A 144,179-nucleotide genomic window follows, 5' to 3' on the forward strand; every position below is an offset into this window, starting at 1 on the left:
ACAACTAAAAACCGCAAAAACTAGTTTACAAAATATATTACAACACGGACAGATATTACGTGTGGTATTAAGGGGTTAAAATACAATTTTACGCCTTCAAAATAAGAGCGGTGATTGGTCGCTATGGGCAACACTGCTGTTTTTACCGCGCCAGGGTTAGACCCGGCTGTCGCAGATAAATGATGTCATGGAAGAGACATGACCGATGTGTCTCTTTCAGGTGTAGCAATATGGCAGACGAAAACCCAGTGTAGCAAAATGCCTCCTGAGGCCATTTGGTGTAGCAACAGGGCGGCCGCGCTGGGAAGATATTCCGGGTGCGGTCTGCTGTGGGGGCGGGGTTTTCGCAGTAGCATTGTCAGTCCCGCCTAGTTTCCGTGTCAGATTGAAGAGCGGGGGAGCGCGTCACCCCCCGGAGCTGCCGCTGCTGTCCCGTGTATCTCGGCGGCGGAGCTGCTGGAAGATGTCTGCTATCTCGGCCTGGTTCTGGAATGAACGATTCTGGCTCCCACAGAACGTCACCTGGGCGGACCTGGCAGACACGGAGAGCGGGGAGCAGTACCCACGGGCTGGACATCTACTCTTCGCCTTCCCCACAGCGCTGGGGATCTTTGCATTCAGACTGCTGTTCGAGAGGTGAGATACAGAGATGCCCCGGAACATCTCCTGCCCATCCCGGCCTGTACCCGGCAGTCACTGGACTACCGCTGGCCACTGATGTGCCCATACAACCAGTACAGAACATCTGTGCGTCTAACCTGTCACAAAATTGTCCCGGACTACTGGTCCCTATCCATATGAACGTGATTGTGAGCTGACCGTCCCCACACATAAGTATGGAAAGATCCACTCAGTGACAACGTTAGCAGTGTGGTGCCCCGTCTGACATCAGTTGTGGGGCACAGGTGATGCTGGGAATTCATCTTAGGGTACCCTGTGCAAGCTTATGAAGGCTGCGTTCACACATCGCAGACTTTCAATGCTGTTTTTACATTTTGCAATGCAAAGCGTGAGATCTGTGTCAAATCTGCAACAAAATCCATGACCTGTGAACTCCTCCTTGTATGTGGTGGGGGATGTTCGATGCTCGATTCGCCCACAATCGGGTAATCTTATCGTTGGCCACGGATATCCTATATGGGGCATTGATAATATGATGGTGGCAGATGGCATATTAAGGCATCTATTACCTCCTCCTAAAGTTGCCCATACACGCCGCTTCTTTGTTCACCCACCACATGTCTGGCAGCGGCTCACCCCCCCCTCTCCCTATTATAATAAACTGCTCAGCCGACCGCTGTCTCGTGTATGTGCAGATATATAGATTGCCTAAGGCCGGGTTCAGACTATGCAGTTTGGAGCGGTGTTTTTGTTGAAGCCAGGATAGAATCTATAGAGTATGAATGAAAGCTGTGTACTTTTTGTCGTCTTCGGCTCTATCGCTAGATAAAAGTTCTGTGCGGTCCTGATGTCCTATAAAGAGGTCGGTCTGTGTGGATTGTATCCGGGATGACTCTGCGTGTGTTGTGATCGTACATCAGGAGTGACAATGAGAGTATAAAGAGAAGCCGATGTCCAGTGAACATCCTCCTCATTCACATGACTGTATTATGGCCTCATGTTGTACAGATCCGTGATATGACGCATGTACCGTCCCTCAGTGTGAATCAGATCCTATATAAACAACAAGACTGACCATCGCCGTATTCCGGAGGCAGCCGCCCCCAGTAGCGCTGCGTTTAGAGAAGATTACAATGCCATCCAGAGGCACCATAATGCCTGGCCACTTCTATTCCCAGGGGTCATCTGACACAACTCCCTCATGGCTCGGAGCAGAGAGCCGCTGACAAGTAATGGCGCTGCCTCCGGTGGACCTGGTCTGTACGTCTATCACCTCGTCGCCCATTTATTTGAATTGGCATAAGCAGCGACTATTTTTCATTTTCTTTTGGTTGTGATTTTGAGAAATCTTATTCCAAAATTGACCCATAGGACAACTTAGAATCACAATTTCCATGAGATTTTGCAGTATTGATGTCACTTGTGGGTGTTCAAACTGCCAACTACGCCAGTGCCCTGCAGTCCATTGCGCAAGTGTCTTTACCATAGTAACCAGGGCAGTCCTAGTCCTCCGCTATGCATGGGCAGGTGTTGCTGTGCCCTAACAACCTTCTCCCGTGTCAAGACTGTGCTGGGGCAATTTACGGCTAGAGAGAAATCACAGTGAAATGGCTCCAGCTCAGTATTGGTGTAGCCCTGGCCTGATGCTCCTTCACGTCTCTACAGTAACTTCCTCCAATCATAACCACTGACTGGTGGAGGCTGCCACATGCATGTCCACACATCGATGAGGGACCTTCTAAATTGGTGGCCGTTTCTAAACTGGTAAAAAAAATATATATTTTCAAATTACATCTGAGAAATTCCACTGTATCTGCCATTGGTATGCACTTCCTTTTGTTACATAATACAGGACGAAGGTTAGTCAATGTGGCAGAAGCAGCGCTCTTCTCTGACTGCAGGGATCTGAAAATGAATGCAAAATAGATTCTGCCCTCTGAATGTCTTGAACACTTGCGTTTCTACGTAAATTGAAGATAAACCGCAATTATAGAAGGTGCAGAAGAACCTGCACGCAGACCCCGCAGAAGAGACTAAATGTGTGTGGTGTCTGTGTTGCGGCTGAAGCATGTGACTTCCATGAAGAAGAAAACCGCGTAGCTCGCTGAGCTACGCTGTTTCCGTAAGTCCCATGGTAGTTAAGGAAATAGCATAGCTTGCGTGCTACGCTGTTTCTGTAACTGCCATTCATTACTATGGGAGTTCCGGAAACAGCGTAGCTCGTCGAGCTACGCGGTTTTCTTCATGTTTGAAAATAACATGCTTCAGTCAAAACACAGCGGTTAAACAGGGTTTAGGGGGCCCTGTTCTAGAGATCAGTACTGGACCCACATCTATCTGACATTTATGACATATCCTGTGGATGTCATAAATGTCCCTGATGGAAAAACCCCTTTAATATAGTGAGTGCAGGTAGGTGTATAATGGATGAGTGTAATATAGTGAGTGCAGGTAGGTGTATAATGGATGAGTGTAATATAGTGAGTGCAGGTAGGTAGGTGTATAATGGATGAGTGTAATATAGTGAGTGCAGGTAGGCAGGTGTATAATGGATGAGTGTAATATAGTGTGGGTAGGTAGGTGTGTAATATAGTGAGTGCAGGTAGGTGTATAATTGATGTAATATAGTGAGTGCAGGTAGGTGTGTAATATAGTGAGTGCAGGTAGGTGTATAATGGATGAGTAATATAGTGAGTGCAGGTAGGTAGGTGTATAATGGATGAGTGTAATTTAGTGAGTGCAGGTAGGTGTATAATTGATGTAATATAGTGAGTGCAGGTAGGCATATAATGGATGAGTGTAATATAGTGAGTGCAGGTAGGTGTATAATGGATGAGTGTAATATAGTGTTTGTATGTTCTCCCCGTGTTTGCATGGGTTTCCTCCGGGTACTCCGGTTTCCTCCCACACCCCAAAAACATACCCATAGGGAATTTAGATTGTCCCCATTGGGGCTCACAGTAAAAAAGTGGACCTCTGTACAGCGCTGCGTAATATGTTGGCACTATATAAGTAACTGAAATAAATAAATATAGTGAGTGCAGGTAGGTAGGTGTGTAATATAGTGAGTGCAGGTAAGTAGGTGTATAATGGATGAGTGTAATATAGTGAGTGCAGGTAAGTGGGTGCATAATGGATGAGTGTAATATAGTGAGTGCAGGTAAGTAGGTGCATAATGCATGAGTGCAGGTAAGTAGGTGTATAATGGATGAGTGTAGTATAGTGAGTGCAGGTAAGTAGGTGTATAATGGATGAGTGTAGTATAGTGAGTGCAGGTAAGTAGGTGTATAATGGATGAGTGCAGGTAAGTAGGTGTATAATGGATGAGTGTAGTATAGTGAGTGCAGGTAGGTAGGTGTATAATGGATTAGTGTAGTATAGTGAGTGCAGGTAGGTAGGTGTATAATGGATGAGTGTAGTATAGTGAGTGCAGGTAGGTGTATAATGGATGAGTGTAGTATAGTGAGTGCAGGTAGGTGTATAATGGATGAGTGTAGTATAGTGAGTGCAGGTAGGTGTATAATGGATGAGTGTAGTATAGTGAGTGCAGGTGGGTGTATAATGGATGAGTGTAGTATAGTGAGTGCAGGTAGGTAGGTGTATAATGGATGAGTGTAGTATAGTGAGTGCAGGTAGGTGTATAATGGATGTGTAGTATAGTGAGTGCAGGTAGGTGTATAATGGATGAGTGTAGTATAGTGAGTGCAGGTAGGTGTATAATGGATGAGTGTAGTATAGTGAGTGCAGGTAGGTGTATAATGGATGAGTGTAATATAGTGAGTGCAGGTAGGCAGGTGTATAATGGATGAGTGTAGTATAGTGAGTGCAGGTAGGTGTATAATGGATGAGTGTAGTATAGTGAGTGCAGGTAGGTGTATAATGGATGAGTGTAGTATAGTGAGTGCAGGTAGGTGTATAATGGATGAGTGTAGTATAGTGAGTGCAGGTAGGTGTATAATGGATGAGTGTAGTATAGTGAGTGCAGGTAGGTGTATAATGGATGAGTGTAGTATAGTGAGTGCAGGTAGGTGTATAATGGATGAGTGTAGTATAGTGAGTGCAGGTAGGTGTATAATGGATGAGTGTAGTATAGTGAGTGCAGGTAGGTGTATAATGGATGAGTGTAGTATAGTGAGTGCAGGTAGGTGTATAATGGATGAGTGTAGTATAGTGAGTGCAGGTAGGTGTATAATGGATGAGTGTAGTATAGTGAGTGCAGGTAGGTGTATAATGGATGAGTGTAGTATAGTGAGTGCAGGTAGGTGTATAATGGATGAGTGTAGTATAGTGAGTGCAGGTAGGTGTATAATGGATGAGTGTAGTATAGTGAGTGCAGGTAGGTGTATAATGGATGAGTGTAGTATAGTGAGTGCAGGTAGGTGTATAATGGATGAGTGTAGTATAGTGAGTGCAGGTAGGTGTATAATGGATGAGTGTAGTATAGTGAGTGCAGGTAGGTGTATAATGGATGAGTGTAGTATAGTGAGTGCAGGTAGGTGTATAATGGATGAGTGTAATATAGTGAGTGCAGGTAGGTGTATAATGGATGAGTGTAGTATAGTGAGTGCAGGTAGGTGTATAATGGATGAGTGTAGTATAGTGAGTGCAGGTAAGTAGGTGTATAATGGATGAGTGTAGTATAGTGAGTGCAGGTAAGTAGGTGTATAATGGATGAGTGTAGTATAGTGAGTGCAGGTAAGTAGGTGTATAATGGATGAGTGTAGTATAGTGAGTGCAGGTAGGTAGGTGTATAATGGATGAGTGTAATATAGTGAGTGCAGGTAGGTAGGTGTGTAATGGATGAGTGTAATATAGTGAGTGCAGGTAGGTAGGTGTGTAATGGATGAGTGTAATATAGTGAGTGCAGGTAGGTAGGTGTGTAATGGATGAGTGTAGTATAGTGAGTGCAGGTAGGCAGGTGTATAATGGATGAGTGTAGTATAGTGAGTGCAGGTAGGTAGGTGTATAATGGATGAGTGTAATATAGTGAGTGCAGGTAGGTAGGTGTATAATGGATGAGTGTAGTATAGTGAGTGCAGGTAGGCAGGTGTATAATGGATGAGTGTAGTATAGTGAGTGCAGGTAGGTGTATAATGGATGAGTGTAGTATAGTGAGTGCAGGTAGGTGTATAATGGATGAGTGTAATATAGTGAGTGCAGGTAGGTGTATAATGGATGAGTGTAGTATAGTGAGTGCAGGTAAGTAGGTGTATAATGGATGAGTGTAGTATAGTGAGTGCAGGTAGGTGTATAATGGATGAGTGTAGTATAGTGAGTGCAGGTAGGCAGGTGTATAATGGATGAGTGTAGTATAGTGAGTGCAGGTAGGTGTATAATGGATGAGTGTAGTATAGTGAGTGCAGGTAAGTAGGTGTATAATGGATGAGTGTAGTATAGTGAGTGCAGGTAAGTAGGTGTATAATGGATGAGTAGTATAGTGAGTGCAGGTAAGTAGGTGTATAATGGATGAGTAGTATAGTGAGTGCAGGTAAGTAGGTGTATAATGGATGAGTGTAGTATAGTGAGTGCAGGTAGGTGTATAATGGATGAGTGTAGTATAGTGAGTGCAGGTAAGTAGGTGTATAATGGATGAGTGTAGTATAGTGAGTGCAGGTAAGTAGGTGTATAATGGATGAGTGTAGTATAGTGAGTGCAGGTAGGTGTATAATGGATGAGTGTAATATAGTGAGTGCAGGTAAGTAGGTGTATAATGGATGAGTGTAGTATAGTGAGTGCAGGTAGGTGTATAATGGATGAGTGTAATATAGTGAGTGCAGGTAAGTAGGTGTATAATGGATGAGTGTAGTATAGTGAGTGCAGGTAAGTAGGTGTATAATGGATGAGTGTAGTATAGTGAGTGCAGGTAGGTGTATAATGGATGAGTGTAGTATAGTGAGTGCAGGTAGGTGTATAATGGATGAGTGTAGTATAGTGAGTGCAGGTAAGTAGGTGTATAATGGATGAGTGTAGTATAGTGAGTGCAGGTAGGTGTATAATGGATGAGTGTAGTATAGTGAGTGCAGGTAAGTAGGTGTATAATGGATGAGTGTAGTATAGTGAGTGCAGGTAGGTGTATAATGGATGAGTGTAGTATAGTGAGTGCAGGTAAGTAGGTGTATAATGGATGAGTGTAGTATAGTGAGTGCAGGTAGGTGTATAATGGATGAGTGTAGTATAGTGAGTGCAGGTAAGTAGGTGTATAATGGATGAGTGTAGTATAGTGAGTGCAGGTAAGTAGGTGTATAATGGATGAGTGTAGTATAGTGAGTGCAGGTAGGTGTATAATGGATGAGTGTAATATAGTGAGTGTAGGTAGGCAGGTGTATAATGGATGAGTGTAATATAGTGAGTGCAGGTAGGCAGGTGTATAATGGATGAGTGTAGTATAGTGAGTGCAGGTAGGTGTATAATTGATGTAATATAGTCAGTGCGGGTCGGTATGTCCCTTTTCTGCAGGAAAGTAATACCCTGCAGAATTTATGCAGCATGTGATCAGGATTTTTCTAACTCTTTCACACTTGTGTTAAACTGATTTCCTTAAGTTTTATATAATTTTTTTTTCTTTTATTTGTGGACTATTCAATGGTGCAGATGAGGGGACCATTTCAAATGCGGAGCTCTCCAAGGGAAAACCGCTCCTGATTTTCCCCGTGTTTTTTTTAGCAACTCGCGTTTTTTACGTCCGTTTTTGGAGCTGTTTTTCTAGTCCATGAAAAACTGCTCCAAATACGTCTCAAGAAGTGACATGCACTTCTTTTTCGCAGCTTTTTTTTTTTTTTTTTTTTTTCGCGGCTGTTCAGAACACGCAGTTTTTTCCCCATTGAAAACAATGGGCAGATGTTTGGCGGCCTTCTGATTCCGATTTTTATTTTTTATTTTTTTTGCCCGTTTATTGCCTGAAAAACGGCCGAAAATAAGCCATGTGAACATACCCTTAGGGCAAAGCACGCATCCATGTGTTTCCATAGCCCTCTATTCTTACAGTCCACGTGTGTTCCATCAAATGCCATGTGATGTCTAAGGGAACCTACAAAATGTGATCTGATTCTGCCTAAATCCTGACAGAATCCACAAGAATTCTGCCTTCAAAGAATGTAAATGGAGTTTATTCACGTTCTGCGTGTAATAACGACCACGGCGTGAATTTTAAAATCGAGTTCTCCCTATTGGTGCGGATTCTGTGCTGATACCTGCGGAATAGCTCCAATGAACTTCCTCATGCCAATCAGCGGTAGAAAGCCTAGATTCAGCTCTTCAAAAGCCTAGTGCAAACCCTGACCGTGTGAACATAGCCTAATAATAGACAGGAAAATATGATTGAAAATGGCTGTTAAATAGACACAAGTCACACGTCGCTGATTTTTTATTTATTTTTTAAAAACAGATTTTCAATGCAGATTTTATGCTTTGCAATGTGAAAGTGTAAGATCCATGTCAAATCTGCAACAAAATCGTATGCCTTGCCCTATTTAGCTCTGTATTTTACCCTTTGTTTTACAACACTAGTGGGCATTCGATGCGGCAATGCTTACAGATTTTTACTTCTATTGCAGTGTGGCTCTGTTTAGGCGATTGAACAGTCAGATTTGCGCTAAAGTTGCATGACCCGGCTGCTGCGGAATTCCCATGTCATACAATGATTGCCTGCACAGCTAATCACCTCTGTTATTGCATGTCCCTGTTATGGCCATTGGCTGCTGTGATCATAATGTTTGTGTTGGGTGCAAAGGTCGGCTTTTGAAACCTAATAAAATATTTTTTTCATTCAGCTATTTCAGATTTATTTTAGCAATTCAGACCCGACTTCTAAGGCCTTGTTCACGAAGTATTTTTGTAAGCCAGGAACGGACCTTTAAAGGGGTTTTACCACAAAAACATGTATCCCCTATCCACAGGATAGGGAAAACATGTGCGATCGCTGTGACCCCCCCCCCCCCCCCCCAGTGATGAGGAGCACGGTGCACCGAAAGTCCCCCGACGTTCTCTATGAGAACAGAGAGCTAGTGCGCATGCTCGCCCAGCGCCCCAATTTTTTTTTTATGGGACTTCCCCCGATTGCTGTCTCCAGCGGTTCCATAGAAACCAATGGAGCGCTGGTTGAGCATACGCACTAACGCTCCATTGAGCACTTCGGCGGACTTTGGTCTCCGCAGTCGGACCGCCAGCGATCACACATGTATACCCTATATGTGTTTTGGGAAAACCCCTTTAAATAGAAGAAATATATGAAGGTAGGCCGTAAAGTGTCTCCTCTCCTGGATCAAATTCTGGTTTTGGTTTTACAAATGCATTCAAAATCTGCAGCAAATCTGTACTGTGTGAACGGTGTAATGATGTGACTTAAACATCAGTTGTTTTTTTTTTAGAAAGGAATATATGGTTTGGTATCTGAAGTATGTTGATGATGAAAGTATAATAGAGTTACATGCAAGGGACGCATGATCACACACTACAAATTAGCTGCAGATATTTTTAGTCTGAACACCAGAAATAAAACCGCATAAACAAGCTGTGGAAATCCATTTCTCCCGTTGCCGTGCAATAGATGAAATCAATAGTAAAATCTGCATAGGAATCACCCCAAAAATCTGCATGCGAGGCTGAGCTCAGAGTTTTTTGCAGGAGGAAAATTCAAACAGAATTTTGAGGCAGATTTTGATCTGCCTGCACGTGGTTTGCCGCAATTTTCGCTGCGTTTTTCGCTTGCGCCCATTGAGCGCAACGGGCAAAAACGCAGCAATGGGAGGTCAGAGGCGTAAACGCCCGAAGATGGGGCATGACGCTGCTTTTAACCGTGGGAGACCTTTTTGGACATTTTTTAGCGCGGTTTCTGCGGGAAACGTGTTAAACTCAGTGTGAACAGGGCACTTACACTTGCAGATTTTGCAATGGATTTTAGGTCCCTCCGCAGTGGATAAATTCTGCTTTGTGTGAATCCAGCCTTAGGGCTCATTCAGACGAGCGTAATCCTCGTCCGTGTGCTGTGCATTGAAATCACTCACCGCATACGGACCCATGCAGTTCAATGGGGCCATTTACACATGCGTTATTTTTCACGCAGCGTGTGTCTGTTACGTGAAACTCACTGCTTGTCCTATATTGGTGCGTTTTAACGCACCTAGTCACCCATTTAAGTAGGTGCGTGAAAGCCACAGACGGCACATGGACAACATCCGCATGCTGTCCGTGTTTCACGCATCAAATGCATTGAAATGCAGAGAAATAAAAAAATTTAAAAAATGAAGTGCTTGCACGGACGTGAAAATCACATGCCACATGGAAAGCCCGCTGATGCCAATACGAGATCTAGCAAAAATGCTGCGTTTTTTTACGTGTGCAAATCGGACACGCTCTTCTGATTTGTAGCCTTAGTGAATACTGATCCGAGCTACACGAGTGTAATCTGCTAGGCCCTCACTCAGTGGCCTGTTTTTTTGGAATTGAAAGGTTTTTTTCCCAGGTTTCTCATTTATGGCATATCAAATGTCTGATCTGGTGCCCAGTCCTCTTTCCCCCGGATGAAAATTGGCAAAATATGCAGGGGGTTGTCTCTGTTATTGTCTATAGGAGATACATAGGAGTCTACCGGTGATCTGACCCTCAGACATCAAACATTGAACACTATGGACACATTTTGGTCTTGTCTTAAAAAAATTTTTTTTTTAAAAATAGAATAAAAAAAAAAAAAAAAGAGTATGTAGAAGCTGCAGAAAGCAGAGATGCACTGACGGCATGGCTGACCGGCTCCTGGAGGGCAAATTCAGCTCAAAACAGATGAATCTTTGGAAGCTGCAGAAGTAAGAATGATTTTCCTTTATTGTTTTTTTTTTATTTATTGATTATTTTTTTTAAAAGTCCATTACAAAAGTTTTTTTTTTTTTTTAAATTTTATTCTATTTTTTTATCACGAAACAAATGCGTTTTAATAATAAAAAGACTCTAAGGCTATGTTCACACGGAGTATTTTGGGGGAGGAATATCTGCCTCAAAATTCCGTTTGGAACTTTGAGGCAGATATTCCTCTCCCTGCACGCCGATTTTCGCGGCGATTATCGCGCCGTTTTTCTCCCGCGGCCATTGAGCGCCGCGGGCATAAAACAGTGAGAAATACGCTTTCTCCTGCCTCCCATTGAAGTCAATGGGAGGTCAGAGGCGGAAGCGCCCGAAGATAGGGCATGTCGCTTCTTTTTCCCGCGAGGCAGTTTTACTGCTCGCGGGAAAAAGACACCGACGCCTCCCATTGAAATCAATGGGAGGCGTTCTCGGGCCGTTTTTGCCGAGTTTTGTGACGCAGTTTCCGCGTCAAAAAACTCGGCAAAATACCCCGTGTGAACATAGCCTCTAAAGGTGTTCATAGCCTTTAATGGCATCCATGATGACCCCATCTCGCCATGTGAAGTGACTCCAGCATCCAGGCAGTTACAGCTTGGAGAGCTGGCCCCTTAGGTACATAGCTCTTTCCATAAAATGTGGTCTGACGCCCAATGTCTACTGTCCGGCGGAAAGGTTCAATCATGTTGAATTTCCTGGATAATTTATTCCCCTGGGAGATAAGCTGCGGTCAGAGGGGGGGGGGGGGGTCTTACCATTAAAAGAAACACACACACTTGCCTAAACGTAGTATTAGGAGAGAACTATTTCACCGATTAATCGTGGATGGCTTTTCAGACAACATTTGTAAATTTGTTTGGTTGTGGTCCAACTGCTCGGACCCCCCATGAAGCCCTGGAAAGATTACACCCAGTCTCCATTCTTAGTGGAAACGTAAATGTAATGTATGGAAACTGCTGAATGACGTGAAAAACCTTTTGAAGTCTGTTGACCTGAAACAACCTTGTTGCAGTCCTGTCGTGTTCTGTTTGTGACGACTTTCCAATACTGAACTAGTATTTAGGAATTGTAAACTTTTGCTCTCTTCTTCGCCATTTTGTTTCAATTTTTTTTTTAACTATTCCCAATCTATTTCAGAAGCAAGGATATATCATTTGGTCGTTTGTTTGGTCTTTCACCTTATTTATACTTCTCTTCTTTCAGTGCTTGCCAATGATCACTACGTGTTAATGCACCTTTAGACCTAGAGCATGTCTTGGCTTATTTAGAGAACTCCGCTATAGCACGATCCGCTCTGGAAGTTTCAGGACTGCGTTCATATACCAAAATCTTTTTTTTTTTTTTTTTTTACATTTCCTTTCATTACGTTTTATGTATCCTGCGATCAGTGGATTCCATCAGGTCAGCTGCACTGACAGCTCAAGTAAAAGCTGGCCCTGTGCGTCTCTTGACACGCAGGACCTTCCTTTACCGCATCAGTCAGTGCATCTGACCTGACGGAATCCGCTTTGACAACAGCAACGGGAAAGGCCGTCAATATGTGATTGTTCTTGGTCTGACTCACGCAGTGTCGGCAATTCATAGTGTGAACAGTAAAGAAAATGAAGGGGAAGCAGCGCTTGTATGAGTGCAGCGGCTCCATTAAAACCGCTGGTCGGCGGGGGTGCTGGGAGTCAACATTTTATTTGCCTGTCTGAACTCGCTGATTATGATAAGTAATGTAGAATTCAGGTGTCCATTTGTCTCACCGCGTGGGGGCAGGTATACCATATGTGTAACCCAGTAGGTAAGGGGGACCACTACTACCCTAAAGTTTCCTGCTAGTAGATTGTTAAAGAAACGTAAGGCAGGTTCTCTGTGATCAGCTGTTGGGAGACCAAAGGACTTGTGTACTGTGCTTGTACTTGGACCCGCTGCCGTCTGCCTGCCCTTGCACCACTGGTACGGGAAACTGAGGTTACTGGCATGGTTATGTTTGTATTGCCTGTTGGCCAGAGCTCATGTAATGACATTTTGTAGGTGGCGTTCTTTGATGAAAACAGGAGTTAAAGGGGTTTTCCAAGAAAAAAAATTGACCAAGAGGGGAAGAATGCCATAAAACAATAACAAACCATTACTCCCCCCACAAATCCCTTGGTGTGCCATCACCGCTTCCCCTGGTGCTCCTGGCACTTTTGACAGTGCTGCAGCCATGTGCCCATATACCCATGTGGTTGCTGCAGCCAATCACTGCCCTCCGTAATCTCGTGCTATATTCCAATGATTGGCTACAGCAATCACGTGGGTTTACGGGCACATCATCGCTACAGCACCATCAACAAAGCCTTGGGAAGCGGCTGCACTTGAACGTCCAAGAATTTGTCAGGTTTGTAATGGGTTTTATTTGATTGTTTTTGGCATACCGCCACCCCACATCTCTACCCCATTGCAAGATTTTTTGCCTATCTCCGAAAACCCTTTAATATTTGAATGTCCTGTGTACTGACTAGCGCTCGCTTTTGTTGTGTTGCCTTTAATGACCCACATAGTCACTCAGCAAAGTCATTAGCACTTATGGATTAGTTACAGGGAGATATCCTTGTCAGGGATTTGGTTGCAATCCCTTGTCTTAAATTGCATCCTCTACCTCCAAGAGATCTCTTGTCGTCTTACACTTACATAAACTCCAAGTAAAATGAACACTGATAAGCTACCGCCAGAAAACACTTTTTACGGTGTTAAATTCAACCATAGTTTGACTGGTGCCGATTAACCAACATTAGAAGGGGTACAATGGTTTAGAAGACAATGGGAATAATGAAGCGACTCCTATGAGTGTTTTCTTGTAATATCAAGTTGTGATCAATTTGGTTGCCTTGTTTGTAGACACAGCAACTGGTTTTAACACTTTGTCGCCATATCCTTTTTACGTTTTTTTGTTTTTTCCTCCCTACTTTGCAAAAGCCAAAATATTTTTTTATTTTTTTCCTCTATAGCCGTATGATGACTTGTTTTTTTGTGTGGATGAGTTGTAGTTTTAATGACACCATTTATTGTACCATATAATGTTCTTGGAAATTGGAGAGTTCTGGTAGAATGGAATAAACAGTTATTCCTTTTTTTATTTTGGGTGTCATTTTTACAGTATTATAATTTTATTTATTTTTACAGTGCTTTAGGGGATAAATGCGAATAGGGCTTTTCTTTAGGACTTTTAATAATAATTTTTTGTGTTTTTTAAAACAAAAAAGAAACACACAGGAAGAAGGGAGTGGGAGTTCTCAATTGTCGCTTTATTTCCACATTTCAAGGAAGAATAATAGAGGAATGGCACAACGCAAAGTTCTAAATAAAGAGGATCCAGTGTTTTATGGGGAATATTCACTCATATTTATTAAAACATGTCAGGTTTGTCCCTTCCTACCAGGCTGGCAGGTCTTCCAATTCTGACCAGGCTGTGGACTTAAGCTGGCCATACACTTTTTTTAGATGGCTGTCGGCTGAATGATCGTTCAGCCGACGGCTATTACTCTCGACTCCCCCGTATATGCGTTTTTTAATAGGGAGAAGAACAAAAGGATCGTTGGGAAAGAGTTGGGATGCCACCATACACATTAGACGGTCGGCTGGTCCCACCCAAATCTGCGGGTTTTGCCCCACGTACGTGTAACTTGTATGGCCTGCTTTACCGACAAGTCTATTGACTACCCATTATTTATACACACAAGCTGTATATCTCTGGCTCAGACACTTATCAGTGTTGTTTTCTATAGAACGCCCCCCCCCCCCCCCACCGCTTGATAGTTGGGTAATCATTGTGGTTAATTTTAAAGTGTGTTGGAGTGAATTACGCCAAACTTTATTAAAAGGGATACGCTCCGTCACCAGATTATAAGTGGCCTATCTTGTACATGATGTGATCGGCGCTGGAATGTAGATTACAGCAGTTTTTTTCTATTTAGAAAAACTATCATTTTTGACAGTTCTGACCTATTTTAGCTTTATGCTAATGAGTTTCTTAATGGACAACCGGGCGTGTTTTTTACTTTTTGACCATGTGGGCGTTGTACAGAGGAGTGTATGACGCTGACCAATCAGCGTCATACACTTCTCCTCATTCATTTACACAGCACATAGTGATATAGCTATATCGCTATGTGCAGCCACATAAACACACTATAACATTACTGCAGTGTCCTGACAATGAATATACATTACCTCCAGCCAGGACGTCATGTGTATTCAGAATACTGACACTTCGCTAAAGTTTCTGTGAGATTTACAGCAAGGCAAGCGTAATCTCGTTTTAAATGACATCTTGCAGTGTAATCTCGTTAGATTACGCTTGCCTTGCTGTAAATATCACACAGCCGCTACAGAAGTGTCAGGATTCTGAATAGACATCCCGTCCTGGCTGGAGGTAATGTATAGTCATTGTCGGGACACTGCAGTAATCTTATAGTGTGTGTATGTGGCTGCACATAGCGATATAGCTATATCGCTATCTGCTGTGCAAATGAATGAAGAGGAGTGTATGACGCTGATTGGTCACTGATTGGTCAGCGTCATACACTTCTCTCCACAACGCCCACTTGGTCAAAAAGTAAAGCACGCCCAGTTGTCCATTAAGAAACTCATTAGCATAAAGCTAAAATAGGTCATAACTCTGTCAAAAATTATAGTTTTTCTAAATAAAAAACTGCTGTAATCTACATTACAGCGACTATCACATCATGTACAAGATAGGCCACTTATAATGTGGTGACAGAGACTCTTTAATAAATTTGGCGTGTTTTGGTCTGTCCAAAGTCAGAAAATAAAATCTGATTTGCACCAAAAATTGCTTAGCTATTGAATTCATCAAAATCAAAGGTGGAGACCACACCCACTCCCAGTAAATCCCACCTACTTTTCTTGGCACTTTTCAAAACTGGCGAGTGCCAAAAAAAGTCACAAGTATTGTGAAGACCATGATTTGTAACTTTTTTAAGCCAAACTGGCACAAAACTTGATCTCCCCAATGTGTTTTAGTATGTCAGGGAGGATGGTAAACGTGTGCCATTGATGTTTGTCGTGATCCATCAAAGTCGATTTCTGGAGGCTTTTAATGTGACTTGTACTCTCACTCAAGGATCGACACATGGATGTGAAATGTCACCTTGTGGTGCTAAGGGAAAGGTGCGGTTACTAAGAATTACAGGAAGTACAGTAAAATATTAAGCAACGGTTTCCCACTGTATGTATCTGTCCTGCTTACTTTACTTGTGGTTACAGGCTGTGGTTAGATGCTGGCATCTTCGTGAAATGTGCGTAGATGTCCTTGTATCGGAGCCAGGTTACCTGCGAAACTGGCTTGTGTATAGGTTGATAAGGCCATGGAGTAAGTAGCTCCTGCTGAAATGCTAATTGTAAGATGAAATAGTTTTTAGTAAAGGATAGTGATTACATAGGGTGGAAAAAGACACATCCATTCTTTCTAAGGTTAATAATGGGAAATTGTCACATCGAACGTGCAGTCTGACCTGCCGGCAGCGTGTTATAGAGCAGTAGAAGCTGAGCAAATTGATATATGGTTTTGAGGAAATTTAGGATAACTTGTGTTTTATTGATCACTAACTTTCAGGAAACTTTGCATAAATTAATAAACAGGTGAATATAATAAACTTTGTAATGTAGCCACTTATCGGGCACTTCTCCCCCTTCCTCCTGCACTGATTCACCGATAAAATCAAGAAATGAGGATTATAGTCTTATTGAGGGATCAGGCTACGGCTGCCCATAGAAATTGATAAAGGGGGAGAGAGCAGAAGAGAAGCAGAGAGACCCAGAGGCTGCTGCAGCTTCTAGTAAGTGTTCTATCTCACCGCAGTTCTGGGTTTACAGCTACACTTCTCCTTACTGCTGTATGATATCCTCCACGCTGCTTCTGTTTCTGAAGGTGTCCTACAAAGAAATTAGAGGGCAAGATGTTCTCTTCTCTGTGTGCTTTGAATAGCAGACATAACAACTAGGATCTGCCCCCTAGCTCAGGGAAAACTGAGAATTAGAAAGAGCCTGCAGTGGGGAAAAATGCAGACTTATAATGGACAGAAAATGTTAGTCCTCATGTACACACACAACAACTTCTTCTGAAAAGTAATTTAATAGATTAGGTACGATTTAAATGGGTATTCCCAGAGTAGACCATTATTACCTATCCACGAGATAGGTGATAATTGTCTGTTGATCGGTTGGGCTGCCAGTGATCAGAACGATGTCTTTAACCCCTTCCCTCTTTGGCCACTTTTGACCTACCTGACTCATTTTTCTAATCTGACATGTTTCACTTTGTGGTAATAACTTTGCTTTTACCTATCCAAGCGATTCTGAGATTTTCTCGTGACACATTGGACTTTGTTACTGGCAAAATGTGCTCGATACTTTCAGTATTTAATTGTGAAAAACACCAAAATTTAGCGAAAAATTGCAAAAATTAGCATTTTTCTAAATGTAAATGTATCTGCTTGTAAGGGTACGGCCACACGGAGTGGCCCTGACACTGTCGCAACTCAGTCCACAACCACGCCGGCACCATGTAGGAGCGGCTGACAAATACCTTGTTAAGAGGTATTCCGGTGACATGCGCATGCGCACTTCCGCTCTATTCATTCTCTATGAGAGCGCCGGAGATAGCCGAGTGCAGTGTCCGGCTTTTTCCGGCGCTGCACTAGAGAATGAATAGGAGGCAAGTTGTTGTAATTTGCAAAATCGTGCGGCCATGAAGGGTGTATTAATTAATGGCCGCACGATTTTAAAGAAAAAAGGGCCGGTTTACCCGCGTTAACATGCGGTCACTAACAGGCTGTTTGACAGCCGCGCCGAACATGGTGCCGGCGCGGTTGTTAGCCGCGTTGCGACAGTGTCAGGGCCGCTCCGTGTGGCTTTACGCTAATACAGGCAGTTATACCACACAAAATTGTTGCTACTTAACTTCCCCCATATGCCTACTTTAGATTGGCATTGTTTTTTTGAACATCCTTTTATTTTTCTATGACATCACAAGGCTTTGAACTTTAGCAGCAATTTCTCATATTTTCAAGAAAATTTCAAAAGTCTTATTTACAGGGGCCAGTTCAGTTGTGCAGTGGCTTTTAAGGGCCTTATATATTAGAAACCCCCAATAAGTCACCCCATTTTAAAAACGTCACCCCTCAAAGTGTTCAAAATAGCATTTAGAAAGTTTCTTAACCCTTTAGACGTTTCACAGGAATTAAAGCAAAGTAGAGGTGAAATGTACAAATTTAAATATTTTTTTTTTTTTGCAGAAATTCATTTTTAATCCATTTTTTTTTGTGAGTTTTACCAGAGAAACACACACAATATTTATTGCCCTGATTCTGCAGTTTTTAGAAATATCCCACATGTGGCCCTAGTGTGGTAATGGACTGAAGCACCGGCCTCAGAAGCAAAGGAGCACCTAGAGGATTTTGGGGCCTTCTTTTTATTGAATATATTTTGGGCACCATGTCAGGTTTGAAGGGCTCTTGCGGTGCCAAAACAGTGGAAATCCCCCAAAAGTAACCCTATTTTGGAAACTACATACCAAGGAAATTATCCAGGGGTATAGTGAGCATTTTGACCCTACAGGTTTATTGCAGAAATTATTGGAAGTAGGGCGTAAAAATTAAAATCGCCTTTTTTTTCCCAAAGAAAATGTAGGTTTAGTTTTTTTTTTTTCATTTCCACAAGGACTAAAGGGGGAAAAAGCACTACAACATTAGTAAAGCAATTTCTCCCGAGTAAAACAGTACCCCACATGTGGTAATAAACGGCTGTTTGAACACACGGCAGGGCTTAGAAGGGAAAGAGCGCCATTTGGCTTTAGGTGCTCAAATTTAGCAGGATTGGTTTGTGGAGGCAATGTCGCATTTGCAAAGCCCCTGAGGGGACAAAACAATGAAAACACCCAAAAAGTGACTCCATTTAGGTAACTGCACCCCTTGTGGAATTCAGCTACGGGTGTAGTGAGCATTTCGACCCCACAGGTGTTTCATAGAATTTATTAGAATTGGGCAGTGAAAATAAAAACCATCCCTTTTCTTCAATAAGACTTCGCATTAGCTCAAAATGTCTCATTTTCTCAACAAATAATGGAAAAAAAGCACCGCAACATTTGTAAAGCAATTTCTCCCAAGTACGGCAATACCCCATATGTGGTCATAAACTGCTGTTTGGGCACACGACGGGGCTCAGAAGAGAAGGAGCGGCATTTGGCTTTTGGAGTGCAGATTTTGCTGGATTGGTTTTCTGGTCACTGTCGCATTTGCAAAGCCCCTGTGGGAACAAAACAGTGGAAACCCTCCAGTTGTGACCACATTTTTGAAATTACACCCCTAAAGGTATTCACCTAGGGGTGTAGTGTGCATGTTAAAGGGAATGTGTTGCCAGCAAAACATGTTTTTTTTTTTTTTTTTTTTTTTTTTTTAGTTAAACAATTAGTGTGTAGGTGATTAAACATTGTTCTAATTTTTTTATTTTTTTCACGAGTCAGGAAATATTATAAATTGGATTCAATTTATAATATTTCCCAGCACTGGTCACTAGATGGAGCAATTCCCAAAATTGCAGCATTGCATGTGGTAAAGCAACCACATTGCTTTATGCTGCAAAATTGGGAAAAAATCCCTCGCTCTAGTGAGCTCTCAGAATCCCCCCCTCCTTTATCCTGGCTATTGCTGGGAGAAACTAGGGGATTGAACGGTCAAACCTCCTACACTGTGTGTCGCCATTTTTTGAGCTAACACACAGTGTAGAAGGTTTACATACACTAGTAAACACACACTGAAACACGAACATACATAGAAATCACTTACCAGCTTCAGTCGCCGCCGCTACCTCCGGTCCGTCCGCTCCGTCTGCTGCCGCTGCTCCATGTGCACAAGTCCGGAAGCCGCGACCGGAAGTAGTAATCTTACTGTCCGACCGCGACTTCCGGTCCACAGGAAAATGGCGCCGGACGGCGTGCATTTCAAATTGGACTGTGTGGGAGCGGCGCATGCGCCGTTCCCACACACACGGCGTACACCATAGTGGATGGAACGGGCCCCGTTCGCAGTCCCTATGGGACTGGAGCTGCCGTATTCCATGTCTGTATGTGTCGTTAATCGACACATACAGAAATGGAAAAAAAAATGGCAGCCCACATAGGGAAGAAAAAGTAAAAAAATAGAAAAAAGTAACACACAAACACACAAATAAATATAAACGTTTTTAATAAAACCCTAACATAAAACTGATATAAAAAAAAAATATTTGGTGACACTGTTCCTTTTAATCCTGCAGGTGTTTTGCAGAAATTAGTGTGCACTCGATGTTGCAGAGTAAAAATGGTTTTTTTTCCATAGATATGCCAATATGTGGTGCCCGGCTTGTGCCACCATAACAAGACAACTCTCTAATTATTATGCTGTGTTTCCCAGTTTTAGAAACACCCTACATGTGGCCCTAATCTTTTGCTTGGACGCTTGACAGGGCTCAGGAGTGAAAGGAGTGAAAATTGAGGCCGAATTTGGCGACTTACAAAGTATTGGTTCACAATTGCAGAGGCTCTGATGTGAAATAATAAAAAACCCCTGTGAAGTGACCCCATTTTGGAAACGACACCCCACAAGGCATTTATTAAGAGGTGTAGTGAGCATTTTCACCATACAGGACTTTTCCATAAATTATTTCGCTGCGGATAGTGCAAAGTAAAAATATTCATTTTTCCCTAGATATGCTATTTTGGTGGCAAATATGTTGTGCCCAGCTTGTGCCACTAGAGACACGCAAAAAATTGTTAAAAGGGTTCTCCCGAGTATGGCGATGCCATATATGTGGAAGTAAACAGCTGTTTGGGCACGCTGTAGGGTTCAGAAGAGAGGTAGCGCCATTTGGCTTTGGAGTGTGGGTTTGCTTGGTAGTAGATTTCTTTGAGTATTGCTGGTGTTTCTGTTTAGAATGTTTGGGGTACATTGTAAGCTGGGCAGAGTACTTCAGGGGCATAGTCAGGGGGTATAATTGGGGTAAAACAATCCATAGATGTGTGTTACGCTGTGAAGCAATCCTTTCTGCACAGGCCGATGTTGCACTGATAAATGGTCCTTTTCTTTTTTTTTTAAAACATTTTTTTTATTAGTTTATCAAAGAAACCACAGGTTACAGATAATACATTTGGTACAGAATTTCCTTGCAAGGAAGTACCTATGTGATGCATATCAACAATTGAGAAGTAACCTGTGGAGGGGGAAGGGAAGACAGAAGGAAAAAAATTAACCGGGGAGGGTGGGGGAAACCAGGATACACACCAAGTATACATTGATTAGTACAACATTTTAGTACCTTTAACAATACATCTCCCATGAATCACCATCTTCTGTGGACTATATTGCTCAGCAAGGGAACCTGTCTATCCACGATCGCCATTGGGATTTGAAGCGCTCCATTTTGTTAAGACGAAGTGCAAAGAGCCTCTCGTACCCACAATGAGATGAAACACTGTCAATCACTTCCTGCATAGAGGGAGCTACATTAGTTTTCCAACGTTTAGCCAATAAAAGTTTTACCGAGAGACATATGTGGGACACGATAACTCTTTGGGGCGGCACTACAGCATCTATGCCCAAGGAGAGAAGGGCTAAGGCTGCACTGAGTTCCATCTGGGTACCTACTAATGTGGACAGTAAATCAAACACCGCTTTCCATAGTGGAGCAATAACTGGGCATTCCCAAAAAATATGAAGTAATGACCCAACCTTCTCGCAACCTCTCCTACACAAGGGGCTAGAGGTCGGGTATATCTTGGACAACTTGAATGGAGTATAGTACCATCTTAAAAGTATTTTGTGGAAAACTTCCAGGAGATTCGAGTTCATAGTGCCTCAACGTCATATGTGGACCCCAAATCCTCTTCCCATTTTGCCATTTGCGGGGTTTTGGAGGCTGACACGTCTCCCAGAATTATATCATATAAGGCTCTAGTTAACTTAGAATCCCCCGTGACGGTCTTGAAGATCAAGTCATATAGCCCAGATGGAATCTGTACCTGCGTATGCGATCTAGATGGAAGAAGATGTCTAGCCTGCCTGTATTTAAAAAGATCTGTCTGTGAGATTCCAAATTCCGCACATAGCTCAGAGAAAGGTTTTATAGTGTCATTACTAAACAGAACGGGTAGTGTCACTATCCCCCGGGCGTCCCAGTTTTCCAGTTTTAGGTTAGGAACCAGAAGTTCCAGGGTGTCCACCGGTAGAGGGATCGTGCGGGTAGGAGCGGCGGGGGGTATTGTTTTTAGGGCTGCTTTCCATGCCTGGATAGAAACTGTCACCGTAGGAAAAACGCGGAATCAAGCTTTTAGGGAACTTCACCTGAGCTAACAATAACGAGGAGAGAGGGATATCTCCAATCAGATGGCGTTCAATCGTAGACCAACTAGAGCCTGTGAATGGAAGACAAGAGTCTCAATTGACGTACCACTATAGCTGCATGATACGCTTCAAGGTTCGGGACCCCCATTCTCCCCCTCCGTCTATGGACATAAAGACTCTGCCGAGCCACCCGTGGTTTCCCTTTGTTCCAAATAAATCCCATCAACTGATCTTGTAGCTTACGAAGAAGGGGCCTAGGCATAGGGACTACAACTGTTCTAAAAATATATAGTATCTTGGGCAGAATTAACATTTTATATAGGACCATGCGTCCCATCCAAGACAGTTCTGTGTCTGACAAACGCTGAAGTTCCCCCTGCAGTTTATCATATAAAGGAAGAAGATTAATATGTGCCAGTTTAGAGGTATTGGAACATAATTTAATACCTAGATAAGGGATCGACACGTCTTCCCAACCATACGAGAATTCTTTCTGAATGTCCTGGCGCAGTCTTGTGGAGATTGATAATCCCAATATCTGAGATTTGGACACATTAATTTTATAATACGAGACCCTACTGAACCATTCCAGAATTTCGGATACTCTTCTAAGAGATGTCAATGGGTCTGTGAGGGTCAAGATTACGTCATCAGCGAATAAGCCTATCTTATGCTGTCTATGCCCTACTGAAATCCCTCGCACCCCCAAATCCATTCGGATCATTTCCGCCATTGGCTCCATAACCATAGTGAACAGTAAGGGAGAGAGAGGGCATCCCTGTCTGGTGCCATTGGTGATATTAAATGGTCTGGACATCATCCCGTTAGCCAGGACCCTAGCTGAGGGTGAGGAATATAGAGCACCTATCGCAGTGAGAATGGGACCAGAGAAACCGAACCTTCGCATGGTAGCAAAGGCAAAGTCCCAATGAATCCTATCGAACGCCTTCTCCGCATCCAGTGTGAGGAGAAGAGAAGGCGTCCGGTGCCATCTGGGGCTTGTCGACCTTTCGTGAACCCCACCTGGTCATTATGTATTATGGTAGGGAGTATAGTCAAAAGGCGTTGGGCCAGTATTTTTGCATAAAGTTTGGTGTCGCAATTCAGCAAGGATATGGGCCTAAAATTAGCTGGCAGCGTAGGAGATTTCCCCTGCTTAGGGATGGTTACTATGGTCGCTTGCAGCATTTCCTTGGGAAGGCTGCCCTTGACCATTGCAGCGGTGAAAATTCGCGCCAAGTAAGGGGCTAATACCTTCTCATTTAGTTTATAATATTCGGAGGAGAACCCATCCGGTCCCGGGGCCTTATGTTGCTTACCCATCCGAATTACTCTGATCACCTCTTCTGTCAGAATAGGGGCATTAAGTTGGTCTAGCTGTAGAGGGGTTATTTTGGGCAGCTGTAACTTGTCCAAAAACCCATCTATTATCTCTAAAGTAGGGTGAGACGTGGCAGGGTCTTCTTTTAAATTATAAAGCTTAGCGTAAAACGAACTAAATCTGTCTGCAATGTCTTGAGGGTTCGAAACCTTAGAATCCCCACCTTCTGCCGCTAAGAATGGAATCTTGCTCTTTTGCTGTTTCAGTTTAACCCTTGTTGCCATATATTTGCCCGCCTTATTATGTGAGGTATAGTAGGTCATGCGGAGCGAGGTTAAATGCTTATCAAATTCCGCTATGAGCAGCCTCCTAAGCTCCTGTCTAAGTTTGGTCAGCGCATCATTTAGTGTATCCGAAGGGGAGGATTTTTGTTGCGTCTCCAGAGCTTTGATCTGTTCCAGGACCTTGTCCGTATTAACCCGTTTCTGTTTATAATAGTGCGAGCTCTGCTTGATCAGGAGTCCTCGCATAACTGCCTTATGGGCATTCCATAGGATAAAGGGGTCCACCTCTGGGGAGTCATTCAGATCAAAATATTCCTGTAATTGAGAGGAAATTTGCCCTTTATATTTAGTAAGGGCCATCAGGAAGGTGTTGTTGTGCCAATTCCTGAAGGGACGAGACCAGGGAGCCAACGCTATCTGCATGGAAATAGGAGCGTGGTCTGACCACGTGATCACCCCTATCTCTGCCTTATGTACTGCCACCATTTATCTACTAGGAATACATCGATCCGAGAGAAAGTGTGATGGCAGGAAGAGTAGAAAGTGAATTCCTTGGACAAAACATTATGGCATCTAAACACATCATAAAGGTCTTCTTTCTGAGCCCACGGTGAGAGTGTAGGGAGAGACCTCTTGCTCTTGCTGGTGGTGTCCATAACTCTATCTGGAACTACATTAAAATCCCCACAAAGGATGAGTTGACCCCTTTGGATCTTGCGAATTTTCCGCATGGTTTTGTTCAGAAAGCGGATCTGTGAGGCATTAGGAGCATAGATATTGACTAACGTTATCAAAGAGTTATTGATAGAACACACCAGAGCAAGAAATCTCCCCCCCCGCATCAATCAAAGAATCCACCAGCTTGAAATCCAAAGTATCTCTGACTGCAATCAAGACCCCCGCTTTTTTCCTATCAGAATTAGCCATAAAAACATGAGGGAAATTTGGACTAACAAAAGAAGGGCACTGCTCCTTCTGGAAATGTGTCTCCTGTAAACACAGAATATCTGCTCTAGAACTTTGGGCTTCTTTCCAGGCGGAGGATCTTTTAAATTGACTATTCAATCCCTTTACATTCAGTGAGACTATTTTAACTAATATAATGGTGGTTTCTCTTGGCTCAAATACCCACAAAATCTCTCTCAGACCGGAGCAGGCAAAACGAAATTGGGTATGATCCAACAAATACCCTAAATAGCATATATAAAGTACAGTGAAGTTTACCGCTCAGACGGCACTGGTAACAGTCCAATATCATTCAGTATAGACACTCTCTCCCAGAAAAATGCAGTGGACAGTCCGCAATCCAATGAGGGTGTGGATATCAAGCACAAAGTACCTTCAGCGAGAGTCAGTCTGGCCCCGCTACTCCGGAGAAATTCTGGACGGACCTCTAAGTGAGGGTTTCACAGGTATGTCGGACATCGGGACCCCCCATTCCTTCAGCAATTGAATACCATCTGCAGACTTATGAAGAACATGCGTATGATCCTCCCTCCTGACCAAAAGCTTCGTAGGGAACCCCCACTTATACGGTATCTTGTTGTTCCGTAGCGAGAGGGTAACAGGCAGGAAACTCCTTCTAGCTTGAAGTGTGACTTGTGAAAGATCCGCATAAAGATGTACCCCTTCATAAGGGTCTGGGAGTTTCTGGGCTTTCCGCGCTGCAAACATTAAGGCTTCCTTGACATGGAAAAAATGAATGCGAGAAAGTACATCTCTTGGTACTTCTGATGGTAAAGCTTTAGGTTTAGGCAAACGGAGTGCCCGGTCTATGATCAGATCCTGAGGCGAAGAGTGAGGTAAGAGAGATTTAATCAGCTTTTGCAAGAACAATGGGAGGTCTGCCGGAGAAACGGATTCAGGAATGCCCCGAAATTTAACGTTGTTCCTCCTGTTCCTATCCTCCATATCCGCCATCTTAGATTTCATACTTTCCACCTCTTCCTCTAAAGTATAGTGTGCATCCACTAGATCATTATGTGCCTGAGTGAAGTCCCCCATTTTCCTTTCCACGTGATCCACTCTGGAGCCTAACTCCTCTATGTTAGTATGTAGCGTAGCAGTAATCTTTGCTAAATCCTTTTGCAGGGACCCCCTCAGGGCCATCACTAGTTCTTTAATAAAAGATTCCGATGCCGCCTGGTCTGTAGTGGGGAGGCTAGAAATCGGGTCACCCTCCGCAAGTAAATTATCCTCTTGCAAGGAAATGACAGATGAGATCTGTTCCCTTTGGGAAACCTGGTTACCAGGGGGGGACTCGTTCTCCTCTTGCTGCTGACTCCCAGCCGCCATGTGCACGTGGCGTCCCGCCGGTGTCCGTGGTGAGCTAGGGGAAAAGAGCAGCTGGTTGTCCCTGCGTCTCGGGCTGGACACCATCGGGCATTCCGGGGAGTGTGCAGACTCACCGGGAGAATCCGAGGGCGACGCCAGTCCCGATCCTCTGTCGCATGTCTCTCCAGAGAAGCTGCAGCCGGCGCCATCTTGGGAATCCTCCTTCCTTGTGCTGCGGGTGGAAAAGAAGTCAGTTAGCCGCTTCGGGCCGGACTTATTCCCCTTCCTCCGTGTCATCATCGTTGCCACCGGGCTAAGCGGCGAAGAACAGTTGGACCCTGGCCTCGAGTAAGCTTTAATAGACAGTCGCTTGAGGTTTTAAGACGGAGCTCACTCAGAAGCGTCCGTCTCGGTCTGCATCTAAGCCACGCCCCCATAAATGGTCCTTTCTTATCTGCCTTTTGGTCCACACTCCCCAGCAAAATTCCCCAAACTGCAAAAGTGCAAAGTGTTCTATACGGGTGCCCTCGCTTCCGGCAGATATGTTTGGGCCCTCCCCTTCCTGGTGCCCTCAGTTTAGGGCCTTGATGATTCGCCTCTTGAAACCGAAGAAATGTTCCCCTCGGGCCGGAACAACTGCATATTTTTGTTTCCTGTATTGTTGGAGCCTTAACTAATTTTATTTTTTCATAGAAGTAGTGGTATGAGGGCTGTTTTTTTCCCCGGACGACCGATAATTTTTATTGGTACCATTTTGGGGTACATGCGACTTTTTGAGCACTTTTTATCCTGTTTTTTTTGGGAGGCATTTCTGGCATAGTTTTTTAGTTTTTTTTTTGTTTTTTTTTTTTTTTTTTTTATACAGCGTTCACCGTGCATTATAAACTACATGGTTACTTTATTCTGCGGGTCAGTCCGATTCCGGCGATACCTAATTTATAGCACTTTTTTATGTTTTACAACTGTTTGCACAATAACTTTAGTTTTGTAAAAAGAGAGGATTTTTTTTTGTCGCCAAGTTGTGAGAACCAGAACGGTTTAAGTGGTTTTTTTTTTGTCGACTGAGCTGTATGAGGGCTTGTTTTTTGCGATACGAGCTATAGTTTATATAGGTACCATTTTTGGATATATGCGACTTTTTGATCACTATTTTTTTTTTTTTCTTATTCCAGTATTTGTAGGGCAAAGTGACCAAAAAACAGAAATTCTGGTATAGGTTTTTACGTTTTTTTTTTTTTTTCTTTCTAACATCACCGCGTGGAATAAATAACATAATATTTTTTATAGTTCAGGCCGTTACAGACGTAGCGATACCAAATATGTATGGTTTTATTCATTTTTTCCAATAATAAAAGACTTGATAAGGGAAAAAGGGGGAGTGTTTTATTTATACTTCTAAACTTTTATGTTTTTAAAACATTTTTTTTTTTTTTTTTACTTGGTTTTTTTTTTCCAAGTCCCACTAGGGGACTTGAAGGTCCAACTGTCAGATTTGTTTTTTTTCTAATATATCGCACTACTTATGTAGTGCAATGTATTAGATCTGTCAGTCATGCCATAATGGCAGAGCTGGAGGCTATTGTTAGGTCTCCTGTTGCCATAGCAGCAGTCACCAGCCCTAATTGAATGGCAGGGCTGCCAATCTGCTAGCAACCTTTTAAGATGCAGCGATCGCTGCATTTAAGGGGTTAATGGCAGGAATCGGAGCTAACTCAGGTTCCTGCCGTTAGATGTGGATGTCAGCTATAACGTACAGCTGACATCCACCACTGACGCCGGCTCAGCTCTTGAGCCGGCGCCATCTGCTACGGAAGCCTTATAGGCTCTGCCTCAGGGTGGGCCTGGAAGGCTTCCTGTTCAACTACAGTAAAGAGGACATTGAATGGCGCAGCAGTGTTGGCATTCACACTGAGCCTCCATTTAAAGTCTCTGGGAATGATAAATACAGCCTAGTAAAGCACTCAGCTGTTTAAGTCCCATAGACATAGAATGGAGTGGCGGGCGCATGCTAGACCACTGGTCCAATCACCTCACCCCTCACTGGAGAGTGTGGAGAGGGAACGGGGGATTGTGAAACATCGTTCTCGCGATCGGTGGGAGTCTCAGTCGTGGGAGCCTCCACCAATCAGACTGAGTGTGCATAGAGAAATGGCTGCCAATCACTAAGGGACGAATGTCGATAGCTGAGACTGCGTTATTTCTTACCCTTTTTGTCAATGTGAGGTATAGAGTTCTGCGTACTTCTTTTGTCCTGCAGTTCCTGGATATTTGCCGCTGAATTTATGCTGAGGCTTTGGTTAAATGACTTTCCAATGACAGCTGGCTTATGTGCAGGTGGGGTGTCTACAAACTGTATGTAATGATGTAGAAAAGTAACTCTTCTTCCACCATTGAAGAGTAATACCGAATCCCGAAGACAGAGGCTCCACTGCAACTTCTGGTCGCCGGCAATTCACAATAAAATTGTAGAATTACTGCAACTCTCGAGCGACGTCCATGTTTGCCTGCGGGGGAATACTCGTGAGCATCCCAAGTTGTGACTTCTTCCTTTATAGGGAAACATTGAGGTAGTGGTAATGTTGCAATTTTGTAATGTGACTTGCTGGCAACTAAATCTACCATGAAGCCCTATCCTAATCCCACAGAAAAGCTTTTGCACCAGAAAGATGAGAGCCACTTCCAGTATATACTGGGCAAACTTTAACTTTCTTTTAATATTTGCAATTATTGAAAAACCATATATAATTGAACATATTATTGAAGGATTGCCTACTTGGCACATACACTGGAATGGGTGAGTTGAAATGTGACTCCTGGCTGGCGGTTGGCAGTGGGTTTATGCCCTGTATAGCTGCCATGCTAATTGTTTTAAAGGTTTACTTTGATGCTGACCACATTAACCGGTTATGTTGTCGTAGTAATACTGAATTCTTATTAAATATCTTCATTCTTTTTCAGATTGATTGCGAAGCCATGTGCACTACGACTGGGTCTCCAGGGCAATGGACCCCGAAGAGCTCAGCCCAATGCCATCCTCGAAAAAGTCTTCATATCCATCACAAAGGTGAGTGACCGCACATTTTTTTTCTGCGGCTGAAAATCCATTCCATTAATCGGAATGGAACGTGCAGAAGTTCATGTGATTGCTGCAGAGACAAATATTCAGATGAATGTAATAGTTTTCCAGTTGCAGAAACTTTTGCAACAAGATCTGCCGCATGTGAATCCACCCAATGCTCAGCAGTAAAGCTGTGTTCTTGGTTATTGCAATCATTATGGGCAGTTGTAAACTTTGGCACCTGCAACTCAAATTATTAACTCTTTAAATAATGTTATGACGGCAGCACCAATCTGATTGTACGCAGGAGTAGAACTTATAAACCCAGACTTATGCTAGCCATACATATTGGCCAAACCTCCTTTTTTTTTTTTTTTGCCGGTTTCTGATGGGGGAATCCTCACTGATCCACAATGATTAGATTTTTACATGGCCTATTTTATCTTTGCTCTGGGAGATAAGCGGCTGCCAGCAGTATTCCCTTCTCCCTAGAGAAGTTTGATACATAATCAACCGATCTGAGCGTGTTTGTTTATGGGATACCGAGGGAGCGTTGGTTGTTCGCCAGACACGTTCTTATGTGTCCAGAATTACCAAAGTGATGTAGCCACCTAGACTTCATGTCACGAATGGGTGAAGAATAAGCATACGCATTACATAACTTGTGAAGTTCTAGATGTGTGTATATAATATACACATGCCGCCTGGTGAGTGCTGGTGTAGTGATGCCCCACATTGTAGTTTTTGTCCCAGGCCAGCATTTAGGCAGTCCCCGGGTGATGTCCAGCGTGGTGGTTAGATGTTACACCACGCCAATGAGAAGATGAAGGGACGGGATTTGTCTCTGGTGGCAGCACTTGCATGAGTTGATAACCCTACTAAGTTAGATAAATATTACCCAGTGGCGCAGCCAATTGCTGGGTAGACGGGGAGGGGCTGACATGGGGACGTTGAATACAGCATCTCAACATGCAACTGAGGGGGCGGGAAATTGTAATTGTTTAGTGCATAGGAGAGGAGAAATCGGACAGAGATGATATTCTCAAGTTTAAGAAATATTTATATACATATAACGCCCTTAAAGGGGTTGTCCACTTTCTGAAAACTGATGACCTATCCACCATATAGGTTATAGGTATATGATCGGTGCGTGTCTGACACCCGGACCCCGCACCGATATGGCACTCCGGCTGCCTCCGGGCGCCGGATGATGTTGCCGGAAGCAGATGGCTCTGGTCAAAGAATAACGGCTGAGCTGATGTTTAAGTGAATAGGAGCAGAGCTGTAGTTCTGCCGAATGGCCGCTATTCAGTGGTCGAAGCCATCTGCATTTGGCTCCAACGACGTCATCCCGTTCCAAACATCCGATGCACGGGGGCAGCCGGAGTTGCAGATCGGTGCGGGGTCCGGGTGTCTCACACCGATCATATACTGATGGCCTCTCTGGTGGATAGGTCATCTGTTTTCAGAAAGTAGACAACCCCTTTAAATGGTGCCAGATTGAAGTATAAATATTTATGGATATATAATCTCATTGAATGGCAGTAATATAATTACGTTTTTGGATGTTGAACTGGTGAAACAAATTGGATTATTTGGCCCTGTTCACATGGAGTATTTTGACTAGTTTTTTGGCACGGAAACCGCTCCGTAAAACGTCAAAACCGTCCGAAAATGCCTCCCATTGATTTCAATGGGAGGCGGTTTTCTCCCGCGAGCGGTAAAACCGCCTCACGGGAGAAAGAAGGGACATGCCCTATCTTCACGCGGTTACGCCTCTGACCTCCCATTGACATCAATGGGAGGCAGAGAAAGCGTATTTCGTGGAGTTTTTTGCCCGTAGGACTCCATGTGCGTGAGCGAAAAACGCAGCGAAAATCGTGGCAAAGGGAGTGCAGGAAGGACAAAATCTGCCTCAAAATCCCAAACTGAATTTTGAGGCAGAATTTTCCTCCTGCAAAAAACTGTGTGAATACATCATTTTAATACAAAGAGACTCTCTCTCTCCGGTATAAATATATAAAAGTGAAGCGTGTTTTGTAAAGAAAATATATCATTTGCTTATTTTCAAGAGAATTATATCGAATGTATATTTGATATTTTTGTTGACCAACCAAAATAAAATAGTTTTTGGACATCCCCCATACACATTAGATCTTGTGTATGACCAGCTTTAAACTGGCTTAATACTTATGTGTCGTCTTTAGTTTGGACCTGTCATCCAGGGCCAGTGACGAAGGTCAAATCCCTGTCATCAAGGAAAGTGAACTCTGAGTGAGACGTTAGCACATGGGTATGAAATGACAGAACAGGATCATAGAGCAGGGAGATAAGCTCTCCGACTTGGTCCTGACAGGTCTTGTAAGATTTGCACCTTGTACTTAAAGAGAACCTGTCACTAGGTCATATAAATTAAACAGGTTATCTGACCTGAATAGTGATGTCTCCCTGATTCCAGCACAGTTTTTTTTTTTTTTTTGTTTTTTTCTTTTCCTGGCCCCCTTCCCGTTCCAGAGATATGGCCCCCCCGTGATCTCACCAGAACAGTTACGTCTCGTGAGATCATGTTGTGCCTGGCTGATCTGAATCTACCTCATGCTGATTGGTCCGCATCCGAGGCTGGGAAGCTAGCTCTACTTCTGAAGAATGAGGGTAGTTCATGTCCGTTGGCGAACTACAGCAAATTAGCATAAGAGGTGCGAACACAACAGGGGGGGGGGGCAGCCATATCTCTGGATCGAGGAGTCAAGGAAAAAAAGAAAACCAGCACTGGATCATGTCCGATAACCAGTGCAACTTATATAACGTAGTGACAGGTAATCTTTAATATCATGTGAATAGATATTGGCTTGTGTGTTTTTTTCTTTTTTCTTTTTATGTGATGTGTTTTCTGTAGTTAGATGTTGAGATCTGTTTTTGGATCAAAACTCAATGATTGACTTTAATGGGTTTTGGTGGATTTCCGTTGTTTTTAGCAGATAGACTAGTGTAGTCTGCTGCGCTATACTAGCTAGTAAAAAAAAATAAAAAAATATTTTAATCCAGTCTGATCTGTTAGGGCTCATTAATCTTCAGTTTCAGATAGTGAAAACTTGATTCAGAACAGCACCTTCGTTCCTGAGATCTGTCTGTACCATGCATGTAGAAATATTATTCAATAATTAAAAAAAAAAAAATACTGATACTCTCTTAGTGCTGGGCAATTAATCGAAGAAAAAAAAACGAAATTCAGCGCAATTAATAGATTTGCTCGTGTGGTGAGGTTTTATAAAAAAAAATGTCCTGGTTTAAACTGTATCTGCATCTTCAGGATGCAGATACAGTCCCCTGCTCGATCATTGGATTCAACTGTAAGGCCCCTGCTCTACCATTCACTATGTATTGCCGAATGCGAGGCTGTGATGTCATCGCGCCTGTATCCGCCGTCCCGCTCAGAGCAGAGGAATCCTTTCCACTCTTCAATGGAGCGGCGTTAGGGGAGTATGTATATTTATCTTTATCGGGCACTATTGAGTCTGCGTGGGGGCAGCTATGGAGAGCATTACTGTATGGGGCAGCTATGGAGAGCATTACTGTATGGGGCAGCTATGGAGAGCATTACTGTATGGGGCAGCTATGAGGGCAATATACTGTGTGGGGCAGTGTCTGAGTATATTATATACAGTAGTATAAAGCCGGCTCAGGGGATAAACATTAGTTCAATAGTGTAGCATGCAAATAGGGGTGTGGCATGCAAAAATGGGTGTGGCCCGAATAGTTTATTAAACTTAATCGAGGTTACATGTTCAATTAATCGTGATGTTGATTTAGGTAATTATCGCCCAGCCCCACTCCCTGTTTGATCACCAAGCAATTGTATTAAAGGTTAATGGATCAGAAACTTCATGCAGGGTAAATTACTGAACCCGGGGGTACAGAACAGGGAGATCTTATACAATGATCATAATAAATTGAATGAACACACACTACAGATAAAACCTTGTGGCTTTGTCATCCAGTGAATAGGACTATGGGACAGTTAATGGTTCTGTAACAGCTGAAAATGTGGACGCGCTCTTCATGACCAAGATGGACACGATACTCTCCATATTATGTTAATGGTTCTTGTATGGGAAGTGGTAGATTATGCTAGACCAGGAGATCAGCACCAGCAGGAAGAAAACTAAGGGCCTGTTCACATCAGCTTTCAGGTTCCATTCATCCTTTCCCGTCAGAGGAACCAATGAACAGAAACTATAGCTTCCGTTTACATTACCATTGATTTCAATGGTAATGCTTCTGTTTCAGGATGTATCCGTTCTGTAATGTTTGTTTCGGTGTAAAAAAAAACAACTAATCGTGTGTTTTGTTTGCCTTTCTCTAAATGGATTCATTAAATGAGTTGTATGAGAAAAAAATGACTGCTTTCTATGTGTCAGTCTTTTAAGCCCATAGACATTAAAAGGAGTTATATGAGATTTAAAATTGTATAACCGATTCTTTCAGCTTGTCCCTTTTTGGAGACGAGACCTCCCAAACTTTACACAGCATAATAGTGTCCCTTTATAGTCAAAGGGGTTTTTCCACGAGAGACATCTATGACGTATCCACAGGATATGTCCTAAATGTTAGTTAGATGCGGATACCACCTCTGGGACCCGCACTTCTCTCCAGAACGGGTCCCCCTAAACCCCGTTCAGCCATTGAATGAGGTGAATTTTGACCATGAAAAAGGGTATATGGTCGTGAGTTACATAAACAGCGTAGCTACGCTGATTCCGCAACTCCAATAGTAGTGAATGGCAGTTACAGATGCCGCGTAGCTCAGAGTTTCGCTGTTTACGTAACTCACGACCATATAACATTTTTCATGGTTGGAATTTACCTCATTCAGCCACAACACACAGCGGCTGAATGGGGTTTAGAGTTGCCCCGTTCTGGAGATAGGTGCAGGTCCCAGAGGTGGCACCCACATCTATCTGACATTTATGACCTATCCTGTGGATAGGTCATAAATAAATGTATCTCGTGGGAAAACCCCTTTAAGGTCTCGCCAATGATCCGTGAAGTTGTAATATTACCTCAAGCTTTCTTTACTTGGATAACCGTTTCCACGGTGTTTGCGATCCTTCACATTATCCGAACTTGGGACTCCTTGGTCACTTTCTTGGTTTTCTCTGAAAGTAGATGGCCATCCATGTATACTCCGTGTCATGCCGTGAATTTTTACAGGATCCATGACTCATCTGTTTTAACTGACCGTTCTCATTTACTTTTTATATTGGGTACATCAGCCTTGCATTTTTTTATTTTTTTTTTACTAGTATGCAATGCTGTCTTGGCTGTCAAATTGCAACAGGAACGTGATGAGAAATTACAAAGTTTGAACGTAGCCTAAGGTCGCATAACTACGTTTCTCTTCTCATGTAGCCTGCTAAAATCGACTATAATTGTCAGTAGAAATAATGGACAGTGGGAGATGGGCAGTAAAAAAAATAAGCATCTGAGGCAAATGTGCCTAACACTTCATCAACCTTGAATGAAGACCTACTTGTATAGTATTAATGTATGTAAGATATATAACCTATTCTTATGCTTCTCCTGTATGTTCTCCAGTGTCCCGATGGGAAACACCTGGAGGGACTATCAAAACAGCTGGACTGGGATGCACGTAAAATTCAGAGGTGGTTCAGGCAGAGGCGGAATCAGGATAAGCCAAGCTTAGTAACAAAGTTTTCAGAGAGCATGTAAGTAGAAAATACACCCTATGTAAGTACGTAAATGTTGTTTTTTTCCCCCGTCGTGAATGTACAGTGTGGGAAGGGGTTTGTCCAGGATTAGAAAGCATGGCTGCTTTCTTTTAAAAACCGCACCACACCTGTCTGAGTTGTCCACTATTGCAGCTGCGCTGTATTGAAGTAATTGGGGCTGAGCTGCAATACCGCACACAACCTGTGGACAGGTGTGCTGCAATACCGCACACAACCTGTGGACAGGTGCGCTGCAATACCGCACACAACCTGTGGACAGGTGCGCTGCAATACCGCACACAACCTGTGGACAGGTGCGCTGCAATACCGCACACAACCTGTGGACAGGTGTGCTGCAATACCGCACACAACCTGTGGACAGGTGTGCTACAATACCGCACACAACCTGTGGACAGGTGTGCTGCAATACCGCACACAACCTGTGGACAGGTGTGCTGCAATACCGCACACAACCTGTGGACAGGTGTGCTGCAATACCGCACACAACCTGTGGACAGGTGTGCTGCAATACCGCACACAACCTGTGGACAGGTGTGCTGCAATACCGCACACAACCTGTGGACAGGTGTGCTGCAATACCGCACACAACCTGTGGACAGGTGTGCTGCAATACCGCACACAACCTGTGGACAGGTGTGCTGCTATCTTTTTGGGGTAAAAAGCAGCCATGTTTCTCTAATCCTGGATAACTCCTTTTTAAATATTCACAATCCATGGTAATGTACTTCTCTAACTAGGGACTCTGAGCGCAGTCCATGAAAAATCTGTATCTCATTATCCTGTTGCCAAAAATGGAATTGAGGGCTTTTGGAAATGATTTACCTGCTTCCCCTTTAACTGGAGCCAATAAATATCTGGCTCTCATAAGGAGCCGTAATACGGATGTGTGAATGCGTCACTGTAAGGCTATATTCAGACGAACGTGTGCGAAATGAGCCGTGAAAAGCTGCCGTTTTGGATCCCTCATAGACTTGATTCTATAGAGGGAATCCGTGAAAACGGACCAAAATAGGACATGTCCTATTTTTTCACGGGCTCTTCACACGGTTCGTTAAGACAACGGCTGTGTGAACTAGGGATGCACGATGCATTGAAACTTCGACACTGTTTCGATGCCGTTATTTCATGTATTTCGATACTAAGCTGTGCGGCTGTACAGCTCAGTATAGTAACACATGAACGTATGAGAGCGGGGCTGCGGCTGTGTGATTCAGCCATTGTCCTGCTCCTGAGTCCTGACAAGTGTGCACGGTCAGCATGATGTGATGCGACCAGCGCTGCACTAATGAGCGGCGGCACTGAAGACCGAAATGGCCGGCGCATCACCTCATGCTGATCGCATGCTTGTCAGGAGCGCGGCAATGGCTGTATTACACAGCCCCGCTCTAAGGGCGGAGATGAGAGAAACCTCTCATAGCCGCCCTATTCCCCTGAACGCTGCGATCAAAACTGACCGCAGCATTCAAGGGGAGAATGAGGAGGGATGCCCCTTAGATCGCATCACAGGAAATCCCTGTGACGCGATTGAGGGACATACCATATATGGGCAGACTGCTCAGCGTACATTGAAGGACCCCAGGGCTGTATTACAAGATTTCCTGTTGGGGCATACTTAGGTATGTCCTAACAACTGCCTGTGTACTATCCATACACAGGCTAATGCACTGGCATACAGATCTATGCTAGTACATTAAAATGTAAAAATAAAAACATAAAGTAATGTTAGATAAAAAAAAAAATACACATACACATTTCATTTACAATAAACATTAAAATAAGTCTCAATACAAAAAATATACACATTCGGTATTGGTGCGGTTGTAATAACTTGCGCAACAATTTTTTTGCGTCATTTATGAGGTGTAATCTATAAAAAAACAAAAAAAACAACAACTTTTCACTTATTAATATAAGGCACGTGGTGTGATGAGCTTCTCCTTAATAGTAATTAACCCCATCATGTACCTTACACATTAACCCAATGTCAATTATGACTGAGAAACATGATGGGGTTAATTACGATTAGGCTTTATTCAGACGAACGTAAAATACGCGCGTGCAACGCGCGTGATTTTCACATGCGTTGCCCGTAGCTATATTTGTCAATGGGGCCGTGCAGACATGGCAGCGTTTTTTGCGCAGCGTTGCTCTGTTGCCAAAAACTCACGACATGTCCGTTGATTCAGCGTTTTCAACGCATCACGCACCCATTGAAGTCAATGGGTGCGTGAAAACCACGCATGTCGCACGGAAGCACTTCCGTGCGAACTGCGTGTTTGCGCAACAGCTGTCAAAAGGATGAATGTAAACAGAAAAGCACCACGTGCTTTTCTGTTTCCGAACATCCAAACGGAGTGTCTTTGCGATTAGCGAACCCCGACAACCGAAGCTAACTTCACCGGGTTCGGCCAAACTCGGCAAAAAAAATTCTGGTCCGCGACGTCGGGAGACATTCACTGTGCATGGTGCTGAAAGAGTTAAACTGTTTCAGCACCATGGACAGTGACTTGCGATCCCAAAATACATGAACCTGTAAAAAAAAAAAAACCGAAGTTCTAACTTACCGATTACTCCTGTCTCCTTCCTGCAGTCCGACCTCCCGGGATGACACTTCAGTTCAAGTGACAGCTCCAGCCAATCACAGGCCAATCACAGGCTGCAGCCAATCACAGGCTGCAGCGGTCACTTGGACTGCCGCGTCATCCAGGGAGGTGGGGCCCGATGTCAAGAGAGGCGCGTCACCAAGGACGCGTCACCAAGGCAACGGCCGGGAAGTTCTCGGTAAGTAGGAACATTATCTTTTTTTTTTTTACAGGTTTTTCGCTGTTGTGTTCGGCATTCACTGTCGAGGGTGCTGAGATTTAGCTCTTTCAGCACCTTGGACAGTGACGGGCGTCGACAAGCCTCATCTCTATGATGCCGGCTGCGCGAAAATCACGCAGCCGCGCATCAGACACGGATGACACACGCAGCTGTCAAATGGTTTTTGCGCGCGCAAAACGCCGCGTTGTTTGCGCGCGCAAAAACGCAACGCTCGTGTGAATCCAGCCTTAATGTGAGGCACATTCAAAATTCATCACACCACGTGCCTCACATCAGAAAATGGAAGAACCTATTAATTTTTTTTTTTTTTATTATTGTTGGCAAAGTATCGTTTTGGTATCAAAAATCGCAATACTACACAAGGTATCGGTATCGAAGTCCAAATTCTGGTATCGTAACAATAACAACCCTAGTGTGAATAGCCCCATAGAAATACATGCAGTTGCATGACAGCCATTAATAAAAACGTCCGTCTTTCGGAATATTTATATGTTCGTCTGAATAAGCTCTAAGGCCATAAAACGGGTGCGTTTTGCGGCTTTATCATGGCCGCAATGCCCAGATCTATTGCACTTCAACTGACCCAGAAATTAGATTGTGTAATACGGATGCAAAAATGCGCCCAGATTATGGCTGTGTGAAAGAGGCCTAAACAAACGAAACCATACCTGGTGCCAGCAAGAGAAACAAATGTGCCGGTGCTCAGGCTACAAAATAAAATGTTGTCAGGAAAGCTGCCCGGTTTCCATGATATCCCCCGTCCATCATACCTGCATTCACTATTCAGTTATTGGATTGTGAGAATTGCTAGGTGTGGTGCACGTTTTATCAGATTAAGGTGTGGCCATGATCCGATGGATTTTCGTTCTTACTGAATAATAATAAGGCTTTCTGTTATCTAATGAACTAATCGGAACAATCCTTGGATATTCCCAGGTTATGTTAATGACAATATCACATTTACTAAGCCATAGAGATCTCTTAATTAGTCAATGCATAAAAAGGATAATGGACTAGTAGACCGAAGAGCCTTTTTATACGGGCCAATGATCAGGCAAACGGCACGCGCACAAATACATGTTCCCGGTCATTGCCCTGTGTAAGCGATCAGCCGAGTAAAGACTAGTTTGTCGGCTGATCAGATGTTTTATGTGGCCCAAAAAATGGTTACGTGGGGGAGGATTAATGTGCTGCCCATAAGCAAACGGGACGTGCCGTCTTCAAGATGCAAATATATAGGGACGAGCGATTTTTAACGCTCATTTGTCCCCATACGTTCTGATCATTGCGGTTCAAATGGCGCAAACGAGCGCAGCTTGACATGATGCAATGTCAAGAATCTGCCCGTGTGAAAGGGCCCACAGTGATTGTTTTTTTTTTGTTTTTTTTAGGCCTTTGGTATTTTCCTGATGGAATAAACCCCTAGTTCACACGGAGTATTTTGCAGGCAGAAAAAATCTGCCTCAAAATTCCTTCAGGAAATTTGAGGCAGATTTTGACCTGCCTGCGCTTTTTTTACTGCAGCTTTCATGGCGTTTTTCACCTGCGGCCATTGAGGATGGCGGGAAAAAAACGCAGCGAAAAACCTATTTTGTGTTGATTGCTATGGGAGGACAGAGGTGGAACTGTGTCAAAAATGGACATGCCGAGTTTTTTTCCCTTAAATTTATTTATTTTCTTCCCCCTGCGACCAGCTAAGAGCCACGTGAAAAGAAGAAAAAAAAAACAAAAAAAAAAAACCTGCCTCTGCATCCCATTGAAATCAATAGGAGGCATTTTCGGGTGTTTTTTGGCGCTGATTCCGACAGTTTCCCTGTCAAAATCGGAACCAAAAAACTGAAGTGGGCCTCGTAATGGTTTCTCTTTCGTGTTTTCATTATATTGTCTTTCTTTCTAGGTGGAGGTTTATATTTTACTTATATATCCTTTTCTATGGAGTATGGTTTCTCTGGACGGTGAGTAGCCTGCATGTACATCGTGCTCCCAGAACAGAGAGAATACAATAAACAGGGAGAAGTCCTCTGCCAAGCTACAGAAACAAACTTTCATGATGTGTCAGCTGACGCATGGTTTGTGATATCCACGCTGTTTTCAGAAATGAAGACCGTGTTTTGACAGTGAATGGAAATTGGCAACTTTTACTTGGTTTGATAGAATAAACTAAACAATGTGTAATCCTATGCCTGGCAGAGTAGCCCTTCTAACTGGAAGCAATACACTGTATTTTTTTTCTGTGCACTTATTCTTGCCAAGTTCAAAGTGCAGATGCTTCCTGTCTGGTAATTAAACATTAGCGGGTCTTATAATGTGTACACCACCAACTGTTAACCCCTTATGTACATCCACATGGAGACTCCAAACTGTGCCTTAGTCTATTTATGTAGAAAATGAACAGTGACGTGATTGAAGGTTAAAGGGGTTGTCTGAACAGGAGCCACCCGTTTAGGACACATCTGTTGCAGGGAGCGGAGTAGCTACACGGCATGTCTCGCTTTGACCATTCATCGTAAGGGCTCTATTTAATGCCTCATTGCTCTGTCGTGGCGCTGCAGGGAAAATTAAACCCTTGCCAGGTACCCACACAGGTCACAGCTGATCGCTGAGGGTCCCTGCAGGCAAACACCATATAATCAACTGATTGTCAGGGGACCCTTCTAACAAAAAGGGGATGGTCTAAAGTGGACAATCGGTAGCAAAGTTGGGTCACATTTGGTCGGATGCTATAGCAAGACGTTCTATAGAATTGTGTGCTTCCAAATTTGTGGCACACACTTTTGTGGAGGACTTTTTTCTGACAATGCCATTAAACTGATCTGTTACGTATAATATGATGTCTAGTTAAAGCCCATGTAGATGTGCACATGTTTTTGTCCAAGTATCGTATCATCTGACTTGTCAGAAGATTATTATAATTTTTTTTTATTATATATATATATATATATATATATATATATAAATAATATATTTTTTTTAGGTAGAATATACCTTTGCTAGACGCTGAATAATAGAACAGAACACTCTTTAAAAAAATCAGATTTTTGTTCATTTTAGAACTTTTTTTGTGTGTATTTTTATTGTGATGTTGTTCTCTTTTTACTTTGCAGACATCCTGGTTCTGGGATACACGACAGTGCTGGTACAACTACCCCTATCAGGTAGAGATGCTGCACCTTCATCTGACAGTGTCAGGGCTTGAACAACCAAAACTCTTGCAGGCTGTCCTACTGCTCTGACTATAGTGAAAACGGCGTGGTGGTTATGATGCTGCTTTTGTAACGCTACGTGCAATGCCACAAATTCTTTCCTCTTCACACTTTTCTGTAACTTAGAAAATAATGTAAAATTTTTTTTTTGGTCCCATTATGAGTTCGGCCTCGTTCACAGCTGCACTGGAGGCACCGTTGGGGGCCTCCGTTACAGATCTGGCCGAGAATACCGGAAACTATAGCGCAGCATGCCGTGCTATTTTCGATAATACTACAGACACCCTAACGGAACTCATTAAAATCCATAGTGTGTAACGGAATCGGCACTTATGGTTCATTCCTTGTTCTGGTCCTCTGACCGAGCACAACAGAATACGGAACTCTGGTGTCAACCCATCCTTAATGAGATCAATTGGGATTGAGTCATCATAATCTGTGGCTCCGATAATAATGGAAGCCATGGCGCGAGTGTGAACAGAGCCTAAACCCCCTTTTACACAGTCCAATGATTTGCAAGCGAGCGCTTGTATGTACGTTTATTCCTAATCCTTGCCCTGTGTAAACCGGGCAACGATCAGCTGACAAACAAGTAAACGCTCGTTTGACGGCTGATCAGATCTTTTATGCGGCCAGAAAAATTGTCTTGTCGGCAGCACATCTCACCGTGTAAATAGGGGATGTGACGGCGGCCAGATGCGAATGTATGGGGACAAATTATTGTATTAACTGTCGTTCGTCCCAATACATTCCGATTGTTCTGTTTAAATGGAGCGAATGAGTGCAGATCCACATGCTGTATTATCAATCAGCGCTCAATAACTGGGCAGAATATCTGCCCGTGTAAAAGGGCCTTTAGTCATGTTTTAATCTGGCTGGTGTTGAAGTGTGATTTATTTTTTTTTTTTTATTTTTGTATCTTTTGTGTGATGTCTATGTTACATATCTAAATTATAATCTTCAATTTATCTAACTCTACATGTGTTCATTTCCTTTGCAGCCACTCACTTTGGGTCTGTACTACTATTATATTCAAGAGCTGGCATTTTACTGGTCCCTAATGTTCTCCCAATTTACAGATATCAAACGCAAGGTAAGAGTTTCCAGAGCATAAGGGCCCTTTTACATGAGTAGATTTTCTGCCCGGTAAACCAGCTCCGATCAACAATATCACATGTCGATCGGCGTTTGTTTGCTCCATTTTAACAGCGTTTTCTCGTTTGTCAGTGGATCACTACCCTGTTTACACATCCGGATCAGGAACAAGCATTCACACAAGCGTTCGTTTGCCAAATCATTTGCCCAGGTAAAAGTTCCCGCAGAATGACGTACATGTAAGTCATTGTGATCGAACGGGCATAAAAGCTGTGCTGTGCGATCACCCTAGGAGCCTATTTTTAAATGACAGGCTCCTGCTGCAAGGGCTGGGATCAGAGATTACTCCAATCCCAACAGTTTAAAGGGCTTACAGAGGAGGATATGTCACCAGATTTCACGTGACAAACTGCATACAGTATTAAATAGATCTGTTAGATTTTTGAAAATTTCTGAGGATTCTACAGCCATTTTGAAGTTTTCTAGCCTGATATTAAAACTAACGTTTTGAGTCCAAGTGCATTTATGAGAGAAACTCAATCCTCTCCCACGTAGAGCTGAGAAGCGCCTATCCGTGTCCCTCATCCCCTGCACGATGCTGAAATGTCACACATGCTCAGTACAAGCTGCAGACAGGCAAGTAAAAGAAAGCAGCAGATAATTCCGCACGGAAACTGCTGCTGGAAGACCGGCTCTCTAAGGGTATGTTCACACGCAGTGGTTTCAGACGTAATTCAGGCGTTTTACGCCTCCAATTATGCCAGAAAAAAATTGCTCTAATACGCCTACAAACATCTGCCCATTGCTTTCAATGGATTTTACAATGTTCTGTACCCACGAGGTGTATTTTTACGCGTCACTGTCAAAAGACGGCGCGTAAAAAGACGCCCGCGTCAAAGAAGTGCATGTCCCCTCTAGGGACATTTTTTGGAGGCGGTTTTCATTGACTCCATTGAAAAACGGACGTAAAAAAATGCAGCGAAAAACGCGAGTTCAAAAAAAGTCTGATCAGGAGCTGTTTAAAGAGGCTCTGTCACCAGATTTTGCAACCCCTATCTGCTATTGCAGCAGATAGGAGCTGCAATGTAGATCACAGTAACGTTTTTATTTTAAAAAAACGAGCATTTTTGGCCAAGTTATGACCATTTTTGTAGTTATGCAAATGAGGCTTGCAAAAGTCCAAGTGGGTGTGTTTAAAAGTAAAAGTCCAAGTGGGCGTGTATTAGGTGCGTACATCGGGGCGTTTTTAATACTTTCACTAGCTGGGCGCTCTGATGAGAAGTAACATCCTCTTCTCTTCAGAACGCCCAGCTTGTGACAGTGCAGATCTGTGACGTCACTCACAGGTCCTGCATCGTGACGGCCACATCGGCACCAGAGGCTACAGTTGATTCTGCAGCAGCATCAGCGTTTGCAGGTAAGTCGATCTTACCTGCAAACGCTGATGCTGCTGCAGAATCAACTGTAGCCTCTGCTGCCGATGTGGCCGTCACGATGCAGGACCTGTGAGTGACGTCACAGATCTGCACTGTCACAAGCTGGGCGTTCTGAAGAGAAGAGGATGTTACTTCTCTTCACAGCGCCCAGCTAGTAAAAGTATTAAAAACGCCCCGATGTACGCACCTAATACACGCCCACTTGGACTTTTACTTTTAAACACACCCACTTGGACTTTTGCAAGCCTCATTTGCATAATTACAAAAATGGTCATAACTTGGCCAAAAATGCTAGTTTTTTAAAAATAAAAACGTTACTGTAATCTACATTGCAGCGCCGATCTGCAGCAATAGCAGATAGGGGTTGCAAAATCTGGTGACAGAGCCTCTTTAAGCCTGAAAAACAGCTCCGTATTTTCAGACATTTTTGCTCACTGCGTGTGAACACACCCTTATTGCAGAGCCAGGGGGACTGCAGCTTGGAATAAGCATGTGTGTGATTTCAGCATGGTGTGGGGGAGGAGGGGCACTGATAAGAACTGGCTCTAGATGGGAGGAGATGGAGATTACATCATGCATATACTTGGCTCATAACATGTTCGTTTTAATATCCGGCAGGAAAACGGAGTGTTATACAGCCATTCTGACATGGATTTTTTTAAGTAAGTACTTCAGCTTCATCAGGTCTAAGATCTAATTAATAATGTACGCAGTTTTTATTGCGAAATCTGGTGATAGATACTCTTTAAAAATCTCCCCTGCGTCACTTTGAAAACAATAGGGGGTGATATTTGTGGCGTTTTTGATGCGGATTACGATTGGTTTCTTGACTCTTAAATGTACTGGATGCAAAGACCATTGGAGTTGGATAACCATGTTACAGGAATATTAGAACTCTGCCATGGTATAGAGTAATAAATGTATGGGGACTTCTAGTATGTGGATCCGTCTTAGTGGATAAACTTGTATGTTATGTTTAGTAAAGCTTTAGGGCGAAGTTTATTTAGCGCGCTGTTCTTAAAGAAGCACTTCTTATCTACAACTAGATCTTATCTTGTGCATGAGCAATATAACATGGATGTAGCATTTACCTGTGCAGTTTCTGCTTAGGAGCGAGTTCATGGCATCTGCACACTGTAGTGAATATCCTGCTTCATACTAGAACAGGACAGATCACAGCGGTCTTGTGACTACATTTCCTGTACTCTCCACTGGTATTTGAAGCGATCGGGACACAACCACATTCTTTCTTCATCTCTTGCCCTCGTGTTTCAATAATTCAAGACAGCCAGCTTCTTATTAAGAAAAATAAATCCTCATAGCCTATTCTGCACTTTGCCTTTTCAAAGTAACTCTGTAAGGCCAAGTTTTTAACTTAGATGTGGCATCTTGTCGATATGGATGAGAATGTTTTATCTGATCCCCCACCGATCGCTGAAACAAAGTGGCAGTGTGCCGCTTCATTTCTGAGCAGGTGGTGTACGGGCCCAATAGAAATTCTGAGTCCATACATCCATCAGCCGAGCACTTCTGCCGCTTCGATTTAGCGATTGTGGGGGTCTCGGTGCTCTGACCTCCCCCCCACAGATGAAAACTTCTGACAGGTCACTATGATATGTCAAAACCTTTTTAAAAGTTTAGTTACCCTTTTAAGGGTGTTTTCCAACAATAAACATAATCTAATCAGTATGCCATCAATGTTTGATGGGTGGTAGTCCAACCACTGAGACCCCCTTTCGATGCCTAGGGAGCTTTTGCTTTTTCCATGAAGCCGCACAACTTCTAACCGGGCACTTTGACTGTAACACTGTCCCACTCAATACATTGATGGTATTTCTAATTAAGATCACCTAAAGATTGGATCGGTGAATTACATGATTATCAATTCCCTAATATACTGTTCTGATTGGGAGCAACCCGCAGAGAGGTGAGGATTGCGGTTCCCCCACCTATACGCTATACCTGCTAGAAGCTGTTGTAGTGCTGACATTGGAGATTGTAAGGTGAAGCTTCCAGTAAATGCTGTACAATGCAGGACTGTGTATTTATGTACAAGAGGCTCCCCGTGCATTTTTGGGATGTGAGGCCCTTTTGGTTCAATAGTTTATTGATTTTCAAAGAAAAGAATAGATGCATAGTATAAATGTCAGAAATACAGTTTGAACGATAGAAAATCACAGCCTCTTAAAGCTAACCGGATTTGCAAATTCACTTCTAGTTGTATAATAGGGTTTTACGTTCAGTCTCATTACTATTCTCGTTGGCAGAAAGGACTAACTCTCCAGTATGTCCAGATATTGGTAAATTTGGGAAAGGAGAAGTTGACGTATGCTATTTTTTTTAATAAGCAAAAGAGGTGTTGATTAACAATAAGGGCATGTGCGCACACAAAATAAAAAACGTCTCAAAATACGGAGCTGGTTTCAAGGGAAAACCGCTCCTGATTTTCAGATGTTTTTTTTTTTTTTTTTTTAATCCGTCGTGTTTTTTTGCGGCGTTTTTAACTGCTGTTTTTGGAGCGGTTTTTCTATAGAGCCTATGAAAAATGTCTCCAAAAACAGCTGAGGAAGCCCCACCGGAACAGAGCACCGTTTTTCCCATTGAAATCAATGGGCAGATATTTGGACGCCTTCTGCTTCCAATTTTTCATCACGTTTACGGCCCGAAAACCTGCTGAAAACACTCCGTGTGAACATACCCTAACCGTTCTTCCAACACAGGTGCAGCAGCACTCTTCCAATGTCTGGTCAAGACCAGCTTTGCCGTTACCAAAATGATAAATCTGGGAGGAACATCGTCAATATGTAAAAAAAAAAAAAAAGGAAAGCTAAATGAGGGGATGTAGGAACCTGGAAGTGAAACAGATTCTAACAAAGTAAATATCTGTTTCTAGTATCTATGTATATCAGGACAATCCCACAGCACATGCCGCAGACTCCCTTTATGACCACAAACCCTCCATGTGAGGCCCTTTCTACTCCATTCTGTCTGACTGGTATGCCCTGCTGTGAAAAAATTCTTCATCAGTGGAAGCGTGCTGTGGTATAGAGCCGTGGTTGTCATACAAATTTGCCACCTGTTATGTCACGTGCTCCGCCCTGAAGAACTAGAAGTGTTAAAGAGACTCTGTCACCACATTATAAGTGCCCTATCTCCTGCATAAGGAGATCAGCGCTATAATGTAGGTGACAGTAATGCTTTTTATTTAGAAAAACGATCTATTTTAAACTACTGTTTTTACTTTCGACCAAGTGGGCGTTGTACAGAGGAGTGTATGACGCTGACCAATCAGTGACCAGTCAGCGTCATACAATTCTCTCCATTCATTTACACAGCAGCATCGCGTTCTTACTAGAACTCGATGTGCACCCACATACACACACATTAACGTTAATCAAGTGTCCTGACAATGAATATACATGACCACCAGCCAGGACCAGCCTGGACGTCATGTGTATTCAGAATCCTGACACTTCGGAATCTTTTCTGTGAGATTCCAGCAAGCCACGCGTAATCTCGCGAGATTACGATGTAAACGAGATTTTGTTTCCCTTGCTAGAAATCTCACAAAAGATTCTGAATACACAGGACGTCCTGGCTGGAGGTCATGTATATTCATTATCAGGACACTTGATTAACGTTAATGTCTGTGTATGTGACTGCACATCGTGTTCTAGTAAGAACGTGATGCTGCTGTATAAATGAATGGAGAGGAGTGCATGACGCTGATTGGTCAGCGTCATACACTCCCCTGTACAACGCCTACTTGGTCTAAAATAAAAACACGCCCACTTGGGCATTAAGCAACTCATTAGCATAAATCTAAAATCCCTAATAAAGTGGTAAAAATAGATCGTTTTTTTAAAAATAAAAAGCATTACTGTCACCTACATTATAGCGCCAATCTCCTTATATAGGAGAGAGGGCACTTCTAATGTGGTGACAGAGCCTCTTTAAGTTGTAATGTAGTAGTACTAGTAGTTAAAATGTACCTCCACTTGTGATCGCCCGACCTGATAAGAGGCGTAGGGGGACGCTCCTGCTTGCTAGTCTGTATAGTTGCTGTGATAACCGTATGACACCCGTCTCTCCACGCCCGTTGTCAGGTGAGGCGGGAGAACACAAGTGTAGGTGCACTTTAATTCCTACTATGTTACAACTTAACAATTCTGATTCTTCAGGGCTGCATGTGTAAACTCTCATTTGTGTATCTGTCAGATGTCGTTTTCCTCCATTTGTATAAGTTTGTTGATTCTGACCGGCCTTATTCACACCAACGTGTAATACGTTCGTGTGACCGTGAAAACAACGGACCTATGTAATTCAATGGGGCCGTTCACAAGGCCGTTGTTTCAACGGACCGTGTTGAGTGTCCGTTAAAAAATAGGACATGTCCTATTTTTTTTGCACTTCGTGCATCCTTCCATAGACTAGTCTTTGAGGGATAGGTGATAACCCGCAGGGGCGCAGCACGGATGCACCTTGGATGTGGAAAACGGCAGTTTCATACGCTGGTGTGAATCTAGGCTTAGAAAGATCTGATTCCTTGACCCCAGGTCAAATGACAATTGGTCAGCTACATCGCCCACTGCATCTAGCCATGTAACTAGGATGTAGATGTATGAAATATTTGATCACCGTGCTTGTCGTGATTTCCATGTCTGATCTTGTGTATTTCCTAATTGACAGGACTTCTTAATCATGTTTGTTCATCATTTGGCCACTGTTGGCCTCATATCGTTTTCCTATGTAAATAACATGGTCCGAGTCGGGACTCTGGTGATGTGCCTGCATGATGCTTCTGATTTCTTGCTGGAGGTAGGTTGCTCTGAACAGGAATATATAATCTTGTTTACATAGTGAAACTTCATGCAAAATGTATAATTCTGTAGATTTGTCTCCTAATGGACCTTTTCATAATGAAAGCACACAAACTGTATTGTGACATGGGAGACATTAACGGTGTTTACCAGGATTAGAAGAAATTGTCGTCGTCCCCCCCCCCCCCCCTCTCTCAGAAACCCATTCTTGTCCATGGCTTGTGTTGTATTACAGCTCGACCTCAATCGGCTGCAATACCAGACCCAGCCCAAGGACAAGAACGGCATTTTCTGGGGAAAAGTTATTTATTTATTTTTGTTTAGTTTGTTTTTTTAACTCAAAAACCTGATCAAGCAGCAGGTCCATGTATTTTATGTTTGTGGACATTTTGGTAGGATAATTAACTGAAGGGAATTAAAAGCTATGAGGCCAACAGATATCGACCCATCAGCCATCAACCTATATTGTAATCATCAGGATCTGGAAACTGAAATCTTCTGCCAACTAAAGTTTCTTATGTTCATATGTATTTACAATGAAAAATGAACCAAATCTTTACTTTCTCCTATTTTGTGGTTTTGCTTTCATCTCCTATACAAACCTATGTATCGCACGGTAACAGACTGCAGAATCAGACTACACAGGCTTTTCACACTCCCTTCCATCTGTCCTTATTCTTACTAATCTAAGAAATAGAGATTAGCAAGTAGAAGAGGAAATATGGAAGGGAGTGTGAAAGCAGGATCAGTCTGCACAGGGCTTGTATGTAGTCTGTTACCATGGAGACGCACAGGTCTGCATAGGTTCTGTAGACACAAAATAATAGGGAAGTTACTTTTTCTTTCAATCGATCGGTTGTGCAGGTGGGAGTTTCCCTTTAATATTTGCAAACACCATCTTAAATTATACTGGTCAAATATAAAAAAAAAAACAGAAGAGTAGGCAATGCTAACCACCCATATGGGAAGAGTTTCCAAAACCATATTGTGAGCTCACTTTTTTTTACAGCAATTATCCTTTCTTTAAAAGAGTTACCTGGTCTGGTAAAACATTTTATTTTATTTTTTAAATGTTTTTTAAATTTACGAACGGCTGAAAATGTCTAAAATTTAAACCGCAATCCGTACTCCCCTAATCTTTTCCCTGGCGATTCAGCGCTGACACTTCGGTTTTTGTTTACATGCGGGTAGCATGTGACCGATGCAGCCGATTAGACTGCTAAGTGGTGACAAATGGTATTCCTAGGCATCATAAGGCCCATCGCCTGCTGACCAATAAGCCCTCTGGCTGCAGCAGTGACTATCTTCTCATATGTAAACAAACACTGGGAGGACAGCCGCAGCCTCCGAGCTGAACCGCTGGGGGAAAGAATAGAAGAGTACGGATTGCTTTTTAATTTCAGGACTTTTGCAGCCGTTCGTAAACAAAATTGTAAAACATTTGGTCATTTAGAATTATGCGTTTGTCTGCGTCACTCACTTCTAGAAATACTTGCTATGGCATAGAAGAAGATCAGATTATTGGTCCCATGAGCTGAATAGTATGTGATGTTGCATTTATTATTTTTAATGCTATGTCTCCTTCCCTGAAAGGCAGCAAAAATGACCAATTATGCAAAGTACCAGAGAATATGTGATGGCCTCTTCATGATGTTTGGGCTTATGTTTGTTACCACACGACTTGTGATTTTTCCAACATGGTAAGTGTTTGGTGTTTTTTTAAAATTTTTATTTATTTTTAGTTTTATAGGTACGCAATCCTTTCAATCTTCTCAAAGCGATTGTCGGGGTTTAGTAAATTAAAGGGGGCCATTCACCAGCATTTTACCTATTAAACCAGTAATACCTGGTGGAAGTGGATGAGAAATTCATTTTTATGTAACCTATAACTACGAAGTTGGCTCTGTACCTTTTTTAGTATTCCATTTTTTTAGTGTTCCTGTTCCGTAAGCTAATGAGCATAAGTCATATCTTCGTTCAAAAAGGGTCATCTCTTCATTCCTCAAGCCTTTCCGAGTTAACCCCGCCTCCTTACTTTTGATTGACAGCATTCAGGGTGGGCCAGTTTTCGGCGGTGGGCAGGCATAAGAGGAACGAATGAGACTGCCGGATTATTACCATAAAATGTTTGCAGACTGTTTATGGTCAGAGGAGGCGTTTAGGAGAGGGGATACCGCTAATGAACATTTGACCGCAGCGGCCAGCGAGGGGTGAGTAGAGTTCAATAGGGGAAATGCTGGTGACAGGTTCCCTTTAAGTTTTTTAATAGACTGCAGTCAGGCGGAGGGAAAAACAGGCTTCACTAAGGCCACAGTCTTCACCCAGGACTGCGCAGCAGGGTTATAGGCTAGAGCTGTCAATCACACTGCATCAGTCCCACCCAACAGTCTCATCCTCACGTTGTAACCATAAATCAAAGGTCGCTACTGAAAGAACATTACCATACCTCTGATTTACTGTTCTTTTATCAAAGCATACTAGTCTATAATATAAATGTTATACTACTGGGAACCCCCTTTAAGTTTTAATTAAGTCAAGCTTAGTTGCCTAGATACTGGGACATTATGGTTTGAAAATGGTATACAAAAGTTTTGCCAGCACGTTAGATGTTAAAGCTACATATTGAAAGCTTTGCTCACTGACTATAGAGTGAAAGTTGACAATAACAAGGTAATTGGTCTTTGTCAGAAACCTCGGAGAACAAACGTGGGTTGCTGTTCAGGAGAGCGTATCGAGCGTATTGTTTCACTAGAAGTCTCCTGTATAAAAGTTAGTCTTACGTGGGTGTTCTAAAAATATTACAATTTTTAAAGTGAAGCCCTGTACTTTTGATGCATCGATAATTCAAACTGGAATCTTTCCTACTGGATATAAAGGTTCTGTCTAGTCTGGTTTGAAGTCGTCTCTTCCATAGATGGTAATTATTGAACTGTATTGTTTGCAGGATCTTGAATACGACTATGTTTGAGAGCTGGGAGCTGATTGGTCCATATCCCTCATGGTGGCTGTTTAACGGTCTCTTGGTCATCTTGCAAGTTCTACACGTTGTTTGGTCTTACCTCATAATTCGGATAGCCTACAGGTCTCTGACAAAGGGAAAGGTAGGTTGAATGCAGATGTGTATAGTAGGGTGTTCAAGTACACTGGGGAGAAGAAATAGAAATCTACTTCTCTTGGCTGTACCTTCTGTTTGAAAGTCTTTCTTTTCCCTTGACTTTTTCTAATCTTATGGGACTACTGCTTATCTACTGCCGCTCCGTCCTGACAAGGTGACCCTGTTGGGAGGAGAGCTTCTGATGTCTTTGCACTCCCTGCCTCACTCTTTCTCTCCCTCATTTTTCTGTGTCAGGTTGGAACTGGAAAATGTCACCCTTTGCCTGTAAGTTTTCTCTGTGCTGTTTCCACCTTCCTGCTTGCTTTCCCTTCACTTCCTGCTTGCTTTCCCTTCCTGCTTGCTTTCCCTTCCTGCTTGCTTTCCCTTCCTGCTTGCTTTCCCTTCCTGCTTGCTTTCCCTTCACTTCCTGCTTGCTTTCCCTTCACTTCCTGCTTGCTCTTTATCGTCGCATACCACTGCAGCCCAAATTCTTGAGTGGTCCTGGCTATGCGCTTCCTCATGAATCTGGGCTTCCAACTTCATAAGCATAGGTGGATTATCCACAAGTCATATACTCTGGTTACACCTCAAAGTGTTCGGCTTTGACAGGATCGTGTCATTCTAAATTGACTGCCATGTGCAGATGTGCCAATAGTGTTATCTCCAGGTGCACCAGGCAGATAATCCACCCATGTGACGCAGCCATAACACCTTCTCATCTACTCTCCTACTTACAAACTAAAAGGAAATCTTATCACATTCCAGAAAAATACTTTTTAATTAGGTAATACATCAAATTCCCGATCACAATGATTGCTAAAAACGGAGGCAGCCATTTTGATACTTCCGCTCTACAATTTTTTATAGGTGCACTTTAAAACTAATTTAGTAATGCACGATCTCCTAGCTAATAGGCGCTGTCACACTGATAGTGAAAATTGTGCCCCAAAAAGTCTTATTTTAAAATATGCAAATGAGGCTACACTACACCAGCAATTCTCCGGAGGTGGAGCTACATCGCAGCCTCTGACGCTGTCCTATCAGCATGAAGCTGCTTCGCACACAGTGTGAGAGACTGAGGCTGGAGGGAAGGGGGATCACTTCAAATAGTCATATCTCTGGATGTGGACCACCTAGAACAGCGGTTCTGGTGGCATATCAAAGATAAGATTCTAATCGCAGTTCTGACTGTGGGGAAAAAAGAGATATCACTAGTTGAAAACAGAGTCTATAATGGAAAATGTGTACTATATGATAAAGCTGTGTTACTGGGCTGGGAAGAGGCGAACTGTGAGCTGATTGGACAGCAGCATACAGAAAACATTACACCGCCCAGAGCAAAAAGAACGAGTAACCTCCCATCTGGCAAGTATAGACAAATTAGCATATTTAGAGAAATGCACATAACTTTGCAAATAATAAACGTTTTTGAAAAAAAATTACACTGGTTATCAGCATCAAAGCGCCTATTAGACGAGAGAGGGCATTAATAAACTAGTGACAAATCCTCGAAGTGCATGTACATTGATTTATTAGGAAATGCCTGTAACAATTCTACAATGTGTACTGTCCGAGGTGAACATTGTGTGACGGCTGCTCTTGCATACAGATTAATGCATGGCTACACCAGGTAAACAGAGAAGGTTACTAGGCACTTTTTATTGGCCTAAACTATGAAATGGTTAACATTTTGGTACTGTATGTATGAAATGTTCCCCTATGTCTGGAAAATGTCATTCTTTTTACTACAGTGTAGGCAATGGGATGGCAGGGAGTATGGGATTTAGTGAACCAACTGTAGGAAATGTTTAGTCCTGAATGTAACTATCAGAACAGAAAACTATTCATATCACATGGGTCTCGAAAATGGTGCTAAAGAGATGATAGAAATGATAGATGGCTGATAGAAATGAATGCGTCAGTATTTTAACCGCAATTACGGATCCGTAGTTGCGTTAAAATACTGACCTATTCATTTCTATCAGGCACGGACACCTTCCCGTCTATTTATAGCTGTGTGTCTGGGCCACAGAAAATAGGACATGTCCTATTTTCCGCATTTACGGACTGTCCTATACTTATTACTGTGAGCACAGTCCACAAATGCGGATGGCACTCTGCAGCCCATCTGTGCAGTATTTACTGACCGCAAATATTTCATGTGCATGGGGCCTTAACAAGGATCTGCTTTTTTTTTTTTTAAAGACCCATCATGTTTGTCTATTGGCTGTTTATGGTATTGCAGCTCATCCCCCCTTAAATGAATATGGCTGCGCTGCAGGCGTGACGCTGTTTCTGGAGGAAAAAAAAACAAAAACCGGATTTCAATGGTGCCATGCATATAGCGCTATCACAATACAGCAGTATACTGAGTCTTTATGCAGAGCAGCGTGCTCCCCTGGATGCATACACTGAGTTTGAAGAATTAAATCTCGGTCCAGGATACAGAATGTTGTACCCACAGTCCGAAAGAAGAGGCAGCACTCCAGTTGTATAGAAAAATCCAAAATGTATTCCCCCCAACATACAGGCAACGTTTCACCTTCCCATTTGAAGCTTGAAAATGCCTTCAATAAATTTTGGATTTTTCTATACAACTGGAGCGCTGCCTCTTTCGGATTGTGGTTTGATCTTTGCGTGAGGTCTTTTGTCAAAGATTCCTCTGAGGATAGCGCCCACAAGGCCACAACTTTATGCTACAGTGCAGCTCCTATGTCTCGTTTGTTCCTGAACTGTTGTACCCTGTATTACAGACTGAATCGCACACGGTCATGTTGGTGACGTACAAGGCACTTTTGTGGAAAAATCTGAAGAGCTTGATCTATCTAAAACACAAAACCTATTGTAATTTGTCAACAATCTGTCCTTCTCTGTCCTTTTGGAGGACAAGTTGATGTATCGCTGACAGTCAGTGTTTGAAAAGCCCAAAAGTGATAACACCAAAATACTTTTATAACATTTCCTTTAGGCCAGGTTCCCACAGGTCGGATACGCTGCGTAAAAGGCCCGCAGCGTATCTGACCTGCAGCACCTCCCGTCCGAAAAATCACACCACAAAGTGGTTTAATTTTTCAGACGGAATTTCCATTGCATAAAAATGTGCTCACTTACTTCCTCCCTCCTTTTGACGTCCGCTCCGGCCTTCTACGATGACGTTGCAGGCCATGTGATTCTGCAGCCTGTGACTGGCTGCAGCGGTCACATGGGATGAAACGTCGCCCCAGGAGGCCAGCCTGCAAGAGGAGAGGAGGGCGTTCTGGGTAAGTGATTTTTTTATTTTTTTTTCTCTTGAACTGATTTTTTATTTTATTTATTTATTTTTGCAGTGTAAATGCTGCGATTACACTGAAAGGCTATGTTCACACGGGGTCTTTTGCCGAGTTTTTTGACGCGGAAACCGCGTCGCAAAACTCGGCAGAAACGGCCCAAGAACGCCTCCCATTGATTTCAATGGGAGGCGTCGGCGTCTTTTTTTCCCGCGAGCAGTAAAACTGCCTCGCGGGAAAAAGAAGCGACATGCCCTATCTTCGGGCGCTTCCGCCTCCGACCTCCCATTGACTTCAATGGGAGGCAGGAGAAAGCGTGTTTTATGCCCGCGGCGCTCAATGGCCGCGGGCGAAAAACGGCGCGATAATTGCTGTTCACACGGAGTATTTTGGGGGAGGAATATCTGCCTCAAAATTCCGTTTGGAACTTTGAGGCAGATATTCCTCCCCCAAAATACTCCGTGTGAACATAGCCAAAGTTTCAACACTTGGCTTTCAGTTGTGAGTTTTGCATCCCTATTGAATTAAATGGGGAAAACTCGCAACAGAAAATCAACAAAAACGCAGCAAAAATTTACATGCTGCTGAATTAAATTCCGCACTGCAGGCCCATTAACATTTACGCCTCGGTTTTTTTCCGCAGATTGACTAACTCATCCACTTTGCTGCTACTGTAAATGCTGCGGAATTTCCGCACACAATTCCATTTCTGATATTCCGCTACGTGCGAATCTGCCTTAGTGCATATTTTCATTAGAATCTGTCACTAGTGCAGTTTACACTTTGGGCCCGTAACTTCAATTGGTCATATATTGGCTTAGGCTACATTCGCAGGGTAGTGAAAAACGTTTGACGGAGGTTTTTATTACGGCCATTTTCAGAACAATGAAGTTCTATGGGTGTATTCACACAGCTTTTTTTTTTTCTTAACTGCCTTTGAATACCAGCCGTCAAAAAATAGGACATGTCCAATTCTTGGCCGTCTTCATGGCCAGACGGCTCCTATAGAAGTCAATGGATCAGTTTTTACCGACCGTTTTTCAGGAGTCAATCATTGTAACGGCCACTAAAAACTGATCCTGACCGAGGACTTCCCTCACACAGCGCTACTTAAAAGCTTCCCCAGGCTCAGCACCCAGACAGCACTGTCCATATATGGACAGTGATGTCAGGGCTTTCAACTATGGAGTCCCCAGGCCAGAGAAACACAAGATCTCCTGTCTTGGGAAAGCCCGTGACGTCACGGTCCATATATGGACAATGGCGTCAGGGGCTCCCGCTGACCCACCCCCCATGGAAGTAGCACCCACTGCCTGTTGATAGCACCTCCACACCTGAAAAGAGTGCCACTGTGGCTCCCTATAGGAGCGGAATCCCTAGCGGCCAGACCTCCCTCTGACCAGGGATTCCGCTCCTGGAGAAGCCCCCAGCATCACTATCCATATATGGACAGTTTACGTCAAGGTGTTACTCCTGGAGTTGAATCCCCGGGGCAGAGGGCTGCCAATGGCAGGGGATTCTGCTCTTAGAGAGAGTCTATGACCTCACTGTACATATATGGACAGACGTCAGGTTCTCAGTCCGACCGGTATCCTCGGCCAGAAGATTCTGCTCCTACAGGGAGTTACAGTGGCGATATTTGGGGGGTGGGGGGTGCTATCTACACAGGGGCAGCGCTATCTACATGGGAAGTGTGGCGCGATCTACAGTGGACACTGGCACCATACAGTGGCACTGTGTGGCACTTCATATGTGGGAACTATGGCACTCTATACAGTGGACACTGGTATTATGGGCACTGGCACTGCATATTATCTACAGTGGGCACTGTGGCACTATCTAAAGTGACATTGCGGCACAATCTACATGGGCTCTGGTGTTTTTCAGGGGGTTTGGGCAAAAAAAAACCCTGACAAAAACAAAAGATGAATTTCATTTAACAGCCATGGAAAACTGATGGCAAATGGACTGGAAATGGATGAAAACTTGGAGACACGCTGACATTTGATCAGTTTTTAATGGCCATTTTTTCTCCACCGTGTGAATGTAGCCTAAGAAGTAAGATATTTTAAAATCCCCTGAAAACACATTGCCCACGTAGATAGTGCGACAATGTCACTGTAGATCGCGCCACAGTGCCCACAGTAGATAGCGCCACTCCGCCCCCTCCCTCCCCCATACATAGCCCCACTGTAACTCCTTGTAGGAGTGGTATCGCTCTGGCCGGGGATTCTTCTCTGAGCACCTGGCATCCGGGGCTAACTCTAATAGATTCACACGGGCATCTCGGATCGCATCTCGGATGTGAAAAACTGGCATTTTTCAAGTCAAAGGTGTATCCGTGCTCTGCGGGATGCGATATCACGCATCCTCCATAGGAGTCTAATGCAAGGATGCGTGAAGCATGAAAAAATAGGACAGGTCCTATTTTCTCAGGGATTCTTCACATGGTCCATTGAAACAATGGCTGCGTGAACAAACACATTGAATTATATAGGTCCATGTGACAGCCGTTGTTTCAACGGCCGTCACATGGACCTATATAATTCAAATGGCCGTCACACGGACGTTTAACACGTAAACACAAATAAGAGTGGAATCCCCTGCCAGAGCGACGGCAGCGCACTGGCTGGGGATTCTGCTTCAGGAGTAGCCTCTAACGTGTCTGTCCATATATGGAAGGTGACGCCAGGGACTTCTACAGGAGGGGAATCCCCGGCCAGAGCGTTCACAATGCTCTGGCCGGTGATTCCGCTCCAGGAATAACCCCTTGACGTCTGTCCATATATATGCATAGTGATAGTGATGCCGAGGGCTTCTCCGGTAGTGGCGGGTGGGGGGGCTGCTATTTGCAGGCAGGGGGTGCCATCTACTGGGGGGGTTGGTGCTATCTACAGGAGGGGGGCTGTCAGAGGGAGACCCTGACGCCACTGTCCCTATATTGACAATGACATCTAGAGCTTTCGCAAGACAGGAGTTCCCGGCTCCTGCGATGCTCTGGTTGGGAACTCCATAGTTAAAAGCCCTGCCTTCACTGTCCATATATGGACAGTGCTGTCAGGGGCTTCCCTGGGTTCAGCGCTCAAAGTAGTGCTATGTGCGGGGAGTCCTTGGCCAGGATCAGTTTTTAGGGGCTGTTACAAGGATTGATTCCTGAAAAACGGCCGTTAAAAACTGATCCATTGACTTCTATGTGAGCAGTCTGACCGTGAAAATGGCCAAAAATAGGACATGTCCTATTTTTTGACGGCTGGTATTCACGGGCATTTGAATACACCCATAGAACTTCATTGTCCTGAAAACGGCTGTTTTTCACTGTCGTGTGAATGTAGCCTAAAGGAAAAAAGAAAAAAAAAAATTACATTTTTGTTGAACAATGAATTCTGCTTTATACATTTCTTCTGGCAGTTCTTCCTCACCCCTTTCAGGACCATTGTAGTTTTTTCATCCTCTCCTTCTAAGAGCCTTTACGTTTTTGGGTTTTGATTTAACGGCGTTCACTGTGCGGGTCTTTATTCTGTGGGTCAATATGATTATAGCAATTCCAAATTTATATAGGCTTATGCTTTACTAATTTTACAAAAATAAAAATGGTTTAAAAAAAAAAAAAAAACTTCTGTATATCTTTTGCCATATTCAGGGACCTATAACTTTTTCTATTCTCGGTCGATGGAGCTGTGTCTATTTATTCATTTATTGCAGGGTCAGCTGTTTTTATTGGTGCCGCACCCTTTAGATCACATTTACTTTTGTTGGGGGGGGGGGGCTGAGTCTAGTTGACAAATCCCCCCCCCCCTTATTATTGGACTTAAAGGAAAGGTGTCACGAAAAAAAAAATTTTGATATCAATTTGCATTTAGTGTTTTATTCTAAAATCTTTTATTTATGTGTGTTTGTTTTTTACTTTTTTCTAACTTTTACTTCACTATGGGGGCTGCCATTTTTTTTTCATCTCTGTATGTGTCGATTAACGACACATACAGAGATGGAATACGGCAGCTACAGTGCATAGGAGTCAATGAACGGGAGCCGTTCCATTGACTTTGCTCTGTGGCTCTGACGCAGGTCAGTCACACAGAGCAGCTGTTTGCAGGGAGAGAGCAGACGCCATCTTGAAGACCAGCTGCACTGCAGGTAAGATGTGTGTCTCTGCATGTCCCATTCTCTACCTCTCAGACCCCCGCTCTCGTGACTCCCGACGCCCCCCCCCCGAAACGCCCCCCCCCTCCCTCCCTTGTGTGAAGGACACACGATGAAACTGTACTGGGAAAGCCCTGAACGGTAAATCTCTCTAGTTGTGCTTGTGCTGAGACTGTTTGGGGATGTGACTAATGAACCTCTCAGTCTCAGCACAATTAGAGAGATTTATCGTTCAGGGGTCTGGGAAAGCTGGGTGACCACCATTACCCCTCCTACTGGAGTGTGAGATTCATTAGTCACATCCCCAAACACACTCCAGTAGGAGTAATGGTGGTCACCCAGCTTTCCCAGACCCCTGAACGATAAATCTCCTCTAGTTGTGCTGAGACTGAGAGGTTCATTAGTCACATTCCCAAACAGTCTCAGCACAACTAGAGAGATTTATTGTTCAGGGGTCTGGGAAAGCTGGGTGACCACCATTACCCCTCCCACTGGAGTGTGAGAGGTTCATTAGTCACATCCCTAAACACTCCAGTATGAGGGGTAATGGTGGTCACCCAGCTTTCCCAGACGCAGATATAACCAGGAAAGGGCTGGATGGACGGGCTGAGGGTGCACAGGGTTTTTGGTGACCCCCTCTGTCATGTGATCGGACCTAGGTTACCGGTTCATCAGACGGGGTTCATGTGACTATAACTCTGTCCATAACAAGAGACAGTGCACTCAGGACAAGCCCTGCCCTCATGCCGTAGTTGTGGTTCTGTCTGTGGTGATGGCGGTGGGTGGCTCTGACACCCGCCTCCCCCGTCGGGTCATCTCAGGACAGAAGGGGTGTCCGGATTGGAGACACTGCGCCGCACCTGTCCTCAGGTTGTGTCTGGTATTGCAGTTCACCTCCATTGAAGTGAATAGGACAGAGCTGTAATACCACACACGACCTGAGGACAGGTGCGGCGCCATGTTTTCCTGGACGACCCCTTTAAGACTTTTCCCGTGTGTGTGTGTGGCAGAGCGGAGTGTACACGGGCGCCGCTGATACTTCATAGCCGCTTTTCAGCTGTTTTGAAGAATCAGCGGCGAGCACCCCCCCCACACACACACACACACACACACACACACACACACACACACACACACACACACACACACACACACACACACACACACACACACACACACACACACACACACACACACACACACACACACACACACACACACACAAATCCCCCAAACACGTGTAATCAAGCGTTTTTCATTTTTTCATGTGTTTTTTTGCATGTAAAATGTGCAAAAAAAAAACATGTCAAATACACGGCGTGTGAAACGGTCAACTGAAAAGTCATTCACTTCACTTTCATCATTCTAAGGCTGGGTTCACACGACCTATTTTCAAGCGTAAACTAGGCGTTTTACGGCTCGATTTACGCCTGAAAAGACTGCTCCAATACGTCGGCAAACATCTGCCCATTCATTTGAATGGGTTTGCCGACGTACTGTGCCGACGACCTGTAATTTTACGCGTCGCTGTCAAAAGACGGCGCGTAAAATAACAGCCTCGGCAAAGAAGTGCAGGACACTTCTTGGGACGTAATTTGAGCCGTTTTTCATTGAATTCAATGAAGAACAGCTCCAAATTACGGCCGTAATTGACGCCTCGCAAAACGCGAGTACGAGCAATTACGTGTGAAATGACGGAGCTGTTTTCTCCTGAAAACAGCTCCGTCATTTCAGACGTAAATGCAGTTAGCGTGTGCACATACCCTAGGGGTATGTTCACACACAATGTTTTCAGCTGAAAAATCGGAAGCAGAACGCCTACAAGCATCTGCCCATTGGTTTCAATGGGAAATATGGCGTTCTGTTCCGACAGGGCGTTTTTTACGTGGTAGTTTTCCAAAAACGGCACGTAAAAAGACGCCCAACCAAAATGCAGTGCACATCACTTTTTGGAGCCGTTTTTCGTTGACTTTATAGAAAAACGGCTCCAAAAACGGCCGTTAAAAAACGCGTGTTTGATTAAAAAATGGCTGAAAATCAGGAGCTGTTTTCCCTTTGTTTAGTAAGCGTGTGAACATACACTTAGCCTTTTGGTGTGTCCTAGAACTTCTTCCAGCTGCAGAATCACACCCAATATGGATGCCGGACACTGCTTAGCAATTTGAAGACACCTTTACCTGGCTTGTGAGAGGGGGGGTGAGGTTCCCTCCCACATTTACAGCAGCTGTGAGTCAGGTTGCTTTGCCTTATTTACCTTGCTGTAATTCTGGGAAGTGCTCCTCCTCGTGGCCAACATTGGAAAACATGTCAAATTTATTATTTAATTTTGAATACTTTCCACCATACGGAAAAAAAAAATACAGCAAAAAACGTAAAAAATATAATAGAAATAAGTAACGACACTTAAAAAAAAAAAAAGTTTAATTTGCGACACATTCCCTTTAAACATGCAATTGTTTGATCTATTGTGCGATACTTAATTTTTAATGAATCTCCATTGTCATGAGGAGCGTTCTGCATCCCCACTCTCCAACCTTGTCACTGTCTCATAGGTAAAGCTTTAAAGAATACAGGAAAGTCTTTTCTTGGTTTTTCATATAGGCTATAGGACATAGCGATCTTTGGCTGTGCGACCGGTCACCATGTAGCCCCGTCCTTATGGTGACTTTACATGTGGCGGATTCGCTGTAGATTTTACCTACAGATTTGTGCAGGTAAAGTTTGCAGTGGAATACAGTACAAGGCAGGTAGATGAGATTTTACAAAACTCATCCACATGCTGCAGATACTTTACACTGCAGACTTTCAAATCTTTGAGATGTTAAATAAATAGTTGGGTGGGGGGGGGGGGGTCTAATTTCCTAAAGTCATTTTGGGGATGTTGAAGGTGTTTTGGCTCTTCACAACATCTGCAATGGTCGTATGGTGTCAGCAAACCAGCTATGGAAAATTTGCTCTCCAAAAGCCACTTTGCCCACCATTCGTTGTAAGCTCCACGTGTAAGAGATGTGCACACATTTAGTATCGCTGAAGTCGGCAGAAGATGGCAAATATGTATTCAGGTGTTCACCCAGTGGCGTGCACCAGATGACAGAAAGCATCACCTAATATGACATATTCACTTTTTTTTTTTTTTTTTTTCCAATTTTGTTTTCCATTTTTCCTCCATATTTTTTAAATATATCTTAATTCTTTACTCAATATTACGCAATGTATCCGCCACGGGTGAACGCCTTAAGTAAAGGCTAGGAAAAGGTGCATGGTTAGTACAGCTTGTGTCATCACATGGTGGAGAGAACCTCGTTTCAGGTCCTTTATTTAAGAGCTGCTACAAAGAGAGGTCAAAGGATCTTCACAAAGATTCCTTTAAAGCGAGGACCATCAGGGGAAATAAGGACATTGTATATCAATAATTTTCTTACCGTGTACATAAGGTTATTCATGACAACCACGATTTACTTTTAAGGCCAAATGCACATTATGTGCAGCGTAATACAGCAAAGTAAGTGGGACTTCAAGTAATCTCATATACACGCTGCAGAATTTTTCAGCTTATTCAAACGAACGTTAAATACGTCCGTGCAACGCGCGTGATTTTCACGCGCCTCGCACGGACCTATATTAGTCTATGGGGCCGTGCAGACAGTCAGTGATTTTTGCGCAGCGTGAGTCCGCTGCGTAAAACTCACGACATGTCCGTTCTTTGTGCGTATTTCATTGAAGTCAATGGGCGCGTGAAAATCACGCGCAGCACACGGAAGCACTTCCGTGGGACGCACGTGATTCGTGCAACAGCAGTGAAAAGTGTGAATGAAAACAGAAAAGCACCACGTGCTATTCTGTTTACAAACATACAAACGGAGTGTCATAATGATGGCGGCTGCGAGAAAATCACGCAGCCGCACATCCTATGTGATGACACACAGAGCTGTTAAGTGCCTTTTGCGTGTAAATCCGGCCTTAGTGCGTATTTTAAAATCGACAGCATGTCTATTTATCTTTTCCACCTCCAAGTTGTATCTAAAAGTTTATAAAAAGAAAACGCACCAAAATCAGCAGAATAAAACCGCATCTATTTGCACTTCAAAATGTAAAAACACAAAAAAAAAACAAAAACGCATCATTAACCCCTTAATGACCGGGCCATTTTGAACGTTAATGACCAAGGATTATTTTTTGTTTTTTCACGGTCACATTCCAAGAGTCGTAACGGTTTTTGTATTCCGTCTATATAGCCGTATAAGGGCTTGTTTTTTGCGGGACGAGTTGTATTTTGTAATTGCACCATTTTTAGATGCTTATAATATATCGATTAACTTTTATTAACTTTATTTTAGGAGAGAATTGAAAATAAGCAGCTATTCCAGCATTAATTTTCACGTTATAAATTTACGCCGTTTACTATGCAGTGTAAACATGTTAACTTTATTCTATGGGTCGGCACGATTATGGGGATATCAAATATGTAAGGGTTTTATATGTTTTCCTACGTTTGCACAATAAAAACCCTTTTAGAAAAAAATTACTTGTTTTTGCATCGCCGCATTCCAAGAGCCGTCATTTTTTTATTTTTTCCTTCGATGTGACCGTATGTGGGCTTGATTTTTGCAGGCCAATGTGTAGTTTTCATTGGTACTATTTTGGGGTACATAGGACTTATAGATTAACTTTTATTTTATTTTTTATAGGGTGAATGGGAGAAAAGAGAATTTTTCTGTTTTTTGCGTTTTTTTTGGACGCCGTTCATCCGGCGGTTTAATTAATGTGTTCATTTTATTGGTCAAGTTGTTACGATCGCGGGGATACCATGTATGTGTGATTTGTTTTGACACTTTTACTGAATAAAACCACTTTTTGGGCAAAAAAAAGTTTTATTTGATTTTCACTGTAATTATTATTATTTTTTTTCCACAAACTTTATTTAACTGATTGACATTTTTTTTTTTAAGTCCAACCAGGGGACTTCACTATGCGATGTGCAGATCGCATATATAATGCTTTGGTATACTTCGTATACCAAAGCATTATTGCCTGTCAGTGTAAAACTGACAGGCAACCTGTTAGGTCATGCCTCCGGCATCGCCTAACAGGCAGTTGCGGAAGACAGACCTGGGGGTCTTTGTTAGACCCCCGGCTGTCATGGAAACCCGACGGCAACTCGCGATTTGTTTGCGGGGGCGCCGATGGGGTGACAGAGGGAGCACCCTCCCTCTGTCAAACACATTAGATGCCGCTGTCACTATTGACAGCGGCATTTAATGGGTTAAACTGGTGGAATCGGAGCGCGCTTCGATTCCGGCAGGAGCCAGGCTGTGTATAACAGCCGTGCTCCTGCCGCTGATCGCGTGGGTACAGTCTCAGTACCCGCGCCATCATAGGACGGATATATCCGTCCTTCAGCGTTAAAGAGTTAAGTGTGGATTTTCCCTGCGTTTATCTGCGGTTTGGATTTAGATCTTCTGCACTAAATTACACAGTGTGCATGTAATCTAAATTTCTTTTTAGGCCCCAAGCACACGGCCGTGCCCATAATCACAGCCCGCGATTGCGGGCACGGCTAGCCGCCCACATTTTCGGGGCCAAATTATGGGAGCACGGCCTGTAAAATATGAAAATAGGACGTGCTCCATAATTCCTGCCACAGTTCTATGGCACGGACACCCGTACGTAGCTCTACGGAAAGGTGTCCGCGGCCAATAGAGCAGAATGGGTCCGTAAAACCGCGGTCCGCAGTTTTACGGTTGTGTGCATGGGGCCTTAGGGCTTGTTTACCTACTACGGGCGGGACCCTGCTTGGCATTTTCCTCATTAGCCAAAGACTAGAACCTCATGCAAGCTCAATGGCTGGCAGACTAGTCGGTCCATGTAAATAGTAGAGCCCTATTGTTTGCTCAATTGTATACTGGTTTCTCTGGTTTCAGTGTAACTCTTGGCATTAAATGTACAAAATCTTGGCAATGGAGCCCTAGAATTGTAATCATGACCATATTGTTGGCATCTATGTTGATTCCTTGATTCACTGCAAATAATGGGGGAGATTTATGAAAAGTAGGGCAAGCGGAAATTGAAGAATTGGCCCATAGCAACCAGGTTCCATCTCTTATTATACAGAGGCCTTTGGAAAATGAATGCTGCAATCTGGTTGGTTGCTATAGGCAACTGCTCCGCTCTTCTTTTGCAGAGGTACCGCACACTTCACTCAATAAGAGTTTGTGGTCAAACCGTGATGAATTTACCACTAGGAACACTCTTGGCTTTGCCTGGTCTTCCCAGTGCATCCATATCCTTCCTTCAGACATCCATATTTCCCGCCACTCTTCATCCGAACATACACCGGAATAATGTGTATTTTTGGTGCTTCCCTGGAGTCCAGGAAGATTTCTATTTCATACGATGCTTTTGTAGTGGGTCACTACTTGTATAATACACTTCTGGTGTGTTCTGTTGTACAAGCGTTGTATAGACTCTGCTATTAGACATTCATTCCTTGTGCTAGTGTCGTACCAATTTACTTTTTTTAGACACTGCAAAATAATTTTTTTTTAGGCTTTTAGTATAAACTGAGATTTTACACTTGTAACTTAAAACCAATAATGCATGCTTTGACCTTAAAGTGCAACTTTCATGAGACGGTAGAGCTTTTAAACAAGGGCATCTATCATCTGCCCATTAACAGTGGGCACCCCGAGCCCTCTTTGCTCTTGTGGCAACACTGATTGGAGGAGCACTGCTGAATAACAGGGTTCTCCTGAAGCGTTCTGCCCACTGTTCTTTTCTGAAGGACTGCAGATATAGGGCTGTACAAAGCGGTGGTTTTAAGGCCTAGTTCACATCATGTTTCTTTTACTTCTGACAGAGTTGTACTTCAGGAGGACTCTCAACGTATCGCACAGCACAGGCATACAGTGTGAAACATCGCGTGCACCCCATGGGCATAGCGCTACCTGAAGCGCTGTGCCCGGGGGGAGCTAAGGACCGTGATGTCAGGAGCTCTGCAACGCCAAAGTCCCTGGCTAGATCATCGTAAGAACTCTGGCTGGGGACTCCGGCCCTGGAAAGCTTATGGGTATGTTCACACGTACACGTCCGGAACGGCTGAAATCACGGAGCTGTTTTCAGGAGAAAATGGCACCGTAATTTCAGCCGTAATGGCATGTGCAGGCGTCTTTTGCTGCGTCCATTACGGACGTAACTGGAGCTGTTTTTCCATGGAAAACTGCTCCATTTACGTCTGAAGAAGTGACAGGCACTTCTCTGACGCTGGCGTCTTTTACGCGCCGCCTTTTGACAGCGGCTCGTAAAAAAAATTACCGGCACAGAACATCGTAAGACTCATTCAAATGAATGGGCAGATGTTTGCCGACGCTTTTGAGAAGCATTTTCGGACGTAATTCGGGGCTAAAACGCCAGAATTACGTCCGTAAATAGTGTGTGTGAAACCAGCCTTACAATGCCGGAGTTGCAGAAATGCTCTGCTCAGAAATCGCAGAGCTGGGGATGCTCCTGAACTCGCGGTCTATGTATGATGGACCTCTCAGGGACTCCGGCTCTGGGGAAGTTCCCTGATGTACACTTCTTAGCATATAACTGTGACAGGAGCATCAATCACACATAGGCTCCCAGGATAAAGGAATGGATACCATGTTGTATATGGTTTTTTTTTTTTTGTGGAATCCCTCAGGATGGAATAGCATACTCTACTACTCCATTCCATGCTTCAAAAATGTTTATATTAAAGTATATGGACGTATACCGGCCTGACAGAGGCAGAGAGGACACTCTTTTGGCCTCTGTCGTGCTAATAGAGCCCTTAGCGTGTATGACGGGCAATTTCCATAACCTAAAATGTTAGGCCGAAGGGGACTTTTTTTTTTTTTTTTCTATTTTTCATCAGTGCAATTGTACCAGAGTATCCCATGATTTCCAGTGCAGACCGGAAAACCAGGGAGGGATCATCGATAAATGCACAATCACACCCGTGGGGTATTTCCATACAAGAATACAGTGGCCAGACCTAACTGTCCCATTTAGTTGAAAAGGTGGCCATGGATCTCTTGCCACACTAATTTATGAATACTACAGTGCTAATTCATCCATCCAGTATTTACTTCTAACCATGCCTATTATGAAGTGTTGTCTCCTATATAAAGATCATTTCTAGCGAACAGATATGACTCGCCGCAACTAATGGTGATTCATCTTCTCACCCCCTTTTTTAAGGTGTAAAAACAAATAGTTAATGATGCTCTATTAACACCATTTTATTTTTTTCTTGCCAGGCAGTGAAAGATGAACGCAGTGATCTAGAAAGTAGCTCGGAAGAGGAGGATACAGCATTAAACGGCACAAAATCGGTCCATAACACATCGAGCAATGGGGCTAACCGGGTGAACGGTCATGCTACAAGTGGCCAGTGGTCTGAAGAATAAGTGAATAGACTGCCCAGCAACATGGTAATATGTTTCCTTTTGTAAAAGACATGTCATAAGACTTGGCCTAAATCATTCCTCACAAACAACCAGTCCTGAACTGAGCCGCCCCTGGAGGGTGAAGCACATTCTGCATCAGACAACAGCCAGATTTCATCCCAGCTGTTACTTGACAGGTGGTTCAATGGATCTGGAATAGCACACGCCGGCTGCCACATACAGTCTGACTTGATGAATCCGCACCTTTTATAAACTGTGCTCAATACCCCCCTCCACCATTCGTCCACATGGGAAGAGACTGTCGTTCACAAGCTGTGGCAAGGATTGTGCTATTGGGCCAATGTTACACGGTAGATTGGCAGTAGTCGATCACTGGGCCCTGGTCTTCTTTAAATGTTCACTGTGGATAAGACTAACCCCGGGCTCTTGCATAGCTGTGCCAGGTACAAGGGGTGGCAACCCTTTCACAAGCAATGTGTGGAAAATCAGGAGCGTGCGCCTTATTGTCATATTTTATATCATTGTTTACTTCAGTCTGTGAAAAAAATTAAAAAAACAAACAAAACCTGGACAGATTTTTTTTGGTCTTAAAACTAAAAGTGGTTGCATAGTTTTGTCTTAAGTCAAGCAATTCCCTCTGATTTATGTTTTTCACTTTGAAGGTGAAAATTTAAGGAACGTGTCGGCCATATTGGTTGCCATCCAGTTTTTTTTCTAACATTTGAATGCCGAATCTGTTTACAGTGATGCATCCCATTGCCATTGAGAGGGCTGGTTGACCATGTCTGAGAACTGTAAAAGCGACCCATATTGGTTGACTGTGTAGAGGAAAGATGCATTTGATGAAAACCAATTTAACAAAATGTTAGAGAACTCTGTGACTGACCTTTTATTTGTGTTTTTTCTTATTTTAATTGTACTTGTAGACTCATTTGTATCAAACTATCATATTGTCCCTAGAAGTTACTTTTTCTATGATCTATTCCTGGCACCATGTAAGTTCTTAAAGTCAAATTTAGAAAAATAAGATACCAAAAAATGAAGAAGCCTTAACATGCATGTATGAATAAGGCCTTACAGTGTAATACAACGGTTACATGAATATTAGCGGTAAAGACACAACAGGAAGAGGACCCCTGTCTCACCAAATTTATGAGTGATGGGACTAAGGCCAGTCTCCGACAGTCGTATTGCTGAACCAAACTGACATCACTATTGGGTTCTTTGGTGATGTAAGTTCATTACAGCAGAACAACGGCTGGTCTGGCTCTTGCACCTCTAATAGGTAGTTTACCGTTGCAATTTGGATTAAAGGGGTTCGCTGGGAATTTTATATTGATGGCTTATTTTTAGGATAGGTCATCAATATCCAATCGTTGGGGGTCCAACTCCCTGCACCCCCGCTGATCAACTGACTGAATGGGCCTCGACGTCTAAAACCACGGCCTGTTCACACCTTAGCTGTCACCACGCTAAACACATCCATAACGGCTGTGACTGGGATTGCAGTTCTAGTCCCATTCAAGTGCATGGAACGGAGTTGCTTTCCCAGATACTGCTGCTACAGATGTGCACGGCGCTGTGCCTGATAACCATTAAAGAGGCCGGGTTTTGTCGCCGCAGCCCCTTCAGTCAGCTGATCAGCGGTGGTGCTGGAGTCGGGCCCACACTGATCTAATATTGATGACCTCTCCTAAGACTAGGCCATTAATATAAAATGCCCAGCGAACCTCTTTTAAAAAAAAAATTAGAAAAAAAGCTGCACCAAAATCTGACCCGGTTTATCTTTGATCCATATGTTGTGTAGTTATAAAAGTTAATCGGTCAGTGATTTTCCTTATTGTCCAGCCACAAAATCAATACAGATAAATATGGACAAAAATAAATAAATCTGTGTTAGGCCTCAAGCAGATTGAAATAGAGAGATTAACAGGTAAGGCATTTTGTCAGGTAATGATTGAGATCCAACAATAGGTCTGGCTATATTTGGCGGAAGCTTTGTTTATACAGATGACCTGTAGTACCGTATCTTTGGTGGCAAACATGAGTTTTGAGTAAATGTTCCTGAGAAATTTGCAAGAGAAGAGATCTGGGTACATTGAGGGCCTCATTTATAAAAACGGTCTAACGGCAAACCTTTCCTTGATGCTATGGCAAAAAAAGATGGTTTTGCTGTTTTATTTATTTGTTTAAATATACCATAAACTATAATGGATTCCCACTGTTGTGTTTATGCCTCGGAGTGAGCGGTTTCCCAGCATTCCCTTAATGGAATCAAATCCCATTTCTGGTGCTAAATATGGGGCTCTCACATAACGCCACTATATGGCTGTGTGAATAAAGCCTTGTGCATATGACTACGGTATTCATTCCATCAAAACCTACGGAACCCTTGCACAACGGAGACAAACTGAAACCATTGGCACCGAATCCGTCACCATTGAAATGGTGATGGAAATGGAAACCTATGGTTTCAGTTTGTCAGTTAGGGCTCCGTTCCGACGGAAAGCTCTGACAGAATGTTGAACTGCCTTGATGCAGATGTGAACATAGCCTTACAGGCATCAACTTACTGGATAGATTGTTAATATTTCTAAAAAATATGGACCCACCCAGCCCTGTGAGCTCAAAACAAATGATAAAACTGGAAAGTGTTTAACCCCTTCAAGACACAGCCTGTTTTGGCTTTCAGGACACAGCCAATTTTTTCAAATCTGACGTGTCACTTTATGTGGTAATAACTTCGGAATGCTTTACCTATCCAAGCGATTCTGAGATTGTTTTCTCATGACATGTTGGACTTTGTTACTGGCAAAATTTGCTCGATACATTAAGTATTTAATTGTGAAAAACACCAAAATTTTGCAAAAAATTAGCATTTTTCTAAATTTATATGTATCTGCTTGTAAGACCGATAGTAATACCACACAAAATTGTTGCTAATCAACATCACCCATATGTCTACTTTAGATTGGCATCGTTTTTTGAACATCCTTTTATTTTTCTGACATCACAAGGCTTAGAACTTTAGCAGCAATTTCTCAAATTTTCCAGAAAATTTCAAAAGGCTATTTTTACATGGGCCAGTTCAGTTGTGAAGTGGATTTTAGGGCGTTATATATTAGAAACCCTCTAAGTCACCCCATTTTAAAAACTTCACCCCTCAAAGTATTCAAAACAGCATTTAGAAAGTTTCTTAACCCTTTAGATGTTTCACAGGAATTAAGGCAAAGTAGATGTGAAATTTTCACATTTATTTTTTTTTTTTTTGCAGAAATTCATTTTTCATCTATTTTTTTTGTAACGCAGAAAGTTTTACCAGAGAAATGCAACTCAATATTTATTGCCCAGATTCTGCACTTTTTAGAAATACCCCACATGTGGCCCTGGTGCACTTATTGACTGAAGCACTGGCCTCAGAAACAAAGGAGCACCTAGAGGATTTTTTGGGCCTCCTTTTTATTAGAAAATATTTTAGGCTCCATGTCGGGTCTGAAAGGCTCTTGCGGCACCAAAACAGTGGAAATCCCCCAAAAGTGACCCCATCTTGGAAACTATACACCTTGAGGAAATTATCTAGGGGTATAGTTAGCATTTTGAAAAATGTAGGTATAGGGAGAGAGGAGGAAAGGTAGAGCATGGTGGACAATGACGCCTTCAATTTTTTATATTGATACCGACTAGTGTAGTAGGAGAAGGATTATACTGTGCAATGTCCCCTTTATTGCCACATTGTGTGGTATTTTGATTAAATTATTGCACAGTGTGATTACAGCTTTAAGCAAATTCCACTGGGTAGGGAGCTTGTTGGCCCTACTACTCAGGTGGAAATAAACGAGGTGGTGCTGCAAGGGTTATTTGTGTATCTGTAAGATACCTTGCATATGCACACTACAGGAGGTTGTGTTCAAACTCTATGAGCAACTGCCTGATCATTGACTACCTTTTTAAGCGTTGCCGCTCCAAACTTTTGGTGAGTAGCAGCGCAAAAGGATTAAAATTTTTGTGTCAATGAACAGTTAATTAGTCTTCAGATTGTGTTGTATTTGTTCTGTTACCAGCGTTGCTGTTCCATTCCTGGCTCAAGCAGCAGCTCGGCCAGCAACGCGGACAGAAAGCAATCTATCTCAGTGAGCAGCTAGCTGGTCACCGAGTGCGTTTTGTGTTCTCAGCGTTGCCGCTGCGGTTCTTATTTATGCGGCAATGCAGAGAGACAAACTGCCTGTTGTGTTTTATTTAGTGTTATCAGCGTTGCCGCTGCGATACACAATTCGGCGGCAATACAGAGACAGCAGCGTACGCTGTGTTTAGGCAAACAGACAGCCTGCATGTTAGCAGTGAAAACTACTGGTTCGTGCAGTTGTAAGGATTGCTGTCTGTTTCAGAGTATTGGCTGTGAGTGCCGCGACGTCATGGGCACTCAGCAACACACTGGTCTCAAGTGTCGCCACTACGTCCGTTCCCTCCAGCTGTCTGGAGCGGACTTGAATTCGGCAGGATTAGTTAATTATTATTCATGGCTCCAATCTTGCCCTGTGTAATCTGTAATCTTTCCCTACTGTCAGGGTCGGTATGTCCCGACGTACATTTCACTGAACTGAGTCAGCTTCTTCCGGGGGCGGGAGCATTTTGTTTCTGGTGCTTGTTATAGGCCAGAATTTGACTGACATTAATTATGGCCAATCAGCATAGGGGTGACTTGTTACACTGTTTCCGTTGTTAACAAAGCTATGATGTATGTCTTTGTTACAAGTGGCAACCTATCACCACTACATACAAAAGTATCTTCAGCAATTTTAGATGGATTGGTTGGATTCTTAACCATTTATTGGTTTATTTGAGCACACAAGGCGAATTAGACACATTTTTCATTAAGTTGATATCTATTCTTCTCCTTTATATTGATGATTTGGTCAGGAACTTATATGGAATTGTCAAATAAATTATAATATTTCTTATTTTGTTATATACTATATTTTTTTGTGTTTTGTGAAATTTTGTTGTTTTTATATTTCTCATTAATTCTTTGTGGTGTTTTAATGATTTTTATATTTATTATTATTTATTTAATATATTCCATATAATTAACCCTTTATGTTAAATACAGTATTCAGATTACCAGTTGTGATAATTCTACACAGAAACCATATATTCACATATTACGTGGTTCATACACTGTTAAGAAATTTAAAATAGAATTAAACATCATTGCTGTAAGCTATAATTCCATATAGTTTAATATAGAGTATTTACATATCTATATAGATATCATTGCCACATACGTGTCAATCCCGTGATTATTATATCCTTAATATTCTTGGTTTGGACCTCTATAATATTTTTTAATCATTTACGTATAGGTAGCCATATTGTGAATATTCCTTAAAATCGTGGCACATTGTTGTGCACGACCGTGATTGTTCTCCATATTGTTTTACCTTTTTCTCAAGTTTTTTAGTGGACATCTTATGATATGGTGTTGTTAACTAGACTTGTAACATGTTTTAGCACATCATGTGGCATTATTTATGTACACAAATTGGAAACATGGTAGGAAAAATGATTGTGAATTTATCACATCCTTAGAGGAAGCAGCCAAAATTAAAGGATTCGTTTAATCCATTTGGGCTCACAGAGTTCATTTTCAAGATCCACTTGCTCTCCTCTTTCAGCAATATGGAATCCACATCCCCACCTCTGATTCCCGTGGTGAGGTGGCAAATGGCCCAACCTGATAGTTCTTTGAGGTTGAGATTATGACAGTATTTGAAATGTCTAGCGACTGGTGTAGGTTGAAACAGTTTATTTTGTTTTTTAGTCTCTATTTCCAATTTGTCATAATTTCTTATACTTCCAATATGTTCTCTTATTCTAGTTTTGAGATCTCTCTTAGTCTTACCCACATAGTGTAAATTACATGTACACCTTAGGACGTATATCACCCCCTTGGTAGCACAGGTGATGTGTTCTTGAATTTTGTAATATTCACCCGTTCCATTTTTGAAGCCCTGCTTTTTTTTCAAGAATTTTACAAGCTGTACATAGGCCACATGGAAAGAACCCTGGGTATTTTTGTGGTTTCTTTTTTATACAATCCCTCGAAAAATGACTTAACAATATGTTGTTCTATAGTGTTGGTTTTTCTATATCCTGAGGAGATTGTTGTGCTCAAATATTGTTGGAGATCTTCGTCCAGTAATAAGATCTGCCAGTGTTTTGCCATGATGTTGTGCATTTCATGCCACTTTTCATGCAGTGTGGTGATAAACCTCACTATATTTTCACTTTTCAATTTTGCCTTCGTAACCAGCAATGTGTCCCTATCTGTCCTGAGAGCAATATTGTATGCCTGTTTTATCTGGTGTCCAGAATAATGTCTATCCTTGAGTCGTTTTTTCAGATCTATTGCGCCTTTCTTAAAATTTTCGAAGGTAGAGCAATTTCTCCTTAATCTGAGGAATTCCCCTTTGGGGACTCCTCTAATTGTTCTCTTGAGGTGAGCACTGTTTGCATCTAGCAGGCTGTTAGTAGCTGTCTCTTTCCGATATAAGTTCGTAATAATATCATGGTTGTGATCAATACCAATTTTGATATCTAGGAATGTGACCTCCTGCTTGCTATAGTTTAGAGTCAGTTTGAGGTTCAGTTCATTGGTATTAAGTTCCTCAATGAAGTTATGTAGTTCGCCCTCCGAGCCCCGCCAGATGAACACGATATCATCAATATATCTTCGCCATATCGAGATCTTCTCTATATACATCTGGAAAGGCTCGCCAAAAACAATTTCCTCTTCCCACCATCCAAGGAACAGATTCGCAAAGGTAGGTGCACAGGTTGTCCCCATCGCCGTTCCCTGGATTTGTAGAAAGAAGCGCGAATCAAACAAGAAGTAATTCCTACTTAGAATAAATTTCAATATCTTATTGGCAAAGATCCTCCTCTTGGGATTATAATCTTGTTCACGACCCAGAAAGAAGTCCACAGCTTTGCAGCCCAGGTCATGTCTGATGTTCGTATAAAGGCTCTCCACATCCAGGGTTACAAGGATTTCTCCCTCCTCCAAGTTAGCATTATTAAAGAGGCTCTGTCACCAGATTTTGCAACCCCTATCTGCTATTGCAGCAGATAGGCGCTGCGATGTAGATTACAGTAACGTTTTTATTTTTAAAAAACGAGCATTTTTGGCCAAGTTATGACCATTTTCGTATTTATGCAAATGAGGCTTGCAAAAGTACAACTGGGCGTGTTTAAAAGTAAAAGTCCAACTGGGCGTGTATTATGTGCGTACATCGGGGCGTGTTTACTACTTTTACTAGCTGGGCGTTCTGACAAGAAGTATCATCCACTTCTCTTCAGAACGCCCAGCTTCTGGCAGTGCAGATCTGTGACGTCACTCACAGGTCCTGCATCGTGTCGGCACCAGAGGCTACAGATGATTCTGCAGCAGCATCAGCATTTGCAGGTAAGTAGCTACATGGACTTACCTGCAAACGCCGATGCTGCTGCAGAATCATCTGTAGCCTCTGGTGCCGACACGATGCAGGACCTGTGAGTGACGTCACAGATCTGCACTGCCAGAAGCTGGGCGTTATGAAGAGAAGTGGATGATACTTCTCGTCAGAACGCCCAGCTAGTAAAAGTAGTAAACACGCCCCGATGTACGCACATAATACACGCCCAGTTGTACTTTTACTTTTCAACACGCCCAGTTGTACTTTTGCAAGCCTCATTTGCATAACTACGAAAATGGTCATAACTTGGCCAAAAATGCTCGTTTTTTAAAAATAAAAACGTTACTGTAATCTACATTGCAGCGCCTATCTGCTGCAATAGCAGATAGGGGTTGCAAAATCTGGTGACAGAGCCTCTTTAAGCTCTTGGAGTATTTGCATTGTATCCCTGGTGTATGGGTAATTTATATACAAATTTTCTTAGTTCCAAATCTAGCCATTGACTGCATCTCTCAGTTAGACATCCTTGGCCAGACACGATGGGTCTGCCAGGTGGTTGATCCACATTTTTATGTATTTTTGGTAGCATATAAAAAGTTGCCACTTTAGGGTGCCCAACTGAGAGATACTTGGCCTCACTTTCAGAAATGGCCCTTTCTTCTACGCCTGACTTAATAAGTTTCTCATATTCTTGTTGAAATTGAAGGGTCGGGTCCCCCCATAGGGGTTTGTAGCAATCTTTATTATTAAGCTGTTTCTTGGCTTCCTTAGTATAAAGGTCTTTGGGCCAGATAACCACATTCCCACCCTTATCCGATGGTTTGAATACCACATCGGTCCAGGTTTGGAATTCTTCAAGAGCTTTATATTCTTCACTTGTAATGTTATTATGTCGTGGACTTTCACTTAATTTGTGGAGATCTTTGGTGACAAGTTCCACGAAAATTTAAACTTGTGGGCATAGGTCCAAGGAAGGCATTTTTTTGGATTTTAGTTTTAATCTCGGATTAAGAGTGTTTTTCTTCTAATTCTGTTGTTGCAATTTCCAGATCAAATTCTTCATTCATGGTTTCGCCTTCTATCGCTAGTTCTTCTAAATTTCTCAAAGTTGCACTTTCTTGTGCATTGAGGCTCCTTTGGAAAGGATCCATTTCTCTATCTCTTTGACTAAAGATTTTTTTGTATATTAATTTACGCCCAAACAAGTGTAGGTCTTTGATGACCTCAAACTTGTTGAGCCTGGGTGTTATGCAAAAATTATAACCTCTTTTGAGGATGTTTGTTTGTGCGTTCGTAAGCACATGTTGTGACAAATTGATTATTTGCATCATGTTGTTTTCACTAGTACATGTATTTATCTCCTTCTCCTGCCTCTGGGCGGACCTCCTCTTTCTCTCTGTTGTCCACTGTAACCCCAGCGTAGCCTGTCCCGTAAAAAAGTGGATTGTTCTTGTTGGATCTCTGGGTTAAATTGAGCTCTTGAGGTACTGCTCTTTATTCTATCGGATTCCCCTTCTCTTTTTTCCTTTTTATTTTAGCTTCAATTTTATCAATCTGGACCAGGACTTTATCGAATTTATCCTCAAATTCTTTATTATGTTTGTGTGTCAAGTGCTTCTATTGTTTTATTTAGCTGGGGTTCTATTTTTTCTAGCAGGATGGTTTCATCTTCCACCAAAATTGTCATCAGTGTTCTAGAGCAAATTGTCAGAGCTTCCTCCCACCTAGTTTTTAATTCTGGTGTGCTCAGTTCGTAGCTTGGGAATAAAGGTAATCTCAAGCCTCTAGTGATAAGATTCAAAGATAGGTATTGCTCTAACGTGGGCTTAGTCCACCAGGCTTGAGTCTGTTGTAACGTTAAGTCCTTATAGTGAGCATTTTGACCCCGTGGGTTTTTTTGCAGAAATTATTGGAAGTAGGCTGTGAAAATGAAAATCTACATTCTTTCAAAGGAAATGTAGGTTTAGCTAATTTTTTTCTAATTTCCACAAGGACTAAAAGGAGAAAATGCACCACTACTTTTGTAAAGCAATTTCTCCCGAGTAAAACAATACCCCGCATGTGGTCATAAACGGCTGTTTGGACACACGGCAGGGCTTAGAAGGGAAAGAGCGCCATTTGGCTTTTGGAGCTCAAATTTAGCAGGAATGGTTTGCGGAGACCACGTCGCATTTGCAAAGCCCCTAAGGGACCAAAACAGTGAAAACACCAAAAAGTGATTCCATTTAGGAAACTACACCCCTTGAATAATCCATCTAGGGGTGTAGTGAGCATTTTGAACCCACAGGGGTTTCATAGATTTTATTAGAATTGGACAGTGAAGATAAAAAAATCCTTTTTTTCCAATAAGATGTAGCTTTAGCTCAAAATTTTTCATTTTCTCAACAAATAAAGGCATAAAAGAACCCCAACATTTGTAAAGCAACTTCTCTGGAGTACGGCAATACCCCATTTGTGGCCATAAACTGCTGTTTGGGCATACGGCAAGGATCAGAAGAGAAGGAGCGCCATTTGGCTTTTGGAGCACAGATTTTGCTGGATTGGTTGCTTGACACCATGTCACTTTTGCAAAGCTCCTAAGGTACCAGTACAGTGGAAACTCCCCAAAAGTGACTCGATTCACAAAACTACACCCCTTGAGGAATTCATCTAGGGGTGTAGTGAGCATTTTGACCCCACAGGTGTTTCATAGATTTTATTAGAATTGGGCAGTGAAAATAAAAAAAAATCCTTTTTCTTCAATAAGACCGTTTTAGCTGAAAATGTTTCATATTCTGAACAAATAAATGAAAAAAAAGCACCGCAACACTTGTAAAGCAACTTCTCCTGTGTACGGCAATACCACATATGTGGTCATAAACGGCTGTTTGGGCACAGAGTAGGGCTCAGAAGGGAAGGCGCGCCATTTGGCTTTTGGAGTACAGATTTTGCTGGATTGGTTTCTGGTCGCTATGTCGCATTTGCAAAGTCCCTGTGGGACCAAAACAGCGGAAACCCCCCAGAAGTGACCCCATTTTGGAAACTACACCCCTCAAGGTATTCACCTAGGGGTGTAGTGAACATATTAACCCCCACAGGTGATTGCAACATCGAGTGCACACCAATTTCTGCCAGAGTGAAAATGGTTTTTCAATAGATATGCCAATATGTGGCGCCCAGCTTGTGCCACTGGAGACACACACCCCAAAGATTGTTAAAAGGGTTCTCCCGGGTATGCCGATGCCATATATGTGGAAGTAAATTGCTGTTTGGGCACATTGTAGGGTTCAGAAGGGAGGTAGCGCCATTTGGCTTTTGGAGTGTGGATTTTGCTTGTAGTAGTCTTGTTTTGAGTCTTAATGGTGTTTCCGTTTATAAGGTGGGGGTACATGTAAGGCGGGCGGAGTATATAAGGGGCATAGTCAGGTGGTATAGTGGGGTAATAAAAAACAAAATAATTCATAGATGTGTTACGCTGTGACGCAATCCTTTCTGCACAGGCCGGTGTCGGACTAATAAATGGTCCTTACTAATTCCTCTTTTGGTCCACACTCGGGATCTTTGCAGTTTGAGGAATTTTGCTGGGAAGTGTTGTCCTGGTATAATACGGGCACCCTTCCAGCAGATATGTTTGAGCCCTCCCCTTCCTGGTTCCCTAATTTTAGGGCCCTTGATAATTCGCCACTTGAAACAGAAGAAACGTTCCCCTCGGGCCGGCACAACTGCATATTTTTATTTCCTGGCTTATTGGTGCCTTGGCTAATTATTTTTTTTCATAGACGTAGTGGTATGAGGGTTGTTTTTTGTTTTTTTTTGTGGGACGCGCTGTAGTTTTTATTGGTACCATTTTGGGGTACATGCGACTTTTTGATCACTTGTTATCTTTTTTTTTTTTGGGGGAGGCAAGGTGACCAAAAAACAGCAATTCTGGCATAGTTTTTTAGTTCTTTTTATACAGCGTTCACCACGCGTTATAAATTACATGTTACCTTTATTATGCGGGTCAGTCCGATTCCGGTAATACCTAATTTATAGCACTTTTTTATGTTTTACAACTTTTTGCACAATAAAATAACTTTTGTAAAGAGAATTGATTTTTTTCTGTCGCCAAGTTGAGAGAGCCATAACGGTTTTAAATTTTTCGTTGACTGAGCTGTATGAGGGCTTGTTTTTAGCGAGACGAGTTATAGTTTTTATAGGTACCATTTTTAGGTACATGCGACTTTTTGATCACTTTATTTCAATTTTTGGAAGACAAAGTGACCAAAAAATAGCAATTATGTCAGTATTTTTTAGTTATTTTTTTACGGCGTTCACTGTGCGGAATAAATAACATATTTTTATAGTTAAGGTCGTTACGGTCGCAGCGATACCAAATATGTATGGCTTTATTATTTTTTTCAATAATAAATGACATGATAAGGGAAAAAGGGCGATTGTGTTTTGTGTTATTTGAAACTTTTATTGTATTTTTTACAACTTAAATTTTTACACTTTTCTTTAGTCCCACTAGGGGACTTGAAGGTCCAACTGTTTGTTTGATGTTCTAATACATTGTACTACCTATGTAGTGCAATGTATTAGAACTGTCAGTTGTTCACTGACAGCAAGCCGATCAGGCTCCGCCTCCGGGCGGGGCTTAATCGGCTAACGTAATGGCAGATAGGAAGCCATTGTTAGGCATCCTGTTGCCATAGTAACAGTCGCCAGCCTTGCCATCGTATGGCAGGGCTGCCGATTGCATACAAACCACTTTGATGCAGCGATTGCATTGAATCGCTTCATTGAAGGGGTTAATGGCAGGAATCGGAGCTAGCTCCGGTTCCTGCCGATGGATCGGGGTGTCCGCTGTAACATACAGCGGACACACACTGCTGATGACGCCGGCTCAGCTTCTGAGCCGGAAGCTGAGCCGACGCCATCTTGCCGATGGTACCGGAAGCCTCCTGGGCGACGACGGGGCATAGGAGGATTCCGTTACTGGCAGACCGGGAGGTAAGTATTACCCCTCCGATCGCCTTTGCAGCCACCGGCAACCCAGCGATCACGTTGCTGGGGTGCTGGTGGCTATAAACTCCTCACATGCTGCGATCTCTATTGAACGCACCATGTGAGGGGTTAATCGGTCGGATCAGATGCTAGCTCCGGTCCTGGCCGATACCTCAGGGTGCCAGCTGTAACATACAGCTGTCACCCGGCGGTGATGTCGCTGGCTCAGCTCCATCTGTTTCACGTACTGTTACGTGGAATTGCGGGAAAACACCAGCTCCCATGACGTAACTGTACGTGAAATTGCGGGAAGGGGTTAAAGGGAACCTGTCGCAATTTTCAGGCACTAAACCACCAGCATGTCCTTATACTGCTGACAAATAGCGTCCCTTAACATACCACTCTCAAAACGGTCTATTTTAGCATTTGGTCTAAAAGCAGTTATAATACTGCGTGCACTGTATGTAAATGACCAGAGAGGAGTCCGGGTGTAATATTTGTATGTGTCAGGAATTCACTATAAACTTTCCAAACTTCTTTGGCTCCGGGTGCAGAATGTTTAACTGGATTGCCAAACGAAGTATATAATTACTTAGAGGCTCTGTCACCACATAAGTGCCCTATCTTCTACATAATGTGATTGTCGCTGTTATGTAGATTACAGCAGTGTTTTTTTTTTATTTAGAAAAAAGATAATTTTTGATGGAGTTATGACCTATTTTAGCTTTATGCTAATGACTTTCTTCATGACCAACTGGGCATGTTTTACTTTTTATCCAAGTGTGCGTTGTGGAGAGAAGTGTATGACGCTGACCAATCAGCGTCATACACTTCTCTCCATTTATTTACACAGTACATAGTGATCTTACTAGATCACTTTGTGTAGCCACATACGTCACACATTAACGTTATGCAAGTGTCCTACGAGTTAATAGACATCGCTACCAGCTGGGACGTGATGTCTATTCAGAGTCCTGACATTTCGGTAACGTTTGTGTGTGACTTACTCACACAGCACATTGAGATCACGTTGTGCTATCATTTACAGCGTAATCTTGCGAGATTTCCCTTGCTGTCCTGTAAAGCACACACAAACGTTACCGAAGTGTTGGGATTGTGAATAGACATCGCGTCCTGGCTGGACGTGATGTCTATGAACTCTCAGGACACTTGAGTAACGTGTGTGTGTCTGCACATAGTGAACAACGCAGGATCACTATGTGCTGTGTAAATGAAAGGAAAGAAGTGTATGACGCTGATTGGTCGGCGTCATACACTTCTCTCCACAACGCCCACTTGGTCAAAAAGTAAAACACGCCCAGTTTGTAATTAAGAAACTCATTAGCATAAAGCTAAAATAGGTCGTAACTCCGTCAAAAACACTGCTGTAATCTACATTACAGCGCCGATCACATTATGTACAAGATAGGGCACTTATAATGTGGTGACAGCCTCTTTAAGCATATAAACCTACACACAGTTAATTATATTAAACGCACCTATTACTTTTAGACCTTAGATGTGTGCAGCCCATTCAGTTGGGCTGTGCACCGTAATAAGTGTCGAGAGCAGTACAGTGTGAGCATGCCTTGGCAAATCTGCCTTTTTGCCCCAACCCCCAAACGCAAAAGTTCAATGTCGTGATATTATATCATATAGAGCTGGTGCCAGAACCAACCTACGAACTTGAATATAGTACCAGTAAAATCAATTTGTCATCTAGGCCAAACACCGCTCCCATGTTTTTTTTTCTCAAGTTCATAAGGTTGTTTTAGACATGGTTTTCTTTTATGGTTCTGATAGTATCGTTGTGCTTCTGTACAGACTGACTAGCTCACTGCCTGTAGGAGGGGTGTGTACTGTCATTGTCCCCAATGGACTGGATGAGAAAAGGATGTTATCAGAAGTAGGATACTAGAATTTGGACTTCGATACCGATACTTCGTTTAGTATTGCGATTTCGATACTTTGCCAACAGTAATAAAAAAAAAGTTCTTCCGTTTTCTGATGTGAGGCGCGACGTGTGATGAATTTTGAATGCGCCTCACATTAATAGTAATTAACCCATCATGTTTCTCAGTCATAATGGGTTAATGTGTGAGGTACACGATTGTTAATTACTATTAATGTGAGGAACATGGAGGTTAAATTCATCGCGCCTCACATTAATAAGTGAAAGAAAGCAGTGTTTTTCATTTTTTTACAGCGTACACATCATAAATGATGCAAAAACATTGTCCGCGCCATTACTGAATGTGTATATTATGTATTGTGACTTATTTTAATGTTTACTGTAAAAATGGTGTATGTGTATTTTTTTTAAATTTAACAATACTTTGTTTTTACTTTATTTTTAAACTTTAATGTACTGACATATCAGATATGTGCCAGTACATTAGCCTGTGGATGGATAGCACACAGGCTGTTAGGACATACCATATTTCTTGTTGTTAGGGCATACTGAGGTAAGACAGCCCTGGGGTCCGTCAATAGATCCTGGGCTGTCTGCCCATATATGGTATGTCCCTCGATCGCGTCACAGGAATTCCCTGTGACGCGATGCAGGGGCATCCCCCCTTCTCAGTTTCTCCTGAATGCTGCAGTCAGCTTTGTTGGCAGCATTCAGGGGAATAGCGGCGGAGATGAGGTTTCTCTTCTCTCCGCCGTTATAGAGCGGGGCTGCGGCTGTGTAATACAGCCATTGCCCCGCTCCTGACAGGAAGTGCGCGCGCGCGGTCAGCATGAGGTGATGCGGCCGGCGCTGCACTAATGAGCGGCGGTTCAGGCACGGACAACAGAACATGGGGGTGTTTTGTAGTGCGCCCGCCATGTTCAGTCTTCAGTGCCGCAGATCATTAGTGCAGCACTGGTCTCATCACATCATGCTGACCCCGCGCGCATATGTCAGGACTGGGGCACTGGCTGTACAGCCGCAGCCTCGCTCTCATACAGTCATGTATTACTATACTGAGCTGTGCGGCTGCGCAGCGAAGTATCGAAATACAGGAAATAGCGGTATCGAACTGTTTGGGGATGCACAGTATCGAAGTTTCGATGACCCGTGCATCCCTAATTAGAAGAATAATAATCTTTATATAGCGCCAACATATTCAGCAGCACTTTACAATTGAGGGGGTACATTGTACAAACAATGACAGACATTACATATTGACAAAACTAATTTTACAATTGAAAGAAGAGTGAAGACCCTGCTCGCAAGAGCTTACAATCTATGAGGAAACCAGGGAGAAACAAAACTTAAAAGTGCTTGTTAAGTGCAATGGTCCAGCCATCTTTTATACACATGGGGTAACGCACATAAAGCTGCATGAGCTGGTCACCAGCCACTGTCTGTATGACAGACATGAAGTGCATTAGCGTGCAAGGAGTGTGGGGGATACTGCTGAATGAGAGGGTCAAGTTCTCATGTAAAAGGGGGCTAGGGAAAGTAGTCAGATTAGGGAATGTTATAGGCCTGTCTAAAAAGATGTATTTTCAGGGTGCGCATAAAACTGTGGATGTTGGGAAATTATCAGATTGTCTGGGGGTACTGCATTCCAGAGGACAGGTGCAGCACGAGAAAAATCTTGGAGACGGGAGGGGGAGGTTCAGATTATGGTGGATGTTAATCTAAGGTTGTTGGCAGAACGTAGAGCCCGAGTAGGGTGGTAGACAGATAAGGGAGGAGCTGTAAGGAGGTGCAGCACTGTGGAGAGCTTTGTGCGTGAGACTAATACGTTTGAATTTAATTCTGAAGGAGATGGGCAAACAGTGCAATGACTGGCATAGAGGATAGATGCGTTGGTGTAGCAGTTGGTCAAAGATGAGCTTGGCTGCTGAATTAAGGATAGATTGGAGACGGGAGAAGTTAGTGAATGGAAGACCGATTAGTAATGAGTTACAGTAGTCAAGACGAGAGTGAAATCGAGCGACAATGAGAGTTTTGGCCTTTTCCACAGTAAGAAAAGGGCGGATTCTGGATACATTGAGGTGAAAGTGACAGGAGCGTGTAAGTGATTAAATGTGGGGGGGTAAAGGAAAGATCGGAGTCAAAAACAACCCCAAGACAGCGGGCGTGCTGCTAAGGAGTTATGATAGTGCCAAACACAGAGATGGAGACATCCGGTTTAGGGAGGTTAGTAGATGGTGGGAACACAAGGAGCTCAGTTTCAGATAGAGAGAGGACATGATGTTAGAGACAGTGGACAGACAATCACTGGTGTTTTGTATTAGAGCGCGGGTGATGTCATGGGAAGAGGCATATAATTGGGTGTCATCAGCGTAGAGATGGTACTGGAAGCCAAATCTGCTGATGGTCTGTCCAATAGGGCTGTGTAGAGAGAAAACAGGAGCGGGCCTAGGACTGATCCCTGAGGAACCCCGATATCAAGGGGAAGAGGAGAAGTAGAAACCGCAAATGAAACACTGAACGAGCGGTCAGAAAGCTAGGAAGAAAACCAAGAGAGAACAGCGTCTTTAAGGCCAATAGAGTGGAGCATGTTAAGTAGGAGTTTGTGGTCTACAGTGTCAAAGGCTGCAGAGAGATCCAGAAGAATCAGGAGAGAGGATTTACTGTCAGATTTTAGCTGCCAAGAGATCATTTGAGAATTTAGTAAGGTCAGTTTCTGTGGAGTGCAGAAAGCAGATTGTAAGGGGTCTAGAATGGAGTTAGCAGAGAAATAGCGGATAAGGCGAGAGTAGACTAAGCGCTCCAGGAGTTAAGATGAAGGGGAGATTGGAGACCGGTCGGTAGTTGGCAGCGCTGGATGGGTCAAGAGTTGTTTTTTTCAGTAATGGGTTTATAATGGCATGTTTAAAAGAGGAGGGAAAGATACCAGAGGAAAGAGAGAGGTTAAATATTTTAGTCAGGTGACTAGTGACAGCTGGGGAGAGGGACTGGAGGAGGTGTGAGGAGATAGGATCACTAGGACAGGAAGTAGGACGAGAAGAAGAGAGGAGCCTCGAGACTTCTTCAGTTATTAGGTCAAATGCTGAAAGTGAAGAAGAGGTAGTGCGGGAGGGAAGGGGATCGATGTTACTAGGGGACTGGGAGATATCATGCCAGATGTTGTCAATTTTAACTTTAAAATAAGTGTCCAGGTCTTCAGCACTGAGATCTGTGATTGGCGTCTGCACTTTAGGACTAAGGAGGGAGTGAAAAAGTATCAAAGAAGCATTTTGGATTATTAGATAGTGTGGAGATGAGAGAAGTGAAATAGACTTGTTTGGCTTTGTGAAGGGCAGAGTTGTAAGTTCTCAACATAAATTTGTAATGGAGGAAGTCTGCATACATGTGCGATGTTCAGCACATTTCGAGCAACGCTAAAGAAAGCGGGATTGAGGTGTGTGCCAGGGTTGTGGATGTCTTTGCCAGGTGGTTCGGGGGGCCTGCTTCATTCAAAGCCTTTTTGAGTGTTATTGTAATGTTTGGCAGCCAGATTGGGACAGAAGTGGGAAGAGATGGGGGGACTGTAGACTGTCTATGAGTTGCTGAGTGTTAATGGCATGTAGATTTCTGTAAGTCTGTTGGGTAGGCATGTTCTTAGGTGACAGAGAATTTTTGATAGCAAAAGAGAGAAGGTCGTGATCAGAGAGCGATCTAGGAGAATTATTAAAGTCAGAAACTGAGCGAGATGGAAGACCACCAGGTCATGTGTAGGAGAGTTAGTAAGGTGTGACAGACCTAGGGAGGAGGAACAAGATGGAAACTGGGAGGCAGATGAGGAGATGTTAGTCACCCATGATGAGTTGGTGTTTCAGATGTTAGGAATTGCGGAAGCCAGGCAGCAAAATGATCCAGATATTGACATGGTGAGCCCAGGGGGCGATAGACAACTGACACATGTTATGGTGAATACTCAAATAATTTCTATGTCGTGGTAAATGTTTTTTTGCCAGATGCCTTTTTTATTAAATAGCATAGATGACTACGCTATTCAAGACCGTTAAAAAAAAATACACTGGTAATTTACATTTTGCTTCGGCGCATTGTACCTTCATAAATCTGCCAAAGTCGTTTGAGTCACAATAGGTCGCCTATTTTTTTTTTCCTCCATTTTCATAGTATGCAGTGCTTGAATGTGACAAAATCTTTCATCTCCCAATCAGGCCATTCGTATTAAATTAATAGTTACTTTACTTGTGATACATCGCATGTTTATCTGATTAAATGCCCTTCCAATCTCCTGTGTGTTGGATAAACTATACAGCGTGTGGTGGCCCGCATTGGTAAACAATCTACCTGCACCGTACCATTTTCATCAAATGCAACACAATATATCATAGTTGAGATACCAGGTGATAGAGCCCATTCCCTTACTAAGGGGGGTTGGACATACAAAAAGGATTATTGTTGAGACATGACGCATACTGGATACATGTTTCAGACCCAGGAACCTCAAGAATATGTGATTACCCATATTATTGGATAATCTATTTAGGCTAATTGCTACTAATATTCCTCCAGCACTTTCATTATTCTTTCTTCTTAATATTTTTATACAGAATTTGTTTATATACACATGGTTATGTGATTTAGGTTTTGTTCAGGTGAAAAAAGGCAGTGCACTTTGAGCATACTTTGGATAAATCAATAGTATAAGCAACTATAATAAACTTTGTGATATATCTTATTAGAGAAAAATGTGTCTTTCTCCACTTATCAGGCCCACCCCCCTCCTAACTGCTCACTCACCCTAAATGTACTGCTTTCCCCTTTTTGTCTTGGACAAGACGGACTCATCAGCTCACTGAGGGATCAGGTTACAGTTGCCCATAGAAGACTATGGAGAGAGGAGGAGCCGAGTGAGAGGCAGAGAGGCGCACACAGACACATGCTGCAGCCGCTCATAGTAAGGCTGAGTTCAAACAATGGCTGTCACATGGATGCATGTATTTCAGTTGGGCTGTTCAGACAGCCATTGTTTAAATGGACCGTGTGAAGGGTCTGTTAAAAAAAAAATAGAACATGTCCTATTTTCTTCCGTTTTCACGAATCCCTCTATAGACTCAAGTTTATGAGGGATCTGTGAAAACTGGACCCGCATGTGAAAAACTCAAGTTTGTCACATACGAGTTTGCACTCGTTCGTGTGAATCTGGCATTCGTGTTGTATCTCACCCCAGTGCTGAATTCACAGCTACACTACTCATTACTGCTGTATTATCTCCACCAATCTGCTGCAGCTTCTATATACTCTATATGGAGAAAAGTATTGGGGCACACCTCCTAAAGGGTAACTAAACTTTCAGAGAACTTCTGCCATGTCATAGTGACATGTCAGAAGTTTGGATCGGTGGAGTTCTGCAAACTGAGACCCCCCACCGATTGCTAGAACGAAGCAGAAGCACTTGGGTGAGCTTTTATCCGCTTGGTTTCAGATTGGCTTTTCTCGGAAAGCCGATGTAACGATGTACGGACCCTGTCTATGGGCCCGTACACCAACTGCTTGACTTTCCAAGAAAAGACTATCAGAAACTAAGCGGGTCAGCACTCACCTGAGCGCTTCTGTTCTAACGATCGATGTCAGAGGTTTTCTGAAAGTTTAGTTACCTTTTAATAATTGAATTCAGTCCTATTGCCATAGTTGTATAAAATGCAGTCTGCCTTTACAAACACATTTGTGGAAGAGTTTACTTAATTCGAGCGTGGTACTGGGCTAGGCTGCCGCCATTGCAACAAGACAGTATGTGGAATTTCTTTCCTTCTAGATCAGTGGTTCTTAACCTTATTGGAGGTACTGAACCCCACCAGTTTCATATGCGCATTCGCCGAATCCTTCTTAATTGGAAAAATAAAATATGATTTTTTCAAATTCAAAACATAGGTTTATATTTTACTGGTGCACAAAATGAACCGTGCATCAACATCACTGTGTTCAAAGACCAAAACCATCAAAACCTGATTTTCACACAAAAACATAATAATTAATATTTACTGCAAATCAGTGTGACTTCTGCTGCTGCCATTGAGACCAGTTCAGAAATGCGCGGCTTCACCTTGGCAAGTGCCACTCTCATGTCATTTTCGCAAAAACAAAGTCTGCTCCTTTTCTTAGTTTTTAAGTCCAGCATCCTCGAAAAGGATTGCTCGCAAAGATATGTTGTAACAAACGGTATGAAAATCTCCAGAGCTTTCTTAGCAATAACAGGGCACGTTACCATTTGTTGACAAAACGTTGGGAGCGTTGTTGTTCACCCATGCTGGATATGACTCTCTTGTAGGGAAGTATCCGTCGAGAGACTTTGCAAGCTCATCTAAGTGCGTGGCTATTGCTTGCTTCAGTTCCGCGGGTACAGAAATGTCTCCGATTCCAGATACATCTTCGATCTTACTTACACAGTCGTCCAGCAGGGGAATGTTTGCGAAGTTATCGTTCTCTGTTCATCGTTTCCATAACGGTAGTTTTTTTTTTTAAAAAAACCTTCAGGTTTACTTCCGCTTCGATGATGTTGACTACACCGCCCTGCATCTGTTGATTGAGATGATTGAGAGCTGCGAAGATATCAGCCATGTACGCTAAAATGAGAATGAACTCAGAATTTTTGAAGCAATCTGCATGACAATGTTGGTGCTCTTGCAAAAACAGGGCTAATTCCACACGCACGGCAAAAACACGATTCAGCACCTGTCCCTGGGATTACCACCGAACGTTAGACTGGTACAGAAGTACCTCGAATTCAGAGCCCATTTCTTTACACAGCTCACTGAAGATGCGGTGCCTCAGAGCACTATTTCGCACATAGCTCACGCATTCCACTACAATTTTTAATACTTCAGCCAGTTTGAGGCAAGGTTTTTGTTGTCAACGCATGCCTGTGCAGAATACAATGCGTAACAATGATGTGTGGTGCATCGGCTTTCACTAGCGCACCAAAACCAGACTTTCTTCCCAGCATGACTGGAGCTCCGTCCGAACAAACTGCAGAAACCATATCCCACGAAAGATTGTTGTCTTCGAAAAAGTCATCCACAAGTTTCTTCACATTGGCTGCCTTAGTTGTTATTGTAAGAGGCTTACAAAATAAAAAATCTTCCTTTATCACGTCGTCTTTCACATAGCGGACAAATACAGCAAGCTGGCTTAGATTGGAAACGTCTGTGGTCTCGTCAGGTTGAAGGCTGAATTTTGCCGGGCTTGAAATCAGATATGCAACTACTTGAATCGAGATGTCTTTGCTCATGTCCTCTATTCTGTCGCTGATGGTGTCATTTGAAAGAGGAATTTGGGATAACTTAACTTCAGCCTCTTTTCCCAGCATCATATTCGCCATGGTTTTATGAGTGTTTCACCAATGGTGTGTGGTTTGCCCTGCTTTGCGATCAGGTAAGCAACTTTGTACGATGCTGTGAGGATCGGTTTGTTGATGGGTACGAAGCCAAGAACAGGCAGAGTAGCCTTTTCATCGACTCTGGCTCTCTTCACCTTGAATTCAGCGAGCGTTGTATTCTTGTATTTTCCATCTCCATGCAGCTTAAGGAAGTGTTCTCTTAGTTTTGCCGGTGCTAGACTAGAATTGCTTAACTTAGGATTGGAAATCATGCAGTTAGGACGCTGACTCCCATCACGTTCCGTTATACATCTGAATCCATATTGTACATATTCGTCCGACCACTTTCTTTTTGTGCTTGACATAGTTAGTATGAAGGGATTAAAATTTTAAGAAAGAAATCACACGACGTACCATCACGACAGTCACAAGTCGACTACTGAGCGTACCAAATTCCCTGTAGCACAGATAGGCCAAGCGATGTAGCGTGATCACCTGCAGCCAATGATGGCCAAGTAGGGCGTGTCATCACAAATCATGAGTCGGATATGTGTCTTGACCTCCGCCGAACCCCTGAGACTGACTCACCGAACCCTTGGGGTTCGATCGAACCCAGGTTAAGAACCACTGTTCTAGATATTCCACGATCAACTGTGAGTGGTATAGGAACCACTGCAACTCAGCAAGGAAGTGGCAGATCGCCTAAATGTACAGAGCGGGGTCATTGAGTGCTGAGGCGCCTATTGCATAAAAGTCACGAACGCTCTGACGAAAACTGCAGTTACAAACTCTGGCATTAACATCAGCAAAAACTGTGCAACGAGCAGCTGCCTGCCAGCCCTACATTAACAAGTACAATGCCAAGCATCGGATGGAGTGGTGTAAAACATGTCGCCACTGGACTCTGGAACAGTGGAAACATCTGTGGAGTGATGAACCACCCTTCTCTATCTGGCAGTCTGATGGACGAGTCTGGGTTTGGCGAATGTTAGGACTTTACCTGCCTGACTACATTTTGTCAAGTGGTTGTTTTCCAGTTAGTCTAGGCCCCTTAGGTCCAGTAAATTTAGCATACCAAGACATGTTTGACAATTGTAGATGCCAACTTTGGGGAATTCTCATTTCTATTCCAGCAGGACTGTGCCCCAGTGCACATATCAAGGTCCATACATGCGTGGTTGGGTTTGGTGTGGAAGAACTTGACTGGCCTGCACAGAGCCCTGACCTCAAACCCATCCAACGCCTTTCGGATGAATTGGAACGGAGATTGCTAGCCAGGCCATCTTCTCCAACATCAGTGTCTGACCTCATATTCTGGGCGCATGGGCAAAAAGTCCCACGGACACACTCCAAACTATTGTAAAAAGCCTTCCCAGTGGAGGGGGTTTTAGCTGCAAAGAGTGGACGACGACGACGATTAACTCTATATTAATGTCTGTGCATTTAGAATAGGATGTTATAAAGCTCCTGTAGGTGTCATGTGTCGGTTTCCCAATACTTTACTGTGATCCATATAGTGTATACGTGTTACACAGAGATGAGCAGGATTCTGCTTCTATGTGTGCAGTGTATAGAACATATGATCGCAGTTAGGCTCTATTCCGAGTGTCGGCCGATAAAAACGGCTGTTTTGGTCTGTTTTTCATGCCCGTTTTGCATCCGTTCCGTTTCTGTTCAGGGCCGTGTTTCCGTTTTTAACTGCCGATTTTGACCCGTTTTGCATCGGTTTTTTTCCCTGTCTGTTTTAAAAAAGGATGACTTTCATTTGTAAATTTTTTTTGCCACACACTTCCCTCTGTAGATAATGCCACACAGCCCCTTTAGATAATGCCACACTGCTCTCTGCAGACAATGCCCACTGTAGATAATGCCACACAGCCCCCTTGTACATAGCACCCCCGTAGATGGCATCCCCATTCGTGTAGATAGCGCCACTGTAGGGGACCGCTCCAGGAGAAGTCACGGTCTATATATGGACAGTAACGTCATGGACTTCTACTGGAGCGGTACCCTGCTCTGGAAGCGGAATCCCTAGCCACAGTGGCCCGTCGATTCCGCTCCAAGAGAAGTCCCAGACTCGACGGTCTATATATGGACGGTGACTTCTCCTGGAGGAATCACCAGCCACAGCTGTGTCCGGGACGGCTGTGATCGGGGATTCTGCTTCAGAAGTCACTGCCCGGGAGCGGAATCACCGGCTAGTGTCGGCCGTGTGGCCGGGGATTCCTCTTCACGTCCCGGACATCCCTGTCCATATATGGACAGCGAAGTGAGGAACTTCTCCTGGAGCGGAATAGTCAGCCGCTGATTCCGCTTAATGAGACGTCCCTGATGTCACTGTCCATATATAGACAGTGAAGTCAGGGACTTCTCCTGAAGCGGAATTCCCGGCAACAGCTTCGGCAACACTGTGGCCTGGGTTTAGGGATTCGCAGCCTCCAAACGCAGCAAGCTGTGTGTCTTGGCCCCTATCAAGACAGACACAGACATTATTCGCTCCGAATTGTTGGGAACTGTATTATGGCATCCATTAAAAGCCCATAGGGTCATACAGTAGCTACAATGGATTCTAAAAGTTTCCCACAGAAAAAAACAAGAAACAGTGGTGACATGCTCCAGCTTAGGTATAGCTTCTAAGGGAGAATATCACAGTGTCGTACAGAGATGCACAATCCCTACAACTCTGAAGTACACAGCCACAGGTCCTCATCTGCCTCTGCATGAAGCCTTAGCTGTATATATTTCGTAAACACTCATGTTAGTATTTTTCATACAAGATGCACACTCTAGGGCCAATTTTTCACAAAGCAAGGAGATGGGAAAGGTCCAGGGGGCCCTGATCATAGTACTGCACAGGGCCCAGAAATTTCTGATAGCAGACCTGCTTATGGCATTAAATAGAGTAACCCTCGCTGGAAGTGGTTTTATTTGTAGTAATAGATTTTCTGGGTTGGCAGCGGGCCTGGACAATCCAGTCTGCTCAGAAACTGTCTTGCTATATAGAGAAATACAAAAAAAGAGGGGAAAAGACCCGCACCTGATAGTGTAGTATTATGCAATTAGCCAGATAAAGAGTAATACTTAGTACTTATACAATCCCATATGGGAAAAACAGCTTGTCTGGTTCTCCTGCTCCTCTGGAGATAGAAGAAAATCCCAAGTCTCTACACTCCCATATGGGAGAAATAAAAAAGGCTTATCTGGTTCTCCTGGTTCACCTTATAGGAGAAAAGGGGAGCAGGTGAACCAGCAAGGTCCAGGAGAACCAGACAAGCTGTTTACCCCTTTTATGGGATAGTGTAAGTACTTAAAGAGGCTCTGTCACCAGATTTTGCAACCCCTATCTGCTATTGCAGCAGATAGGCGCTGCAATGTAGATTACAGTAACGTTTTTATTTTTAAAAAACGAGCATTTTTGGCCAAGTTATGGCCATTTTTGTAATTATGCAAAAGTCCAAGTGGGTGTGTTTAAAGTAAAAGTCCAAGTGGGCGTGTATTATGTGCGTACATCGGGGCGTTTTTAATACTTTCACTAGCTGGGCGCTCTGAAGAGAAGTAACATCCACTTCTCTTCAGAACGCCCAGCTTCTGACAGTGCAGACCTGTGACGTCACTCACAGGTCCTGCATCGTGACGGCCACATCGGCACCAGAGGCTACAGTTGATTCTGCAGCAGCATCAGCGTTTGCAGGTAAGTCGATCTTACCTGCAAACGCTGATGCTGCAGCAGAATCAACTGTAGCCTCTGGTGCCGATGTGGCCGTCACGATGCAGGACCTGTGAGTGACGTCACAGATCTGCACTGTCAGAAGCTGGGCGTTCTGAAGAGAAGTGGATGTTACTTCTCTTCAGAGCGCCCAGCTAGTGAAAGTATTAAAAACGCCCCGATGTACGCAGCTAATACACGCCCACTTGGACTTTTACTTTTAAACACACCCACTTGGACTTTTGCAAGCCTCATTTGCATAAATACAAAAATGGTCATAACTTGACCAAAAATGCTTGTTTTTTAAAAATAAAAACGTTACTGTAATCTACATTGCAGCGCCTATCTGCTGCAATAGCAGATAGGGGTTGCAAAATCTGGTGACAGAGCCTCTTTAAGCCCCATGCACAAGACCGTATTTTTCATCCGTAATTATGGACACATTCATTTCTATGGGCTACGGACACCTTTCCACATTTTTACTGATGGGTGTCCGTGCTGTAGAAATGATAGAACATGTCCTTTTTTTCGTCCATAATTACAGCACGGACTCCTCATAGAAGTCTATGGGCGCTTTCGTAATTACGAACGGCTACGTATGTGTACCCGTAGCAGTCCGTAATTATGGAGGTATTGCTATGCAACGCCAGGGGATTACCCAAAATTCTGCCCTGTTCTTTTTGTGGACCCGTAAATACAGATGCACTATGGACCGTATTTACGGACACCCTTCCATATATGCGGATGATTTACAGGGGACCATGGATCCATATTTACGGATGGATGAAAAATACAAAATACGGTCGTGTGCATGGGGCCTCACTCTTTATCTGGCTAATTGAATAAACTACTACACTATCAGGCACCTTTCCCCCTTTATTTGTATTTCTGCACAGGGCAGTCTACAGCCTCCTCTGATGTCTTACACCTGCATATGTGTCATCTATCTGGATCACAATTTGGAATGATATATAGGACTATGGTTTGTACTATAGCTGGTGCCTGCAGACAGTGATCTGTAAATTCTACATTGCAGACAGAAGATGAACTACTCTTGTAAAAAGTTAAAGTTTGCATGAGGAAAATAGAAGATGAACACGGTTATAATGTGGACTGGTTAAAGGAATGGTTAATACTTTTTTTTTTGTGCCTGCTGAAGGTAACGCTATATCCAAAACCTAAAGCAAGAATAAAAAGCTACAATCCCCATGAATCTATAGAATAAAGTAATCTCCTGTTTCCGCTGAGTCTAAACTGAACAGTAAAGAAATTTATTTCTACAGAAAAAAAAAAGTTCACATAAAAAAATTAAATTACAGCTCGGTATAGTGAAAGCAGCGCCATTGCACAATTGATTAGCCACAGGTTGATGCCTGGTAATGTGGATGGAGGCAGCGTCTCCTGTGGTGGACAGGTCTTTCAGTCTTTAATGATGGCTTCTGCCTGGTTCTCGGCTGCCAGTTGCAGTTGGTCCTGACGCTGGAAATACCTATATGCCCGGGCACTGCACAGGAACCCACCATACAGCGTCAGCAGAATCATGGATCCAGAAAACACCTTATAACCAAGATCCGCCAGGCGCCTGGAGGAAGCCATGTTTATTCTGAAAGATAGAAAGAGGGAGACCTCTTCAGCTCCACTATGGTACTACAACGGTTCAGAACTAGGACAATTGCAGCTGTAGTGGTCTGCACCGCACCTACTGAATTTCCTTCTACATACAATGTTATTTTGTGACACATCCAGTGTTAAAATAGAGTAAAAGACAAAGCCACTTCACGAACAAACACGAGAACATTTCAATCCAGCACAATCCTAAAACCGAGAGCGAGCCTCATACTTTCACTATTCAGGCCTTCTCCTGCAGACACACATTACCCCCTCGGTATAGGAGGTCATAATATAGTATATTAATGTGGATTGGAACTTTCTGTAACTACTTAGGCTCTGTTCACATTTGTGTCTGCTCCAAATCCGGCAGGGTTTACTGGAAACAATAGCACAGCATGACACCCCGACGGAAAGTTGACGAAACCTATTAAAGTCAATGAGCTCCATCGGTAACCGCCGGTGTCCGTTGTGCAACGGAACCGTTTGTTCAGTTATTCCGTTGTTCTGCTCCTCTAACGAAGCAGAACAACGCGGGTGTGAACAGAGCCTTAATATAAAAACTATTAGGAGATGGCAAAAATGAAACCGATTTACAAGACTATATAAGTCTAGGTTCACATTACCGAATCAAACAACTATGATGCTGCTATAAGCCGTCAATCTGTTACATGATTACAGCGACTATCGACGCAAACGCACGCAATATTTGTGGTGTCCCGGCTGGTTATATGGACAAGACAAGGGGAATCGGTGCTGAAGTTTCCAGCATCAAAGAAGTTTATTGGCAGAACCTCATTCACACGTAAGAGGAGATGTTTTTTGGGATTTAAAGACTGCACTTTCTGAAGTCATTAACCCCTTCCTCCGCAGCCAATTTTGTTTTTTTCATTTTAGTTTTTCCTCCCCGCCTTCCAAAAGCCATAACTTTTTAATTTTTTCGTTACCTAAGCCGTATGAGGGCTTATTTTTTTGCGGAAGGAGTTGTAGTTTCTCAAGGCACCGTTTTAATGTACCATACAATGTACTAGGAAACGGAAAAAAATATTTGTGCAGTAAAACAAAAAAAAACAGCAATTGCGCCATTTTTTTTGGGGGGGGGGGGAATAGTTTCATTTTTACGGCGTTCATTGTGCAGTAAAACTAGACGTTCAGATTTTTTTTTGGGGGTTTTACCACTTTTATAAATAAGCCATTAAAAAAAATTTGTTATGTATCGTCACATTCTGAGACCCATTATTTTTTCATTGATTGAGCAGTATGGGGGCTTATTTTTTGTAGGGCGAGCTCATTTTGGGGTACATGCGACTTTTTCATCACTTTTTATTCGTTTTTTTGGAGGGAACTAAGGCCCCATGCACACGAACGTGCTTTTGCGGCCGCAATTCCCCCGAAAATCCACGGGAGAATTGCGTCCCCATTTACACGACGGTGGTTTCCACGGTCCGTGCATGGCCCAGGAGCCTGAACCGCAGAAAGAACGGGCAAGCCTTATTACGGCCGTGTTCTGCGGTCCAGGCTTATACGAAATAATGCACGCGGCCATGTGCACGGCCCGCGGGTGTCACTCCGCGGCCGGCTGACCAAAAAAAAATCACGGCCGTGCACATGGCTACAGTTGTGTGCATGAGGCCTTAGGTGACCAAAGAACAGCAATTTCTGCATTTTTCCTTTTTATGGCAATAATGTTATATTGTAAAAGCTGTGCAGACTATAGATGAGTGAATGTGGAGCAACATGTTAGAAGCTTTAGGCTGGGTTCCCACAGGTCGGATACATTGCGTAAGTCTACAGAGCGTTTCCGACCAAGAACGCGCAGGGAATTCCGACCAAAAAAAAATGTTGCCATCCGCTTTTGCATCTGGTTCTGTAAAATTTGAAGGATCCGTTAAAAAATGGAAGGGCAAACATAGAAGTGAACAGAGCCTTAATGGTCAGTTCACAAGTTGCGTAACTATTGCAGATTTTCCGCTACGGAATTAATTGCAGAAAATCCACTGGAGGCCGGGATGAAACATCATCCCAGGAGGCCGGCCTACTAGAAGGCTGCAGTTTTCCGCAAGCAGATATTCCCGGGTGAAAAACTGTACCAGTGTGGTGCGGTTTTTCGCCCGGAATTCCCTGTGGCGCACAGGGCGGATACGCTGCGTGCTTTTATGCATTGTATCCGCCGTGTGTGAACTCAGCCTGAAAGAGAAGGTCTCATTTATTTAGTTTTAAAAAGAAAATGAATACGTTTGTACAGTTTTAAAATCTTGTAGCCATTTTTATTTTAAACGCTTCCCAGTATTGGCAATATTGGAGATACACACTTTACAGCAGCTGGAATAAATGTGAGTCAATTGACAGCCAGGACATGATGGCGTACATCCCTTCTCCCAGGGAGTGACAGGGAAGCTGCCTACAGAGCTCTATCTGTCTGGATAGTGTAACAACCCTGCCTTATCCAGCCCTCCAGCAGTACAAAAGAGCTGTCATTAACTGGCCCACCTTCTAATGAGGAAATGACTCTGCTGATATGTCCCAATCTATACAGCAAAGCTGACAAGTGAGATACAGCAAGCACGAAGTGTGAGCCTATTTGCTCGAATGACTATTGTAAGAAGTGCACATGTTTTTTTTTAAAGGCTATGTAACCCCTTTGAACGTTTTTTTTTTATTTTTTTAAATAACTTGGATGTGATTAATAACAGGTGGATCCTGTGTCAGTGATCACTAAAATGATGGGGGACGCCCAGCTCTGACTATTACCTTTCATCGGCTTTATACACAAGTAAACATGGGCCGACGTCACCTCTTCAAAATAACAGAACAACCATGCGGCACCGCACCAAGATCCGCTGGCAGAGGCTCAGCACCGAGACCGGACATCTCTATGACCTCTCATATATCCCCTACAACTGGAGGTACAAGGGCGACCTAAAGACTGCAGCTCGGCCGCACAGCCTCAATGAGACCAGCAGGGGGAGACAACATTCTCAATGCATTTGAGACTTTGCTGAAGAAAGACAGAACAGCAAGGTGGACATGACAACTCCAAACAGACAGCGGGGTTGGGGGGATCGTGATAGCAGAGAACCCCACAACTGCATCATGCAAATAACGTGGAGGATGGGACATCAAGTAAACACGGGGTGCCTGAGTTTCCCTCACAGAATTGACTGAGTGAGAAGTCTGATAACTGAAGATAAGAAGCTGCAGGAACCTCTCGTTTGAACAGCAGCATCCTCGCACAGTACACGCTACGAACACATATACTCCCGGCCTCCCCTCATGATGTCCCCTAAAACTCCCACATTACACAACACTCGTCTTTACCTGTGACTTTCAGACTGTTTCTAACGTCATTTGCTACAGGAAACACGTGACTCCTCCCGATAACCATAGAGAAGAGACTCTCTATCTGAAGCGAATATCTATGGTGTGACGAGACAACCAAAGAGTGCCTATTGTACCACGTGACTGGAATGCACCAATCAGCATGCGGTAATGTGTTATGTGGGCGGACGCAGGCGCAGTTCGCTGTCTTGGGTCAGTGTTATTGCAAGGGGAAGGTTGTGAGAGCTATGGAGAAAATACTACATGTTACCATGGTTACAAAAGCTAAAAACGGGGGAGGGGGAGCAAGTGAAGCTACGCTTACGGGTATGTTCACATGTGGCAGATTTGTTGCAGAGGTTTCTGCGACTGAAAAATTCCTTTTATACATGTGAATATGGTTGTTTCTACATGAATTTCAGAAAGTTCCATTCAGATAAATGGACAGTAACATAAATGTCTGCCACTAATCTGCCGAGTGTGAATTTAGCATGATAATAACCTAGGTTCCTGGTGTGCCCGTCATCTGGCTGCATTTTTTCATTTTTCTATATGTTGCGCTGCTCCATCATTGTGTGCGCTATTAGTTTTGGCGCCATGTATTTATTTATTTATTTATTTATTTCAGTTACTTATATAGCGCCAACATATTACGCAGCGCTGTACAGAGTCCTCTTTTTTACTGACCCCTAATCTCTACATATAATAAAACGAAACTTTGCGTGTCTGAACATTGAAAATATTTGTGAAAAAAAATAATTCCCCCAATTAGGGAGGATGAAGGATAAGTGATAGAATGCATTCAGATCATTTTTGGAATTTTTGTCTGTTTGTGCACGCATCACATAAAAACTACTTTTAGAAAAACATAGGGGTCAACGTGAAGTAACATTTAGTTTTTATTTTATCACAATCGGTTCACTTAAAGGGAATGTGTCACTAGAAGATATATATATATTTTTTTTAGTTAAACAATTATTATTTAAAGAGGCTCTGTCACCAGATTTTGCAACCCCTATCTGCTATTGCAGTAGATCGGCGCTGCAATGTAGATTACAGTAACGTTTTTATTTTTAAAAAACGAGCATTTTTGGCCAAGTTATGACCATTTTTGTATTTATGCAAATGAGGCTTGCAAAAGTCCAAGTGGGTGTGTTTAAAGTAAAAGTCCAACTGGGCGTGTATTATGTGCGTACATCGGGGCGTGTTTACTACTTTTACTAGCTGGGCGTTCTGACGAGAAGTATCATCCACTTCTCTCCACAACGCCCAGCTTCTGGCAGTGCAGACACAGCCGTGTTCTCGAGAGATCACGCTGTGACGTCACTTCCTGCCCCAGGTCCTGCATCGTGTCGGACGAGCGAGGACACATCGGCACCAGATGATTCTGCAGCAGCATCGGCGTTTGCAGGTAAGTCGATGTAGCTACTTACCTGCAAACGCTGATGCTGCTGCAGAATCAACTGTAGCCTCTGGTGCCGACACGATGCAGGACCTGGGGCAGGAAGTGAGTGACGTCACAGCGTGATCTCTCGAGAACACGCTGTGTGTTTGCACTGCCAGAAGCTGGGTGGTAAAGAAGAGAAGTGGATGATGCTGATTCGTCAGCATCATACACTCCCATTCACAACGCCCAGCTAGTAAAAGAAGTAAAAACACCCCGATGTACGCACATAATACACGCCCAGTTGGACTTTTACTTTAAACACGCCCAGTTGGACTTTTGCAAGCCTCATTTACATAAATACAAAAATGGTCATAACTTGGCCAAAAATGCTAGTTTTTTAAAAATAAAAACGTTACTGTAATCTACATTGCAGTGCCGATCTGCAGCAATAGCAGATAGGGGTTGCAAAATCTGGTGACAGAGCCTCTTTAAGTGATTACACATTGTTTTAATTTTTTCACAAGTCAGGAAATATAAGTTAGATTCTAATTTATAAAACATTTCCATGTACTGGGCACTAGAGGGAGCAGTTCCCAAAATTGCAGCATGGTCACTGTGGTAAAGCAACCTCATTGATTTATGCTGCAAATTTGGGGTGGACACACACTCCTCTAGTGTCCTCACACAATCCCCCCTCCCTTCTTCTGGCTAGTGACAGGAGAAGGAAGGGTTGAATCTTCAAACCTCCTACACTTTGTGCCGCCATTTTCTGTGCGACTGCACAGTGTAGGAGGATTAGATACAGGGCTCAGCAGGCAGTATCACACGAACATAATACACACGAACATAATATACACAAACATAAATTACCTGCTCCTGCCGCCTCCGCTCCTATTCCTTGCGCCTTCGCTTCCTTGAACATATGGCTGTAAGCTGTCATCTTACTGTCTGGCAGCGGCTTCCGGTCCACATGCAAATGACGTCGGATTTCAATTTGCTAACGAGCTTCGTTTTGATCTGGGTGGGAGCGGTGCTTGCGCCGTTCCCACAAAGACGGCGTACGCTTCTGAGAATGGAACGGCTCCCGTTCGTGTTCTCTATGGGGTTGTATGTGCCGTATTCCATCTCTGTATGTGTCGTTAATCGCCTGAATTACGTCTGAAAATAGGTAGTGTGCACATACCCTAAGGCTATGTTCACACGCAAAGTCAAAAATGGCTGAAAGTGACAGCAGCTTTCAGAGAAAACAGCCTCTGATTTTCAGCCGTTTTTTTCAGCCATTTTTTGGAGCTGTTTTTCTATTGACACAATGAAAAACAGCTCAAAAAATGGCTCAAGAAGTGAGATGCTACTTTTTACGTGGCGTTTTTATTACGTGCAGTTTTCTAAAACGGCGGCGCAGAAAAAAAGTTCCATCTGAACGAAACACTGTTTTTCCCATTGAATTCAATGGTTTCCACGGTCCATGCATGGCCCGGGAGCCCGCACCGCAGAAAGAATGGGCATGTCTTATTACGGCCGTGTTCTGCGGTCCAGACTCATAGCCAATAGTGGCTGCTGCCATGTGCACGGCCTGCGATTTGCTGGCGGCTCACGGATGATCACTGCGTTCTTAGTCATATCACCTGGTCAAAGAAAAGAACATAACATTTCAAGTGGACCAGCACCAATCACAGCGTAAAAAACAAGATCACATAAAAAGAGTTGAAGCAGGGTGTCGGGGGAGGGTATATTTGGACATTCCACTATTAACCCCTTAATTCCCCGCCAACAACTATAATATGAGCTTGGCATTAGAGTAAGGGTATGTGCACACACACTAATTACGTCCGTAATTGACGGACGTATTTCGGCCGCAAGTCCCGGACCGAACACAGTGCAGGGAGCCGGGCTCCTAGCATCATACTTATGTACGATGCTAGGAGTCCCTGCTACTCCGTGGAACTGCTGTCCCGTACTGAAAACATGATTACAGTACGGGACAGTTGTCCTGCAGAGAGGCAGGGACTCCTAGCATCGTACATAACTATGATGCTAGGAGCACGGCTCCTTGCACTGTGTTCGGTCCTGGACTTGCGGCCGAAATACGTCCGTCAATTACGGACGTAATTAGTGTGTGTGCACATACCCTAATTGTATAAATTCTAAATGCACATTAAAAGGATGTTACAGCTATAAAAACAATAGTATATTGAACAAGACATCTATATCTAAAGCTTAGTAGTATAGATCAATATAATGTTTGTCTGCAACTGCCGCACCTAGAAACTGCATAATGTGAACAGGGAAAGAGCATTTTGTTGGAGTGACACCTATGGATCAGTCGGGGAAACTACTCATCCACATGGGAAAAGGAAAAAAAATAAAAATTGAGGAAATGTAGTACCCAGGACCATGATGTCATATCCACATATAAAAATGTCACATATCTGCAAATAATGACCACAGACACTTTGGACAAACTGTACCCAGAGATAAAGGACAGTTGAACACATGGTACCCTGCTGGTCGAGGTATAGTCCCCATTAATAATGGGACATAATTTAGCTTTTTAAGCCCTTCCCAACATTTGACGTATGGCTACATCATAGCCAGGTAGGGGAAGTATGGAGCGGGCTCAAGGAGTGAGCCCGCTTCATACAATGCGGGTGTCGGCTGTATGTTACAGCCGATACTTCACAGTAACGAGCGGGATCGTTACTTCTATCCTGCTTCTATCCTCTCCTCAGGGTCCCCGGCAGTCACTGACAGCCGGAGACCCGACATTCAGCTGCCCGATCGCTCGGGCAATAAGCCAAAACCCGCGCTCTAAATAGTCTATGGCGCGGGTTTTAAGGACCCTGACCGCTGGCCGTAAATACACAGCCAGCGGTCGGAAACCAGTTAAAGCGAACAGTGATAGAAAAAAACAAACAAAAAAAACAAACGGATAGATTTACTGTATGTAAACGGATACAAACGTATAGCATTATGTTTGCATAAGTCGTCCATTGAGATCAATGCTAAAAAAAACAATATGCCGCGTATACCTTTTCCTTTTAAGTACAGAATAGCGTAGCAGACTACGCTTTTCAGTACTTTCAGTATCCCGACGTAAACCATGACAAACATAGACCAAACGGATGCTTTTTTGGCCTACGTTTGACCCATTATAGTCTATGTATATTACGAGCTATATGTTTCAATACTTTTTTAGTGTTTAAAAACGTATACGCTCGGCGGATAGCATAATCGCGATGTGAATGGACACAGTTTTTGATGTTTTTTTCTTTTCCACTACAGTTCCTTGTGAACCAGGCAGCTGGCTGATAAGTAAAGCAATATCACCACCATGTGTTTACTGCAGAGAACTGCTCATAATATTTGTAATGTGAATTGTGCGATTAAGATACAAAAATGAGCGGTACATGAGGTATTTGTCATGCAGACTAATATCATAAAGCTGACATTGAGTTCCACCAATCAGAATGCAGCTCTGCCAAGAAGACCGAAATAGAATCACCCATGAGGTAATAGTCACACTGATGATCACCATCATAAAGCTGAGGGTATGTTCACACGATGAGAGGCATTTACGTGTGAAAAGACAGACTGTTAACAGCTGCCTCGTTTCACACGTAAATGCTCCTCCTCGCATTTTGCGAGCCGTCTGAGACGCTCGTAAATCTTGAGCTGCTCTTCATTGAGTTCAATGAAGTACGGCTCAAATTACGTGGCAAAGAAGTGCCCTGCACTTCTTTGCCGAGGCAGTCCATTTACGCGTCGTCGTTTGACAGCTGTCAAACGACGACGCGTAAATTACAGGTTGTCTGCACAGTACGTCGGCAAACCCATTCAAATGAATGGGCAGATGTTTGCCGACGTATTGTAGCCCTATTTTCAGACGTAAAACGAGGCATAATATGCCTCGTTTACGTCTGAAAATAGGTCGTGTGAACCCAGCCTGACTTGGATTTCCATCAGTGATCGAGCAGCACTGAGTATGAATAGCAGCAGCCGCCTGCTCTGCTCAATCTTTGTTATTTTCTTATAGCCTTATTGTTCCTTGTGAACATGTCAGGTAGAGATGATCGCAAAGGAAGAGCAGCAGAACATCCAGAGCCATCTGAATATTCCAGTTGGCTGTATATACGACTTTCTGAGGAAAGGGAGTTATCGCAAACACTTCAGTACCGATGCCCTAGTGTTCGTTGCCGCTGTGATGGAGTATACGACTGCGGAGATCATGTTCCTGGCTGGGCTCGAAGACTGGTATCTGAACTACTGGAAATGCTGTAGATGGGGATCCGGGCGAACTGCCAAAACAATGTCACCATAGCCCATGGAGGCATTGTGCCCAAGATCCAATTCCAGACTAAGACTCACCCAGGTCGCATTTGGGAAGGGGGGGGGGGGTTCCTAGTGCCTGGATACCCCTCTCTGGGCAGTTCAGGAAAAAAAAATGGCTGCCCTGGGGGTGGTGTAGACAGCCACATCACTACATATGTGTTTTTCCACTGCTGTTTTGCCAGTTTTGATTTCTTTTAAAGGATTATTCCCAACTCAGACATTTATAACATATCCACAGAATATGTCATAAATATCTGATAGATGTGGATCCTAGCTCTTGGCCATAGCATCCAAGTGGACAATGAATGGAGAGGTGGCGGCTCTCTCCATTTTATTTTTATGGGAGTCACTGAAACCAAGCCCACTTTCTGATTTCTGCTTCTGGTCTTGCGAAATCCCACATTACATAGTGCCAGATTATCAGGATTTTTGTAATGACAAATTAAAGTGTAGCTAAACGTTTGACAAACTTCTGACATGTCATAGAGAGACATGTCAGAAGTTTGGATTGGTGGGGGTCCGAGCACTGAGACCCCCACCAATCGCTAGAACGAAGCAGCTGAAGCCCTCGTGTGAGTTCTCAGCCGCTTCGTGTCTGTTTTGGATTTTTCCAGAAAGCCAATGTATCGGAGTACGGGCTCAGACTTTCTATTGAGTCCGCACACCGATACATTTATTTCCGGAATAAGCCGAACAGACACGAAGCGGCCGAGTGATCACACGAGCGCTTCAGCTGCTTCGTTATAGCGATTGGTGGGGATCTCCGTGCTCGGACCCCCACCAATCCAACCTTCTGACATGTCTCTATGACATGTCAGAAGTTTGTCAAACGTTTAGCTACACTTTAAACATAGTATGTCCTGTGGTTAATATATCTGAATGTCTGTATGTCCCTTGAGATAATATTCTGTTTAGTTGCGTGTTGCTTGGCCTGATCTGTACGCTAGGGGAAGAACATTAGCAGTGTTGGCCAGTTAAAATACACATAGTGTTGTAGGCACAGAACCATACTGTGCACAACTGGCTCGCTTCCCTATAAACTTTTTTTTTTTTTGAGCGGCCAGGGTAGTTACCAGTGGCAACACATGTACACACCCAAGGAGTCAGCCAGACAAATTGGAGCCTTGTCAGGAGCTCCAAATACACAGGTGGCTGGTCCCAGCCAGATGGACCCAGCCACAACTTACACTACAGCTTCCTTTGTTCCTGTGCATGCCCATGGCCAGAGGTGCAGTGGAGTGTGAAGACCTATACCAATGCAGCTAGACCCATCAGAGGACAGCTGGCGGAACTGTGAAAAACCTGGTGGATTAGTATTGAGGTTGCGGCTAATAGAGGTGAGACCCTGTGAGTTTCATATTCCATAAAAGTTCCAGGATGACCTGCCAAAGAGTGTGTGGTTCAAAATTAAAATTATGCAAATTAGAAAAAGTTAAATTACAAGTATTTTATAGGAGCAACACTAGGTTTCCTTCTTCACTACCTTCTTCTTGCTGTATGAAGTCAGCCAAAAAGGTCAATATGGCCCCAGCCTGAACTTACACCATAGCCTCCTTCCTTCTTGTGCATTCCCATGGAGAGAGGCACAAACAAGCCTTGATCAGAGGACTGTAGAGTGTGTACACTCCTATAAGGGTCATGTTACTTTTACAACTCCGATTCTCCCCATTAGTGGCCATATCCCCTACTAACACCCGTACCCTATAATAAAACTCGGACACTTGGGTTGGATAAATTCGGCCACAGCAGCCATTTTATTTACAAACATAATGAAACAACAATTTACAAATAAGACTAACAATGGAAGGGGAGTCCTTGGAGCTACAAAAGTCTGTCACCAAACAGCCCATTCTCCCCATTAGGGGCCATGTCACCTACTAACACCCGTACCCTATAATAAAACTCGGACACTTGGGTTGGATAAATTCGGCCACAGCAGCCATTTTATTTACAAACATAATGAAACAACAATTTACAAATAAGACTAACAATGGAAAGGGAGTCCTTGGAGCTACAAAAGTCTGTCACCAAACAGCCCACCTGCATCGTATATTTTTACTCCCAGCCGTCACCCTACTGGCTCAGTGGCACCGTCATACCTGCAGTTGGCTGAAATAAACCGCAACCACTCCCCGGGATACCACCCAGAAGGAGCCCAAATTGACCAGACTATCAACCATAATAAATAAGGGAGGCACCATACCCCCGATATATCCCCCCCCCTCAATAATTTACCACCAACTCCAAGGACCCTCAATCCGCCACACGAACATACTTAGATACCTTTAAGTATGCGAGCCCCCACCCAGCAAGAGGGCCCTTTTGATCCCTTCCTGCAGGCGCAGAGTCCACAGATCGATCCCCACACCCGTCAGGTGCACACCATCACCTAGCCAATAATTACCCAGTCAATCCTCGAAGTCGTAATGACGCACGAAGATGCCCCCGTTCCTTACCACAAACTCCAAAACCGCCCGATTGACCTTCACCCGGGCCTTATTTAAGCGTCCCACAGACCTGGCATGCCGCCAAGTCTTATGCGGGACAATCTCCGACCATACCACTTTAACCCCCGGGAAACTGGACCACAACCGAAGTAAATGTCCCTATTCAAAGGGCGACTACCCAAATCATTACCCCCCCCCACGTGCAGAACCAGAATATCCGGGGCTCTATCCATCTGTGCAAACCTGTGCACATCAGGCAACACCCAACTCCACACCATACCTCTAGTCCCCAGTCACCGCACCAATACCTCCTCCCGCCGAAAACCCAACTGCCGCCCGTCCGGACGAACATCGGCCCGCTCTGCCGCCCAATGAACGTAAGAATTCCCTACGATCCACACCAATCGGCAAGGGAGACCTAGGACAATAAAATTATGACAACCAAAACCAATTATGACAACCAATTTGGACAACCAAAATATAAAAAACCAAGGCTATGCACAGATGGTAGAGAATAGGAAGGAGGGGAGAGGGAAGGGTGAGAGAAAAATTAACCCCATCACACAGCAAATTATCGTAAAAACTGCGGGCGCACGTATAACTGGAAACAGCGGGAATCCCACTGACCTATCCGCTTCACCACATCCAACCCCCAGGACACCGTCTCTGTCGCCGCCTCAATACGAAATGAATGGGGGGAAAACAAAGACACCTCCAGTCCCAATTACCGCAGGCACCTACGAAAAACCCAAGTAAACTGGTACCGGGACAGAAAGGACCCGTTCGCGTGACACAACAATTGCCCACTCATCACCGGCCAAACCTATCTGTAGCCCGCAAAGCATGTGACCGGGCACATCCTGGCCCACCCTGGCTGCCCCCAACACTACTCTCTTACCACGCCCCCCTGATCCGTCTTAGAGCGCCGAATCCAGAATTCCACACACTTGTCCGCCAACAACACATCTTCCATCCTTAACACCCCAGCCCTCCTAGTGCTGGGCGCCACCAGTCCCCCCACCCTCATGGCCCCAAAAAACGCCCACGTGAATGCCAACCTATACAGAGTCACCTCAAAACGAGAAAAACAAACCTCCACCAACACCCCCCACCACTGTTCCAACATCACAAAAGACACCAGGCGCCGATGATCAGGTAACATTCTCCCCTTCCTATAACCCTTTAGGGCCTGGCCAACCAAAAAACTTTTTGTAATATCCCTGTACGCCCGGAGCTTAAAACCAAAGGCCAGGGCTACCACAAAACGACTAACCTTGGACACGGACCAGCCCGCGATAGAGACCTGTCCCAGAAAAATCAGCAACGCCACCACCCAATCGTCATCTGTCCTTACCCCATCCAGAGCTGCCAGCCAACCTTCCCAATCCCGCCACACAGAATCATAAGCAGACCAAGTCCCAGGAGCAAGCGAAGCCCGAATCAATCCTCCAGCGGCTCGTAACCTAGCCCCCACAGCCACTCCGGGCAAGAGATCCCTTCCGAATCCGACTCCAGAGCCATTAACCGGAAACGATCCCACTGCAATTGAGAAAGAGAATCTGCAATGTCATTCTGGACCCCCGGCACATGAACCGCCACAATCCACGCGTTCAAGGACAGGCAAAGTAAAACTAGGTGTCTAAAAAGCCGGATGACCGGGGGGGGGAAGAAGCAGACACATTATTAATAGCCCCCACCACCCCCAATTTGTCACAATGGAAACGGGCCTTGCTGTCTCGAAACCTCTCGCCCCAAATATCCACCGCCACCAAGATGGGAAAGAGTTCAAAGAAAGCAAGGTTCTTCACCAAATCCACCCACTTCTGCGGCCAGCGAGCAGCGCACCACTGCCCCTTGCAGTAAGCCCCAAACCCCACCCCCCGCCACGTCTGTAAACAACTCCCAATCAACACTGTCCACCACCGGGGACATAATAAAGGACTTCCCATTATAACAATGTAAAAACTCAAACCAAACCGCCAAAGCCGCCCTGAGCTCTTTATTAAGACGAATAAAATTATGTGGGGCCGATACCCCAGCCGTTGCTCCCGACAGCCGCCTGCTAAAACTCCGGCCCATAGGCATGATCCTACAAGCGAAGTTGAGCTTTCCCAACAAGGACTGCAACGCGCGCAAAGAGATCTTCCGCAAATGCCTGGCCACTCACTCCAGGAAGGAACTAAAAGCCTCAAAATAGGCACAGGAAATCGAACACCCCATAGGGAGGCAGCGATCCACAAATTAAGCCCCATCCCAATAACACCCTAATAGCCGTATGCTATCAGGATGCACCGGGAGGAGGCGAAACGCTGATTCGATATCTGTTTTCGCCATTAAATCCCCCGCCCCATACCGACGCACCCAGTCCACCACCCCATCAAACGAGGTATAAACCACCAAGCAGAGTTCAGGAGAAATCCCATCATTAACCGACCACCCCCCCCACGGATAAGACAAGTTATGTATGAGCCGAAACTTATTTGGCTCTTTTGGGCACTACCCCCAGCGGCGACACCACTAAATCCGGCAATGGGCAATCCTCAAACGGACCTGCCATACGCCCCAGCTCAACTTCCTTCCGCAACTTATCCCCAACCACGCCCGGATACTGCAGCGCCGAACGCAAATTTCACAAGGTAAACGGCACCTTATGACCGGGGGCAGGGATCCGGAAACCAACATGAAAACCATACAACAACAAAACCTTGATCTATCGGAGAATCTATTTAGAAAGGGCTCCATTTCTTCCCACTTCACCGGAGTCAGGCCCATGACTAGCGCCCCTTGCCCCCTGTCCCTTACCTTTTCAAAAACACTTAACGGCTCCGTGAGAAGTCCCGCCGCAGGAGGAACAGCTATGCTTAAACTTACAACCCGGTCCGAACTTACACTGGCCCTCATTAAACTGCCAGCAGAACCCGGATTTTCCTGCTCCCCCACCATAAGGCATTGAGGGGCCGGCTAACCCAGCCCCACCCCCAGGAAAGGACTGGCCAAAGCGCATCGGAGCCATGACCCGCAACCACAACCCAATATACTTGTTATCCCATCTAATGTCAGGTCGCGCGGCTTTCCGCTGCCGGAACTGCTCATCATAGCGCAGCCATGTCTGCCTGCCGTAAACTCGATGAGCCTCCCGGATAGCATCCATATAACAGAAGAGCCCGGAACAATGTTCCGGCGTCTTCTGCCCTATCACGCTTGCCAAAATCGCAAACGCTTGCAACCAATTAACAAAAGTTTGAGGAATCAATTGATGGCAACATTTTTCTTCCTTCTCCTTTTTACTTTCCAACCATTTCCCTTTATCTAAATTGAACTTCTCTAAAGGCAACAATGAAAAAATGTCAACATATTCGTCCTTCTATTTCTTTTCCCTGACTTCAGGCTTCAGATACGCCCCCCTAACGGGCACTCAAAACATACATACAACTCACCCTTCGCCTTATCATCCAACCTCACCTCATCAACCGCCCCATCCTTCTCCGTCTGCACCGACACTGCCACACCCGATTCCTTAGACACCCCCCAGCCCCACCCGGCGTACTATCCACCAATACAGGCCCCACCGACGGCGGCACCCACGCTGAAACCGGAGACGGGGAACCCAACGCCCCCCCCACCCGCATCGCGCCTAAAGCTAATGCACACAACCAAACAATTCACGAATCCCCCCTCCCCTCACCACTGCCACCCCCAGAACCACCCCCGCTACACCCCGGCAACCCCGTAGGCGCAAGTGAAAACCCACCCCCGGGGACCGAAATATAGCAGGCAATGAAAACGTAGGAGACATCAACTCACCGGGCTGCGTAGGTGCTGTGTCCCCACCAGCCGGGGCGAAGGATTCATCCAGACATCCATCCTGTCCACCGACCTCCCAGTAGTCAACTTCATCCGGACCAGCCAGCCCCGGACAAGCGCTACACGACCGACAACCACGACTCTCCAAGGAAGCGCTCCGGACTAGCGCGGACGCACTGGGCCTCTCCGCCCGTCTGTTGGGGGCCTCGTCCACCCCGCGGCCCGCAGGTAGCCGCCCACCTGCCTGCCGTGCCACCACCGACCGTGGTACACGCCTGGAACCCATGACATCATCATGTGGACAGGCGGGACGCCCGACTGGATCATCGCCAGTACGGCCCGCCGCAATTCCTGTATCCCGTCGACTGGAGGCAGAGGGCGGTCCCAGATGCAAGGGAGCCTGCCCCCCCACCTCCGATGAGCCAGGCCGGCTGACAGGATTCCTTTCAGACCGGGCCGTCCTGCTCCCAGCAGCCGTGCGGGGAGCCCGGCCTGGAGGGTCCCTTGTGGGGCTCCTTACCCAGCGCCTGGCTCGTGGCTGGATGTCAGGTTTCAAGCGCTCCGGAGGCCTCGTGCGATGGGACCGCCGCCGAGGAGGAGATGGCGTCACCGCCTGCGCCCCGGATCCACCCGCAGACACATCCAATTCTCCTGCCGCCGGAGCAGAGGGCTCCACCAGCTCCTCACCCCGTCCGCTCACCGCAGAGCTCGAAGACGCCGAAAAGAGGTCCTGAAAAGAGGTTTTGGGAGCCAGAGGAGAATCTCAATGCCCCTACTCTTCTGAAAAAGTTTCTCTCTCGCTCTGGCCCCAAGAAGAGGGGGCGTAAGAGGGGGGATACTGTAATGTCCATGGCTGCGGGACGTCAGCTCCAACCTCCCCCTGACAGCCGCAGCCACGAGTCGGCAAGAGCTGGCACCAGCCTCCTCCTCAGGAGACACCAGCGCTCACGTCCACTCACCTCAGCCGGATCCTTATGCCTGCTCTTAAAGGGGCAGCGCGCACACCGGACCTTTTGATGAACTTTGACCCGTGAGTACCCTGGACTATAAGAGGGGTCCAGCCCCCTGCTTCTATGCCTGGGCGTTGTTGATGTTTCCTAAGTTTGTCTATGTGATGGCCTCCTAGTGTGTTCCTGTTCCTAGCATTCCATAGCATCCTGTTCGAGCACTGTGCTGTGCCAAAGTCGTGTCGTGCTGTATCCCACGTCTGACCTGCTTCACCTCGCCTGACGTCTACCTGCTGCCTAGTCCTAGCCGAGCCTGCCCTGCTACTGTCTGAGCTGCCACAGGTACCTATACGAACTATAGACTTTCACCTGCGCCCTGTTGGCCAGCTGCCTTACCACCAAAGCGGTATGGCCCAGTGGGTCCACAGACCCTTTGTGACACCCAGCAGTCAGTCAGACAATCTGACTTCCCCTTGCAATATATTAGTAACTACTAAGGGCTCTATGGGAAGGGGGGATTATACTGAATGGGGGGACTAACCATCTAAGTGACTGCAGAGGACTCTATGAAGGGGGGAATAATCCCCCTCATACCCATAGAGCCCTCAGTATTTCAGTATTTATTATACAGCAGGGGGGGGGGGGGTTGAGCGTCTAACTGACTGCTGAGTGTCTATGGGGGGAAATTATTATCCCCCTGTAGAGGGGGGAGAGTGCTTCCCTTCTCTCTATTAGTGCAGGATAGTGAGAATGGACAGGCCTTTTCCTAGTAAAAGTAAAAGAAATTCATACTTACCCGGCCGTTGTCTTGGTGACGCTGTCCTCTTTCGACATCCAGTCCGACCTCCCTGGATGACGCGGCAGTCCATGTGACCGCTGCAGCCTGTGATTGGCCTGTGATTGGCTGCAGCCGTCACTTGGACTGAAACGTCATCCCGGGAGGCCGGACTGGAGGAAGAAGCAAGGAGTTCTCGGTAAGTAGGAACTTCTATTTTTTTAACACGTTGATCTATATTGTGATCGGAAGTCACTGTCCAGGGTGCTGAAACAGTTACTGCCGATCGTTTAACTCTTTCAGCACCCTGGACAGTGACTATCTCCTGACGTCGCCATCCAACGCTCCTGTAATTACGGGTTCACACACGTAGTCACCCGTAATTACGGGAGCCCCATTGACTTCTATGGGCCTCCCCGTGCCGTAATAACGGCCCGTGATTACGGGCGTTTTTACGTTAGTGTGCATGGGGCCTCAGTCTGGCTGTAGACCTAGAAATACATAGGTCCAGCCAGAATCAAGAAATATCATGTTCGTAAAACTAATACGCTACGCAACACACATAACATCTGCGTACTTCATTGCGGAATTTTGACTCTCCATTGAAGTCAATGGAGAAATTCCGCAATGAGTCCGCAACAAGTCCGCTACACGTCCGCAACAGCCAGTGTATGCTGCGGACACCAAATTCTGCACCGCAGCCTATGGTCCGCAGCGGAGTTTTCCGCAATGTGTAAATGAACCTAACTAAAAAGCTGTGGAAAGCAATGGAGAAACTGTCCGCTGCGGATTTCCCGCAGCGGACTGTCCGCAGCGGAATTCCAGAGCAATTCCGCCACGTCTGGCCATGCCCTAAGTGTCCATGCTGGGGAATATATCCTTCCATTTAATCTCACTTCCATAGACCTGGGAAGGCTGCGACGTATTGGGGGTCCAATTTATAAATACTTGAAAATATGTCCTAGTTCCACAAATCAACGATTACATACGTTTTGTATGCCCTGTTTTTGTCATTGAAGTAAATGGGTAAAAAGTAGCACAAAAACATGAGGGAAAGGGCAGTTCTAAAAACTCAATTTCACTTTCCATTTTTGAATTGTGAGTTAATAGAGTTGGATCCCCCATTTAGGACCTTTTATCGATGAGCCATAAGAGAACAGAACTCAGTTTTTCCCGTTGAAATCAATGGGCAGATGTTTGGAGGCGTTCTGCTTCCGATTTTTCGGCCATTTTTCGATGCTGCAGGGAAATTGAGCACTTGCTTACCATTGTCCCCCATAGATTGCAGTTGATTGTTGGGGGTCTTAGCAGGAGGACACCTTGTAATGAGCTTATCTTTGAGGGAACATTATAACAAAAACAGTTCGTCCCAAGTGGATCCGCTTAAGGGTGTATTCATACTATGCGTTTTTTTCAGTGCGGTTTTCAGCTGCGCGGTCAAAAAACATGGCAAAACTGCACTGTGTGAATACACTAGAACTGTCATGTGATTGGAATATACCTTTTTCCAGCCCTGTCGAATTGTGCAGTGTGTACTGTCTTTGACAGAAGTCGGAAACAATAGTTACTCTTTTTTTTTTTATAGAGTGTATAATGTCCTGAATATGATGCCAATGATATAAAGTAAGGGCCATTCTGAACTCATTATAAATATAGTTCCACAGTAGCTGAACACAATCATTGAAGAAGCACTCCAGCAATTATTATTATTTTTGCCTATATAAGGCATCATAGTATTAAAGAATACTGTAGAGGACTCTTGTGTATGCCTTTGTAATGCATTCGGAAAGTCTTCAGACCCTTTCACATGTTGAGGCCTCGTGCTAAAATTTTAAAAAAAATAATCACGTTTTCCCCATCATTCTGCATTCAATACCCCATAATGACAAAGTGAAAACAGAATTTTAGAAATTTTTGCAAATTTATTAAAAATGAAAACCTCAAACTCAGTCTGACCACTATTCTGGTGGTGAGACTGAGATCACATGACACAGTTGCCCATAATGGAAGGGTTAAAAATACATGGATGCCACTGAGAAGGAACAAATATGACACTGCTAGAATATTGCTGATGAGTTAACATTATATGTTAAAAAGTATCATATAATTGAAACAGCCGGTTACGTAGTAACGATATCACTTACAGTCCAAAGTCATATTTATTGACAGTATATTTTGTTCTTCGTTTGGAAGCTATAATAATTATCTTTATAGGTGTGCCTGCGTCATCGCTCACTTTTACCCGCACATGTGAAAACCATTCAGTTTTAAAACTAGGAAATCTATTAATATCTTATTCTATTTAACTTAAAGAGACTCTGTCACCACATTATAAGTGCCCTATCTCCTACATAAGGAGATGGGCGCTATAATGTAGGTGACAGTCAGCACATAGTGACACTGCGTTGTTCACTATGTGCTGTCTTATACTGACATATTAACAGTACTGAAGTGTTTAGACAGTGAATAGACATTCCTTCCAGACAGGACGGAAGGTCTATTCACAATCCCGGCACTGTTAACTTTTCTGTGGTACTTACATCAGAGCAAAGCGTAATCTCACGAGATCACGCTGTAAATGACAGGTTACAGCGAGATTACGCTTTGCTCTGCTGTAAGTACCACAGAAACGTTAACGAAGTGCCGAGATTGTGAATAGACATCCCGTCCTGGCTGGTAGGAATGTCTATTCACTGTCTAAACACTTCAGTAACGTAAATATGTCAGTATAAGACAGCACATAGTTACACTGCGTTGTTCACTATGCGCTAACTAAATGAATGGAGAGAAGTGCATGACGCTGACTGGTCAGCGTCATACACTCCTCTGTACAAAGCCCACTTGGTCTAAAGTAAAAACACGCCCACTTCGGCATTAAGAAACAAATTAGCATAAAGCTAAAATCGCTCCTAACGTGGTAAAAATAGATCGTTTTTCTAAATAAAAAGCACTGCTGTCATCTACATTACAGCGCCCATCTCCTTATGTAGGAGATAGGCCACTTATAATTTGGTGACAGAGCCTCTTTAAACTAAAAAAAAAAACACATGCTAAAGAAAGTCGAATTCAGATTTCAATAAATAATTTTATTTTTCATGGATTTATTTCACATCAAATTTAGATATGAATTTATGATTCCTGTTCTAAAATAAAAGATTTTACAAAGTCTCAAGTTTAATTTAAATAATATATTTTACATGTTAATTCACTTTACTTCTCACATAGAATACATGATCATGCAATTCTCAGATACAAATGCATAACATGTATCAACAATATAATGTGGTCAATATACACACAGAAGTTGTTTCCGTGGGATATTAAGGCAACTTCTTTCAGATAAGTGAAAGGCAAATACTAAGTTGTTCCAGACGCAATATTTTTTACTTTGTTGAAGGTTCCAAGAATAAAATAACACCTTCAACTGATCAGAGGTAGATTCAGGTCTCCAATACAATTTTTCATCAGCCTAGTAGACAGGAGCCTGTCCAGTCTGAACACAGGGCACATCCTCAAGGTCATCATATTCTTTCGAGTCAGGACTATGGATAACAATGTAATGTGCTATCGCTTTTTTGAAAATATCGGTGCCCAAATACTTGAACAATGGCTTTTTATCACCACAGTACTGTGTCCTGTATAAGGCCCTATTTACACGGCAGGGATTCCCGGCCGTGTGACGGCCATTAAAAAAACGCCCATCACACGGCCGCGGAAGGAACAATAGACCTCAAATGGGGCTATTCACACAACCAAATTTTTCTTCTCCTGGAGCGGTCCCCTGCTCCTGAAGTGCAATCCCCAGCCACAGCGGCCCGTCGGCCTGTGATTCTGCTCCAGGAGAAGTTCCTGACTTCACTGTCCATTTATATAGACAGTGACGTCAGGGACGTGAAGCAGAATCCCCGGCCACAGTGGCCGATGCTGTGGCCGGTGATTCCGTTCCCTTAGAAGTCCATGACTTCACCGTCCATATATGGACAGTGATGTCAGGGACTTTTCCTGAAGCAGAATCCCCTGTCACAGCCGTCCCTGACACAGCTGTGGCCGGTGATTCCACTCCAGGAGAAGTCACTGTCCACATATGGACAGTGAAGTCTGGAACTTCTCCTGGAGCGGAATCACCATCCGATGGGCCGCTGTGGCCGGGGATTCCGCTTCAGGAGCAGGGTCCCCTACAGTGGCGCTATCTACAGGAAGGGGGTGCCATCTACGTGGGGTGGGCATCTACAGGGGTGTAATGTACAAGGGGGTGGTACCTACAGGGGGGCTGTGTGGCACTACTTAGAGGGGGGCTGTGTGGCACTACCTACATTGCAGCTGTGGCAGTATCTACAGGGTGCTGTGTGGCATTATCTGCAGAGGGCAGTGTGTGGCATCTACAGAAGGGCTGTGGCAATATCTACAGGGGGCTGTGTGGCAACTACAGTGTGCAGTGTGTGGCATTATCTACAGAGGGAAATGTGTGGCAAAAAAATTTGACAAATTAAATTAACCGGTTTTTAAAATGGACAGGGGAAAAAACTGATGCAAAACGGCTCAAAATCGGCGAAACGGAACGGATGCAAAATGGCCGACAAAAAGGGACCAAAACTGAAGTTTTTCAAACCTACAGGGGGCTGTGTGGCAGTACCTACAGGGAACTTGGTGGCATTACATACAAGGAGCTGGGTGGCATTACCTACAGGGGGCTGGGTGGCATTACCTGCAGGGGGCTGGGTGGCATTACCTGCCGGGGGCTGGGTGGCATTACCTGCCGGGGGCTGCGTGGCATTACCTGCCGGGGGCTGCGTGGCATTACCTGCCGGGGGCTTGATGGCATTACCTGCAGAGGGCTGGGTGGCATTACCTGCAGAGGGTTGGGTGGCATTACCTGCAGGGGGCTGGGTGGCATTACCTGCCGGGGGCTGCGTGGCATTACATACAGGAGGCTGGGTGGCATTACCTGCCGGGGGCTGGGTGACATTACCTGCAGAGGGCTGGGTGGCATTACCTGCAGGGGCTGGGTGGCATTACCTACAGGGGGCTGGGTGGCATTACCTACAGGGGGCAGGGTGGCATTACCTGCAGGGGGCAGGATGGCATTACCTTCTGGGGGCTGCATGGCATTACCTGCCGGGGGCTGGGTGGCAAAACCTGCCGGGGGCTGCGTGGCATTACCTGCCGGGGGCTGGGTGGCATTACTTACAGGGGGCTGGGTCGCATTACCTGCCGGGGGCTGGGTGGCATTACCTGCGGAGGGCTGGGTGGCATTACATACAGGGGGCTGGGTGGCATTACCTGCCAGGGGCTGGGTGGCATTACCTGCAGAGGGCTGGGTGGCATTACCTGCAGGGGGCTGGGTGGCATTACCTACAGGGGGCAGGGTGGCATTACCTGCAGGGGGCTGGGTGGCATTACCTGCAGGGGGCTGGGTGGCATCACCTACAGGGGGCAGGGTGGCATTACCTGCAGGGGGCTGCGTGGCATTACCTGCCGGGGGCTGGGTGGCATTACCTGCCGGGGGCTGGGTGGCATTACTTACAGGGGGCTGGGTCGCATTACCTGCCGGGGGCTGGGTGGCATTACCTGCGGAGGGCTGGGTGGCATTACATACAGGGGGCTGGGTGGCATTACCTGCCAGGGGCTGGGTGGCATTACCTGCAGAGGGCTGGGTGGCATTACCTGCAGGGGGCTGGGTGGCATTACCTACAGGGGGCAGGGTGGCATTACCTGCAGGGGGCTCGGTGGCATTACTTGCAGGGGGCTGGGTGGCATCACCTACAGGGGGCAGGGTGGCATCACCTGCAGGGGGCTGCGTGGCATTACCTGCCGGGGGCTGGGTGGCATTACCTGCCGGGGGCTGGGTGGCATTACCTGCCGGGGTCGCATTACCTGCCGGGGGCTGGGTGGCATTACCTGCGGAGGGCTGGGTGGCATTACATACAGGGGGCTGGGTGGCATTACCTGCCAGGGGCTGGGTGGCATTACCTGCAGAGGGCTGGGTGGCATTACCTGCAGGGGGCTGGGTGGCATTACCTACAGGGGGCAGGGTGGCATTACCTGCAGGGGGCTGGGTGGCATCACCTACAGGGGGCAGGGTGGCATTACCTGCAGGGGGCTGCGTGGCATTACCTGCCGGGGGCTGGGTGGCATTACCTGCCGGGGGCTGGGTGGCATTACCTGCCGGGGGCTGGGTGGCATTACCTGCAGGAGGGTTGTGTGGCATTACCTACTAGGGGGGCTGTGGCATTATCTACAGAGGGCTGTGTGTGGCAACAAATTTAAATGAAATTCATCCGATTTTAAAACGACAGGAAAAAAAACGGATGCAAAACGGGTCAAAATCGGTCGTTAAAAACGGCAACACGGCCCGGAACGGAATCGGAGCGGATGCAAATCGGCCGGGAAAAACGGCCCAAAACGGCCGATTTTATCGGCCGACACTCGGACCCTGTCGTGTGAATGAGGCCTAATGCCATAACACGACAGGGTCCCGCCCGAGCCCGAGTGTCGGCCGATGAAATCGGCCGTTTTTCCTGGACGGTTTGCATTATTTGCATCCGTTCCGGGCCGGGCATATCTGGACAGTGACATCAGGGGCAACTCCTGAAGGGGAATCCCCATGTGACTGGTGATTCCACTTCAGGAAAAGCCCCTGTCATCTGTGTCCATTTATGGACACTGAACGTTACTGGCTTCTCCTGGTGTGGAATCCCCGGTCACAGAGTGTTCGGGGATTCCGCTTCAGGAGTTTCCCCTGATGTCACTGCCCAGATATGGACAGAGACATCAAGCGCTCTGTCCAGGAGCGGAATCCCCGAACACACGGGGATTCCGCTCCTTCAGGGAGCTAAAGTGGGGCTAGCACATAGCAGAGCAGGGAGATACCTCCCTGCTCTGCTATAGTGGCGTCGCTACAGTAGTAGCAGCCGCAGGAGCAGCCGCTGCTAGCGGCGCCATCGGCCATGGAAGGTGTCGCCGGGCCAGGGCGCTTTTAAAACAAGCAGGGGAAGCGAGCCAGTGCAGTGCTCCCTTCCACCTGCTGTACACCCTGGCCCTGCCACACAGTGTATAAACTTGCCTCCAGCGTACAGCCATTCGTCAGAATGGCATAAACTCCTCCTCCTCCTCACATGCACTCTGCGCTGTGAGAAGGGAGCGAGCGACGGAATACATGGTCATCACTCGGGACACATTCCGGTGATGGCCATGTATTACCCGGCCCCATAGACTTCTATGGGAGCTGGGCGGCCGGGTAAACGGCCGAAAATAGGACATAGTTACATAGTTAGTACGGCTGAAAAAAAGACACATTTCCATCAAGTTCAACCAAGGGACGGGAAAAGGGAAGTAAAAAATTTCTACACATAGGAGCTAATATGTCCCATTTTTTTGACGGCCAGGTTTCCCGGGCCGTCAAAAAATCGGTCGTGTGAATACCCCCATTACGGTCTACTGTTCCTACTGCAGCCGGGTGACGGCCGTTTTATGAACGGCCGTCACCCGGCCGGGAAACCCTGTCGTGTGAATAAGGGCTAAGGCTCTATTCACACGATAGGGTCCGATTGTTGGCCAATAAAAATGCCTGTTTTTGTCCGTTTTTCTTGGCCGTTTTGCATCCATTTCCATTTTGGGCCATGTTTCCGTTTTTAATGGCTGCTTTTGACCCGTTTTGCATCCTTTTTTGTTCTTGTCTGTTTTAAAAACGGATGAATTTAATTTGTCAATTTTTTGCCCCACACTTCCCTCTGTAGAGAATGCCACACACTGCCTTCTGTAGATACTGCCACAGCCCCCCTGTGTTTAGTGCCACACAGCCCCCCCCCCCTTGTAGGTAGCGCCTTTTTACAGACGCGGTAATGCCAATTAGGTTTATTGATTTTTTACATTACTTTTGGGGAAACTGGGAAAATTTGTAGGTGTTTTTTTTAACGTTTAGATTTTTTTTGTGTACAAAATAAACTTTATTTAACTGTATTTTATTTTTATGTGAGATTTCCAGCAAGGGAAACGAAATCTCGTTTACCTCCGTAATCTCGCGAGATTGCGTTTCACTTGCTAGAAATCTCAAAGAAAAGAGTCAGAAGTGTCAGGATTCTGAATACACATGACGTCCAGGCTGGATAATCATGTGTATTCATTATCAGGACACTTGATTAACGTTAAAGGAACAGTGTCACCCAAATTTTTTTTTTAATATGTTAAAGATGTTAGTGCTTTATTAAAAACGTTTGGATTAATTTGTGTGTTTGTGTGTTACTTTTTTTTATTTTTACACTTTTTCTTCCCTATGGGGGCTGCCATTTTTTTTTCCATTTCTGTATGTGTCGATTAACGACACATACAGACATGGAATACGGCAGCTCCAGTCCCATAGGGACTGCGAACGGGGCCCTTTCCATCCACTATCGTGTACGCCGCTATGTGGGAACGGCGCATGCGCCGCTCCCACACAGTTCAATTTGAAATGCGCGCCGTCTGGCGCCATTTTCCTGTGGACCGGAAGTCGCGGCCGGACAGTAAGATTACTACTTCCGGTCGCGGCTTCCGGACTTGTGCACATGGAGCAGCGGCAGCAGACGGAGCGGATGGACCGGAGGGAGCGGCGGCGACTGGAGCAGGTAAGTTATTTCTATGTATGTTCGTGTTTCAGTGTGTGTTTACTACTGTATGTAAACTTACTACACTGTGTGTTAGCTCAAAAAATGGCGACACACAGTGTAGGAGGTTAGACCGTTCAAACCCCTCGTTTCTCCCGGCACTAGCCAGGATAAAGGAGGGGGCGATTCTGAGAGCTCACTAGAGCGAGGGATTTTTACCCAATTTTGCAGCATAAAGCAATGTGGTTGCTTTACCACATGCAATGCTGCAATTTTGGGAATGGCTCCATCTAGTGACCAGTGCTGGGAAATATTATAAATTGAATCCAATTTATAATATTTCCTGACTCGTGAAAAAATAAATAAAAATTTGTGGCTGCACATCGCTGCTGTGTAAATGAATGTAGAGGAGTGTATGATGCTGACTGGTCACTGATTGGTCAGCGTCATACACGTAAACACGCCCAGTTAAAAACACAATACACGCCCTGTTGGACATAACGGAAAAAAAAAACGCCCAGTTGTCCATTTCAAACCTCATTTGCATATATATATATATATATATATATATATATATATATAAAATAGCTCATAACTTGGCCAAAAATGGCCGTTTTAAAAAAAAACAAAAAACTTTACTGTTATCTACATTGCAGCACCGATCACATGCAATAGGAGATAGGGATTTGAGAATCTGGTGACAGAGGCTCTTTAAAGAGAACCAGTCATTATAACAAAACTTTTAACCCCCTTGAAGACACAGCCAGTTTTGGCTTGTTGAACACAGCCACTTTTTTTCGAATTTGACGTGTCACTTTATGTGGTAATAACTTTAGAATGCTTTTACTTATCCAAGCGATTCTGAGATTGTTTTCTCGTGACACATTGTTCTTTATGTTAGTGGTAAAATTTGATTCATACATTCAGAGCTTATTTGTGAAAAACACCAAAGTTTTTAAAAGATTTTGTCAAATTTAGCATTTTTCTAAATGTATATGTATTTGCTTGTAAGACATAGTTATACCACACAATATAATTACTAGTTAACATGCCTACCTGATATTTGGTATTCATTTTTGAACGTCCTTTTATTATTCTAGGATGTTAGAAGGCTTATTACTAAGGGCCTGTTCATATCATCGTTCGGTTTCTGTTGATGTGTTCCGTCAGACCTTTCAGGCGGAGGAACACATCAATGGAAAGGAAACCGAAACCATAGCTTTCGTTTGCATTATCATTTATTTCAATGGTAATTCTCCTGCTGCAAATGGTTTCCGTAAAATCAATATTCTATATTTTGTGTGGCAAGGTGACCAAAAAACAGCAATTCTAATATTGTCTTTATTATTTTTTTATTTTTTTTAATTTTTTTAACATTCTTCACTGTGCGATATAAATGACATATTAACTTTATTCTGCAGGTCTATACGATTACGGCAATACCATATGTATATAGTTGTTTTTTTTATGTTTTACAGCGTTTGCGCAATAAAATCACTTCTTTTCAAATCATTATTTTTGTGTCACCATATTCTAAAAGGCATCACTTTTGTTATTATTCATTCAAGAAAGCTGTGTAAGGGCTTAGTTTTTGCGGTGCAGGATGCAGTCTTTATTGGTACCGTTTTGGGGTATATGCGACTTTTTAATCACTTTTTATTCCATTTTTTGTCAGGCAAGGTGACCAAAAATCATCGATCATGGCATTGTTTTTGTTTTTTTTTCAATGGCGTTTACCGTGCATAAATAACCTGATAGTTTTATAGTTTGGTTCGTTACGGACGCTGGAATATCAAATATGTATACATTTTTTTCATGTTTTCATTTTTTTCCTATAATAAAAGACTTATTGAAAAAAAGGTGATTTTTAGTTTTTCAACTTTTTAACTTTTTTTTTCTTAGTCCCACTAGGGGACTTGAACTTCCAACTGTCTGATCGCTTGTATAATACACTGCAATACTTATGTATTGCAGTGTATTAAATACTTATGTATTGCAGTGTATTAAACCTTTCAGTTTTACACTGTCAGGAAGCCTGTTAAGCCACGACTCTGGCAGGGCCTAATAGGCTTCCGTACTTGTCAGACCAGGAGGCCTATTCGACCCTGCTGGTGTCGTGGCTTAATAGGCTTCCTGAGTGATTGTTGGGGACTGATTGTTGGGCCTCTAGTTTCTATAGCAAACATCGGAACTCCGTGATCGCGTTGCTTTTGAGCCCGCGCTATCACCGCAATGTACAGTTACATTGATTTGCGCTAATACCTTGGCGGTAATGACGTAAGTGTACGTTGCATTTCGCTAAGGGATTAAATTAAGGAGACCCACTAGACAGCCCCCAAACAGGAGTACTGAAAAAAAAGTGGATTCACATAATATATCAGAGGATCCATGTCTGCCAGTCAGCAGCTCTAATAGGAGTCATGATGTACAGTCTGTGCCTCCTGTTTCTGAGGAGTCAATGGATGTACTTCACATGAGCCTATTAGGGATGAACATATCCCAGGCACTAGTTAACCAGTGCTCCCAGAAATTTGCTACTAGTGCCTATCATGTTGAATTGATAGTCGTTTTGTATAGATGTCTAAATTTAATAGCGATAGAGTTCTCAGATAATGCCATCATATAGTTCCTACAAAATGTATTGCAATACTGGGCGTTTTTTAACTTTTTACCAAGTGCTCAGATAAGTGCATAGGGGCCCCAATATTTGTGACATGGGGCTAAAAAAACACTGCAGCTCAATATACCAAAATAATACCACCATATAACACTCAAGTAATACCACAATACAAATCTCACAAAACATATTGCCATGCACTGCCCATATAAAAATTGCAATATTAATTCTGTAGCATAATACATTCAATACCACAATACACTGCCCAAATACTAGTGCTTTAATGTGTCCATTAAATGTAATTTTCTATTTATCTCTTTCCCATTTTTGTCACTAGAATAGGTTTGGCAGTATGAGCTCCTTTTCCATTTTTGGGGCAAATATCAGAAGCGTAAGCAGATTCCTAACGCTAGTAAGATTTAAGCCGTTGAGGCAAAAATATTAAAGGCTATGTATACCTTTTGCACTAATTTTCTCCTAATTTAAAGCTGTAGAGTCTGTCTAATGCCTTGACCTAGCTAATCACCCTTCTGTTTCCTACATAAATCCAACAGAATACTGCTCCTGTCGGGCTGACGTCATATGCTCTCTCTGCTCTCCTCCATCCCTTCTCTCAGAGATAGCAGCAGGAAGGGTAAGGAGGTTGTACACAGCAGAACAGAGTGTGGAGAGAGGTGAAAGTATTCAACTGTTCAGGCAGGGCAGATCACAGGCTGTACTTAATCAGAGTATAGATAGGGAGGAGAGCACACATACGAGGCAGGAGGAATTACACAGGCCATCAATGTAGAGAGAAAAGAGACACTCCTCAGTGTCAGTGTATGTGTCAACACAAGGGAGAAGAGATCTGAAACTAGCAGCAGGGTTACAAACTGCATATAAGGGGGTCTGAAAATGACTGAGGGTATGGAGATTGAAAGAATATTTTTTTTCATGTCAAAGGTGTCTACAGCCTTTAAAGAGTGGTCATTAAGATCATTCACGGAACAAATCGTTTTAGCTGCACATCTTACCCTGAACTGGCTAGTAATGAGAAAAGCAGGGAAAGTTAGTTTGTGACCTCAAATATATAATAATAAAAATAAAACGTTATTTTAAATGCAGCACTGCTCTCAGCTCTATACCTTTTCTGCTACATACTCGGTATTATACAGTTGCTGCATTTCTTTCTTTCTTTCTTTTTATTTTAATTCTTTGTTTTAAAGTTTTATAGATTACAACATAGCCAGCTCATGTGTGAGCAGAACTAAATAGAGCTGACCTCTCAGACACACAGGCCAGGGGTGCTACATTTCATTTTGTATGGAGGGCAGACTTAAAGAGGCTCTGTCACCAGTTTATAAATCCTACCTAATCTGATCGGCGCTGTAATGTAGATAACAACAGTGGTTTTTATTTTGAAAAACGATAATATTTGAGCAAGTTATGAACAATTTTAGATTTATTAATGACCAACTGGGCGTTTTTTAACTTTTTACCAAGTGGGCGTAGTAAAGAGAAGTGTATGACACTGACTAATCAGCGTCATACACTTCTCTTCATTCATGCCCTATTGTTTCACTGCACAGCGTGATCTTGCGAGATCACGCTGTGATGGGACTTCCTCCCACAGGTCCTTCACCGGAGCGATAGAAGAGTCAACAAACATTGCCTCCAGCCATGCCAGGACGTTTATCCGAATCTGCAGCGGCTGGAGGCGATGTCTGTTAAGTCTTCCATGGCTCCGATGAAGAAACTGTGGGAGGAAGTACCGGCACAGCGTGATCTCGCGAGATCACACTGTGCAGTGAAACAAGCGGGCAGGAATGAAGAGAAGTGTATGACGCGGATTGGTCACCGTCATACACTTCTCTTTACAACGCCCACTTGCTAAAAAGTAAAAAAACACCCAGTTGGTCATTAAGAACTAATTAGCATAAATCTAAAATTGTTCATAACTTGCTCAAAAATGATCGTTTTTCAAATTAAAAACCACTGATGTTATCTACATTACAGATTAGGTAGGTGATAGGGCACTTAGAAACTGGTCACAGAGCCTCTTTAAGGAAGCACTCCCATGAAAATTTTTATTGCTGTGCCCATTTGTAATGGCCATTTTGTACATGTATATGATAATTATTTGCTCACCGAGCATCTAGTTTTCAAAACACAGGCTCCGTTCGAATTCCCCTGTGCGGTCATGTGATCTCCAATCTAACTCGTCGATTCACACTGCATCTTATGTGTGGACCGGAAGCCAGTTTCTTTATGTAAGTCTATGAGACTCACATTCTGAATCTCATAGACTGTGACAGCTAGACAAGGGCGGACCACCGTAGAAGAGTAAGGAAAATGGTTGGTAGTACCCCAGTTATCAAAAATCTTAGGTGAGAACATTAGACTGTAATTTGACATTTGGGCAAGATGTTTTTAGAAGGGTACTATGTCTTTTTATTGCCACACTGAATAAGTTTGACATAGCTTGAAATAGCATGACTTTTGCTGAATGCAACTGCTATTATATAATAGAAAAAGTTTATTTACCTACTAACCATATTGCTCTTAGTCCAGGGTCGTAATTACAATAAGATTCCTTTACCTTTCTGCATTTAAAGCGCCTTGTCTGCCAGAGTGGGAGCCACTTTTACAGAGCGTACAGGGAGTCCTGAGTAAGGGATCCCCCCTATGATGTCCAAGCGCCATAATAGGGGATAGAGACAGTAATTGTCACGGTGAGACAATGGGGAAAGAAACACCGGACATGTTGTAAGTCTTTGGCAGTGGCGTATACACATCTTACCATTGAAAAAATCATGCATGCTTGGGCATACGTTCCAACCATCCCGGATTCATCGGGACAGTCCCAGACTCCAGGCGGTGTCCCAGTGTCAATTGTATCTGTGATACAGTTAAATCCAATGCTGAAGCAAGGAACCATCAGCTCCCTGCTTCAGCAGTCTCTGTCCACTCGTCGAGGAATCCCCGGGCACAGCACTACTTTAAACGCTGAAGCTGGGGAAGCCCTTGATGTCACTGTCCATATATGGACAGTGATGTCGGACTTTCAACTATGGAGTCCCCAGCCAGAGGAATGCAAGCTCTCTGGTCGAGGACTCCTATCTTGGGAAAGCCCTGAACGTCACTGTCCATATATGGACAGTGATGTCAGTTGCTCCTCCAGGAGAGGAATCCCTGGTGAGAGCATTGCCGACACTCTGGCTGGGGATTCGAGCATCTTAAAGCCACTAACATCGCTGTCTATATATGGACAGTGACATCAGGGGCTCCTCTACCCGGGGATTTCGCTACTAGGAACGTCAATGTCCATATATGGAGCATGTCAAGGGTTACTCCAGGAGCGGAATCCCCGGCCAGAGCATTGCCGAGGCTCTTGCCGGGGATTCCGATTTTGGAGAATTCCCTGGCATCACTATCCATATATGGACAGTGACGTCAGGGACTCCTCCTGAAGCGGAATCTCCGGCCACAGCGTATCCAATGCTCTGGCTGGGGATTCCGCTCCTAGAGGGAGTCCCAATGGCACTGTCTATGAGGGGGGTAGCGCTATCTTCAAGGGCGTGTGACACTATCTACATGGGCACTGTGGCACTATATGGGCGCTATCTACAGGGGACACTGGCGCTATCTACATGGGCACTATGTGTGGCACTATCTACATGGGCACTGTGGCACTAAGTGGGCACTGGCACTTTATATGTGACACTGGCACTATGGGCATCTAAGGGGGCGTTATACTGTATGGGGGCAGCTTTGTGGGCATTATGCTGTATGGGGGGAATTTGTTTGGACATTATAGTGTATGGGGGAATTTGTGTGGCCATTATACTGTATGGGAGCATCTGTGTGGGCATTATACTGTATGGGGGCATCAATGCAGGAATTATACTGTATAAGGGCAGCTATGAGGCATTATACTGTATGGGGACATCTGTGATGGCCTTATGCTGTATGGAGTATCTGTGTGGGCATTATACTGTATCTGGGCAGCTATGAAGGCATTATACTGTATGGGGGCATAGGGACATCTGTGTGGTCATTATAATGTATGGGCCAGCTATGGGGCACTATACTATATGGGGGCATTATACTGTACGGGGGAATTTGTGTGGTCATTATACTGTATAGGAGCCTCTGTGTGGGCATTATACTGTATGGGGGCATTATACTGTTTTGGGGCACCTATGGGGGCATTATACTTTATGGGGCAGCTTTAGGGGCATTATACAGTATGGGGCAGCTGTGGGGATATTATACTGTATGGGCACAGCTATGGGGCAATATACTATAGAGGGAGCCACTGACAACATGACTGTCCATATATGGACATTGAAGTCAGGGGCTACTCCTGGAGCGCCGGAATCCTTGGCCAAAACGTTGCCGACGCCTGGCCGGGGATTCCACTTATAGAGGGAGCCACAATGGCTCTATCTACAGGGACGGGGGGTGGGGGCTATCTACAGGGGGAGTATGTGGCACTATCTGCAGGGGGAGTATGTGCCACTATCTACAGGGAGGTGTGTGGCACTTTGTACAGGGGGGCTATGTGTGGCATTATCTATAGCGGGTGTGTGTGGCATAATCTACAGGGGGGGGTGGCATCATGGGGGGGTGGTATCTACAGGGGGTCTGTGTGGCCTCATCTACAGGGTGTCTGTGTGGCATCTACAGGGTGTCTATGTGGCATCATCTACAGGTGGTGTGTGTGTAGCATCATCAGGGAGTCTGTGTGGCATAATCTACAGGGGGTTTCCATGCCACTATCTACACAGGGCACTGTGGTATTATCTACAGACGGCACTGGCACTATCTACAGGGGGGCCATGTGGAACTATCTACAGGGGGCACTGTAGCATCATCTACAGGAAGTAGTGTGTGGCAATATCTACAGGGAGCAGTGTGTGGCCATATCAGCTGTTGGCAGTGTGGAGTACCATCTACAAGGGGCACTGAGTGTGGCTCTATCTACACTGGTTTTTACACTATCAGTAGTAGTTAGCACATATCGCCAAGCCTTAGTGATAAAGTAAGACATCACCTGCCTGTAAATAACCAGATACATACCGGCCACCATAATAGTTGTCAGCCAAACTAGTGCAGAAATTATGTTTGTTTTTTTGTATGCAGAAATTCCGGAAAGCCACGCCCCACCACCAAATAAACCACACACCCACAAAATACACCACACCCTAATTGTCCCTGAATTTTTTTTTAAAATGTTGGCAACTATGCGTGTGTGAATCTACCCGCATGTTTACATCCTATAAAAAACACTCTTTGTAAATCATGCACCAGCATCATATAAATCCGTTTGCAACTTTAATCTTTATTTATAATATGTAAGCCTAACCTTACAGTGGATACCTAAGGTTTATATAAATTATAATATAGTTAGAAGTAGCTGGTACATACCCCAATATACATAATTTAAAGCACCTTTAAACTTTAAGATGATTTCCATTTAAATGATTTCCATTATGATTCTCTTCTTAAAATAAATACCAACAAACAGCAGAGACAGATATTTTATTGGTGGAAACGAATATTCAAATGCAGCCGAGCAGTGAACGAGTAATAAGTAACATAATTACCTATGCATTTTTATGAATATTGATAAAACCCACACAATGGATGTACTTCACTGAAAACACCAAGGTGTGTATACCTGCGGCCACTAGGAGACAGTAACGCTCTGCCCTACCAATTTTGGATAGGCATCACGTCTGTATAATATTATGAACAATTTACATGTAAAAGACATTTTGGCGCAGTTATGCAGCGTCTGTGTGTTTTATTATATGTATTAAAATAAGAAATGCTCCTTAAAAAAAATATATCACCACCTAAAAATAATAATAATAATAATACACACTCTCATCTGAAAAATTAAAGACAATCCCTGTAAAGTTTTGGTTTTCATTTTTAACATATTAACATATGTAGGCATGTCAAAATTGTTATTTTTATTCAGTATATAAAGTAGATAAAGGCTCTGTTCACATCTGCGTTGGGGTCCCGTTTTGACGTTCCATCTGAGGTTTCCATCAGAACGGGACCCTGAGCAGACACACACTGACACCGACGGAAACCAGAGGTATCCGTCTCCATTGATTTCAATGGTGACGGAGCCGGTGCCCGTGGTTTCCGTTTGCCTCTTTTGTGCACCAGACCTGTCGTTTTGCCGGAAGCAATAGTATAGTCGACTACGCTATTGCTTCCGACAAAACTACTGATCCGGTGCACAAAAGAGACAAAAGGAAACCAGGGGCACCCGATCCGTCACCATTGAAATCAATCGGTGTCAGTTTGTGTCTGCTGAGGGTCCCGTTTTGACGGAAACCTCCGACGGAACGTCAGAACGGGACCCCAACGCAGATGTGAACAGAGCCAAAGTAGTATCAGTAGTTAAATTATTTATAATACTAATAATAATATTAATAATACATTGAAAACAAAACGTCACAGACAATTTCCTTCTGTGAGTCTAATACCTGGTATTACCCCCTTTGGCAGAAACAACCTCCAGTAGGTGTTTCTTATGACTATCCACCAGTCTCTGATATTGACTGAAACACATTTCCTACTCCTCTATAGAGATTTTTTTAATTTGTGAACTATTTGAGGGGTTTCTTGCATGCACAGCCTGTTTCAAATCCCCCACAGTATCTCCATCAGATTTAGATCCCTTCTTTGATGTGGCCATTCAAGATTCCTCCATTTCTTTTCTTTTTTTTTCAGCCATTCCTTGTTGGATTTTATGGTCATATTGCAAGGTCCTCTTTAAAGGATTTTGCCACAAATCACATTGATCACTGCTGGGACCCTCACCAATCCCTCGGGGGTTTCAAGACTTCCATTCCTTCTTACCAGCAGATCCATGGTGGTTTATATGGAGTAGCAGTGGAGCGTCCAGCACTCTCACTTGGCTGTTTCCTAACTCCCATAGTGTTTTTGCAGTGGAGGCGCGCGTTCTTGGCAAAAGAGAGTAGCAGCACTCTAGTTTGCAGACGCAAAAAGAAAAAAAAAATGCAGCACTTCAGACTTTAGTATTCCCAAAAAAGGGGTGATTTATTCACCGGTACATGTGCAACATTTCAACCACTAATGAGGTAACAATAACATTGCTTAACCGTTGCTCCATATAAACTACTCCTCACTGTAGACATGCTGGGGAGAAGAGATGTGACCACTGTTCTAGTGCATGGTGGGGTCCCTAGTGATCTAACACGGATGCCCTATCCTGTATATTGGTGATGCATTTAATTTGTGGAAAAACCAAATTAATAATTGCCAAATTACAATAAACTGGATGACTCAAAATATATATTTTTTGAAATTGCATCTAATTTAAAAGGAATGTAAAGAAGATTAAAAAAAAAAAAACATGTTTACGATTTCTACACAAATTTTTTTAGAAGTAGATCCAAAACTGTAGAGTCAAAGTGTAAAATAAAAAGCCGCTCATTTTTCCAATTCACCTTCACTCTTTCTGATGATGAACATCTAATAGCAAATCCCAATGTAATTCTATTTTTTAGCCGAGTCTGGGAATAAAATTAAAGATAAAGAAAGAATGTTATTGCTGATGTAGCAAAGACGGTGCACCATACAAGATGACCTGACCCTTTCGATGCGGGTGACTTCTGCACATGTCCATACCCGTGTTTGGATAGTGGACTATGCTGCGTTTTTTCATTAGGGTAAAAAAATGGATTCTGATGGAACGGATGAGTATTTTGGCATTAAAAAGCTACATTTTTACACTTTTTTATAGAATACGTATAAAATTACAAAATATGTGCATACAGTCTACTAATCCCACGCACACACAAGCACAAAAGAGACGAGTTGATCTTCCAATGTTTGAAACTACGGGAAGGAACGGGAGTGTCCACATAGAAATTTTGTGATATTGCTCTGGTTGGCATCAAACCCAGGGCTACTTAATTTGCAAGCATCGCAAGTAAGACATTATGTACATGACCATATTACAGATCCATGTTGTCCGGATTCATAATAGACGTCTATGGGTTCATACTATACCTTTGTGTGCCTCTAATTTCATATGAAGGTATTGTGGTATGTCCTATCGTGTGCAGTATTATGGACAGATATGGCACTATTTTTGAATGAAAGAAGCCATGTTTTTGTAATCCTGAACAACCCCTTGAAGTGTTGCCATTAAAGTGGTTTTCCCATCAGGGACATTTATGGCATATCCACAGTATACGCCATAAATGGCAAATGCGGGTCCCACTTATCTCTAGATTGGGGCCCCCTAAACCCCGTTCTACCTTTCCATGTTCCCGCTGACGCTTGTGATTTCCGACCATGAAGAAGAAAACTGCATAGCTTGCTGTGCTGTTTCCCTAAGTCCCATAGAAGTGAATGGACGTTACGGAAACATCGTAGCTCGCATGCTATGGACAAAAGTGGCGCTATTCCTGGGGGAAAAAAAAAACAGACCCTTTTTTATAATCCTGAATAGCCCCTTTAAGCTTTAGGGTACCAAAAGATGTGTCTAGACAATTTCAATGTAATATAAATTTACCAATATTTGAAAAATCTACTTCCAATGACATATTTTCTCTGTGTCATATTGATTGTGTATGACTATCAGAAATATTTACAGCCTTCCAGTAATAATTTCTCGGCTCAATCATCATATTGCCCCCTAAAAATTAAGCTGTGTATGGGCCATCTTAAAGAGACTCTGTCACCACATTATAAGTGCCCTGTCTCCTATATAAAGGAGATGGGCGCTGTAATGTAGGTGACAGTAATGCTTTATATTTAAAAAAACGATCTTTTTTCACAACGTTAGGAGCGATTTTGGTTTATGCTAATGAGCTTTCTTAATGCTCAAGTGGGCGTACTTTTACTTTCGACCAAGTGGGCGTTGTACAGAGGAGTGCATGACGCTGACCAATCGGCATCATGCACTCCTCTCCATTCATTTACACTGCACTAGCGATATAGTTATATCACTATGTGCAGCCTCATACACAAGCCCTAACATTACTACAGTGTCCTGATAATGAATACACATGAAATCCAGCCGGGACGTCATGTGTACTCAGAATCCTGACACTTCTGACTCTTTTTTGTGAGATTCCGGCAAGTGAAACCAAATCTCGCGACATTACAAGGTAAACGAGATTTGGTTTCACTTGCCGGCATCTCACAAAAAAAGAGTCAGAAGTGTCAGGATTCTGAGTACACATGACGTCCAGGCTGGATTTCATGTGTATTCATTATCAGGACACTGTAGTAATGTTAGGGCTTGTGTATGTAGCCGCACATAGTGATATATCTATATCGCTAGTGCAGTGTAAATGAATGGAGAGGAGTGCATGATGCCGATTGGTCAGCGTCATGCACTCCTCTGTACAACGCCCACTTGGTCGAAAGTAAAAGTACGCCCACTTGGGCATTAAGAAAGCTCATTAGCATAAACCAAAATCGCTCCTAACGTTGTGAAAAAAGATCGTTTTTTTTAAATAAAAAGCATTACTGTCACCTACATTACAGCGCCAATCTCCTTATATAGGAGATAGGGCACTTATAATGTGGTGACAGAGCCTCTTTAAAGGAGAGAAAACCCACAGTCTATCTTATAATGTGTGGCAAAACAACCAAGCTGAGTTTGCTGCACTGGATTAACCTGGTTAACATGTTTATGCCTCTGTATATTGGTCTATGTTCCTTATATAAGGCCAAAATATTCCTCAGTGCTGTACAGAAGTTGTCGTCACTCAATGTCGCCAGTTGGCCTCACAATCTAAGTTCTCTATCTGTATGTTTTTGGAGTGTGAGTGGAAACTGGAGGAAGGAACACAGGAAAAGCATTCAAATTCCATGCAGGTTTTGCCTTTGAACTCAGGAATCCAGTGCTGCAAGGCAACAGTGCTAAACATTGAGCCACCGTGCTGCCCCAAAGAGAAGGAGCTGCCCCCAAAAATTCCACATAATATGGAGCCTTTTAGGTCGAATGCTGCAATGCAATGACCCTAAAAGATTAGTTGTTCGGTTCTTTAACGTGAATACCGAGGGCTTTCCCTCTATAATGAGCGGGCTTTGGGTGTGTCAGGTACTTTTTCTCTTGTCATATTTTTGTTGGTGGGTTTTCTATAAGTGACTGTTTTTACCTCTATTGGAAAACGCATAAATAAAATTCTATATAAGAAAAAAAGAGTGCTATTGGCTCAGGGATCTCTGTCCAGTAAATGCAGGGGAATTTCTAGAATAGATCTTGCCATTCTATTGGTTACTTACATAAAGTGTGGACATGATTGGAAATTGTATTCAGATATCTGCTATGTAAAATGGCACATGCACTTTGCGAATGACAACTGAGGGGAACTTAAATACTGGGAAGGTTAAAAGGGTCACTATAATTTCATGTTTAACAATCAAACTCTGCATTGGTAGATCTACAACTAATATAGTATAATAACCATTTTTTACTCCGCAACCAGTATATTCACCTTTCTATCCTCCGTTGCTATGTTGCATTGCCCCTGTATACAAATCCTGCAGGGACTGTTGCTATGTCAGATCCATACACCAAACTCATGTGCTGTGTATACGGATGTCTTACTGTCCTGCTCAGCGTGCGCGCCAGTTGTCCTCCTGAAGTACTTTTTGCTAGTAAAGTCTACGCCGACCGCAATGAATTGTCGGCACTGAGGGCAACAGCATCAGTACACAACGTACTAGTAAGGGTATGTTCACACGGCCTATTTTCAGACGTAATTTGGGAGTTTTTACGCCTCGAATTACGCCTGAAAAAACGGCTCCTTTACGCCTACAAACATCTGCCCATTGCTTTCAATGGGTTTTACGATGTTCTGTTCCCACGGGGTGTAATTTTACGCGTCGCTGTCAAAAGACGGCGCTTAAAAAGACGCCCGCGTCAAAGAAGTGTATGTCACTTCTTGGGAAGTTTTTGGAGCCGTTTTACATTGACTCCATTGAAAAACAGCTCCAATAACGTCCGTAAAATACGCCGCGAAAACGCGAGTAGTTACAAAAACGTCTGAAAATCAGGAGCTGTTTTCAGGCGAAAACAGCTCCGTAATTTCAGACGTATTTTGCTACTACGTGTGAACATACTCTAAACTCTGCAGTGTGAGACTGCCACCTCAGCCAAGCAGCACTGATTCTGAGCAGTTCAAGCAGCGCTTAAACATTTGGAAAAGTTGCTGAAAACGGGCTCAAAACGTAAAACAACCATTTGAACCGTTTGCGTTCAATAAAAAATGCTGAAAATTATGGGAGCCGTTTACAGAGAAAAAAAGACTCTTATTTTCAGCTGTTTTTTGAGTAGTTTTTTTGCTAGACGTTTTTTGAGCTGTTTTTCCATTGACACTGAAAACCAGCTCCAAAAAAGGCTCAAGATGTGACATGCTTCTTTTTACGTGGCGTCTTTTTATGCAATGTTTTTAAAACAGTGGTGTACAGAAACGCTCCGTCTGAACTAAACACCGTTTTTCCTATTGATTTCAATGGGCAGATGTTTGTAGGCGCTCAGCTACTGTTTTTTCAGCCGTTTACGCCCCGAAATACGCCTGAAAACTTTGCGTGTGAACATACCCTTTAGCATATATTGCGGCAGCATTTGATCACTAAACAATTTTTTTTCTTCTTAAAACGAGCGGTACACCTTTAAACCATACTGTATGTTCTGTAATGTAAAAGATACAATTCATTTACAGTAAATACACCTATCTTTTACATATTAATAATCTAAAATTAGACATGCATTGAAGTATGTAATTATAACAGAGGAAGTGAGGGTTCAACCTGAAATGTCCCTTAATATGAAAGGTCAAGCCTATGAGCCAGCAGTCCGTCCTATTTTAGTAACCGCTGTGACCGTTGATCCCAGTACTATTCTTGCAATGTACATTCGATACATGTTAGAGGGTACACCCAGAGCCCAGCCTTAGGATGGCAGTGAGATTGTTAATAATCCTTGGTAGCCACAATCAGGGATATACCACCGATCTGTGTCATATACGCCCCCGGTTCAGCAGTACAGTTGGCTGCAAGAGCTTTCTTACAAAATGATGAACAGATGAAGGATTTTGAGCCAATGTGCCTGTTTACCCGGCAAAAGGTTATCAGAGTTTTGACATTTAGCACAGAAAACCTTCCCAGGCTCAGTGCTCAGTCAGCAGATTAGGTTCCTTCTCCCTGCATGAGGGGGTGGGAGGCCAAGTCCTTGAAAAGGTCAGAGTCTACATAGACAGGGCAAGTCCCACAGCTGCTTGGTCACAGACAGCTCAGCAGACAACTTGTGCAGCACACCTAGGCCAGGTTCCCACGTAGCGTAAATTTCCGCAATGGAATTGTGTGCGTCAATTCCGCAGCATTTACAGTAGCAGCAAAGTGGAGGAGATTCAGAAAATCTCATGCTCAGCTGCGGAAATAAACCGCAGCGTAAACGTTAATAAATTGAACTGTGGTGCAGAATTTAATTCCGCAGCATTTCAATTTATTCTGCGTTTTTGTTGATTTTCCATTGCAGGTTTTCCCCATTGAATCCAATGGGGATGCAAAACCCGCAACAGAAAGGCCAGTGTTACAACTTTTGCGGCATATTCGCAGCGATTACGCCACAAAAATCGCAACTACTGAAAATAAAATAAAAATCATACTTACCCAGAACGCTCAACTCCTGCTGTAGCCAATCACAGGCCTCAGCGCACATGGGCTGCAGCATCATCCAGGGGAGCCAGACTGGACTGAGATGGAGGGACGCGTCGCCATAAAAACGACCTACGCAAGTATGTGGGGTTTTTACCGCTGTCTTCCACAGCGGAAATTCCGTCTGAAGAAACACGTTTTTCTAATGGAATGTACTACGGATTTCATGTCGGATACGCAGCGTATACATCCCGTGGGAACCCAGCCTTACAGTACAAAGCAAACATATGCAAAATGTACTCAGAGATCTTCTAACCTCTACATAGAATGTGCCATTGATGAAAGAAAATAACATGCATGTTGAAGAGAAGGTATAAGGGTATGTTCACACACGGAGTCAGAAACGGCTGAAAATTATGGAGCTGTTTTCAGAGAAAATTTACAGCCGTTTTTGAAGCTAAAAACGTTTTTTTTTTAGGCATTTTTTCTAGACGTTTTTGGAGCTGTTTTTCCATTGAAGGTATAAAAAAAAACTGCTCCAAAAAGGGCTCAAGAAGTAACATGCTCCTTCTTGTTACGTGGCTTTTTTTTTTATGTGTGTTTTTTTAAAACGGTAGGTAAAAAAAATGCCCTGTCTGAACGAAACTTTCTTATTAAATTCAATGGGCACATGTTTGTAGGCGTTCAGCTACCGTATTTTCAGGCGTATTTCAGGGCATTTACTCCCCGAAATACGCCTGAAAACACAGTGTGTGAACGTACCCAAAGTGTGTCAGATATGGAGACAGGAACAAAAAGCATGGCGCCACATAGTGCAGATAAACAGATGGATAAAAAAATGAGAAAATATATAGTAGTACTCTCACCTGGGTATGATCAAACCAGGCTTGAAAGAACTGCTCTAATGTGTGCTGCTGCCAAGACCTATAAACCGGTAAACCGTCCGGTCACCGCAAAAATGATGAGAAGGAGGAAAAGACGGATCTTTACACTTGAAAGGGGATAAAGGACGTGAAAATGATAATCACGTAACGAATAAAATTGTAAAAAGCCACGGTCATCATTAAATCTTTTTCAATTTTATTTGTTACGTGATTTTCATTTTCACGTCCTTTATCTCCTTTGAAGTGTAGCAGCGCCTTCTAAAAAGATCCGTCTTTTCCTCCTTCCCTTATCAAAGTGTGTCAGACAGAATGTAGAAGAATGTAATAACGGTTGTGTCATAGAGAATGTAGAAGAGTACAATAATAGGTGTGGCACAAAGAAGGTAGCAGAGTGTGATATTAGGTGTGTCATAGAGAAGGTAGAAAAGTGTGATAATCAGGGGCGGATTATAATGAGGGCAATCTGGGCAAGTGCCCGGGGGCCCTAGGCTGGAAGGAAACCCAGTTTGCCCAAGTTTCCCTATACCGGCTGTTAAAATTACAGCCGGTTCAGAGAAATGGGGTGAAGCGGGACCTCTCACCCAATTGTATCCGCTTCCTTAGGATGCGGATACAATTGCTTAGTTTAGCGCTGGCGAGACAGGGAGCTATCCGTTCCCTTCCTCCCATTCGGCGCTTTACTACTGACACAGTCGGCGTGATGACGTCATCACACAGACTGTGCCATTACGCGGGATGACGCCGTTTGATCTCTGACCCGTCCTGCATCGCTGGAGGACAGAGCTGGAACGGGGACAGGTGAGAATGTTTTTTTTTTTCTGGGCAGCGTTGGGGCAATATCTACAGGGGCATTATCTACAGAGGGCATTGTAACTGGCCCCATCTACTGGGGGCATTATTTACAGAGTACATTGTAACTGGCGCTATCTACAGGGGACATTATCTAAAGAGAGCGTTGTAATTGGCACTGTCTACAGGGGGCATTGTGACTGGCGCTATCTACAAGGGGCGTTATCTAGATAGGTTGAGGATGCTATTACAGATTTTGTGTTGACACCCAGTAGCTTCGAGTTACGCAACTGGGTAGCATGAGAGATCATCCACTTTTTTTACTATATAGTTTGGGAGAGCAGAGGACCTGGCCAGATTAAGGATCGGTACCCTGTGAAATAGTAGAACTGGTGGGAGGAACCTTGGCCAAAGTGTTAGGGCTTTTTTACACGAACGTGATTTTCACGTGAGTTGTACGGACCTATGTTATGCAGGACCTGGGGCAGGAAGTGAGTGACGTCACAGCGTGATCTCTCGAGAACACGCTGTGTGTCTGCACTGCCAGAAGCTGGGCGTTCTGAAGAGAAGTGGATGATACTTCTCGTCAGAACGCCCAGCTAGTAAAAGTAGTAAAAACGCCCCGATGTACTCACATAATACACGCCCACTTGGACTTTTGCAAGCCTCATTTGCATAAATACAAAAATGGTCATAACTTGGCCAAAAATGCTCGTTTTTTAAAAATAAAAACGTAACTGTAATCTACATTGCAGCGCCGATCTGCTGCAATAGGAGATAGGGGTTGCAAAATCTGGTGACAGAGCCTCTTTAAGCCATAAAATGCAAACTGTATCTAATAAACACTGTAAAAAAGATTAGTAATAATAATAATAAGTGCCAAGGTCATGGGTATTGCAGCAATCTATAAATATGAGCTCTCTGAAATATCTGTACACAGGTCAAAAATCCAAAGTTATTCTACAGTGGTGCTTATCAAGTAATCTCAAAGCTTTATGTATGGAACCATGAGTATTCCCCAGAACTCAAGAAGAGGCTGGACGCAGCCTGCAGGGCTTAAGGGGAAGCCTCCATGACCTCCCTGGTAGGGAAAGGGTTAATAGGTAAGGGAGAGTTGGAGGGAGAGTGAGGAGGAGGGATAAGGAGGAGTCAGGGGGCTGTTGCTGGGCTTCCCGCTGTTTTTCGGCATTGAGCCGGAAGCAGCGGGAGAAGTAACACAGGGAGAGACAAGCTCCCCGTTGCCGCGCTCACTCAGTATGGCAGAGGCAGGGTTGTTAGAGCAGCTGCGTGCTGCTGCTGTGCACCACGGTCCCGGATGGCTGGAGGAGACCGTGGCTGCATTAGCAAGGATCCCGGACGCCGTGTTGCCACGTCAGGCACGGCGTTCGGGGTCTGTTGCAGGAGACAGGCTCCCCTCCCCCGGCCCCCTTCCTAGCATGGCGGCGGGGGGGGAGTCGAGAACAACTGCTCCTGTCCGGAGCAGGCAGAGAGCGTTGCCGGGGGTGACGGTGATGCAGGCCGGGTCGACTCGTCCCTCCCGGCGGTCTCGACCTCCAGAGCGCCTCAGTCCTGAGGCGGTCCCGCGGACACGGCGTCGCAGAGGGAGCCCGATCACGGACGCTGCAGGCCAGGCAGCTGGGAGGACCGCCTCTTCCCAGGCCCTGCGTCCTGGCAGGAATCCCAAGCCGCGACGGGGTCCGGCGGTATGCAGGGAGTCGCAGGCCGGGCTCCCTGTCACCCCTCCCCCATCGGATGGAAGATTCGGAGGACAAGGTACGGCCGCCCCGCCTGGTGAGGTTCCGGCCAGGGGGCAGGCTTCTTCAGGATCATCGAGACGGACGCCTAGATCTACAGCGACGTCGAGGCAGCAGGTCCGGTCGGAAGTCTGGGTTCCAGCGGTCGGGCGGCAGGTTGCCGGCCCATCGGTCAGCGCTTCATCATCTCCGTTCCGAAGAGGTCGGTGGGATGGCCAGTCGTCTGCGAGAGAGGAGCTGGAGGAAGGTGAACTGGACGCGTATCGTCGAGGTCAGGATGGTCCGGCTGACGGGAACACAGCGCCTGTGCAGCCCGGTGAGTGTATAACTCCATCATTGTCATATCCAGCGATTTTTATGTCGGGTGTCGGCGGGGGGGTTGCTAGCGTCGCATCGGTGGCCGGTATTGGCGCGGGCGGGCGTGATGGCGCGGGTCTGGGAGATTTAGTGAGTTGCTTGAGAGAGCTGGTCGGGCGCCTAGATAGGGCGGTGGCGCCGGTAGTCACGGAAGTGTCCCCGGCGGTAGTTTGGGAGGGTCCCAGGGACGTGGGATTGTTACAGGCGCGGCCCGTGACGGCGGTTAGAGAGGCGGTCGCAGTGTCGGTACAGACCGAGGCGCAAAAAGATGGCGATCGGGTGCGTATTGATGATCGTGCTCGTGGGGAGGTGTATGTTTGTTTCGAAGGTCCGTTGGGGGCGCATTTAAAGCAGGAGGTGCGGGAGCGGATCTGGAAGGACGAATATGTTGAGATTTTTTCTCTCTTGCCGCTCGCTAAATTTAATTTAGATAAGAGCAAGCGGGACGAGAGTAAAAAGGACGAGGAGGAACGGCGGCGGTATAGGCTTATCCCGCAGACGTTCGTCAATTGGTCGCAGGCGTTCGCCATATTAGCCAGTGTGATAGGGGAAAAGGCGCCGGAAAATTGTTCGGCGTTGTTTTGTTATTTTGATGCCATTGGGGAGGCTCATAGGGCGTATGGGGGTCAGGCGTGGCTGCGATATGATGAGCAATTCCGTCAGCGGAAAGCGGTTCGGCCGGCGATTCGGTGGGACCAGAAGGATATTGCTCTCTGGTTACGGGTTACGGCTCCGGTTAGGCAGTCCTTTCCCGTGAGCGTCGGCCAAGGAGGCCAGTCTAGTCAGGTTGGACAAGGCGGCGGGGGAAAGGCGGGGTTTTGCTGGCAATTTAATGAAGGCCAGTGTAAGTTCGGGGCCACGTGCAAGTTCAAGCACGTGTGTTCCGAGTGTAATGGTGCATCACACGGGGCGGCAAAATGTATGCGTAAAAAGAGGTCAGGGAACCAGTCCTCCGCGGCTGGTCAAGGGGGTGTCACCGGTGAGGGTGGAAAAGATGGCCCCTTATCTAAATGAGTATCCGGATAGGGCGGCGGCTAAATTGCTTTACGAGGGGTTTTTGTGTGGGTTTTGTTATTCCTCCACCTCCTTATGAGGTGCCGGTTACGCGGAGGAATTTAAAATCGGCTTACTTGCATGCCAAGGTCGTGTCGGACAAATTGTTAAAAGAAGTTTCGTTGGGTCGCATGTCGGGGCCTTTTGTTGATTCGCCAGTAAAAGATGTAGTTGTGTCCCCGTTGGGTATTGTTCCAAAGCGCGAGCCCGGAAAATTTCGTTTAATTCAACACTTATCGTATCCCAAGGGTTCGTCGGTAAAGGACGGGATAGATCACGAGTTGTGCTCCGTAGTTTATACCTCTTGCGATAAGGCGGTGGGTTTAGTGCGGGCTGCGGGTCCGGGCGCGCTGTTAGCAAAAACCGACATCGAGGCGGCGTTCAGGTTGTTGCCAGTTCATTCAGAAAGCCAACGGCTGTTGGGCTGTTTTTGGGAATGGGGCTTTTTAAGTGGATCGGTGCCTTCCGATGGGGTGTTCCCTTTCTTGTGCATACTTCGAGGCGTTTAGCAGCTTCGTGGAGTGGGTAACGAGGGGAGTATCCGGGGTCGACTCGTTGATCCATTACTTAGATGATTTCTTGTGCGTGGGGCCGGGGGGTTCGCCGGTTTGCGGTAATTTGCTTTATGCACTACAGAAGGTGGCAAGGGATTTTGGGATCCCTTTGGCGCCAGAAAAAACGGAGGGCCCAGTAGCGATGATTTGTTTTTGGGAATTGAAATAGATTCGGTGGCAATGGAGTGTCGTCTCCCTGCGGAGAAGCTGGGTGCTTTGAGGCTGGAGGTACGGCGGGCTTGTAGACCGAAGAAATTGACGCTGCGGGAGCTTCAGTCGCTGCTGGGGAAGTTGAATTTCGCCTGCCGGATTATGCCAATGGGGAGGGTGTTTGGTAGATGGTTGGCGGCGGCAACGGCGGGAGTGCGTGCGCCGCATCATTTTGTGCGGCTCAAGGAGGAGCACCGAGCTGATCTTCAGGTTTGGGATGACTTCTTGGGCCAGTACAATGGTCGCTCGCTGTGGATGGCCCCAGCGCAGGATACGAGTGATTTGTATATTTTACGGATGCGGCTGGGGCGGGCGGTTTTGGGGGCTTACGGCGGAGGTCCGTGGTGCGCAGGTCAATGGCCGGCTAGTTGGGTGTCCAGTGGACTCACGCAGAATCTGGCCCTGCTCGAGCTGTTCCCCATCGTGGTGGCGGCGACCATTTGGGGGGACAGGCTCAGGGATAAGAAGGTTCGTTTTTACTGCGACAACATGGGGGTGGTGCTGGCCATTAATAACATCACGGCGTCCTCTCCTCCGGTAGTTCAATTGTTGCGACATTTAGTGTTGGTGTGTTTGTCGTTGAACGCGTGGGTGGTGGCGGTGCATGTGCCGGGAGTACGGAATTGTATCGCTGATGCTCTTTCTCGCTCGTGGTGGAACCGGTTTCGGCAATTGGCACCGGGAGCGGAACGGCTCGGTGTGGCTTGTCCGGAACATCTTTGGGATCTGGTCTCGGTCCCGTAGAACAACTGGTAAAAAGGTCTTTGGCGCGCACGACGTGGAGTGCTTATTCTGCTTGTTGGAGGCAGTGGGAGGAGTGGGTAAGAGAGTTGGGTGACGTCAATACGGATAGAGAAAGGTTGGTGGCACTTTTGTACTGGTTAGGGGACGCCTGGGAGGCGGGGTTTTTTCTCAAAAACTGACCAATTGGGGAAGGGTAAGCTGATAGTTTTGTTCGCCCTTCCGGGGTCGGTTATGTGCCCAGTAGAGTGCATGCAGGGTTTTAAGCCGCGAGCGGGGCCTCCAGATTTGCCTTTGTTACGTCATGTGGACGGGTCGTTTTTGTCCAGGTTTCAGTTTGGAGCTGTATTTAAAAAATGTTTGACGGCGGTTGGTGTCGCGGCGGGCTCATATTCATCTCATTCCTTCAGGATTGGCGCAGCAACTGAAGCGGGGCGCTGGGGGTTGGATGATGAAGGGGTTCGGCGCATTGGTCGTTGGGAGTCCAACAGATTTAAGTCCTATGTCCGCCCCCATTTGTTATGAGGTTTGTTGTTAACACTTAAAGAAATGTTTTATATGGTGGTGTCTAATTGTTTTCTGTTTCAGATTCGCCTCCGTAATTGGTGTGGTTGCTGGGTCATTCTTACGTGCACTGGGGGGCTTTGAGGGCGGACGTCCGCCCGGACGGTCGCCAATTGCGCATTCCGCGACAGGATGCGGTTGTGCATTGGCTGGGATTTAGAGGTATGTCATGGAGCAGGGTGTTGGCGGAATTCCAGATATATGCCCGGCTTGATAGGGTTCCGGAGGTCTTAGTGTTGCACGTGGGTGGGAATGACTTAGGAGTCCGCCCCTTTCGTGAGTTGGTGCGGGACATCAAACACGATATGTTGTGTTTGTGGGTTTCTTATCCCAAGTTGGTGATAGTGTGGTCGGACATAGTCCCGAGGAAACATTGGCAGTTGGCTAGGTCAGTGGAGAGAGTCAATAAGGCTCGCATTAAAGTTAATCGGGCGGTGTCCCGTTTTGTAGCAAAAAACGGGGGCATTTGCGTGCGGCACAGGGATTTGGAGTCAGGAGTGGGGAACTTCTGGAGGAGTGATGGGGTTCATCTGACCGAGGTTGGCATTGATCTTTGGAGCTTGGCGATAGCAGAAGGAATAGAAAGGGCGGTGGTGGTGTGGCGGAACTCACAGGCTTAAGGTGGTCAAGGCCTGTTTCGCTGTGGCGGGGGGAGTCCTTGAGGCCAGTCAGTACAAAATGGTGGGGGGGTCGCATCGGGGGTATGCGTCCCCCAAAAAAGGTACATGGTTGAAGACTTCATCGGGTGTTATCCCTTTGAAGTGGTCTTCTGGTGGAAGGTATATCACTTGAAGGCTTCATCGGGTGTTATCCCTTTGAAGTGGACTTCTGGTGGAAGGTATATCACTTGAAGGCTTCATCGGGTGTTATCCCTTTGAAGTGGACTTCTAGTGGTCGGTATATCACTTGAGGGCTTCATCGGGTGTTATCCCTTTGAAGTGGACTTCTAGTGGTTGGAGCCATCTGCAGAGGTGAACGGTGCTTCCGAGCTGGTTTACGGCTGGAGGTAATTACTGGTTTGCAGATGGCTAACTCGGTGTGTTCTTAAAAAAGGAATATCTGAAAGGGCTTCAAGGACTTCCTCTGCTCGGGTTAATGTTAACGTTAAAATTGTTATTTACGATTCTGACCCATGTTGGGTCATGTGAATTATTAGGAGGAATTCTCTGGTGGATTCCTAACTAGTTATCCGAATGTTTCGGATTTAAATTGTTTTTATAAAACTGTGAAATTAATAAACGGCTGCTGTGGCCATTTCACATCCAACCTCGGTGTCACGTGTCTTTCCTAAAGGTGGGGGTGGAGGGATAGGATGGGTAAGGGAAGGTTCATTAACACACGACTCTACTTAGGCAGGTCATGTAGCCGCCTGTTTTCTGTAGGGCATCACTGTGTTTTTCCTTTCCCCAGTAACACTGCAGTAGTAATACAATATCCTGTACATAGAATTCTTGAATGTATAGTAAATAGGATACAGAGACAGAGTATTTTTCATCTTTATTACGGACAGATGTCGCTAGGGACAATTAACTGAGCCACACCGAGACGGACCTACATATGTGTGACCTGTTCAGCTGCACAGGGGCCCAGCAGGTAAAGGGGCCCTCAGTGATCTTAAAAGCAGCTAGCAGAATTCTACGGTCTATTAGAATGTACGTAAGGGACTGAACTAATGAATTTCATAGCTCGCCATTACAGGTAACAGTTTTTGAACGGAAGCCCTCTGCTGCCTATATCCGCTCCTGTATATATACACACTAGTCCTTCTCAATGAACTAGATTATCAAAAAGTTTATTTACTTCAGTTTTTCAATTCAAAATGTGAAACTCATGTATTATATAGATTCATTACACACAGACTGATCTATTTCCAGCATTTTTTTCTTTTAACCCCTTCCCGCTCCTTGACGTACTATTCCGTCATGGTAACCACATCGTCCGTGCTCCATGACCTAATAGTACGTCATGGGAGGATTGGCAATTTCGGCCGTCCTCCAGACACATACAGGAGCTGTGATAACTGCTGTCTCGTACAGTAATTGCCGCAGCTCCTTCAGCGGGGACTGATCGCGGTGTCCCCGCTGAATAACCCCTTAGAAGCCACGTTCAATAGCATTCGCGGCTTCTTAGGGGTTAAACCACAATCGACGTCCCGCTACATGGTTACTATAATTGGTATTGACGCGTCCGTAAAGGCCTGAACTACAAAAGTAAATAGTTATTTATCCCACGCGGTGTACGCTATATAAGAAAATAATAATAAACCATACCAGGATAACAATTTTTTGTTCACTTTCACCTCGCAAAAAATTTAATAAAAAGATCAAAAAGTCGCATGTACCCTAAAATGGTACTGATCGAAACTACAGTTTGTTACGTAAAAAACAAGTCCTCGCATGGCTTTCTTGATGGAAATAAAAACGTTCTGGCTCTTAGAATATGGCAACACAAAAAGTAAATGATTTTTTTATAAAAAGTATTTTATTGTGCAAACGCCGTACGACATAAAAAAAACCTGTAAACATATGGTATCGCCGTAATCGTATCGCCACGCAGAATAAAGTGAATATGTCATTTATAGCGCACGGTAAACACTGTAAAAAAATAAT

At 44.3% G+C, this 144,179-nt stretch overlaps 2 protein-coding genes across 4 annotated transcripts; one reads left to right on the plus strand and one right to left on the minus strand.

Annotated features, from left to right (window-relative positions):
* The first annotated feature begins 211 nt into the window (after positions 1-211).
* CERS5 (ceramide synthase 5) lies at positions 212-67,373 on the plus strand. 2 transcript variants are annotated; one of them, XM_075851801.1, is made up of 11 exons: positions 212-636; positions 28,653-28,758; positions 34,348-34,478; positions 39,223-39,280; positions 40,430-40,480; positions 41,529-41,621; positions 47,749-47,877; positions 49,473-49,579; positions 50,824-50,980; positions 51,229-51,258; positions 66,659-67,373. In XM_075851801.1, the coding sequence occupies exons 1-11, from the start codon at positions 464-466 to the stop codon at positions 66,806-66,808; spliced, it is 1,185 nt and encodes a 394-aa protein (XP_075707916.1). In that variant the 5' UTR covers positions 212-463; the 3' UTR covers positions 66,809-67,373. The 2 variants fall into 2 exon arrangements, with proteins under 2 accessions (XP_075707916.1, XP_075707915.1); XM_075851800.1 differs by lacking the exon at positions 51,229-51,258 and having other exon boundaries at positions 215-636.
* A 26,079-nt stretch (positions 67,374-93,452) lies between these two features.
* On the minus strand, positions 93,453-97,233 carry COX14 (cytochrome c oxidase assembly factor COX14). Of its 2 annotated transcripts, none has more exons than XM_075850067.1 (2): positions 97,129-97,233; positions 93,453-93,805 (listed from the first exon to the last, which is right to left on the minus strand). In XM_075850067.1, the coding sequence occupies exon 2, from the start codon at positions 93,796-93,798 to the stop codon at positions 93,622-93,624; it is 177 nt and encodes a 58-aa protein (XP_075706182.1). In that variant the 5' UTR covers positions 93,799-93,805; positions 97,129-97,233; the 3' UTR covers positions 93,453-93,621. The 2 variants fall into 2 exon arrangements, with proteins under 2 accessions (XP_075706182.1, XP_075706183.1); XM_075850068.1 differs by lacking the exon at positions 97,129-97,233 and adding an exon at positions 96,562-96,754.
* Positions 97,234-144,179: the final 46,946 nt, after the last annotated feature.

The sequence above is a fragment of the Rhinoderma darwinii genome, chromosome 2, assembly GCF_050947455.1.
Source record: "Rhinoderma darwinii isolate aRhiDar2 chromosome 2, aRhiDar2.hap1, whole genome shotgun sequence".
In the NCBI taxonomy this organism is placed as follows: domain Eukaryota; kingdom Metazoa; phylum Chordata; class Amphibia; order Anura; family Rhinodermatidae; genus Rhinoderma; species Rhinoderma darwinii.

Excerpts from the sequence above, each read along its gene's own strand:
- CERS5 (XM_075851801.1), top strand. The coding sequence starts at position 464 with ATGTCTGCTATCTCGGCCTGGTTCTGGAATGAACGATTCTGGCTCCCA. Across the intron at positions 637-28,652 it reads TTCAGACTGCTGTTCGAGAG|ATTGATTGCGAAGCCATGTG; the intron begins GTGAGATACAGA and ends ATTCTTTTTCAG. Across the intron at positions 49,580-50,823 it reads CTTGTGATTTTTCCAACATG|GATCTTGAATACGACTATGT; the intron begins GTAAGTGTTTGG and ends TATTGTTTGCAG.
- COX14 (XM_075850067.1), bottom strand. The coding sequence starts at position 93,798 with ATGGCTTCCTCCAGGCGCCTGGCGGATCTTGGTTATAAGGTGTTTTCT.